At 54.2% G+C, this 141604-nt stretch overlaps 4 long non-coding RNA genes and 1 pseudogene across 6 annotated transcripts; 3 read left to right on the forward strand and 2 right to left on the reverse strand.

The window, feature by feature from the left end:
* Positions 1 to 8013: 8013 nt before the first annotated feature.
* On the forward strand, positions 8014 to 67159 carry LOC150002015 (uncharacterized). Of its 2 annotated transcripts, XR_016513089.1 has the most exons (4): positions 8014 to 8175; positions 9931 to 10045; positions 29695 to 29783; positions 66747 to 67159. It is a non-coding gene; the product is annotated as an uncharacterized LOC150002015 (long non-coding RNA). The 2 variants fall into 2 exon arrangements; XR_016513088.1 differs by lacking the exon at positions 66747 to 67159 and having other exon boundaries at positions 29695 to 30190.
* Positions 14894 to 16047, reverse strand: LOC150002016 (uncharacterized). The gene is made up of 2 exons (XR_016512958.1): positions 15974 to 16047; positions 14894 to 15646 (listed from the first exon to the last, which is right to left on the reverse strand). It is a non-coding gene; the product is annotated as an uncharacterized LOC150002016 (long non-coding RNA).
* Positions 67160 to 78577: 11418 nt separating the features above from the next.
* On the forward strand, positions 78578 to 79897 carry LOC150002017 (transmembrane protein 229A pseudogene; annotated as a pseudogene).
* A 19838-nt stretch (positions 79898 to 99735) lies between these two features.
* On the forward strand, positions 99736 to 102151 carry LOC150002018 (uncharacterized). Its single transcript, XR_016512959.1, has 3 exons — positions 99736 to 99803; positions 101041 to 101135; positions 102002 to 102151. It is a non-coding gene; the product is annotated as an uncharacterized LOC150002018 (long non-coding RNA).
* Positions 102152 to 109472: 7321 nt separating this feature from the next.
* Positions 109473 to 117570, reverse strand: LOC150002019 (uncharacterized). Of its 2 annotated transcripts, none has more exons than XR_016513105.1 (4): positions 117484 to 117570; positions 115666 to 116156; positions 111134 to 111319; positions 109473 to 110434 (listed from the first exon to the last, which is right to left on the reverse strand). It is a non-coding gene; the product is annotated as an uncharacterized LOC150002019 (long non-coding RNA). The 2 variants fall into 2 exon arrangements; XR_016513106.1 differs by having other exon boundaries at positions 115661 to 116156.
* Between the last annotated feature and the right edge of the window lie 24034 nt (positions 117571 to 141604).

Consider the following 141604-nt stretch of genomic DNA (forward strand, 5'->3'; position numbering starts at 1 on the left):
GCCCCAGGCCCAGATGCCAGGTCTGGTGGCAGCACCCCATTGTTCTGCCCAGAAGTGGACTCTCCGCAACACCCATCTTCAGCCTCGGCCCTAGGGTTCTGCTTGCCAGGAGAAGCCTTCAGCACTGGGGGTAGGAGGGCAGCACCCAGCTTGTGGCTGAACTCAGGGGTCTCAGGTGAGAACAGAGGGAAGTAGATTGGAAAGGCCAGAGGGAAGCAGGAACTAGTGAGAGAGCAGGAGAGGGATCTGATTGGGGGCTGAGGAAAGCGAGGGAGCCTTGTGTGGAGTGGCTGCTAATTACCAGGTACCCTTCCACCCCCACGCAGACCGTGGGCCTGGACCGGATGCTGGCTCCTTCTTCGTTCTAAGGGCTGCATCCTAGGGATGATTTAATGCTTGTAGCAGGCAGCTTCTTGATTGATGGGTCTGTTCTGGACGGACCTGACCCTGTGAGCACAGCCACGCACAGTTCTGCAGATGGCTGCTTGCCCACCTGCTGCCCTCGCCCACTCTCCTGGGCCCTGTGTGTGTGCGTGCGTGCATCAGAGCTGTCCACGTCCCTTCCCTGCTCAGCGGTCCCCAAGTACCCCAACTGCAGGCGTGTGCTGTTCTGGGTGTAAGCATGTGTGCGGATGAGCACGTGTGCCTGATGAACACATGTGTGTGCCTGCATACACTGGTGAGGCGAATGCATGCGTCTGTGTGAGTGTGTGTGCATGTGAGTGTCTGTGTGAGGGTGTAACAGGTACGTGCAGGCAGCCACCACCTCATCGTGTTCTCCTCAGATGGACGCCGTCCACTCACACGCCCATACACTCACACACATGGTGAGCTGTGTGGCTGGCTGAGACATCCCGGCCTGACCAGTAGTAAGCTCATCAGTAGGACTCTGCTATGGTAATTGAGTGCAGAGTTCCCTGGCCCAGGAGTCCTGCAGGGAAGTGGGATGGTGGGCTCGTCCTCAGAACATCTCTGGCCCATCCCCATAGAGGGAGGCTGGGATGGAGGGACACAGTGCCCGGCCCAGCCCAGCCCAGTGCTGTGCTCCTGAGCCATTTCTCCTCACCATGTCCACGAGCCTGCACTTAATGTACCCAGCCTTGGGGACAGCCCTGTATTATGGGGGAAGCCCCATCGAGAGTCAGACAGATTTGGGCACAAACCCAGGCTCTGTCGCCAGAGTGTGGCAGCTCCCTCTGCCTCTCCCATTTTCAGTCCTTTTCCACCTGCACAATGTTTTTAACAGTGGCCGCCTTGTGGGCTTGGTGAGCAATAAAGGAGTATATAAGCTGCTAGATAAATCAAGGCTCTTTCTCCATCAGGCCATAGTTTCCTGTCTGGAAAATGGTAACGATGATCCTCACTGGGCTCTTTTGAGGGTCAGATGAGAAAAGGGCTCTGTGAAAGCGGAAGGGAGCGGCCCACCATGCCTGTTTCAGCTCTGAGAACATGAGACAAGGGGCTCTAGGCACGTGGGAGTGGGTGGCGGGTGGGGACCCAGGTCAGAGGTTTTCACCTGAAGCCCCAGATGCCTTGGGACGTGGGTGGGTCACTTCGTCTTCCTCGGCACCTTTAGGGACTGTGGCTTCCTCATCCTTCAAGAGAGCGTACCAGTAGAATGTGCCTTGTGGTGTGGCAGAAGGGTGCATGGGACTCGTGTATTGCATTTAGCACAGCATTGGACACAAAGCAACCATTCGCGTCAGCAGTACTTGCTAGTGGTTTTGCCAGTCTTCTTGTCATGCAGGTGGACACTGTGTGCAGCACAGGTGACTGCACAGTCTACACTGTATTACCATCACATGACAATGTTACCTGTGTCTCCAGACCTCGTTTCCATCAGTCCCCTCCCAAGAAGAATCTTTGGGGCAGCTCAGAGGGGCTGTGGGGAAATTGCACTCCCACCTGCAGGATGGCACCCTGGGGAAGGAGGTGGTCAGTGCTGACCTCTGCTAGCTCCTGGGAATCAGGGTGCCAGGCCCCAGCAAAGCCACCTGGCCACCCAGTAGGAGGCCAGCCAGCAGTCACCTCTGCCCCCGCCACAACTGCATTTCAGCTGGCCTGAGGCCCAAAATGAGCCCCCGAAGGGAATGTGATGGCATCTGAGAAGGTGAGGCCTTACAGAGACCCCACTACAAGCCTAGGTGCTTCCTCCTGCTGGCTGCAGACTGAGCCCAAGAGCAGCCCCATCACTTGTGTGCTCTCTGGTCTGTGCCCTGCCTCATGCCGACTGTCAGGGTCCAGAAGACGTGCCAAGTCCCCATCCTGGCAGGGGCTTCGCTGAAGAAGTGAAGCCCTGGTGCCCAAGCCAGGGCAGGCAGACACAGTCTAGGCTGTAAGGGCTCAGAAGTGTGGGGGCCAGTGGGGGCCCAGATGGGCAGGGAAGAGAGGCAGGCTGGGCTGGAAGGACGAGGGGATTTAGCTTGCTGGAAGGGACAGCATTCCAGGACAGAAGTGTGCAGGCAAAGGTTTGGAGTCATTCCTAGGGAAAGGCATGGCCTCTCCCGTAAGACATCTGGGCTCTTCGGGCACAGACAGCCTTGCCTCTCCATGCCCAGTGGCTGTGGGGTGAAGCAGATGGCCTGCGGAGGGCGGGGCCACACTCAGCCTGAGCCAAGCGAGGCCAAGTGGCCCACACAGGCCAGAGCCTGAGACCTTGGCACTAGCCCCTCGGAGCTCTCGACTCGAGAGTTAACGGTTCATTGGTGGCCAATTTCTGCTAGCCTTTGCCTGGAAGTTCCTAAGCCTGCCCTTTCCCTCAGTTCCAGGAGCTCCAAGAGTACAGTCTCTATTTCACTTGGCTGAGAACATCTCACCCACTCTCCAAGGAATGGTTTTTAAAATTAAAGCAGGAGCAACGCAGGTTAGCCGTTAAGAGGAACTAATTCTGGGCTGCAGGCCAGGGGGCTGGGGTGGTTGGTTTGAGTGTAGTAGAGTTAGAGGCCCCTCTCTGACCCTGTGTACCAAGTGCTGAGGGAAGGAACCCTGTTCATATTTGGGATGCCTCCGCCCCCTGCCCCCATTTAGTTCAGAGCAGATGTGAACAGAGTCCAGTCTAGTATAATGTGAAAAGGGTGGCAGCAGTTACAAAGCGCGGTGGGGAATAGAGATTGACCCAGAGCGGGACTTGGCTGGTTAGAAAAAGTAGTCACACCTGCAAAGGCTCTGGGGCATGAAAGAAAGTCCAGAGGAGGTTGTTCAGGAACGTTAAGTTCGCTGTGGTGTGGCTGGAGTCTAGAGGGTGTGAGAGACTTCCAGGAGTATGGACTCAACTCACAGGTGAAGGGTTTAGAGGCCTTGGAAATTTGACAGTGGGAGGTGCTGCCAGTGGGGAGTCAGGGCTGGCACCTCAGCAGGTGTGTTTGATCTGGGTTCAGGGTCATTGTCCATTTTTGTCTTGATTCTGTGGGTCAGCTCACCTTCCTTGACAGCCTGCTCTGTGCCGGCACAGGCCCTAGCCCTGCACAGGTCCCTGTACCTGAGTGGAGGCGGACTAGAGGGAAAGGGTCCGGCAGCAATCCAGGTGAGGGTTGACAGGGACTCAGCAGAGCCCAGTGCCCTGGGGGGAGCACAGGGCTGCGCAGAGGCAGCAGGAAGGCTGACGACTTTCACACTTACCCAGGTCCAAGTCCTTGGGTGACTGGCAGGGGTGCTGAGGCAGCCTTGAGGAGCTGCATGTTCCTGGCAGACCGTGGCCACACACCCCTGTGCTGTAAGGTAAGCCTGGTCTTATCATGTGCAAGTGAGCAGACGGGCCCAGAGAGGCACAGCCCAGGGCCCCTGTCTCCCGAACCTGGCTGGTGATATACATATCCCCCCACCCCCACCCCTGAAATGTAAGAACATTTCCCCAAACCAGGCAAAATAGAGCAGCCTGATCCTCCAGGTCAAAATGTCCAGGGGCTTGGGGATAGGGCTTCTGTTATATCTTCCACTTTGCAAATTTAATTTCTTCTGATTATTTCTTGACAGTCCCAGGTGTTGTTGGTGGTAAACAACCACTCTCCCCAGAATGTTTCCCTGTGACAGCAGCTTTCTCTGCTGAGGGTGCTATCAACACTTGGCAGGGCCTCTTCCCAGCTCCCTGCTCCTGAGAAGCTAGAGCTTCTGAAAGACATTCAACAATGTGGCACTCTCCCTGTGTGCCGGGGGTGGGGTGGGGGGGGGCGGGGGCAGGCATGGACTCGGTCCGTTTGTTCCCCTCAGCAGCCAGCCCCTCAGCCTGGCCTCAACCTGGCCTCAGAGCCTCAGATGGCCCCTGGTTGTGGACAGTCCCCAAGTGGAGGGTGGGGTGGGATCGGATGTCCTCTGGCTCCCGCAGCCCTGGTTTTCGGGTCCTTGGCACAGTTCAGGGCAGGAGAGAGCCTGTCCCCCTATGGCAGCTCTGCCAGGCCTGTCTGTGGCCAGGAGACCAGCAGTGTCCCAGCCCTGCAGCCTCCATGGTCTGCGTCATGCTGGCTTAGGTGTCCTGAGTCAGAGCCAGGAAACAGATCTGCTGTGCGGGGAGTGGAGGTACGGCTGCCCTGGGCAGCTGGGGTGAACCCCAGCCTCCTGCTTGTCCACACTGGAGTGCATCCCTACCCTGGCCTGGATTTGACCAGTGCCTGGAGGAGAGGCTGAGGTGACAATCAGCTCCCTGCTGCATTTACTATACCCTGCTCCTAACCCCACACGGTCAGTGACTGACGTGGACAAGAAGGAGCGTTGGGACCCACCGCACAGCTAGGCTGCTGTGCCTTTTCTGGGGCTAAACCTGGACCACTTTGCTGGAGTGCCCTTGCAAACTTGTCCTCTGGACAAGAATTTACCCAAGAATTGCCTCTTTTGTGAAGCCTTCCTTGGAAGCCCCTCCTCCTGCCATCCCCTTTTCCTTTGAGCCAGCCTCTGTGGATTTTCATTAGGACTCCTGTTACAGTGTGTGTAATCACATTTTTCTGCAAAGGGCTCCCACATTTACCTGTGTGAGTGCTCTGTATGCCACGTGCCTGATACATAGTAGATACTCAATAAAAGCAGGCTGGATTTAATTAAGGCTGGGGTGGGTGGGTTCCCAAAGGCAGTGTTGATGTCCATTCGTTAATTATGTGGGGAAGGGGGGAGTTTGCAAACAGAGAGGCCGACCTCCCTGCACCAGAGCCCCTTCTCAGCCTTGGTGGCCTGGGTAATCGCTGGGGGCTGCGGCGGCCCCCTCCCCAGTTCATCCAGCCAGTGCCTTCCTTGCCGCTGGAGCCAGCTGCCTGGGTTGCCGTGTGATCACTCTCCAGAAAACACCCCAGTGGAAACTGCATGAATGATTGTTAAGAGCTGAGAGCTGTTTAATTTTTTTCCCCCTGTTTAATGGCTATCAATAATTTAATACGCTCTCTGTATGTTTTTAAGAAATAGCACCCATTTTGCCGTCTCCGGTTTAGCAGGCTAAATGAAATGTGCTCTGAGGATGGAAGCTGAGTAAGTCAGAGGACTCTGGAGGCTGGGGGTGGGGGCAGGCGGGTTCAGAGCCAGCCAGCAGTATGTTGGGGGGAGGGGGGAGAATGGTGGTGGTGGTGGTGTGTGTGTGAAGGGGGGAAGGAGAGGGGGCGGGTAAAAGCCAGTGCCTCTCTGCTAAGAGCAAGATAATTGCTTTTCCGGTCTCACTGAGCAGCAGCTGAACAGCTGTCAGCGCACATCCGCCCTCCCCCCAATGCTGAGCTCTTCTGGATGACTCTGGGGGGCCTAGGGTGGGGGTGGGGGGCTAGGAAGGAGCTGCTGCTGGTACCACCATGGGGAGAGAATCCTCCTCCCCCTGACGTCTTTGCCCCTTCTAAAGCTTTCAAATCGTTTTTATTTTAATGATGCAGTTAGTTTGCTGCTGGTGTCTCTTCCCAATGTGGCAGGGGTGGTGTGCAGTGGGGTCTCAGAATCCCTGATCTCGGGCCCCAAAGGGACCTGGAAGGTCATCTGCCAGTGCGTCCCCTAACTTTCCAGATGCAAAGGATCACCTGGGAGGACTTACTAAAAATTTAAATTTCTGGGCTGCATTCCAGACCCACAGACTTCCATTCTCAGGGGAGAGGCCTGGGAAGCTATGGGTTTAACAAGCAGCCCACGTGATTCTTATCATCAGAGGAGTTGGGGAAATCTAGAGGCCAGCTCCAGTTTCGATGCTTATAGCACCACATAGCCGATCCCCTTTGTTTGCATGCCTCTGGGGAAGGGGTGCTCGTAACCTGTGAGACAGCACACCCACTTGCGGAAGACTGGACCCATCCAGCTGCCCTTATGTACATGGAGTTACCTCTCCTACAGGAGAGACTGCCTCTCCTGGGGTATCTGTGCCTCTTTGTTGGGCAAGGAGCTTCCTTTCTTAGCAAAGGGCGCTGAGTAACAGAAAATGCCTGAGGGTGTGGGGAGGAACTGTCCTCTCCAGGCCTAGGTGTCCCTTCCCAGCGGCAGGCAGGTGACACGGTGCTGTGGCCTTTCCCACCCACCCCCTACCCCAGTGGACTGCAGTGGGCATATGGGCGCACTGTTTGTTATTAGGCACCGTGGCAGCACAGTGAGGACCCTGAGGGAGGCAGAAAGAGCGCTGGGCCTCGGAACTGCCTTGGCCTATGGGGCCAGTCCTCCCACAAGACAGTAAGATGTGCCTCATCAGAGACTGTTAACTAAGCCAAATCTCTCAGATGACAGTGGGGGAACTAAGGTGACAGGGGGTTCCCCCAAGGTCACCCATCCATTGAGGACAGAGCTGGCTCTACAAAGATGGGACAGGGGGCCCAGAGAAGGGTATCCAGGCCCGAGGTCCTGGTGCAGGGGGTCAGTTGAGCCCCCACCCCAGTCACATGAGAGATGCAGAAGTGGGGCAAGGGAGGGCCCCCTCCTTCTGGCTCGGCGCTGATGGAGGTTGGAGGCGCTGATGCAGGTTGGAGGGTTTCAGGCAGAGCCGATGCCCGTCTGCCAGGAATCATAGCTGTCTTTTGCTTTGCCTGGCCATTTGCTTTGCTTTGGCAGAGCTGCAGAGCTGACTGCTAGGTAGGCTTGCTGTTTTGTTTTAATAGATAATTAAGAGGAAAGGCTTGGGACACATTTTATGAGTGTCATCGTCCACTGTAAAACAGAGGACCCTGAAGTCCTTCCCCACTCTGTAGACCCTCTTTGAAACCTGAAGTTTATCCCTACCCTCGATCTATTTGGGAGAAGCCCAGATCCAGGGAAGGGCTGGCCTATGAATGAGACTTATGATGACCAGCCCCCTTCCCTTCACACCCCCAATCCTACTCTGATCATCAGTTTCAACACTTAGGGGAGAGGAGGAGGAATGCCATCTATCCCTGACAGGGCCCGTGTTTTGAGGGCTCCAAGAGCTGGGGAGACAGAAGGGAAAGACTGAACCCCATACTCAGGAAGACCCAGCCTCAGAAGGAGAGCTCTATGAATACGGACACCTGGGCAAGGCCTGAGTTGCTCGGGGAAGGCTTCCAGGAGGAGGTGCCACCTGCCCTCAGGCTTGAAGCACTATAGGAGGAAGAAGAGCACCCCAGGTGGGAAGGTGTGAAGCCGCACTATGAGTGTGCAGAGAAGAGTTAAGTGAAGCAGGAAGGCCAAGGCGGAGCTGAATCTGGTACACTAGGCAAGCAGAGCCACAGAAGATTTGTTTGTTTTTAGTTTCTATTAAAGTATTACCTCCAATCAGAAAAGTGTGCATATCTTAAGTGCAGTTTGACAAAGTGTCATGCAATGAGCACACTCACGTATCTATCACACAGATCAAGAAATAGAACATTCCAGGCCCCCTAGACCCCCTTATGTACTCCCTTCCAGTCTCTGCTACCCCCTCAAGGATAATGAGTATCCTGACTTCCGACAACCTACTATCAGTTATCCATTGCTGCCCCCAACCACCCCAAACCTTAGTGGCTTAAAACAAAGAACCAGTATATTCTATGTCTTACGATTCTGTGGTTTGCCTGGGCAGTCCTCTGGTTTCCCTTGGGCTCATGTGACCTGAAGGGCTGGCTAGACTGGAAGGTTGAAGAAGGCCTTAGTCACATCTGGCAGTTGGTGCTGGCTGTCGGCTGGGTGGCCTCAGTTCTCCTCTGCCCCTCCAGTAAGGTGGACCTGCTTCCTGCCGTGGCCAAGCAGCGTTCCAAGAGGGCCAAGGCCAGAAACAGCAGGACTTCTTGAGGCCTAGTCTCTGTAAGTCACAAAATGCCACTTTTATCAGATCCCATTGGTCAGAACAAGTCTTGAGGCCAGCCCCAATTCATGGGCGATGAATAGACTCCACTGCGTGAGTGTTTTTTGATCAACATTAGGTTTGTAAGATATATCTCTGTTGTTGGATAGAGTTGCAAATTGTTCATTCTTACTGCTGTGTGATATTCCATTGCATGCCATACATCATCAATTCATCTAATTCCATAGTTGATGGTTATTTGGAAAGGCTTCATTTTTTAGGCCCTGTGAATAGCCCCGCTGTGAACATACCGGCGCACCTGTTTGGTTGACCGCATACCCACCCATGTTTCTGTGGCGGTGGAAGTGCTGGGTCACCGAAAGACCGCAGGGTAGGAGATACTTCCAAACTTCCCCAAGGTGGTGAGTGGTGTGCACCCCACCAGCAGTGTTTGAAAGGTCCAAGAGGACTTCTTGGAGGGGAGTGAGGTTGTCAGTGGGGGTTTTAGAAAAGTCCCCAGGCTGAAGATGGGCGGAGGGATATCTCTAACCTTGGCGCCCCCTGTAATGTCCCCTCTTGGCCCTCCCTAGCCTCCTTTCTTCAGGCTGGGGGAAGTAAGGCCATCGGAGCAGATGGCCCTATTCTCAGTGTGAGCTCTCCTGTGGACTTTATCCTACCCCAGGGCCCTCCCACTGCCTTCTCTCTTTTACCCAGAAGCTGCCTTCCATGGTTGGCCTGATCTGCCAACAGGCAGGGAAGCTAGGTGCCTACAGGAGCTGACACATGAGGACACAGGAGCTGGAGGATTGCCATAGCAGCCTGTATCCATGACAGCTCTGGGCAGTGGGCAAAGCCAGGAGACTTGGGTTCTACTTCCAACCTTGCCGCTCTCTTGCTGCAGGATCATGGGAGGAAACTTTTCCCCTCTCAGGGCTTCAGTTTCCTCGTTTGTAGAATGACAGACAAGAGTATCCACTTCACCAAGTCTCCTTCCTCTCACTAACGTGACCCCGTATTTCAGAATCTAATGGGAACTGGCACCAGGAGGCCCTTGGAAAGCTCACCAGGCTTCCTGATTTCCAGGCACGTGTCAGCCAACTTGGTTCAGCTTGTTCCCTGAGTGGCTTTGCTGCACCATTTACCAGTCACTCACTCACTCATTCATTCATTCGTCCATAACATCAAGCGGTTTCTATGGCCTTGCTGGCCTCAGAAGGTAGAGAGAGAAAGTAGGCTTCATTGCTGCTGTCCAGCAGCTTGCCCAGGGAGGGAGGGCACCAGCCTCTAGAAAGCTGGAGGAGATGTGATCAGCCAGGCCCCAAGCTGCTGGGGGATGAACAGGAAAGGAGGGGCAGGTCAGAGGGGGTTCCACAGAGGTGTCTGAGCAGTCTCAAACGCAAGGGGGGCTTTGAAAGACACAAGTGTGGGGACAGGGCTCTGGGCAGAGCCCCATCCCAGGGCTGAAGGCCTATGTGACTGGGCTCACTGCAGCATTGCACTGGGTTGTGCTGGCTTGGCTGCTGCTTGGGCTACAGGGTACACTGCTGGGCTGGTTCCGGGCTTTAGCACGAAGTTCTGTAGATGGGCCTCCACTTGGGGGCTTGGGGAGCAGCATCCAGTTTCTAGGGTGACTCCACTTCTGTGAGCCAGCTCGGCCTTCCAGGAGATGGCCAGAAGGGGCCTGTATGGGTGGGACCTAGAGGTCTTTGAAGGGGGCTGCGGGCCGCCCGCAGGGTCAGACTTAGAGCTCACTGTGCCCTCTCCTGTCTCCGCAGGACTTCGCTGTGCTTGGCCAAGTTGGACTGCTGAGCCCCTCCTCCTCACCCCTGCCTCCTTTTCTTGACACTTTCAGCAGCCTCAAGTCCTGACCTTTGGCAGAGGCCTTAGCAGGTAAGCATCATGCACTGGTCCCTCACATTGTGTGTCTGCTGGTGGGGGGCCCAGCTGGGCGGCTGGTGCCATTTCGGGGCCTGGAAATGCAGGAGCTAAACTGTCATCACCGAGGAATTAGAGGAAGGGTCTTATTTCTGTTTTCACTTCTTTCTTGGCCTCCTCCTCTCAGAGGGAGCCAGACAGTGGAGGGGAGTGTGCCTGGCTCGGACCTGGACATTTTGTTAGATTCTGTTGCCAACTCCCAGTGTAGCCTCAGGTAGCCCTCTCCCTCCGCAGCTGGGAGCCTCAGTTCTCTCCTCTCATGCGTGAGTATGCTAATCGTGACGTTCTCTAACATTCTGAGCATATAACGCTATGAAAGGTCCTGTGCTAGATACCGTATAGTTATTGACTTTTCCATCTTCGAAACAATCTTGTGAATTAGGTGCCGTTATCATCCCCACTGTATAGGCAGGAAAACTGAGGCTTGTGGTGGGGAAATGACTTACCCAAGGTCACACACCTGGCTGAGCCCCCATGGGGGTCAATTCCAGGTCTGTGTGGCTCCAGTGCACCAGTCCCTAAGCCCTGGACTATTCTGTCCCTGGACTTTGCCTCTGCTGGCCTCTTCTGGGGGTAAGAATTGAGGTGATTGTGGGTGTCTTCAGAAGTTGTGGATCCTGACCCAACTCAAGGCAAAGGGAGGGCGCTTTTATGAAGTGACAGTGGCTACTGGTTGCCTGGATAAGGGTGTGGTGTGACATGAAGCAGGCCTGGCTTGGGGACCCTGAAGCGGTACCAGGGATCCTTCTAGAGAAGGGTTATGTTGGCTGGATGAGGCTCTCTCTCCCTCTGCCTCCCAAGTTCAGTTTCCCAAGCTTGCATTAAGCACTTGCTGCATGCCAGGCCTGATGTCAGGCCCTGGGGTGCAGGCCCTGGTGTCCCATTATGTGTTCTAGGAGAGAAGCAGGGAGATTACAACAGATGTGGAGGGGACAGTGTTCACAGGTCAGAGGGGGGCTCTCTGTGGGAGGTGACCCAAAAGTAAGTAGCATTGTGGAGAGACAGGACTGGGGATGGGTGGGAGAGCCTTGCAGGGTGGGGAATGAGGTTGGCCAGGTGATGGGAGGATTGTAAAGGGCCACAAGTGCCAGGCTGGGGAATTAAACCCTGGGGGCAGTGGGGAGCCGTGGAGGGTTCTAAGTTAGGTAGTGACCTACCGAAAGTGCCTGCATTGAAAAAGCCATTGGCAAGTCCCCAGCTGGAAGCAGGGAGACTAGTGGAACTGTCCCAAGTTCCCAGTGAGAGGTCAGAGGCCTCAGCTAGGGCCAGAGAAATTGTCATGGATAAGGAATGAGAATCACAAGAGACCAAGGCAGGAAAGTTGGCAGGATTTGCAATTGGCTAGTTTCGGGGCAGTGTGGGGACAGGAGGAATGGGATAAATGCTTGAGTTGTGAGTGAGTGTGAAAGCCTAAAATCCAGGAAGGCTTCTTGGAGGAGGTGGGCCAGGTTGTAGTCCAGAACATCTCTGAGAGGACTGAGATTTTCATGAGGAAGAGGATGATATGGATGGCCTAGTTATACATGGGCATGATGTTCTCATCTAGAAGTACAGACACACGTACAAGTCCCAAGGCTTCGCCAAACCCACAGTCATACCTGTGTCTGTGAATACATGTACACAGCATACTTAAGCACACAGACACATGTGTGCTTGTAAACCTGTCTGTGCATGCTAAGAGTAAACCGATGTGCATGCACACACACACACACACATGAGCGGTCATGTGTGCAAAAAGATACTCCCTCGTGTGCATATAGACACAGACATCACTCAGGCATGTTACAAACATTCACATTTGCACACAGATAGATTTGCATGCACATACAGGCTTACACACGTTCGTTAATTTATTTTTGATGCTTCCCACAGATATACAGGCACAAGTTCTCATAATACGTGGCCTGCCTACACACACAGGGACATGCTCACGTGCACACACAAGGAGTGATGTGTTCCAAGGAGAAGCAACTGTTCAGGGGTCGCTGGCTTCTCACCTGCAAAAGCTTCCAGCAGCTCTCGTGGTCTCTGGGCAGCTCTGAGCCAAGGTTGAGCCTTGCCTCTGTGTGTATGTCAGGGAGGGTGTTTGAGAGGCAGCTGTGTGACCGTGGACAAGCTCTTGCCCTTTCCAGGCCTCAGTTTCCTCATCTGAAAACAGGAACAGTCGCCACCTGCCCCCACCTCCTGGACAGGGTGGAGGTGAGGGCTAGTAACCACCAATGTGTAGTGCCAAGAAAAGTTCCTGGGCTCTTCAGGGCTTTAACAGATTGGAACCATTATTTTTACAAGAAGAACGAAAGTGGGTTATGGGTGGGGTGGGGGCAGTCTCCGTGTTGCTGGGGGAATGTCCACGGATTCTTGCTCCTCATCCCCTGGGGACTCCATCCAAGCTCCCTGGAGCCTGGGCACCCTCAGAGTCTTGAGCACGGCCAGTTGGTGGTGTCTGTGTCATACCGACGTTATCTGCACTTTCCCCGTTGGTTGCTGGCGAGTTGGGGTCTGTGGCACCAGTTTTGTTACACCAACTGCACCAGAGTCCCTGCGTGGGGACTGGCACATTACCTACATGAGCTCACTAAAGACCCCCGAGAACCCTGAGAGGGAGGCCTCCCCAGACAATTTCCAGATGAGGAAACTGAGGCACGGGGACGGTTGGTAAGGTCCTCAGGCATGTCAGCTCACTCATGTTGGAGCTGAGCTCCTGTCCAGGTCATTGGAAACCTAACTTTGTGCTCCTTTCTCCATTGGGATTCCTTCAGGGATAGGTCATTTCAGGCCCACTTTCTAGGGGAGGAAACAGAGGCTCTTAGTGGGTGGGCCTCACAGCTGGGATGGGCAGCGGCGCCCCAGATTCAAGACTTCCTCTTCCCTTCTCTCTCTCTTCCCCGTAGGGCCCCTCCATGTTGGAGGGTGTTCCCAAGAGTGCTCCTTGGCTTACCTGGGTTTTAGCCCGACCCAGAATTCACAGGCAGGAGTGTCCTTTTTTGTTTTTTCCTTCATAAAAAGGTGGGTTGTTCTCCGGGACCCACTAACTAGGCAAGATCTAGTAACTTCTTCTCTGAAACCTATTTGTTAAATGTCCTTTGTGTGGTCTTTTGGAAACATGGGCAGCAGGAATCTTTGGGGTAAGCAGTGCAAATTATGTAGCCGGTTAAGATGCTAGGAGCTTCCGATGGCCACTGTTGCGGGTAGGGGGAAGGGCCAGGGAATGAACTTTCACTTCTCTGGGATTTCACCGGAGGCAGGCCCTCCTCTTGGTCCTTCTTTTCCGTCTACGTCAACCTAGCAGATGTCTCCTCACCTTCCTGTGCCCAACTCACCTGTCACCTCCTGGACATCCTTCCCAGAGGGGCTGCACTTCCACCCTAACTGAAGCCCCAGTGACTGTGGAAGACTGGCTTTTCTCCTGGTAAAGAGCTCCAGCGACTGGCCCAGGAGAGGTCCCAGAGGTGCCTGGGGTGCAGAAGAGGGCCTGGTGGAACCAGAAGCCTGGCCGCCTGGAGTAGATAAGCCCCCAGCCCACTCCTCCCTGCAGATGACTTGGCTCGCATTCCCCAGCCAGGCGGACAGGAGTCAAACGTATGTGGTTCCAAAACTCGGGCGAATCTCACGTCAGGCAGAGGTGAGAGGGCCCCAGCAAAGCCTGGACACAGTGAAAGGGTATCTCGTTGAGGGCACTGACGTGACTCAGGGTATCGACTCTGCGCCCTGGCTTTGTGGTTTCTTCCCACCTCTGCCACTCCTTTCTTTGTGACTTCAGAATAGTGGCTTAACTTCTCTGTGCCTCATTTCCTCATCTGTAAAGTAGGGACAATAGGACCTACCTCACTAAGAGATGAGGAATTCAGCGAAGTATGCCATATAAATCCTCACACAGAGCCTGAAACATGGTTAGTGCTCCATGTGAATGGATTGATGGTGGGCCAGCAGGCAAAGGTGAGTGATAAAGCTGGCTCCAAAGGCTGTGGCCCCACAGGGGAGTGACATGGTTGGATTGCCATTTTAAAAAGGGTGTAGGGGACAGCAGGGATTGGGATTAGGCTGGATTTGGGTTTCATCTGAGGCCATCCCAAACAACTGGTGATTAGAGCTCCGTGGGCAGGACATGAGGTGAAGGCCACACTCTCTGGCCAGCCCGGCCAGCCCCTGGTTGGTGGCTTCATGCTGCCAACATGTGCCATCAGCTGTCAGTCAGCAGACTTCCAGGGATACACGGGCACAAGGTACGTTTGGGGCTGGCTACAAAGACCTTGAATGTCAAGCCCAGCTCACAGCCTGGCTCTGGCTATGCAGAGCTGGGATTCCAGGGTTCCCATGCGGCATGCCTGTCAGTCTTCAGCACCAGCTGAGAATGCACATCCCGTTCTCCCTGCCTGGAATTTGTTGCTTATAGCCCCTCCATCCCCAGGCTTTGCCGCCTGCCCTGACCTTGAAACCCCTACCCCAGCCTGGAACTGAAAATAGTCTACAGCCCACCACCGGTCATTCCTGCCCGAGGTAGAACGCTGCCTGGGTGAGCAGGATGGGGCTGCTGTCCTAGCAGGCCCTCTGAGCAGGACTTTCTTTCAAGCTGTAGTTCTGCTACAGACCTGCCTTATGACCTTGGACAAGTCACTGCCCCTCTTTGAACAGTTGTTCATTGGTCAAAGGGTTGGGACAGGTTAGGGGTCACAAACTACAATGATCTCAAGGGCCCCACCAACTCAGAAGCTTGGGAGGGCGTATCCCCACTGTGCAGATGAGGAAACTCAAAGCACAGAGAGGTTAAGAAATGTATGCAGGGTCACAGAGCTATTGGTGCAGTTGGAATTCAGCCTAATTTTATCTGACACCATTATAAATACGGGTTTTCCCCACTACATCGAAGTGTCTGTGGCAAGCACTTTAGTACCTACCAGAGTTTGCTGGGCGATCCATTCACTTCCTCAGCCAGAATTTGTTATGCTAGGCATCTGGCAGTAAATCTGCATTTGAGGGCCTGGGTGAGCAAAGCCCCAGGCTCACGCAAAGGTCACAGAGTCTCCAGTGTAGAACATGTTAGGTGGATGCCATCAGTAGGTGAAAGGGAGGAGCCGGGAGGATCAGCTCTTCCCTGATGCTGGAGGATGCAGGCAGGGGAGACTGCCTGGAGGAGGGGGCTAGATCCCCACACAGTAGAGTGGAGGTGTAGGGTCTTCTTGGGGTCTCTGTACAAGTTGGTGGGGTGGATCAAGAGTCTAGCTGGAGAGAAAGATTTGTTCAGCCACAGCTGGACGCGGGTGCTGAAGTAGCTCCCGAGGGCCTCAGAGGCTGTGCTTCAGAGTTTTACCTTGATCCTGCAGAGAGTGGAGAGCCCAAATGGGCTCTGCAGCAGCAACAGCTCCTCTGTGAAGGCTGGGAGGAGAGAGCTGGCCTCCCCTCACCTCTTCAGCACCATGGCTCTTCTGGAGTCTGTTGTGGACCAGGGGATGGAGCTCTCTATCAGAAGAAAAGCCAGCCTTCCACAATGCTGAGATGTGAAGTTACCTAGGGTGGAGTTCAGGTGCCACCTTCTGTTGCCACCGTTTGTGCCCCTGCCTGGGTTGGAAGGGAGACATGGATGAATCTGTTCAGTGATGTGATTGAGACAGAAAGGCCCAGAATCCAGCTCAGGGACACGGAGTATCATCATGGCAGGTGTAGGAGGAGAGCAGGCCAGGCAGGGGGAATCCTTCCCATGGTGGGGGGCAGGTCTGGGTCCCTCCCCTGGGTCTCCTGAGGTCCAAGGGGATCCTCGCCGATGTATGTGATCACCTGTGTAGGTGTGCAGGGCTGCATATGCACTCCAGGCTACCAAAGTGTCTTTCCCAGGACAGGCTGGGATTGGTAAACTACACCTCGAAGGGTTCTGCCAGTGTTACTCACCTCCGGGTGCTTGCTTCTCCCTCCTGCTGGTGCTTGCTCACCAGGCACTCAGTGAGCGCTGGAGTCTGAGGACAGCCACGCCCATACCCTATGTCCCTGGCTCCAAAGCCCCAGTGAAGTTGCAGGGAGGGAGCAGACACCGGGTGGAGCTACAAGGGCGGCATCTTTATTTGAATGACAGCATCCTGGCCACTTTTAGGAGGAATGGTCTTTAGAAATTATCTGGCCCAACCCCTCCTGGTAAAGATGGGGAAACTGAAGCTCAGAGATAGGAGGATACACCCCAGTGCCTCCCAGTGTGGCGCTCCAGGATTTCAGCTGAGCTCACTGCTACTGAAACTACTTTGGATGCATGACAGGTGTAGCTGCTGGCAGGGTGCAAGACTTGCAGCGGTAGTGACCTAGCCTTGGGACATGATGTTTGCGAAAAGGGAGGAATGACCCCAGAGGGGCACCCGCGACCTCAGAGAGTATGGCCAGGGAAGCTCTGGGAGTCTTTGGAGATCCGCCCAGAACCGGGACTGAGAACTGCGTAGGGCAAGGCAGGCTCAGACCTGGCTCTGTTTGTCCTGGTTTGTATTCCGCCTGCTATAATCACCACCTCCTGCTGAGCCTACTGCCATTAGGGCTTCTCTTCCCATCTGTTTACCCAGAGAGCTGAGTGAGGCCACGGCAGAGAGAATGCTCCAGAGTCAGGGCCCGCTTTGAATGCTGACAAGATGCAAGGGGACGAAGAAGGAAAGCGGACTTGGGAAACCAGGGGCGATCCACATTCATTCAACCTTTGGTACCAGGGACAAGTGTGTGGATGCTCCGAGTGACTAGAGGGCAGGGAGGGCTTCCTGGAGGAGTTGGAGCTTCAGCTGACCCTGAAGAATGAACGTGACTTTGAACTGAAACACATTCCAACAAGCAAAGGGACCTTCAGGGCCAAGGCCCAGAGGCAGGCATGCCTGGGGCAGATCAGTGGGGGCTGAGGCTGGACAGTGAAGGAATGAGGCTGGAGATGCCCCCTAGAGGCCAAATGGCAGAAGGAGGAAGTATATACTTTGCTTCTGACTTGCTGAAAGTGCCGGAGTTGATCCCTGCCCTACTTCCCTGTTTCAGTTTCCCTTGGATCTCCCTGGAGCTTCAGGCACCGGGCAGCCACAGCAGAGCAGTGCCTCAGTGGAAAGTCTGCCTTTGGGGAGAGTGTGGGGCAGCTGCCAGGATTCTAGGTTTTTCTCCTCCCCCAGGAGTCAGGCAGCTGGCTCAGGACACCACTGCTAGACCCAGGGCTTCTCTCTGGCTGGGGAGGGGTAACCGCAAACTCATTGGTGTGCCAGCAGTCTCACCAACAAGGGTGGAGGGATTTTAGGCCCCCGGGGCAGACCCACCTATGGGCTAAGGATCCAGTTTCGAGGGGACTTCAGAGCTGAGAGTTTGGGGTAGGCTTCCCCTCTCCGTCCTGCTTCTAGGGAAGGACGTGGCTGGACTCAGAGACTAATCGAGAGGAGGCGTCCCTTTGAGCCCTGTGATCTGCTGTGGGCCCTGTGGGTGCCAAGTACCCCTGGGCATGTAGCCCCCCGCTTGGCTCTGGGCTCAGCCCAGATTGTATTTGCTGAGCCTCCCTCCACTAACCCGTGGCAGCCTCTCCATCACTTGCTCCTTTCAGGAAGCCACAAGCTCTTGGATTTCCAGTATCTAGGATTGCGCAAATTCTCCCAGCAGCCAGCTCAGGCCCTGTCTGCTCCAGGCTGGCCCAGGAGACACTTGGGACGCCCAGGATCCTTTTTTGAACAACACTGCAACCTCCCCCACAGCACGAAGGGCAAGCTGCACACATGCAGAGCTTCTTTGTGACTCCAGCTCCTGTCACGACCGTCATATCAGTGGCTTAGCAGGGGCCCACTTTTCAGAGAAGGAAACTAGAGTCAGAGAAGGGAGATAGGAGACTTGGCCAGGTTCACACAGCCAAGCCAGGACTCAAGCCCAGGATTCCAAGCTGCCGGTCAAGCTCCTTTTGAAACTGAGCCAGTGTTTCTTGTCCGGGGCCCCCAGACAGGTGGGGCCAGGGTTTGGGAAGAGGAGGTGGGGGAAGAGAATGCAAGGGGTCGAGGACCTGGAGGGCAGATGGCCAAATCACTGTCTCTTCTCCTCGGCTCCAACTACCTTAATTAGCTGGGTCCGCCAGTGGCACTGACAGTTACCTGGTGTGGAGGAAGGCCTCCTCGCTCTTGAATCAAGGTGCTAAAAATAACTGGGCCCAGCTTCCTGGGGCCCCTGCCCAGCCAGCGCCAGCCCGCCTGCCTCAGCGACCTTTCTCCTGGATGCTGGAAGCTGATTACTTTGTGAATGTGCAATTCCTGTGCTGAGGACTTCCCAGAGGTTGGGACAGCTATGGCATTGCATGCTCAACTCCTGAAACTGGAGAAGGGTCCCTGCACGGCTTGCCAGCTCCCGAGGTATGGGGTAATGGGCTCCTGTCTGAACACTGGCACCCACCCACTTTTCTCCCTGGGTGCAGCACCTGCCAGGCTGGCCATCCTATCCCTGGGCACTTGGGCCCCTCCCTTGAGCTGCCGGAGTTTCTCTGGGGCTACCTGGACTCTTAAGTGGACAGGGGACTGTGCTCCTCATCCTCAGAGCTACCTAGTGCTCACCTTGAGTCCAGTACCAGGCCCAACACAGATGTAAAGCCGTGGCTCATGCCCTCACACTGCGTGTTCACCTGTCACAGCCAAGGGGAACCCAGACTTTAGAGCTGGATAGGTTGAGATCTAGCTGTGCGATCTTAGCCTCTATATTCTAATCTTTGAGATGAGCAGCACAACTGACCTTGTGGTGTTATTGCAGGAATTACATGAGGTCATGTGCAGGAAGTGCCAGGTCCTGAGAGCCGGGCCCATGGGGCAGTAGGAGGCATGAGCATCTCTGGGGGGCGCTTTCCTTTCTCTTGCTGTATAAATAGACCCTAAAAGCCTAATACATTTGGTGGGTGTATTTGGACTAGGAGGGGGAGGTCTGCCCAGAGAGGCCTGCAACCCCTGCCCCACTGTGTTTGTCCAGTTCCTGCCCTGGGCAGTGTGACCGGAATCCTGTCAACATTGGCCTACATGCCCCCGGCTGTGGGGTTATTAGCCCAGTGGAAGTGAAAGTTGTTTTCTGGACTTGCCCACTCTGAGAACCAGGGCCAGAGTCTCAGGCCTTCCACACCTCAGTTTCCCCATCTGAAAGTGAGGATAATAATGACCCCTGACCCAAAAGCATTGTGAGATTAAATTAGGTGCGTGCATGCAGTACTTAGAATGGGCCTGGCGCGGGGTGAGCGCTCGGGGTGTGTGTAGCAGTAACAGCAGCAGTTGGTGGCAGCAACAGCCACCGCCTGCCGATTGCTGAATGATTAGTATCAGATGCTGTGTCAGATGCTAAGCACTTGACATACATTGTTTAATCTTTATGGCAACCATACACAAGGTCCTCCTATAAGCTCTGTGTTCCAGATGAGGGAACTGAGGCACAGAGAAGTCACACACAGTCTGAAAGTGGTAGAACTAAAACCAGATCTCAGAGTCAGCCCTGCCAGGGTGACCAGCCATTCAGGCTTGCCTGGGACTGTCCGGTTTTAGCGGTGAAAGTTCCACATCGCAGAATCCTCTCGGTTCCAAGCCCACCAGGACAGTTGACGTGCTCCGCTCCTTAGCCCGCTGGACACCGTGACCCCTCCTTGGCTCCGGAGCTGGCTGCTGCACTCTGGACTGGGCCCCCTCCCACATCCTATGGGTTCCTCTTCCAGCCCCATCACCTTTGCTCAGCCTCTCTTCTCTTCTCCTTCCCCTCTGCCAGCTCGAGGGGCATGGGTCATGCCCGGTGGGTCCCAGGCTGCCCCTCACCAGCCCTCAGTCTCCTCATTTGCTCTGAGGGCTTTGGCACCTCTGCTCCCTGCTTTCTAGAGACACTCTGGAAAACTTCCTTAAAAGAGGGAAGGCAGAGTGAGCCCCGCCCCCAGCCCTGGCTCAGGCAGCCTGGGGAGATTGCACTGGCCCTTCCGGTGCATCCGTGCATGGATGGAAAGCAATGCTGACAAAGGGAAAAGGTCAGCAGAGGGACAGAAGGACTTAGTGGCGGCCTGCTAGCCAGCAGTGTCCTCCCCCAGGTCAGCACTTCCTAGGGGGAGGGGCCCAGTGTTCCTTGGGGCCCTGCTCAATTCATATTGACTCAGGCAACCGCTGGCTCAGTGAAGCAGCTGGGTAGGTGCCTGAGTCGAGCTTGAGGCCTCTGTCTCCCTCACCACCACATCTGGCAGTTGTTGGCTGGACGCCTTTAAGCATCTCTGGCTCTGTGTCCCGCTTAGCACCCACACCCTCTGCTGGCATTTAGGTCTTACCATCTTCTTGCCTCTCCATGACTAAGCCCTTCCCAGCCCTCCACTACCCTCCCTGGCTTCCCCACTGTCATCAGGAATAAAGTCTGAATTCTGAGGCTGGTGTTAATGCGTGCCTGAGTTCAGTGGGGCAGCCCAAAGCTGCCGGTCCTGCCCCAGAACTCGGGTCTGCTGTCCCTACCCCCACACAAGGGCTGGCTTCTCCTGGCCCTTGCTCCCTGCCTGGGCGTCTCTTCCCTCCAGGCATGCCTTTCCAGGACCTACCCCATCACTTTTCTCCACAGGCGCCCCTACCTGGGGGCAGGAGAGGTGGGGGTCGGGATGGAAGAGGTGGTGTGTGAGGTAGCCGTGTATCCTGAGTGCCCACCCAGCTCTGCCCCATGTGCCATTCTCACCTAGGCTTCAGCGCTGTGCTCACTGTGGCCAGGATGCCAGCTGGATGCACTGACCACTCTACGCCATTCCTCAGACTTGTCCTTGAACTGTCCGGTACATCTCAATACCAGCTCCTGGAGGGGAAGGCAGGAGCTGTCTGTCTCCCCAGCTTACAGGGAGGCCAAGCCCCCACGAGGGCAGGATTTTCAGTGGTTAGAGCACAAACTCTGGGATCTGACCCTAGCTTCATCACTTACTAGCTGTGTGACCTCAGACAGTCACTTAAGCCCTCTGAGCCTCAGTGGTATCATTTGCGAAGTGTGGGTAATAACAGTTCACTCTTCACAGGATGGTGAGATTCAATGAAGTGACACGTGTTTAGTGTTCCCAGGGTCCTGGAACATTTTGAGGATCGATGAAGTCAGCTCTCATCCTCACCATCATCATCAGGGAGGCTGGTACCATATCCAAAAAATGAGGACCCTCTCCTCCACATGGGCACCTTCTGGCTATTCGGACCCTCCACTTCTGCCCCTCTGTGTCCCCTCTCTGTCCCTTGTCCTTTCCCAGCACTCCTCTCCCATATTTCTGAAATCCCCAGGAAGGCCAGCCCTCCCTTGCCTCTGGTTGTCACCTACCTTATCCACCCTGTTCCCATGGAATGCCTGTGGAGCTGGGGCTGGGATTTATCGTTTCCCCCATGACCTCTCACAGGTCCCTAGAGAACAGTAGGTGCCTAATGTGTTTGTTGGGTTGAAACAATGTTCACTGAGCCAAAGTCGCTTCCAAGAACAGCACAGCAATGACTAGCCAGGCCTGTGGGCCCATCTGAAGGCTGTTGAGGGACATTTTGAAACCAGACCTGAGCCACCTTGCGCCGGGGTCACAGCACGCGCCCACCCCGGCCTCCTGGAGTAAGAGGTTTGGGGGAGGTGCATGAGGCTGGGAAGGGCAGAGGGCAGCACTGGGGTTGGGCCTCCCTGTCCTTTGAGCTGTTGCTCCCTCTTCTGTTTGACCCAGTCCTTTCCCCACCCCCACAGTTCTCTGTTAAATTGTGTTATTATATTTAAACCAATCAATCCCACTGCAGAGCTTTTCCTGTCCTAATGATGAGTTTTCAGCCCAAATGCCATTGATTTTTCACAGCCCTGAAAACCAGTTGATGAACAGCACCAGGGTTGTCTTTGGAGAGGTACTTAGAGCATTTCTGCAGGGCCCCTTTTACCAGTCACCCACTGCCCCATCACCACCCATCCCCCACCCTCACCCCACATGTCACCACCGCCTGCAGGGGGGCTGAGGCTGCCTGACAAAGGGAGACCCGCAGTGCCCGCCAGCGGTGGGGTGTCATCGCAAGAGGCCCCGCCCCTTGTGCTGGCGAAACAATCATAGTGGAGATTTTTATTGATTCTGGCCTAAGGCAGGAGCACAACTTACAGAACAGAGCAGTGGTGCTTGTCTTCCTTACAAGTTCAGAGCACATCCTGAGCGTGACAGACGCTCTCATTTCTAGACCTTGATGGGGCTGCCTGTCACACTGTTCTTTTAAAGGGGCGGTTCAGAAGGTTAGAGCCTTCCACACTGGGGAGTGGGAAAAAGTTCCCTTTGTGAAATCCTTGCAGCCTCCGGGATCAAAGGCAAGACTAGCTAAACCACTAGGCAGTGCTTTGCCTTTCAGATCACTCACTGTGAGGAGCAAGGCCTTGTTTGACCTTTCTAATGACCCCAGGGCTTGGGTGGGCAGGCGTTTTTGTTCCCACTTTAGAGATGGGCAGCCTGAGTCAAGGGCTCAGAAGAGCTGCTGGTGCTGAGACCAGACGCTCTCCAGGCCCGGGGTGCAGCCTTTGTGTTCCTGTCTGTCTGACAGGGAAGGAAGCTCCTCTTACTACCAACCAGCCTCTTTGCTCCCCTTGACCCACCCCTGAGCTTTGTCTGCTAAGCCCAGATGGTCACGTGGAAAGACCTAGGTGGTCATCACGTAGGGGTCTTGACTCACTGCCTGCAGCACACCACACAGCCTGGGAAGGAGGCTGGAGTGAGGCAGGAGGGCTGGGCAGGGGCTATGGCAAACTGCAGAGTGCCTGCCTCACCTGAACCCCTAAAAGTCACAGAGGTTGTAATAACCCATGTCCTTAAAACTATACGGGCTGGGGACAGGACTGTGGGCTGAATTTGCCCCTGCCTCTCAGGAATTCTCATTCAAGCCTTTGTTTTGGAGACAAGAATGTGTGGCCTGGAGCTGGGAGTGGCTCTTCAAGGTCACAGCACTTGGCAATGATAGAACTGGGGTTTGAGCCGGAAAGGGGGGGCAGGGAGGGGTCAACCAGGCACTGCTGCCTCCCTTGCCCCCAGGCTTGGTGAAGCTTCCCCAGCAGTCAGAGTCAGGAGCAGGGCAGGGCAGGGCAGGGGGCTCTGCTCTAGGGGAGATAGGCCCCTCACTCAAGAGACCCAAGAGTGTCCCAGTGAGCCCCCTCTTCCCTTTACCCTCGGAGCCGTTACCCTGCCTCCCTTCCCCACAGACAAACCTCCTGTCCCTCCTAATCAGGTTAGCCCCCTGCTCCACTCCTGAAGCTCTGCTGAGCTGCACCAGCTGCCTCTAACGGCCTGTCCACCAGGCCCTTTCCCTGGTTCTGGGGCCGGGGGAGGGGAAGCTAAGAAAAGAGCTGTGGGTGGGAAGGGTGCCCCATTCCCTCAGTTTAGACCTTTCCACGGCTTCTAGGATCAAGTCCAAACCCTAACCCTCGCATCCAGGACCCATTGAAATGAGACCCTGCTCATTTCTCAAGCCTCCACACCCCAGAGGCTCTCATTCCTGCAGTCTCAGGATGCTATTTGCCACCTGCCTGCCTTTGCACAGGCAGGTCCTTTTGCTGCTTCCACCTCAGAAAACTTCTACACATCCTTCAAAACCCAACTCTTGGGCCGCCTCCTCTCAGGACTCCTGCCCCTATACTTGCACTAGGGGCTCCACTGGTCTGGAACTTAACCATTAATCCCACTGTTTGGGTGCGCTCTTCCTAGACCTGGTTCCCTTTGAGTGCCCAGAGGAAAGGGAGAATATTCTAGAAGAATATGCCTCCGAGTGCAGCATAGAGAAGTGCTCAGTGAAGAAACAGGGCCAGCAGAGAAGAGAGGAATGGGGACCAGGAGAGGGAAAGAGAAAGACAGGAGTGCTTGGAACAGCGGCTCCAGCCCCTCTGCACCACTCCAGCCTACTTCCTGCCGGGGAGGCCATTCTCAGCGACACAAGCGGGGCCTGAAATAGACACGTGGGGGCCTTGGTGGTGCAGTGTCACAGCCCAGCGCTAAGCAACCCCCTGACTTATTGGCCACTGAAGATCCCTCTCTTCCCAGGGCCCTGCCCCTGCAGTCCAGACCCCGCCCCCAGCACTGCCCAGGCCTCGCCCCTCTGTTCCTGCTAACTTTGTTTTATAAATAAACTATATAAATAGGCTCCTCTGATTCCTCGGAGTACTGCAGCGTTTAAGGACTCGGGCACTGCTGCAGGCATAATTGTACTGCCGAATCCATCATCTGCCTAATTACCATTCATTTTGCGTTGATTTCTGCTAATTAAAGAGAGAGAAACTCCTAACAACTTTTGCATAAATACTATATTTGTTCTGTGTTAAGATGGGATGCTAATTTGCTGGTGATTGGCTGATTATCTAATTTTATAGCTGTCACACAGGATGGTCCTGTCTCCCCTTCTCGCCTTCAGATGCTGCTCAAGGCCCCCAATCAGGTGTCGGAGGGAAGGGTCAAGGGAGGTCCCCCTGGGTTGTTAGAGGGTCTTTCTGAGACTCAGGGGTCACCAGGAGCACTGCATGTCACCGAGGTTTGGAGGACTGCAGTCTGACTGACAGATATGGGAGGAACCTTTGGCTCATTCACTGTTTTTGTACAGATGTAGAGAAACTGAGGCTCAGAGATATCCAGCATCCCCCCACCCCACCCTCCAGTAAGACAGTGGAAGAGACAGACCCCCAACCCATGCGTCTGGGCTACTCCTCCAGTGCTGGTTCTCAATGTACGGAGCTGTGGTCAGGGGGAATGTTCGGGGTAACGGCAAGAGAAATATCTGGACCAAATCCCAGCCCAAGTGAAGGAAAGAGGTAGCCCAGTCTAAGCCCTTGGCAAAAACCAAACCCTCTTGGACCCTTCTAGGAACCGGAGTCTCCTCCCATTTTCCCATCCAGCCCAGGGCTCTGCTTCCACAGCCCCCTGACCCCATTCACCAAGCCTCGCTCCCGCAGCTTAGGCCAGCTTCCCCAGGACCAGCCTGCGCCCAGCCCCGGGCCTTGTGCACTGTGGACTGTGAGGACATGCACAAGGATGTGAACTCCAGATCTTAATAGGATGGATTTTCATCTGAATTGGAAAAAATATGTAATCAATACCTCACATCTGCAATTTTGCAGACGATATTGCTTTGGTTAAGTAAAAAGAAAGTGATTGGTTCAAAGTGATTTAAATAACAATGTGTAAATAATTTAGAGGGAACACAGGATGTGGCTTACAGTATCTAGTAACTGAAGTTGGGGACACACTTAGGGAAGGTCAGAGAACATCAGGTCAGGAGACCAGGCGTCGGCAGCAGGGACCTGAGGGCAGGATTGGCCAGTCCCTGGCCTGGCCTGTAGGTCACCACTGCACCATCCCATAGCCAGGCCAACAGTGCCCCTGGGTCATGCCCTTCTCTCCCCAGCCCTGCAATCAGTAGGAATTAGCCCACCACAAGGGAATCAATCATTTGCCTTCAGAAACCATTTCAATGGGTCTGTGTTTTAGGGAATCCAGGAGGTCAGACTGTTCCATCTCACCCCACGTGATGCGGTGCAGATGAGTGACTTCACGGCCACTCCTGGGCTGGCCCAGCTCCCCAGGCATTGGTGGTCGAGACCCTGGCTGACCCTTTTCTCTGTGTCTTCCTGAACAGTCTGAAAACAGCCAGTTCCAGATGTAGAGGGAAAATGGCTTTGACTAGGCCAGGTGTCACCTAGACAGCCAGAGAGATCAGAGGCTAGGGTTCTGGGCCTGGCTGCACTTTCTGGAACTTCAGACTCCTTCTCTGTAAATGGGAGACTGTCATGCAACCCTGGAAGGAGTCTAAGGGCCTTGTGCAAAGCGCCCCTCAGAGAAGCGCTCAATGCAGCTGGTGGTGAACTGATAACCCGCCCAGGGCCCCCCTCGGCCACCCACCCGCCGCCACCGTGTCTGTGCGAGGTGACCCCACTGCCGCCAGAGATCTCCCGCTCATTCGCCCTTTTATCGCCCTGCACACAATCGGGGGAAGCCTGGAAGGCCGCGGGGGCTGGGCAGATGGAAAACAAAGAGAGAAAACAAAGGCGCTGTTCCGAGGAGGCCAAAAGGCAGGGTGCCTCCTCCCTCCGAGGTCTGGCCAGCCTGGCCCACCAGCACCCGGCCTTGGTCACCCCCAGGCTGCTGGTGACCTGCCCCGCCCCTACAGAGGCCAGCCTCAGACCTCACATGGTGTCACCACTTGCTGGGTGACCCTTGACAAGTCACCTCTCCAAACCACCCTTTTCTTATCTGTAAAATGAGAATTGGACAGCAAGCTGCATGAGCTTCAGCAAGCCCCTCCCCCTCCCCCCACCTGGGGTCCCTTTTGGGTTGGCCCAGTTGATGCCTATTTCTGCCCGTAGAGAGCACCCCAGCATGCCCTGTGCAGAGTAAGGCAAGCAGAAGGCCGTATACTATCGGGATCTTGGTGCCAGTGTGTAAGCATTCGTGTGGAATGGAGGAATGGTTTAACCAGAACAGGGCTTACCTGCGTGTCTGCCCTTGGTGGCTGCTGCTGTTGGAGCCTCCAAGGGAGGGAAAGCTCTCCTGGGCCCTCCAGAGCAGTAGCAAGGAGCAATGGCTGAGCCCCCAACGGCACCAAGGCCAGGCTACCTGGGTTCATAGCCTAGCTGTGTGACCTTGGGCTGCTTTCTTAACCTTTCTGTGTCTGTATTTTCATCTGTTCAAATGGGTATAGTACCTACCTGATAGGTTGTGGTTAGATTAAATGAGCTGATTCACGTAAAGTGCTGCAGACGGTACCAGATAAAGATCCATTAATGTTAGGTACTATTCTTGTCATCAGTTTTAAAACTCTTATTGATTAGAGGTGGACGTATTGGGGCACCCATGGAGCTTCAGCCTCCAAGCCCCTCCCCTGCACTGTGCCAGTGAAGGTGGGAATTTCTCTGGCAGCTGTAGAGGGTTCTAGGTGGGAGGGCACCAGGTTGCTATGAGGTACATCTCTGTAAGCATTTCTGGTAACAGTTTAAAGGGGCCTGGATTGCTAAGGCTCTGGGAATTTGTTGTCATTTATTTTCTCATTCTAAATATGTGTTTGTAATTTTATGGATAGTTCTACAGAGGACCTCCAAAGTAGTGTAAGCTTCGGGCCCTGCCCACCTGGACCACCCCTTGCTTATTTTCTGTTACCATTAGTGCATTTGTAGGCTGGCTCTTTCCTGCCTGCTTTTTGCCCCAGCAGAAGGAGGGCCTGGGCCTCGGGGCTGGAGGGACCTAACTTCTCTCCCTGTAGACAGCCATGTTATGTGCAGGCCTGCCTCTGAGCACCCCCATACTGCAGTCCACACCCCACAGCGCAAGTCGAGGAACCTCGGAGGAGGGCAGGCAAGGAGAGTGGGACTCTCAGAGGAGATCTCCTGAAGGAGACCCAAGGTGTGTGGGGGGTCCCTGTCCCTGCACTGTGAGCTAGAGCTCTGTCCCCCTCCTCCTGCCCACTGCCCTAACCTGTGTGTGCCCCAGTGGGCAGGCACAGGGGGCCGTTGGGGCCGTGGGAAGCAGGCTGCTGAGTTGCAACTGTTGCCCCTGAGGCTGTCACCAGGGTGGCTGGCTGTGCGCCAAGCCCTGGGTTTGGTGCCGGGTGGAGGCCCAGGATGGCCCTTGCCCTCAGAGCTCTCGAGGTAGCTGGAAGCACAGCATTCGCACCTGGAAGGGTGAGGAGTGGGTAGGGGGTTGTGGTGTTGGCCTCTCGGCCTCAAAACTCAGAGAGAGGAGTCAAGAGAGCCCCGAGATCGTGAGGGCTGGGCACTTGGGAAGGCGGGGGGCCCTTGTCTGGGGAGGCTCCTAGAGGAGTGGGTGCCTTGGGCCCTGGCAGCAGGCCTCTTGCCCTGGGCTCTGACGGGGACATTTATAACCCACAGCTGTGCCGTCCTGGGCCCAATTGACTGTGGTAAAGGGATCTGGCTTCAGGAAGTCTGCTCCTGAGGCCACTCCCCACCCCGACCCCACACTCTCCTTCACCTCCTGATCCCCACATCCTGTTCTCAGCAGGAGGGGCAAGCAGCCCGGGTACTCAGCCAGGGGCCCAGTCGGGGTCTACAACCTGTGGGCAGAGTTGGAGAGGTCAGAGAAGCCAAGGAAGGCCCAAGACTTTCGAGGCGGGCCTCTGGGGATCACCAGGATCTACCCCCCAAGGCACACCCAGCAAGACCCAGGCACACAGAGAGCCAGAGGCCACTCGAGAGCCCTCAGGAGCTGAGGACCAAGAGCTCAGATTGTGGAGCCCCGGGATGTGTCCTATGCTTCCAAATCTAACTAGAGGGGATTATACTTCTAGCCCCTGCTGACCAACTACAGCCTGGCAAGGGGCAGAGGGGCACCGGAAGCCTCAGAGAACACTGGGGAGAGGTGCCATCTTAGACCCCAGGCCTCGGCATGGCCTGCAGCCCTGCCTGGCACACCCCATCCTGGAACCAAATTCTTCACAAGGCCGTGCCCATTTGCCCAGATCCTCGCAGCAAAGTTCATGCTGGGGAAAAGAATGGTCTTGCCCAGGGTTGGCAAGAAAGGACCGTATTAAAAACCTCCAGTACGCCATGACTCTGACCCCCTGGGCTCCCTTGGCCTTATTTGCTAACCAGTTCTTGGGTCCTGTCAACCAACTGCCCCTCCCCATGACTCTCTCTCTCCTTCTATACAAGAAAACGGTCGATAAACAATAGTGAGCTTGCCAGAGCTCTGCCTTCATAACTCTGGTAACCTGTGAAAAGATTCTAAAATTAGTACCTGAATGAACATATATTTTTGTTTCCTTAGTTAAATTTTTATTAAGGTAGATTAGAAATATATAGCCAGCATATCAAACCTATTATTTCATGGACATGACTGCTTTGGACAAGACCAGATTTCTTGGAGCTAAAAAAAAAAAAAAAAAAAAAGGTGAGTTGACATAAAGATAAATATTAAGTCATCATACAGATAGGACTCAGCTAGAACTCAGCTAGGACCAAGAGTCATGAAGAGCACAGGAGAGGCCTAAAGTCTGACGAAAACCAAATAAGTAATGACGGGCTCTTCTCTACTTTAAACTGTTTCTGGGTCTCCTCTGTCAGTTGTCAGCAAAAAGTCTATCCGTGCATGCAGGAAGAGACGAGGGGGGAATGCAAGCTGGTTTTGCCAAGGAGGTGTGCACATACATAAAATGGCTCCAAGTGTTGGTCAGAGGTCTGGTGAGCAATTCATAATGAGGAAAGAATTCAGGCAGAGGTCAAAGAGTGGCTTTGGAAGTGGCTGCCATTCGTGAGCGATAATTCCCAGGAGCCAAGCATGGCCCAGAGAGGAGAACATGGCCAGGGGCTCACAGGCCCAGCTAAAAATACCCGGACAACTTCTCCTTGTCCCCCTGCCTGGGGGCTGCACAGGAAGGCCATGGCTTTCTGCTTTTCTCACCAGGAAGAGAAAGACAACACAAAGCCCCTGAGCCCCAGAAGAAACAAAACTTAGACATATTTTTAAAAATTTTAAGAGTCCTTCTAGGAGGAGTCGGCTTGCTTGTTGAAGTACTGCAAACTGCAGTAAATCCGGCATCCCAGGGAGTGCTTAAGTGGCCCAAGAGGCCAGCAAGGTTAGCCGAGCAGTGGGGGACAGGTTTGGGAGACAGTGGACTGCTGTCTGCGTCCCGGCCGCTCACACATGTCTGTCTCTCTCCCTGTGTACCCAGGACAAGGAAGACGCCGTTGGCATCAGACTGATGCTGGGAGGGGTGTGGAAAGAGCCGTGGTCCATCTGTCGGCTGCCAGTCCTAGGAAGGTAACACCAGACCCCCGACAGCCTGATGCCCAGGCCACACTGCCTTCTTCCCCTGAGATCTGGCCAGGGACGAAGGTGTCAGTCTGTCCTCCAAACCCTTCCTGACCCAGGCTGCAGGGCTTCTCTGTAATTCCATGTGTGCGGCTAGCACGGAATGCTTCTGTGCTTCAGTTTGTCCATCTCTAAAATGGGTCCCCCCAGTTCTCAAAGATTCTGTGAATCGGTTTGGCCTAATTTTTATTTGGAGTTAAGTCTTATTAGCAGCCTGGCCCGGGTTGAACTCTGGGGGCACAGCCAGGGATCCTCACCCTTGTGAGTATAGCATGAAGGCCACCAGGTCAGCAGGACCAGTCAGGGCTTGGGAAGAGAGGACTTTCTAGAGCAGCCTTGGCTGGAGAGGTGTCTCACTGGAGATGTGGCTGAGGCAGTTTTTGAAACTCCAAAGTGATTTCCCTGGCAGCTCTGCGTAAGAATTATTATCCATATTTTTCGATCACACGACCAAGGCTCAGGGACGTTAATGGGCTCGCCAGGGGTCTACAGCAAGCTCTGGCCACATCAGAGCAGCTCGGCTGTCTCCCATCTGCCATATCAGCTCTCTATGCTTTCACTACACTACACTGGGCTGGCCCATCCTCCACCTATTGATCCCAAGCAGCCACTGGTCTTTATTTTCTGCCTGTGGTGGACCTGTCCATCCACTCATCATTTATCCACTCACCTACCCATCTAGCCATCTGTCCAACCCTCCCATTCAGTCACTCTTCCATTTACTCACTCATTCATTCATCTACTCATCTACCCATCCGCCCATTCTTCCAACCATCCATTTACTCACAGATTCACACATCAAACACTCACTGCTCTTAACACCAGGCCAGGCCTACCCTAAGGGCTGGATTTTAAAGAGGGATCAGACCCAGCTCTGCCCTGAAAAGGTGCAATCTGCGATGGAGGGGGACACAGGATTCCAGAGCCAGACCCAGTTCCATGACTTCAGTGCTCAAGGCTTGTGTAAGTGTCTGTGCCTGCACAGGGAAGGGGCCATGTGCTGGCTTTGCAGGCAGGCATTCAGGGAAGACTTCCCAGGGGAAGTGGCATTGTTCATTTATTCATGCCCCAAATGTTTACTGAGAAAGTCTCCTTGCTGGGAACTGCTGGATGTTTTGGAGACACGGCAGGAAGTGAAACTGACAAAATTCCCTTTCCTCATGGCATGGACAATAAATACCCCAAATAGGATATTTGTCAAGTGATGCTAACTTTTAAGAAGGGAAGTTAGGCAAGTAAAGTAACAAGTCTACAGTGTGGACCAAAGTGTTCTTTGACAAAGGATGGTCAAGGAAGGCCTCTGACAAGGTGGCGTTTGAACAGAGACCTGGATGCAAGAAGGGAGGGAGCTGGAGTGCACTTGGGGTGTTCAAGGATATAGCAGAGAAGTCATGTGGCTGGAGTGAAGTGAGGGGTAGGAGGAGAAGGCAGAGGGATCCTGGGGGACCCACTCATGTAGAGTGGAGCCTGGAGATGGCTTGAAAGCTATGGATCACACCCAGGGAGGGCTGGTGGTGACTAGGGGTAGTAGGGGAAGACATGGGAATCCATCAGAGTCTGAACGTATTGTAAAGGCTTTGCAGACAAGCTTGTGGGTCGATTAGAGGCAGACGATGAGAGAAGAGTGGGAGAGTCGAGGGAGGCTCTTGGATTTGAGACAGGAACCACTGGGGAGCAGAGATGGTCATTTACTCAGCCGAGGACGACAGCAGGGGAGGGCTGAAGGAAGCCGAGGAGTTGTTTTCAGACTTAAGTTTGAGGTGGCTTTGAGACTGTCAAGTGAAAAGGTTGAGTCGGCTATTGGATCGATGAGGGTGTCTGGGAGGCAGAGTGTGTCTCGACCGGAGATATATACGGGGCAGCTGTCATGTATAGATAGTGTTGCAAGCCATGAGGTCACCTCGGGAGGCAGTGGAGATGGAACAGATCACAGCCTGAGTCTGTGTCACCAACATCCAGCCCCTGGAGGGAGAGAAGATGGGGTGGGGGTAGTAAGCAGATGGAAAGGGGCAGCCAGAGAGGAAGGGAGGAGGAGAGCTGAGACAGCGGGCTCTTTGTGGATGAAGAAGATTTTGCTGGCAAAGAGGGAAGACGGCGCATCCGGCAGAGCGAACAGCATCGACGAAAGCTCAGAAGCCTCAATAAATGAGGCACGTGTGGAGAGAGGTGGTAGAGAGGGAGAAGGGGCCAGACCAGCTTCCCCCTCTGCACCTGGCCACACAGAGACCAAGGCCCATGGGTGCCTGGCTGAGCTGTGTATTTTCCCATGCCCACGCTGGTGGGCGCTCCTCGGGCTGAACTGAATGAACCTCTTGCCCCAATTGTTACAGAACCCCTGGGCCGCTCCAATTGAAACAGAACCCACGGGCTCTTTAGTTAGGGGCCCGATTGCCCGCCGCCAAAATTATAACTCTCAATACCAGAGTTTAGTGAAAAGAAAAAGAATTATTTATTTAGCAGTTATATAGATTTAGCTATTTGCGGATTTCCGTTGTTAAGTCTTATGTTCTTTAAAACACCCATAAACACATATCCTTGCCTTCCCCCTACCAAACCAAGCTAGTTTTAGAAAACTTAGAGATGCAGTTTCCCTACTTTCCAAACACAGTTCAGCTTTACCGGTAGCTGCCAATCATTCAGTCCTGACTGGGGAGGCCTCGTCTGTGTCATGGGGTCCACCGGCTTTTAATCCAGAACCTCGTGGATTCTCAGCCTCCTTGTAAACTGTATAGTTAGTGCTTTTGTAATCCACATGGAGATTCTTCTTTTTCAAAGCAGCAAGGTACGTCCCTTCCTTAACACTGCATCGTCAGTCCCAGTTAAATCCGCATAGTCAGCCCGTCCCCAGTTTAATCCGCACAGTCCGCCTCGCTGAAAATGTCTGCCACTTATTTTTAAATCCCTGACTGCGTCCTCTGATGCAGTGGGTGCGGTAACCAGTTCTGACCATTCACAGAACCTCACGCAGGCTCTGTGTGCTTCCTTCATACCGTCCCCTGGTCCAAGACCCCTCCCATCTACCTGAGGCTTTGGATGCATTAAAGCCATTTTGCATAAAAAAGACACTAGCCACCAGCCTCAGGCATGTGGAAGCTTTCTAAAAGCTGCTTCCTTCTCCCCACCCCCCAGCCGCAAACTCAGGGGTTTTTGGAACACCCCTGTTTCTGTAACACAATGTGCACATACTTTGCACTTTCTTTTGAGAAGCTTCACCTACCCCTCCTGACTTCCTTCCTCCCCTCTGGAGCTCATGGGTCCCTGAGACCTCCCCCTTGTCTGGAGTGCTTGTGAAAAACACTGGGTTCCAAAGGGTAGCTGCCTGCAGGGGAAAGGCCACCCAACACCTTCTTATTCAATCTCCAGGCACTGCCTGGATATCCTTTATCTTAAAGAAACGGGAAACTTCTGGACTATGATTGTGTGTCAGAGCTGCCTGCTAGCATTCACCATGAAGAGCAGCCAAGCTCACTGCCTTTGGTGTGTGTGTTGGGGTGGGGGGGGTGGCACCCATACTTGTGTGGCTGTGGCGTTTCCTACAGAGCACTCAGCTCTCAGTGGAGAGAGTGGCCGCGGCTCAGTCAGGGGAGGCTGCAGAGGGGAACCGCTGTCCCTGAATGAGCCTTGAGGATGGGCAGGTGCTCAACGTGGTGCTCCAGGTGGGATGGGAGGTAGAGAAGAGCATGCAGACCGCCAGGGGCTTGTAGGCACAGTCCAGCCCCAGGGCCCAAGCGGCCTGATGGGGCTGGGATGTGGCAAAGGCTTGGGGGACTTCTCCACACTGAGGACAGCGTGGAGCCCAGCAAGGGCTTTCTGACCCTCCAGTCCCCCAAGGATATGTGCCTCTGACTCTGCTTCAGGGACTGGGGAGCCATGGGAAGCCACTCTGATGAAGCATGGCTCCAGGGCAGGCTGCCATGGGTAATCTAATTAGTGTGCCAGGCAGATGAGACAAGTAATCCTGTGCCTGAGACTCCCTTTTCCTTAAGCCTGTCCTCACCCAATCTCTCTCTAAACCCTCCCACTGCCTGGGCAGGAGTGGACTTATCCCCACTGACCAGATGGGTAAATCAGGGCCAGAGAGGAAGAAGCTGGCATGATGCCACAGCTAATAAGTGGCCGGGTAGAGCTGTGAACCAGGTCGGTCCGAATCCCAAGCACTCTTACCGCTGCCCTGCACCATCTCCTGGGCTCTTCTGCAGGATCCACACTCGCAGGCACCTTCATGGAAACCACCTCTCCAGCTTCCTCATTTTGTAGATGACGAAACAGAGGGCCACAGAGGGTAGGAAACTTGGCCATGGCCACACAGCAAGTTAAGGGTGAAACCTATTCCAGAATCTGATCTGGCTTCCTGTGCCTACCCACCCCCACCTCCCATTAGCAGGCCCGGAGGTCCTGTCCTGGACCCCGCCCACTTCCTCGTGGAGTAGCCACTGCCCTCTGTTCTCCCCTGGCCTCTGGCGTTCCCTTAGGTTGAAGGCGGCAAGTTCCTCGTCAGAAGGCTCCATTGTGCCTATCGTTTAAATATAGATTACTGACGAAATGGCTTTTCATTGCCTTCCCAGTGAATAGTTTCCGTGTAAAGTTAATTTGCAGTGTTGTGTAAATCCTGTTTAACTTCAATCAAGTTTCTAATTATGTTTTTACCGCAGTAATTCCCATTTGATTTGTCATCTCTTGTTAGGTATTTAATGTTAGGTGGGCGCGTATGCCTTTCTCTCTGTCTGTCTCTGTGTCTGTCTGTCTCTGTCTGTCTGTCTGTCTCTATCTCTCTCGGTTTGCCAAGGCCCTCTCCTTCCCCCACACCCCCTGCCTGTCTGTCTTTCTCCTTTGTTCCTGCTTCCTTCATCCCCCGCCCCTTCCCTATAGATCATTTCCCTTCTCCTCTCCTCCTGTCTCCTCTCCTTCCTTCCTTCCTCCCCTTCCTTCTCTCACCCAGCTGCTCCTTCTTCCCCTTCTGTTTGCCTCTGCTCTCTGGCTTTGCTTCTTCCCTTCCTCCTGTCCCCCCTCCTTCTTTCCTTCCCTTTTTCCCAGGGTCACCTCCCATCTTTCTCTATTTCTCCTTCCCTCTTGCTCTTCTAGTTCTGTTTTTCTCCTGTCTCTCCACCCTCTCTCACCCCACCATAGCTCTCTCTCTCTCTCTCTCTCTCTCTCTCTGTTTGTACCCTATGCTCGCCCCTTTCCCACATTTTCTTCTCCCTTATTTCTCCACCTCTTCCTCTTCCACCCTAGAGCCCTTCACAGAAACCACGTGCAGGGGCTTTCCAGTGTGCGTGGGCTACATGGGACAGATGGAGGATGGGAGGTGGGGTTGCTGTGTGTGTGTCCCTGGAGAACCTGGGTCTAGCCTTTGGAAGCCTGGCCGAGAGCTCTGTAGAGGATGGGCCTGCGCAGGGGCCTGCGCACTGGGCACTGGTTACGAATGTGGATGAGGTGGACTTTGTGGGTGCAGATCCTGACCCACCCCTCACCGACCCTGTGGCCTTCAGGTTGCTGATCTCTCATCCATAAAATGGGGTGACAACATTACCTACCTCGTTGGGTTGTGGTGAGAATTTAATGAGATAACGTAAGAAGAAGGAGCTAGCAGAGGCCTGGCTGGAACTGGTTTTTATTTGAGAACTCTTGGCCATGCCCCTCATTTCTCTGAGGACTGCCCGCGGTGCCTCTGCAGTGAATCGCTGTGCTGCTAGGGTCCTAGGGATCAGGCCTGAAGCCAGGGCAGGATGGAAGCCGGTTCAGACCCCCATAGAACTGGTGGCAGTGGTCCCCTGGAACCGGGCAGGTCTCAGCCCTGCCTGTCACGATATGTGGCGTGCTTCTCCCTGAGTGGGCCAGTCTCAGTCCGGGCTGTGATGACAGGCCTGCCATTTTGTGGAGGCATCTGAGGCACAACCCTTCCCCTGCCCCCCAAAGCTAGAAGAGTCCTCAAGACCCTGGCCCACAGACCTTTCTCAGACATCAGACCAAAGGCAAACCTGTTCCTGCGAAGTTGGATGAAGCCCCCTTCCCCACCCTTTCTCATCCCCTGGACGCCCCCAGGGCCGGGCCGTGGTGTTCAGCTGTAAAACCCCCATTCCGGGTATGAGGTCTTGACAGGTCTGTCCCTGTCTCACTCAGAGACAAAGCCTCAGCTCCCCGCCTGCCCCACATCCAAGCACCAGCTCTGCGATTCTCCCTGCCGTCACAGCCGCTGGGCCTCCACAGTTTCCCAGCAGGTAACTGCCCTCTGGGTTGGGAGGGCGGGCAGAAGGAAAGCACCGGACAGAGGGCCAGGAGGTGTGTGCTTCTCCCCCACCCCCCTCGATTCCCATCCAGCATGTCCCTGGCACCTCCAGGAAGCAGAAAACAAGTGTTTGGAGAAGGCATTCTTTTGGGTGAGGAAAGGCAGGCCAGTCACCTGTCCTTCAGAGACATGAAACCTGAGCTGGCCCAGTCCCTGCCCTTCTGGGCCACATGACGACCTGACCTGCAGTGAGTGGCTGCGCATGGTGTGCGTGTGCGTGTGCGTGTGCATGTGTGCGCGCACGCGCGCGTATGTGCGTGTGTGTGCGGGCGTGTGTGTGCGCGCGCGCGTGATGTGTGTGCGCGCGCGTGTGCGTGTGCGCGTGTGCATGTGCGTGTGTGCGCGCACGAGCGCGTATTTGCGTGTGTGTGTGTGTGCGTGTGTGTATCTGTGTGTCCCTGGTCTAGGAAACCTTAGCCAGTCATGTGGCCACTTTCCCTGCTTGTTTTTAAGTAAGCAGTTCAGGTGGCTGCAGCCAGGTGGCAAAGACATGGAGCCAGGGCAAGGGGCTGCACTTGTGTGGGTGGTGGACATAAGGATCCCCGGGACAGAGGACAGCCCTGAGTCAGGTCCTGCAGTTTTTAGGCCTCTGGGTTTGGTGTGAGGAGGCCTAGCCTGGGAATGGCCCTGCTCTGATCCTCTGCCCGCCCTCAATTTCCCCCACCTCCATCTGTCAAGAAAAGGTATTAGATTTGCTGACTACAGAGAACCCTCCCAGCCCTGAAACAGAGAGGGCAGGCACTCTCTGTCCAGGAGAAGCTCGAAGAGGCAGAGCCCTGGCCAGAGAGAGGGGCACGTGTGGACATGGTCACTGTGTGTCGTGTCCCCTGGAGTGGCTGCTGAGTCCTGGCCCCTCAGCGGCAGAGCCCAAGTCAGGCCTCCCCAAGTGCATCCGGCAAGCCACTGGTTAATTCAACAGATCCAGCGCCTACCTACTGTGTGCCAGGACCTGAGGTGGGCAGGGGAGTAGTCAGAACACAGTGCTTCCAGAACTTCTGTGGAACCCCCATACCTGTGACATAATTTCCTCCTGTTGGATGGGCATGAGCATTTTTCACAGAGCAAAGACCCTAGTCATAAAGCATTTCCGGAGGGTGAAGCCTCAGAACTGGACAGGGGACAACAGGCAAGGGTGAGTCCACTGTAGACTGAGCAGCTGGGGCTAGGGTCCCCTTTCTCCAGAGAGGTGGGGGCTGCAGCCAGCCTTCCAAAGCAGATATGGGCAGAGTGCAGAGACACCTAGGGGTTAGGGGCCTTCTCGAAGCCCATCTGAGCAGCAGAACCTCAGCGGAAAAGGTAGGGCTTCCTTCCGCCTTCCTGCAGGTTTACCTGACCTGTATGAGATGGCTTAGCTATACAGGGCACAATGGCCCCTGGGGCCTGGAGGAGGAGGATGGCTGTAGCAGCCTTTGTGGGCCATGCATCTGAGAGCCCGTGTGCATCCATGTGTCTGTTTGTCCCCCTCCCTTCACGCTTCTTCCCTCTCCCCTTCTTTGACAAACACTTCTCGGCAGCCAAGTCTGAGCCAGGCCTGTGCTCAGTAAAAGACACATCCCTGGCCCTGGAGATGCTCACCGCCAAGCAGACATCAAACAGCATCTCCAGGTGGGCTGAGGGTCCAGGCTTAGGTGAGACCCAGGAGACGGGCAGCCATTGGGTGGGGATCAGGTTTCAACAAGCCCCACAGGCTGCCCTGGGTTCTTGGGAAGCTTAGGCATACTTTTCCCCAGTTGGGCTGGTGTCTGAGCACACCAGATACCCAGGGTGAGGGGTACAGAGAGCTAGCATCAGGGCCACACAGAGCATTGAAAGACCTTGTCTCTCTTGCGATAGACTTTGAGGGTGTTCAACCTGGAAGGGCCCTATGAGCTCATGAGCTCAAGGCTGTTAGAGCTGGGAAACGCCTATGCAGAAAGGGGGTGGAGATAGAGTGGCCAGTTGTTGAGCTGGGGACATAGGCCAGCCATCCTGCCACTCAAAACTAAATGTGGATTCTGGCCTGGGGTGGCTAAAAAGCTGCTAGGTGAGAGTCCCAGAATGGGGCCTAGGCTTCTGTGTCCTGGACTTGGTTTGCATGCCCCCAGGGTCAAGAGACTCAATACCGCACATGACTGTCTTAGAAACTCTTCTTGGGAACCGGTGCCCTGGCTGCGCAGCAGGGCTGAAGTCTGGCTTCTGTCTCCCACTCTGCTCACTGCAGACCCACAGACCTTAGGCATTTAGCCTTGCTGACTGCATCCCTCTCAAGCTTCGCTGCCTCCGAGCAGAGCATCAAGCTGAATCTGCAGACAGCCCCAGTAGGGCATGTTTGATTGGTGTATCATGGACAGGTATGGACAGGTGTGCCCTGTGACTGCCCAAGGACTACAGTGAGCTTGGCTGATGGCCTTCAGGGGAAGGACCTTGAGCTGCCCATGATACAGGCAGGAGACCTAGATCCCAACACTGTCCCTGTCCCTGTCCCTGGGGTGATCTCAGGCAAGGCCAGCCCATTCAGTCCCAAACCACCTCCCATCTGCACTCCTCCCCCAAACTGAGCTATAAGAGGCTTTGTCCATGGTGGACGCACTGACGGCTGAAAGGGTCCTCCTCTCCCTGGCCTATTGGCTTTCTGAGATACCTGTTTGCAGAGCAGCTTTCAGAGAGACCCGAGATGCCACAACCTCCTATAGCCTGTGCCCTAGGAAACCAGGAGGGGTGAGAGTGGGGTCTCAGGGCCTCTGTTCATACCTCTCCCCCTCACTGGGCCAGGCCACCAAACTCTCCACTCCCAGTGTATCCCCACTGATGGTCAGGTGAACCCCCAGTTCCCGAGGCACAGAGAATGAGCTGGGTTCACCCGGGGACCATGGGTGGCCCCACAGCGTGGTGGGCCGAGCTTCCACCTCACCCAGACCCCTGGCACTTTAAGGATCCAGGCACAGAAAGCTGGGGTGGGCTGAAGGGGTCTTGCTCTGAGTGCTTGATATCAGCTCGTCCCTAGAGTGGGGGTTGTGCTGCTTGGCTAGGATGCAACACCTTGCATGAGGTGCCAAGCTGCCGCTCATCTTTGATCCCTAGCGAGTTCTGCCTTGGAGGCCTGAATTTTGTTCCACGTCAGCTTCTCCCCTTGTCCTAGTCCTGTCGACATGGCTCAGAAATGATACTGCCCTTCTGACCAGAGCTGGGGAGGCGGCGATCCGACTGATCGTGGAGGGTGGAGGGCTGAGCCCTGCTCAGCCGTGGCTAGAGTTGTGAGCTCCTAGGAAAAAATGCCAGTGCTACTTCTGTCAAGGCCTCTTGTTGGAAAACAAATAGCTGGAGGTCTAGAGGTCAGAGGCCAAAGGTCACCAAGCAGGCCAGGGCAGCCTGCCCACTCCCGCTCCAGAAAACTTTGGCACTTCTGAGGCAGCCTCCACAGGGCCCTCCCTATCTGCTGGGCTGGGTGGAGCCTGTGGGACAGGAAGCCAGGGCAGGCCTGGAGGATGGGACTCAGGGTGGCCTGGGTCCGAGCCAGGGATGAGGTGAAACCCAATGCTGGCCTGGCCCCAGGGCCACAGTCACACAGGTCACTCAGCCTCAGTAAGTGGCCACCGCCCCCACAGCAGGAAACCCTGCCCAGGCACCCCTGTCCCACCCTATGTCCCCAAGGGTGGTGCTTCTACTCTTTCCCGTGGGATCTGCTGCCAGGAATCATGCCCTCTTGAGAGAGGAAGCTGGACCTCAGCTCTGGGCTGCCCTGGCTCTGACCTGTTCTGACCCCCTCCTGTAGGTGGAAGCTCTGGGCCCACGCCCATTCCTCGCCCCACACATACTGGTGACTTATCTTCTCCCAGACAGTCAGTCACCTTTAGGGGCCTGAAAAGAGAAACCTCGTAGTGGGGCTAGGCCTGGGAGCCCAGAAACCAGGGTTTTTGGTCTAGCATCCACCACAAGCTTACTGGTCCTTTGGGCAAGTGACTCATCCACTCTGGGCCTCACCTATAGAAAGAAAGGGCAGAAGAAGAAGCTCTGCCCAGCTGTGAGCATCCCCTGGGGAAAAGGGTTTAGGGGAGATGAATTTTGAATTTTGTAGCCTATCAAGACAACCAGATTTAGAATTAACTGCCCAGACTCCTGTCACATATCCCAGACATGTTTGTCTCCAGCCCGGCCAAGGGCACTTTGTCTATGATGAAACCCCAAGCAGGGAGAGAGATACATGGGTGGCTTTCCCATGGGAGACGGGATGATGCTGGCATGGCCCCTCTCTGGGTCATCCCATCTCTGACAACACAGGCACAAAGCTGGCAGGAAGGAGCCCTCCCTTCTCCTTCCTCCCTGCTCCCTCGTCCCAGGAGCTGGGAAGTAGAGCATTGTAGATCTTTCGCTCTGATCAGGTGTGTGGTCAGGTTTGCAGCCGTGTGGTCTGGACACGGAGAGGGGGCAGTGCTGAAGGGCAGGCTCTTCTGCCACCCTCAACTCCCCCTCCTCCCTCCTAGTAGGTGCTCTGAGGCCTTGCATGTTCCTTTAGTTGTGGTGTTGAGCCTAAGGTGCAGGGAGGAACAGGGTAATAATACTTAACCCAACAAATGCTTCCATTGCACCCTGTGGAAGCGCTGCTCTCGTACTTTGTCTACAAAAGTTCGTGGTCGTCATTGCAGCGACCCCAAGAGATCACTGCTCCTGTTGTCCCCATTCCAGAGGAGAAAACTGAGGTATAGAGAGGTGACTCAGCCTGCCCCAGGTGGTTACACTGGGTTTTGCACTGACCAGCTGGCCCCAGAGTCAGTGCTCTTGGCCCCCACACTGCTCTGCTTCTCTGTTTCATGAGACCTCCCCTAGCTGGGTGGCCCCCAGCGCAAACCCAGCTTAGCGTCAGCTAAGGGGCCAAAGTTCAGGGTATCAGCTGCTTACCAAAAGGGGCCCAAGGGAGAGTCTGGACACCAAGGTGAGTACACCCAAGTCGCTGTGACATTGGATGCTTAACATAGAGTCAGTGCCACCCTGAGCTCAGCTCAGGGACGTCAGCTCAGCCTCCGGGGGCCTTGCACATATCACCCATCTGAGCTTCAGCTTCTGCATCTGTCCTATGGGCCTTTCGAGCTACTGTCATAAGGATCTGTGAGGAGTCTCTGAGATCCTGAGAACAGTGCCTGAACCCCTGTGGCTGCTCAGTGGATGTTCATTTCCCTTCCAGTGTATCAGGCCACAAGGACGGAGGCGCTCCACACAGCAGGGATGCAGAGGTTGAGGCCCAGACATGGAGGGAAAGGTTATAGGTTGGAGTCAGCCTGGGTCCTTAAATGTGAGGCTGAAGAGTTAGAACTAGACCTCATAGACAGTGGGAACCATCGAAGGTTCTTGGACAGAGGAGTAATACGTCCTCAGGGAGATGAACTGGAAACAGGGAAGCCTGGCATGCTCATCCAGGTGTGGGGCCCAGATAGTGTCAGCAGGCCTCAGTTTTCCTCCTGTAGACTGGTGGTCCACAGGGTAGGTAGCTAGCACAGGCTGGGAGTGTGTAGGTACTATAGGGAGGGGCAGGGGTCAGCACTAATGTCACTTCCTCTGCGTGTCCTGGAGTTGTCCCCCTCCCCCAACCCCTGGCTCAGGGTTGTCTGGGTTTCCCACACTGCCCTGGGTGGGGCCCCACTGCTTTTTCCTCCCTCTGTGGCTTTCTGGTTCTAAATGGGAGTGACTGGTGGCTGCAGTGGGCTGTGGGGTGTGAGCCAGAGTGGAGACATTGGTGGTAGGTGGAGTCACAGGATGGGTGGCCGTGAGTCAGGAATTGCTGGGCCCGTGCGTCATCTGGCTACGTGCTGTTCTCGCTTCCCTGTGCCTGTCTGCCTCAGTCTTCCTGCCCACATCTGCGCCTGTGGGCTGCTGGGCCGGGGTGACAGTGCAGTTTCCAAGAGCTTAAAGCCCAGGACAGACAAGGCAGGGGACTGCATTTCAGGTCTCAAGCCCCACCCCCAAACATGCAGGGAGACCTTGAGCATGTGCCCTCCCACTCTGAACCACAGTTTGTTTCCTCATTGAAAGTGGAGATGGGCTGGCCAGGGGTTCTCAGCCCCTGCTGCACATGGGCGCCAGGGCAGCTTTGAAAGGGAGCCCACCCAGACCAGCTAAATCAGACCCTGGGGGCAGGGCCTGCAGCCCTGTGGGAACTGTCAGGTCTACATGGCCTCTGAGGGGCTGCTCTCCAGGGGGTCCCCCTTTGTACCAGCAAATGGGTTCTGGAGCCCAGGGCCTGCACACAATCCAGCTCTGCCACTTTCTCACACTGGTCAAGTGACTTCATGGCTCTGAGCCTCTGTTTTCTCCCCTGTGAAATGGGTAACATCGTTACTTTACAACTGCTGTGGAGACTAAATGGGTAAACTATAAAAATAGTGTTTGTCAGAGCTGGGCCTGGTACGGAGGTGGGAAGGCCTGTGCCAGTGTCAGCTGCTGTGTCCAACAATCTAAATCTGTTTCCACACCACACCTCCCATCACTGCTCATTCGTTCATCCAGCAAACATCGCGGGGGCTCGTATCTGCAAGCCCTGTGCTGGGTGCTGCGGACAACAGGCAGCTATCCATCAGGGGGCTGGCCGTGGCGGGAGAGCTGGCTTTCCTTCCAACAAGAAGAGCTCCCGTGTTCTGGCTTCTCCGGGGCACTTGCCCCAATTGGACCTTCTCCCTCCCTGTTGCACCAATGAGTAGACTGCACTGGGGGAAGCACAGGGACCTGGCTGTGGTCACGCAGTTTGCAAGCAGCAGAATCCGGATTTCATTCAGGCCTGGGTGCCATTAGTGCCGTGCTCAGACCCACCACCTCCCGCTAGCAAGAACAGTACTTTCCTTTGTCCAGCATCTGTAAATCTGGGCCTTGGCTATCACTGCAGACTGGCCTGGCCCACTGTGGCCAGAATCCCAGGGGGCTGCCTGTTTGGAGAGGGTGACCGCCAGGGGACTGGCCACTGGCCGAGGAATGGGGTCCTTGGGAACACTTGGTGCTAGGCGGTTTGCATGTGCCATGGGGAGTGCTGTGCCCTTCAGCCTCTCGACTGTCCCACCTGCCTCCTCAAGTGGAGGGAGCACAGGGCCCAGAGTCCATGCAGCCCCATGGAGCTGGCAGCCGATGGTGGTACAGCCAGCCGTGTACTAATCATTGGCGTGATGTCAGCTCAGGCAATTCTCCGGCCAGTGTAGCCCCAGATGAGGAAACAGACCCGGAGGGACAGGTGACTTGCTCCTCGACCCAACCGCCAACACCAGAGCCAACTTGGGCTCTCATCCTGGCCTTGGGCCCATCCCTGTCCTTCTCCAGACTTATGCCCCCCCCCCCCCCGACCCCCTCCGTAAGGTGGCAGAATTAGACTCAGTACCTTCAAGGACTCAGCTGAGATCCTCTGCCAGGCCCCATTAACGCTGCAGGAGACCTGGGATCGGGGCTGTTTCTCCAGGGCAGCCTTCAGATGGGCAGTGCAGGGCCAGGTGACAGGCGCCAGGGACCGCAATCAGAATGGCCAGAGGTGAGAGACAAGGCCCCTAGCATGGGACCATTGGCAGAAAATTCAGTTTCGATCATTGTCATTGGGAATGGCAAATGCCCAGGTGCGTGCTAGTGGCCTTGGTTTGGCCAACTCCAGCTATGCCCCTCTGAGCATGACACTGGCCCCAGGTAAAGGGCAGGCTGTGCCCACCCCTTGGGGCCTGATGAGAGGGTGGGTGTGGAAAGGAGCACCTAGCCCAGAGCTTGCACCTAGAGGGCACTCAGTCCCTTGGCCTTGCTGTGGGAAGGGACTGGGGGCCCCTCTTCTGGGAGTAGGTGGCCCTCCTGAAGCCCATCTCTGGAAGCAGATCCACTCAGCCTGCTTCTTAGTTGGCTCCAGAAGGGGCCTGAAGCTAGGACTCATCTTCCCAGAGTCCTAGATCTTTCTTCGTATCTGTTATAAGGGTTCCAGTGCCTCTACCCCACACAAAGCCCCAAGTTTGCAATTGGTAGCAAACCTAAGCCAGCGATAATAGTGATAGTCCTTATTTGTTGAGCAATTCCTGTGCAAGTGCAGTGTAGGGATAATACGGTTAAGTCCTTACAATTCTGGAGAGTAGGGCCTCTTGCTATATTCATTTTACAGATGAGGACGCTGAGGCCCAGAGAGACTAAGTTTATTGCCCAGCATTACATACATCAGTAAGTGACAGAGCTGAGGCCCCAGCTCTGGCATATAAGAACCTGAAGCCACACTGTGCACCATCAATCCATGTGTGCCCTCACCCTTGATTAGAGGAGAAATTGTTCATTTGATGATTTGGAGAAAGGGGAGAGCCTTTTCTCTTCCTCTCATGTGAGTGGCCCACAAGCCTGAGCCACAAAGTCTTCTGGTTAGGAGGTGTTGACCAGGGCAGTCAGGGAAGTCTTCCAGGAAGAAGTGAGCCTCCTGGTCCATCTCCCTTTCCTGTGTAGAAGGAACTATGATGCGGATTCACAGCAAAGGAGATCTAATGCCCAGCTGGGGCTGAGTTCAAATCCTGTTGCCACTACTTATTGCCCTGTGAGCTTAGGTAGGACACTTCCTCTCTCTGATCTCATTTTCCCCTTTGCACAAGCCCAATACCAAGGGGCTGAGATGGCTTGGTGGGGGCAAGGCGCACAGGTATGCACCATGAGCCCGAGCACCTGAGAGACAGGATGGGTGGGCTTGATTCCTTGGGTGGGTGATGCCCACTGAGTAAACAAGGACTTTCAGGCCTGACAGCGTCTCTGGAGCAGGTACCACTCCAACACGGCCTTGAAAATACAGCAAATCACGATTGGGCATGGGGCGAAGCCTTGGAGGGGCCCCAGGGATATGTCTGCATGTGTCCCTGCCTTGTAAATGCAGCTGTCCCCTGCTCACTAATGCCACATAGAATTCTTTTTTCAGCGCAAAGCTTTTCTCCTGCCAAGCCTTTGGACCTTTGCCCAGGAGGGTTGCCCTCCTGCATGAGAGACTCTGCCCAAGACGATGATGCCCCTGGCCCCCGTTTTGCTGCCAGGCTGAGCTGGGCACACCCTCCAGCACTCAAGCCTAGAATTTCCCACCCACACACAGGCTGGGCAAGTGTTCAGGTTGGCCTTTGGTTCCTGCCTTCATTTCCTTCACCTACCCATCCTCAATTTCTTTCTTCTCCTCCTTTCCCTCCTCTGGCAGATAGTAGGCACTGTCATTAGTTGTTGAAGAAGGGAATGGATGGAGGGAGGGAGGGAATGAACCCCCTAGAAATTAGTTTCTAGCCCCTGTTTTCAGAATGAGGAAACAAAGTCCCAGAGATGTTAGGTGGATAGAGAGGACAGTTCTGGGCGCCCCTACCCTTCCCCAACAGCTGCTCTCTGGGGACCCCCTTGTGTCTGGGTATGGCCCTGGTTTGCACTGGTTTGCTTTTTCCACCTGGAGGCATCCCTGAGGGCCCAGCAGCAGATGTGCCAGGCCCACACTTCAGCCTGGCATTCCATGTGTCCCCAACAGCTCAGCCAAACCCTGCTAGTCTGCCTTTCTGAAGAGAGAGGCAGGGGGGAAACCCAGGGGCATATAGCAGGGGGCTGGGCCCTGACGTACTGGGCTTCCCCGGGCCTGGGAGTGGGCAAGTGTTCAGACAGGATCACTGAACCAAGGGCACCTCATGATTCTCATGCAGTTCTGCCCAGGAGGGTCCTTCAACCCCAAACGACCAACTCACGGGGGATCTTTTCTTATCTGTTCCTTGAGGCCAACTGCAGCTCCTGTTTTTTGGTGGAAAGACTCGAGATTTCAGTCCTCCCCTCAGCATTCAGTGCTACCCAAGCCCCTGAGCACAATTCGACTGTGCCTGGAGTGAGTATGACGAGGGTCTCACAGCTGGAGAGATAACCAGACACTCAATTTTGATTATGCAATGAGAATGAAAGAAACACTATCAAATATTCTGTCAATTCAGAAAAGAGAAAAATCACTCGGCGTAGGGGGCTATCCAGGAAGGCAGCCTGGAGGAAGAGGTCCTTTGGGCATGGAAGGTTGGAGCTGATGAGTCCCACAGCGCTGTTGATAGTGCAGTTTGGGGTGAAGCAGTGCACATTCTACCACTTCCGGCTCTGTGATCTCTGGTCTTTGCTGGGCAGTTTCTTCATCTGTAAAGTGGACTTGACAGCTCCCTGGTGACAGGGTTGTGCTGAGTGTGGAGCAAGGCTGGGGTTGAGAAGGAAGAGCCCTGGCAAGTGGGAGAATTGCCGAGTGTGTGGCAGGCTGAGCTGGTCACTCCGTGGGCACAAGGGCTGTGTCTGTGTGTGTGACTGAGTAAGTAGCAGGTGTGAGGAGCTGCCTGAAGGAGGCCCATAGGTAGCATCGGTGTTGCCTCTTCCCCACTGCCACACCGGCTTCCACCAGGCCCAGGACACTCCTCGGTCTGGCTCTGACCCCCGTCTGGATGCCTCCCGCCACCTCCCTAGCACGGTGAGGTCAGGGAGCATGTATTCCAGGAATGCGGGAGGCAGGGCGGCCAGCGCGGTCTGGATAACCATCGGAGTAAATATTTGCCTTGCTCCTGGAGCCAGCACTGGCCGCCAAGGGAGGACAGGGCCTGCTCCAGGGTCACGTAAGGGGCGGCTTCAGGTGGGAGAGCCCATGTCACGCCAGAGAGCTTGGGAGCTGGGTCTGAGGCCACCCTTGCTGTGCGGGGCCAGCGACAGGGCTCCTGGCTGTGTGACCCTGATCAGCAGCTGCCTGGTCCATCTGTAAGATGGGGGTTAGAACAGCTGCCGCTCCAGTTCAGTGAGGAGGGTCAGAGTGGCCGGAACTGGTTCAGGTCAGCTCAGCCAGGGGAGTGGCAGGTTAGATCTGGTTTGGGTGCTCACATGACCAGGGTTCTGGCCCATAGTTGGCCACTGATGACCTTGAGCAGTTACCCCTCCCCCTAACTTTAACAGCCACCATTCCCTGACCTGTTCCTTAACCTGTGGCACCTGTATCTACACACCTGAAGTCTTGTTAAGCCCTCACAGTCACCACAGCACGAGGGGCACATCTGTACGATTTAGCAGGAGGTGACGGGAGCCCTGAACTCTGACAGATGCCATCAGTGTAGCCCCATGCCGTATGGATCACACTGGGGTAGTCTAAGCCCTGCCCCCAGTTGCCTGTGGGTAGGTCAAGGTCAGGCTCTGTGAGGCAGCCTAGAGGCTCCCCTAGTGGGTGAATAGTTGGGGGAATGACTAGTCCTTGTTTAGAGCAAAAATGGGGACTCAGAGATGCTGATGACTTGTTCAAGCTCACCCAGCAATAAAGCGCAAGTAGGGATTCCAACCCAGCTCTACCCACCCTTTCCCTCGACCTCACCACTGAAGACAGGGCCAGGGCTCCAGCCCAGAATGTGGGCTCCCGGCTCTTGGCAGCTGCAGAGCAAAACTAGTCACTTAGCTGGAGGTTAGAGTGACAGGCACAGAGCCTTCATGGTGCCCACATCCTGGGAACCCTGTGATGTAAGCACTGCTGTCCTCCAGGAATCTGGGATCAGCCCTGCCTCTCTCTGGGCAAGCCCCAGCCCTAGTCGGCTTGGCCTGGTGCCTCCACCCAAGCCCATACTCTGCTCTTCCCTAGGGATCCCTGGATCTGGAGGGGATTGGAGGGTGGGTGTGGTTGGGCGGTGCAACAGTCTCTAATCCAAGTGCCCTCTGCCATGTCCCAGACCCTGTCTTGCTCTGCAGAGTGGGTACCCATTACTGCCTTGCCCTGCCCTGGAAGTTCCAGACACTCAGTGAGAGTGAAAGCAGGTTTCAGCCTGCGGTCTGCACGCTGCTTGTCCTGCCCTCAGTCACAAGCTGCCTTGCAGTCAGGGCCTCACTCCTCCACCCACCCCCAAAGTGAGAATCCTGAGATGAGGATGCCCACAAGACCTTCTGCTTAGTGGGGCACCATCCCAAGGGGAAACTGGGTGGCCCCACCACCCCCACTGGACCCTGAGGCTCAGGCTACAGCCACTTCATGGCACCAAGTGTCTTTTAAGCAGAGAACACTTCCCTACAGTGGATCCGCATTGCTTATAGCCGTGGTCTGTCTGGTCAGGCTCGGAACAGGATACCTGGTTCATCCCACTGTCTCTTCTTGGTCTCACTGGGTGGCAAAGCCGCACGAGGTGTGGTCACTGAGGGTAGGGATGGAAGATACTGCCTCTGTGTTCACAGCTTGAACCAGGCCTGAGTCCCCCACTGCCACTCCCACCTGACTGGGCACCCAGTGTGAGGGGGTTCCCAGCATGGGGACAGGGAAGCCTGGGTCCCTAGCACTGGTTCTGAGCAGCACTGCTGAACAGCTCCAGAGTTGGGCAGGGTGTGGGCTTCCTGGCCAGTCGTCTTAGTGGGCAGAGTATGAGTAGGGCAGGCTACCTGCTTATGTCAGGGCTCTGTTCTTATTACCTTTCAGCTTGCTTAGGAAATTATGGGAGCTCTCTGGGTCTCAAACATAGTTTGGAGAATCTAGCTTAGTTTCTGCCTCATAGCATTTTACCAATGGTTAAAGAAACATCCTAGGCATAACCCACTATATAACTCAAAAAAAAAAAAAAAAAAAAGCCAGCATCCTACTCCGCTGTCTTTCCCAGGTGGGGATCCAGTGCAGGCCCATAAGAAAGGGGGTCAGTCCCCCACCAGGGCCCGAACTCATATCTTGGTGCCCTCACTATGTGACCTTGGCCAGGTCTGTCTGTCCCTTTGCACAAGCCCACACCAGAGAGCTGGGCGGCTGGGAACAGCGAGGCGCACGTGTACGCCGTGAGCTGGATCATCTCTGAGAGGCAGGATGGGCGGGCGTCATTCCTTGAGGCCTGGACAATGCTCACAGAGTGAGTGAGCACTTTGCGGCTCTGGCTTCTGTCTCAGCTGCCAAAATAATTATTTTCTCTTTGTCAACGGGTCTGCCGGCCAGCCCTTTAGGAAAGCCCTGAGCTGGGGGCAGAAGGGCAACAGGAGGCAGATTCTATCTCTGCCGCAGCCGCTGACTTGCTGTGTGACGCTGTAGTCACTGCCCCTCTCCAGGCCTCGATTTCCTCCTCTGTGAAATGGGAGACAGGAGTTGGTGAACCCAAGGGCCACTTGTGTTCCCACTGTGAGCAGAGTTTGGGGACTGCCAGGGCCAAAGGGTCAAGACACAGAGACAACTCTTCTGGGCTGAGGTGGGGATGGCAGCTTTGGGAGCTTGGGGCTCAGGGACCCAGCACGCCGTAGAGCCCAGTGCCAGCCCCGGCCAGGTAATTCATTCTTCAGCTGGCACCTCTGGAAAGCTACCTGCATGTCCTGCAGCCATATACCCAATACAGTGTATACCACTCTGAAGGAGGTCCCTTATCATCCCTACATCCCTTCCCACAAATGAGGAAACTGAGGCACAGAAAGGTTGCAGAAACTTGCCCAAAGCCACCCACTTGGTAAGAAGATGAAACCAAGACTTGAACCAGATCATTTTTATTCCTGAGCTCACATCTCCAACGCCAGGCTGTGGTACCTCTTACAGAGGGGAGCCCGCTTCTCTCCCTGGCTGGCAGCCCTGCCTGCTGCACAGTGAGGTGTGACCTGGGTCTAAGGCCTCCACCAGCACCCTGGGACATGTGGGAGCCCACGTTTAACATGGTGTACGTACTCCCTCTCCCACTATTGGCCACCGGCCTCTTTCTGAGCTGTCACGTTTCCCATTTCTAGAGGGCACGAAGGTATGAGGAACGTGGTGACTGGCTGGAGCCACCCAGCAGGGCGCCTTTGCAATTGGGACTCAAACGAGGGCTCTGTGGTTCCCGTCCCATAGCCAGGCCTTTGGGTCTGCTCCTCCTAGATTGCCAGGGGACCCCGTGGATAGTGGGGGGAGGGAGTCATAGGGGCCTATGGAGAAGACGGGCCAGCTGGACCCCATATAGCAAAGGTAACCATATCCTTACAGCCCCATTACCTCCTTGAAGCCCAAGCCATTAGGGGAAAAAGGGTGTCTGTGCTTCTTCATACCCAGTGCACCCACCACACCACCTCCTCTCAAGTAGTCCTCCGCCAGGCCACACTTTTTCCCCCAGAGTCTCCACATATACTGTTCCCTCTGCTGGAAATGCTGTTCCATGCATCTTGACCTGCCTTTCTCTGGCTGATCCTTCAACTTGACTTCCCCATAGAGGCCCCCCTGAACCTTAAGTTTATGCTGCATAGTCCCTGTACTCATTATTTCTGGCAGACACCACTCTTATTATGTATTATTTGATTCGTTACTCATTTTCAGGGAGGTACCACTACCCTGTTCACAGCTCTGGTGTTTGTTAAATGTTTCTTGAGTGAATGAATGAATGCCTAGTGCTTCTGTCACCAAGTATCCTTACATCATCCCAGAATCCCTGAGAGAGATATTGTGATCCCATTTGACAGGTGAGGAAACTGAAACCCAGAGTGGTCAGGACCATATTCACAATCACATAGCCAATAACTGCCAGATCTAGGGTGTCAAGGGCCTGTTTGCATCTGGGCACCCCATCATTATAACCCTTTTCCTCTTGGTCCTTCAGATTCCCCACCTGTGAAATGGGGATGATTCCGTTTTTCCAGCAGTGTGAACTGTCCAGCAGGTGGGTGGGTGGGTGGGCTGTGGCAGCATGCCCCATTCCAGGGCCTGAGCCAAGAGTGGACCTGCTGACCACCCATTCTCCTTGCAGCAGGCTGGAGCTGGAGTGAGACAGAGGCACCGCAAACTGCTGACCGGCACGTGGGACGCTGGTGATTCTCAGGCCACTGAGGTAGGTGTGCAGCTGAGCTGGCAGGGGAGGCTTGGCCCGATGCTTGGGGGAGGGACAGTTGTGTCCCGAGTCGGGGATACATACTGACCCTAGCACACTGCGCCTTTGACTGGGGCCTCAGCCCTCACAGGCAGAATCGGGTGCAGCCATCCCGCTAAGACCTTGTCTGCCCCTGAAAGGGCCCCTAGGGGCCTCATAGGCCTAGTCTTTCTCTAGAGAGGCTGCCAGGGCAGGCGGTGAGGGGGTACGCCCAGGGAGAGGGGCCGGTTTGGTGTTCCCAGCCTTAGCACAGCAGCCCTGTCTGTACCACCCTGAACTCCATGGCGCTTGGGCCTCATGCACTGAGCAACGTGGCAGCCACGCAGGAGGCGACCTGGGCGAGCAGAAGCCTGTTCATAGAAAGGGTGCTGTGCCTGCCCCGTGCTCTCCTCTCCCGCAAACACACTGAGGTGTGCACATGAGCACTGGCACATCTCTGGAGTACCTGCATTCAGATCCTAGCTCTGCCACTTACCCATGACCTTGTGCCATTTCTCTGTGCCTCCGTTTCCTGTCTACAAAAGAAGGATTGGGATCGCAGCACCTGCTCCCACAGGTGCACAGGCACAGCTAGCACACAGTAAATTCTCCGGATATGTCATTGTTTTCCTCAAGGATGCTGGGCCTTCCTTCTTCCCACATGTCTGTTTCCATTATCCCCTCCTTCCTGAGGACCAACAGATGCCAAGATGGACACACACTGGCCCTCTAGTCTGAGCTGGGGGCATGGGCCGCCAGGGAGCTCCTGAGGCCCTGAGGCTGAGCCTCGCAGGCAGGCCCTGGGCCTAGACACCAGTGTGTCTTATCACGAAGTGGCACTTCTGGGCTGATCACATGTGGCCTTGTGCCAGAGGGTGACTTGTGTGATCCCTCTCTGCGACTCCCAACCCAGAAATGAGAAGCCTTCACAGAGATACTCACTTGGGCCAGGGCCCTCTGTACCAAGGTTCTGGGGCCCGGCTGGGGGAGCCAGAGTCTTTGCTGGGGCACGAGGCCTTGCCTAGTATTCTCCGTGCTGCCCTTGGCTTCTCTCCTCAGCCCCAACTGCCCCCAGGTGCTGAGAGGCAGGGCCAGGCAGTCCCTGGGCATTCTCCTCACTTCACTCTGGCTCTGGAACCAGGCAACAGGACTTGGTCTTCCTTTCTGCTGTCAGCTGCGTGTCCTTGGGTTAGTCCTTTCCCTTCTAGGACAGTCAGTTATCACCTTAAAATGAGGATAATTATACCAACATAGCTGAGAGGGCTGTTGTGAGGATGCTTAGAAGCCTGGCATATTTTCAAATGTTACAGCTTAGTGAGAGTCTACTGCGTACTAGGCACTACGCATCTTAGATACACATTTCTCCCCACAGTTCCTCTGAGGAGGTGTGTTTCATGCCTCATGCTCCAGAGGCCCAAGGTGGTTAAGGAACCCATAGAGCTGTAAGTGGTGAAGTAGGGATTTGAACCGTGGTCCCTTGGAATTAAGCATCACAGGATGCCTGAGAGGCCAGGGGTGCAACCACGGGGCACATTCTCAGCAGGTGCTCAGGAAACCACCTCCATTTCTGCCTTGTAGCCTTTGCCCAGACCTTCAGGTTGGGCTGCCCTCAGAGCCAGAGGGTGGCCCCTGAAAGCTGGCAGCCTGCCCCTCCCCAGAGGGCCTGCTGGCAACTCAATAAGGCTGTGGGAACCCACTGCTAATTGTGAGGTGACCTTTGAAATTCTCCTTCATGGTGGGTTCTCTTTTTGGATGTTTTTCAAGGTAATTCGTTCCCTTTCCAGAAATTGCCAGTGGTGGAGCATTAGGCAGCTGGTAATTAATCATACGAGTGGCTTGGAGTGCATTCTTTAAAAAAAGAAAGAAAGAAAGAAACAGAAAGCCTTGGTAGAAAAAGAAAAGGAAAGGCGAGGCTGGTAATCAATACCTTGGTGTCTTAGAAACGCTGGGAACGGGACTGGCAAGTGAGTGGCCTTCTCCCTTTTTCCCTGAGGCTGGCAGATGGTCAGGGCCTGCAGCAGCAGCCTTGAGGCTCCACGCAGGACCACTGGCTCCCATGAGGCTTTGAGCAAGTCACTGCCTTTCCCTGGACTCAGCTTTGCCACTTGTTAAATGGGTGAAGGGCAGACGTCAGACTAGGACAGAATATTAAATGATTATGCTTGTTTGCTACCACATACTAGTGCCTGGCACATGGTAGGTGCCTAATTGATATTTATTAATTGAGTGAGTGAATGAAAGATTATCTTGAATCCTAGTTAGCTATCAAACGCCAAGAAGGTGGTATTTGGCTGAAGGGCATCTTTTCTCTAGTTCTGTTATAATTCGGAGTGACAATCAAGGTGATAGCTCAGCTCTGTCACTTTCCAAACTAATGATGAAAAGGCAGTCTTGCCCGGTGGACTGGCCAACAACTCAAGCCCCTCAGTGGCAACCACGCTATCTCCCCTACATCCTCAGGTTTAGCTTTCCAAGTGTCTGAGCTGTCTGGGGATTTTTTTTTTTTTTTTTTTTTAGCTGTTTTCTGGACAGGTAGTGAGTTCCTCATCACTAAAAAGTATGCAAGCCAGGGCTGGGACTGCGTAGGGCACTCAGGCAGAAGATTTGAGGGACTCAGGGTATTCCCGAGCCTGGGAGAGTGCATGAGGCTCTCTAAGATGGACCTTGAAAGACTGGCCTGGCAGAGAGGGGAACCTCTCCGCTTCAGAGCCCCTTCCCAAAGGCCCCCTCATTAGCCTAGAGGAAGCGGCTGAAATGTGAGTTTGCCCGGGTAGCAGTCAGATGCTTTGGTGCTTGTTTCCTTGGCGACAAGGAGGGTGGGCAAGGATGTGTGTGTGTTTGCTGGTATGTGCCATCAATGAATGTGAAGATGTGAGTGTAAATATATGTGAGTATGCAAGGGAAGGAGAGTGCCCACCTATATGTGAGTGCCACCCTTCCCATTCCCCATGTGCAGCTCCCATCAAGACCCTAGCACTTCAGTCTATCTCTACACAAGGCTTGGCTCAGACCTCACATTCAGGCTGGCCAGCGGGGCCCTGTCCCACTGACCATGGCAGAGTTGACTGTGGTGGGACAAGAGAAGCTCCTGAGGGACCCAGGAGGCGAAGCACGCCTCGGTCGAGAGCGCTGGCCATTTTGGCAGCTTCCCACAGTCATGGAAGGAGATAGCACTTAGAGGCCCATGCCTCCTGCCCTGGACGCCCAACCCCCGAGTGCCTGGCCTAAGTGTCTGGGTGGGCCCACTGCTCTGCCTCCTCTCAGCTCAGCCACCTCTCCCTGTCCTGTAACGCCTGAGGCTCCTCTCACACCCCTCCCTGGAATGTCTTCCTGAGTCCTGGCACCTTCTCACTTCCTCTCTCCTTTCCCTCGGACTCACTCCTTGCCAGGTGTCCAAGCAGCATATCTGCTCTGTCATCACCTCCATCGTGACCAGGACTCAGCAAACCTGAGACCTGCTAAGCGCCCAACCTGCCGCCCTTCGCTTGTTTATCCAGCTCTGGCCAACACACAGCTCCCCCCACCCAGCTTTTTGGATGTGTTCAAGGCAGCACCCCACACTTTGAGCTGCTTCGAAACTGTGTACTAGGTGTTGCCAAGTGCTGGGGATGGGCACTATCTCATCCCCAGGGACCCACCACACCGACGGCTCAGGACGGGGCCTGATCTCCTGGCTACCAGACACCTGCTGTTGTCGTTGCCCCGTGCTGTCCTGGGAATGCGGGTCGCTGGCCATGGGCTGGAGCAGGGGAGGGTGAGGGGACAGCATCCACTAACGAGGGCTTGGAAACCCGGTTTCCCTCTAGCGCTAATGAAATTCCTGCTATAATTACAAGTGAGGTGTCCAGAAGCTGGCTGCCTGACGGGAGTGGGTGCACGCTCGTGAATAAATGAATTGTCCTCGCTGGGGGAGAAGGAGACAGTGGTGGAGGTGCGGCTCCTGGAGACCAGCAGGCAGGAAGTCTCCGTGATCCGTGAGGGGGGCGGTGGGAGCTGGCAGCCAAGAACCACGCCATTCCCCTGGTTGCTGTTTTGGGAGCTCCCTGGGTCCCAGTCCCTGGCCGACCAGTCTTCCTGGAGTGCCTGCTGTGTACCCAGCCACCTCAGCCTGGCACTGCAGCTGCCACCATCTGGGCCCACCTCCTTCCACGGCCAGATCGCACACTAGCATCTGTCCGTGACCTGGGCGACAGCAGCACTCTGCCCCCACCCCTGTCTTTAGCACATATGCCCACCCGGGCACCTTTGCTCCTGCACTTCCTCCTGCGTGAAAAGCTCCCCACCCTGCTGCTGCCGCCACATGCCTTGGACCTCTGGAGCCTTCCTCAAGCCGCACCTCCTCCACAAGGTCAGCCGTGGCCTCTGTCCCCGTGGGGCCCCACAGCGCACCCGCAGCCTCCACCTCTCAGAGGCCCCGGTTGTTTCCTCCCTGAAGTCTCCTGAACCCAGCCCTTCCCTATGCCCTCATGCCCTTCAAAGTGCTCATCAGACAGCCGTATCATCTTATAGTTTGTATTATGTATTGGAATGATAACATATTGGCTACTTTACAAGCTCTTCTCCTACTGAGTCTTAGAAACCTGGTGTTAATTTGACATGGTCACCACGTGGCAGACTCTGGTGTTCGGTCATCACATGTGGCTCCTGGCTGCTGCACTGGGCAGCACAGCCTTGGAGGGCCCAGGGTTCTCCTTTGCACGTGGGGACACGGAGGCTGGGGAGGCAATCTCGCAGATGAGAGTTTGCAGAGCGGGTACGCTCTTTGTAGGCAAGGCTGCTTCTGCGCTGCACTCCAAAATAAGGAACGGAGGCATACCCCACTGGTCAGAAAGGTAAATCAAGGCAGGCAGGACTGTAGCTAGTATCAAAGCAAACAACCCTCCATTGCCCCCACCCCCCACCCCACAGTGGATTCCAGTGCTCCAGGGCTTCTCCACCCAATCCCCAAATCGCCCAGACCAACGTGGCTGTCACAGGCTGTGCCACACGGAATCATTCCTGCCCCTGCTCACTCTCAGCTTCCTAACAGCCAGCAAACCGCCTAGGATACAGAGGCTCTGAGGATGGCAGTGCCCAGCCCCTCCCATGAAGGGTGGGCCCATGGCCTCCACTCCCCTCACATCATCCAGGATGCAGTCTAGATTGTAGAGGTGGCCAAAGTGGTTTCCCCCAGGGTGGGGGCTGCCTGAAGGGGCTCCCAGAGACGAGGTGCTTCTCGGGAGTCAGGCCAGCAGTGGAACAGCCCCTCCAGAGGCATTCCCCCGCCACACCCCCCAGAGCCAGTTTTCCTCTCTGTTCTCCACAGCCCCTTCTGCCGCCCTTGCTGCCTCCCTATTGACTCATTTGCCTCTGCTCAGGCAGGACAGTGGGAAGTCACAGAAGGTGCTGGTGCTGGCCTTGTCCTCACTCCACGAATGCCCGCCGCAGGCAGGGCTAATGCCACAGCCTCAGGAGGAGCCCCCTCCAAGGGGCTGCCTCCTCCCAGTGTATGGGGGCTGCAGAGCTTGTATGCACTGAGCTAGCCCAGTGAGACCCAGCCATCCCCTCCTTCAGCCTTTCTTTGTCTCTGCTCCTCTAAGCCAGCTGCCTGCTCTCTCCTCGGATAGATTGTAAGCCTCTTGAAGGTTCCGGCAGGCTCTGAACCATGTCCTCAGCACAGTGCCTGGCATGCTGGTGCTAACGGTATGTGCCCTCAGCCTTCCGTGGGGATGGCAAGGTTTTATGTGGCATGTCAGTTCTTAATGTGCTGAGCAGACTGTTTTAAGAAGGAATCTGAGGCCATACACAGGCTCTGTGAGAAAGTGTCAAGCACTGCATGGCACAATCTGCTCTCTCAGCCCCCACTCCCTAGGCATCAGGTCCACCTGTGAGGTGTCTCAGTTCTGGGCTGTGGCCATTGCGGGCATAGGGAGGAGACAGTGACCTCAGTGTGGTCCCACAGGGGTCAGTCCATCCTGACTATTGGGTGGACTGTGCCCCCAGGGAATGCTCTAGAGCCCCCTGGGTTATGGGAACTGCACACGCACCACCACAACCACACCACACATACCTGCCCCTGCCTCCAGAGTTGGTTAATGGGAATCTGTGGAAGCCTTTCCTTCCCATCTGTCTTCCCTGTTAAGTGCTCGCCACCGTACTTCGGTTCCAATTTGGGAAGCAGCACATCTTGCCTCCCAGCTGTTGGAGACCCTCCACCGCTTCCCTGAGGCATCTTTGGGGACCTCTTTTGGAGCCTGTGGGAACAGCTCTGCCTCTTAGCCCTGTGGAATGCTCTCATGGTGCCCCTTCGTCTGGCCCATACTCCAGCGGGACAGTCTAACCTATGACAGCTCTTGCTGGGTGGCTTGGTGAGCTCGCTCAGCCCTGCCCCCACCCCACCCCCCAGGCCCTCGTAACTGTGTGTGGGGCCAGGCCCTTGAGCCCCTGCCCTCTTAGCTGAGTAGCCGAGCCATCCTCTGGCCCACAGCTCCAGGGCGGCCAAGGATTGAGCCCAGAAGACTTTGATGAACTAGAACCTGTAAATAATCTGGAACGTTTTTCTCTGTGTGCAGAAGAAACACAAAGAGCACCCTTGTATCCCTTAGCCAGCTCAGCCTGTTCTCAGTCCCAGCTCCAGGAGGGCTGATCAAGGTCACCTCATGCCCACCAGGACTCCTCTAACTGCTGCTTGCTCACCTCCCCGGCTGGAGAGCTCACCACCACAGGTCACGGGTGTAAATTTCAGTGTGGTAAAGGATACAGGGTGATATGTGGTTAAGGCGTGGGTTTAGGGATAGTCCGTTTGCGGTTCAAATGCCCACTCTGCTGTCTTATCAACAGGGCAAGTCTAGATAACTGACTTCATCTCTGAGACCCTCAGTTTCCTCATCTGTAAAGTGGGAAGAAGCCTGCCCGCCTGTAAGGGGTGCTGTGGGCATGGAATGTGGCACTAGCTGTGCCAGTCTTCTCTCTTAACAGTAGATCAGTGCCCTCAGCCCTGGGGCATCTTCTTGAAGGCGGCGTCATAAGCTCTGCTACCCAGATACTTCCCGCCGCACAGAATCTGGCCTCTTGGGTCCTCTTCACAGCTCTTATGTGGGAACTTTCTGGATGACACTTCAAGATAGAGAGAGACACAATATGCGCAGGCCACCTGGGCACTCACCTAAATGCAGGTTCCCAGGACCCTTCCCTAGAGGCTGACTCTCTGGGTCTGGAGTCAAGCCCAGGGCTCTGAATGTCTACCCATGCTCCATATGATACCTGTGCTTGGGCTAGCCTGGGACACCCTGGGGCCTGCAACAGGGAGCTGGCCTAGAGACAGGGCCATGTACTGGGTCATAACCTCTCGGGGTGAATTTGGAAAAGCCTGTCACTCTCTGTGGCTCAGTTTCCTCATCAGTAAACCGGGGGTTTAGATGATCTGTAAGGGCTCTTCTGCTCTTAAAACTCCATGATATTTGTCTTCATTCCCATGGAGTTCAGTTAATGCTCTAACAATAATGGAACATAAAAATAATAAAAATCATTTTAAAAATACCATGAATATCAGCAGGACATTCCCTGGTGTCTCCTTTGCCAGGCTCCCTGAGGCAGATCTGGAGGTTCAGCCCCCACCCTTCCGGCCACAGAGCGTTCAGGTCAGCAGCGCCTGCCAGGCAGAGAGCCCCAGGGACAGAGAAGTTGTTCCTTGTGTGTGACTCGGCATTTAGTGGTGGTTCCCCTGGGCCTTCCAGGAGGCCTGAGGTCAGCAGGATTCTTCCAGGTCCACTCGGATCTGAGGTTGCCTCTGCAAGCTGAGGTGGAGCACTCACCTGGAGCCAGCCAGGGGAGGCAGGGTGGAGTGCACTCGACTGACTCCTCTGAGGGGCCACGGAGCCTTATTAGTTAACGCACTGGCATGTCGGAAGCCTGGCATGTCGGAACTGGAGGATGGCCCTGTGGAGCCCCTTCTTTTTTATAGGTGGGGAAACCGAGGTCCAGGGTAGCACATGCCTTCCCAGGTCACTCATGGAGACAGTGGGGCACAGGCCTAGAGCCCGTGCCGCTTGGCTTACAGTCTGGCCTCTGGGCTGTGCCACTCCTCTCCTTGGACAGTCCGTCTGGGACAGGTAGTCCCCCCACCCCCACCCCCGACCTGAGCCTTAAACCAGCCTCTGCAGCCCCTGAGAAGAGACAGGGCACCCTCAGGACAGGGACCAAGGGACCACCTGCCCCTGAACTCAGGGGCCTTTTGACCCAGACTCTCAGCCAAAATCAGCAGACACCGCTAGGCTCCCGGGTCCTCCCCGAGCCAGGTCAGCCCCCATGGAAGTTTTCCAGGAATATCCACACAGAGGGCAACGTGCTCCCAAAATGAAAAGGCTCTCACTCCCTGGCTCCCTCCCATTTCCCACTCACTGGCTCTCAAGAGAGTTAATAAGCAGAGGTGAAAAAGCGGCCCTGTCCTAATATGACCTCGCTTGAGGCGGCTGGGCCCTGGCGGGTGACCGGGAAGGAACTCTTCACTGCTGGGGCCTTCAACCCTGGCCTGGGATGATTATCAGGGCCTGGGCTCTCAGCCCGGGCTGCACCCTCACTCCCACAAGGGACCAAATCTCCTCCGCCCACTGGCATCCTTCTTGCACAGCAAGCCTAAGGGTGGGCGGCTCTGTCTCTTCCCTGGGCTGGAAGCCCAGCTGAGTCTTTCATGCACCCTTAGCACCTGATACAGGGCCCAGGCCTCTGCACAAGCCAGTTCCTCCTCCCCACACTCTATCTGCCATCAGTAAGGCAGTATTTAGTAAGCACCCACTATTTGTCTGCGTCTGCGCTCAGCCCTTTGGGAAACAAGGAAGCAGAAGATTCTTTGCCAGCCCTCAGGTAGTGCACATTCTATGCCAAGACTTGCATGCAGGGAACAGGATTAGTGGTACCCAGTGCCTCTGGGGCCAGAGGAAGTGTTGAGGTTGAGGAGGAGTCCCTGGGGAGTGGGGATTATGGAAAGCTTCCTGGAGGAGGCTGATAGAAGATTGGCACACAGAGGATTTCAAGATTTGAGTGGGGCCAGGGTGAGATAGGAAAAGTCACAGCTTTAGGGCAGAGTGTGACCTAGGCCAGGACCCTTGGATGCATGCCTGTGTTAATGTACTTTATATGTATCATCTAATTTAATCTTCATAGAGCCTATTTTGCAAGTAAGTTAACCGTGGAACAGAGACGTTAAGTAGCAAGCCCACGGTCACACAGCTGCTGAGAGGTGGGGCCAAAATTTAAACCCAGATTCATCTGACTTTCAAGCTTTAGACCTCCGCCAGACCTAAGGCACCGAGCACACACTTCAGCTGTTGCAGGGAGAGAACCTCCTTACTAACCAGGGAGGTCAGAGGAGGTTTCCTGGAAGCACATTAGCTTTGTCTCCCAAAGACCTGGTCTGTACTTTTCAGGTTCTGAGCTGGGTAACACCAGGTCACCTGACTTCTCAAATGTTCTTCCCCTTTATCCTAAAATGAAGAGAATAGAGCCTCCTCTCTGGAGCCTAAGAGGATTAGGCATGTAGTAGGAGCATTCTCCAGATTCAGCTGGTGGCGTTGGAGTGACCAGCACAGCCATGGGTTAAGTCTGCCCGTATCAGGATGTGTCCCAGAGCTTTTGCCACTGTGCACAGTTCTCAAGAGCAGGTGGGCTGGGCTGCAGGGCTGCCTGGGACACAGAGCTCCCACTGAGAGGGGCAGGGAAAGGATGGGATAAAGTGGATGGAAGAGTGCGAGTGAACACAGGGCAGTCCCCAGCCACCCAGCTGTTGGCCCCAGAGAGGCGAGTAGGAGGAAGAGCGTGTGATGCAGTCCCATGGTGGATTGCACCTCTATTTGATGGGAGCCAGTGAAGATTTTGATCTATAGAAAGACGCAACCGCTTCATCTCTCACTGGGCTTTCATGGAAATCAGCATGTCAGAGGAGAGACTGAATGTGGGCAGGTAGGGACCCATCCCCTGGGTGCTGTCAGGGAAGGGGTGCTCCTCTCAGGGAGCCCCTTTGTAGCTGAGATGACTTTTTATAAATCTGGGCTTTCAAATGTAAGCACAATGGACCTGGGGTTTGGAGGAGTTCAAAGAGGTCATTCAGAATTGGGGGCAGGTGGAGAGGACACAGAGAGCACAGAGCACACCCAAGACCCTGGCTGAATGTGAAATTCTGGAGACACAGGGTGTTAGGGGTTGGGAGAGCTAAGGAACCATCACACCCCAGCTCCCCTTGAGGGAGTGAACTGAGGCCCAGAAATGGGAAGAAGGGCTCATGCAAAGAGGCCCAGGTCATTGGAGGGGTGGAGCAGCAGCTTCTGTGCACCTGACCACCTCCTGCTCTGTCTGACTCCCCTCCCCTGGCCGCTCTCCAGGCTTGAGCTGGAGGCAAGGGGAGGAGGGAAATGAGAGGGGAAGGGCTGCTGGGCTGCACCCGGGACACCTTCCTAGGGCTTGGAGGGTGAAGGGCAAGGGGGGGGGGTGCCCCGTGGGACTCGGCAGCCCATCTTTCTCAGTTCCTACATGCGGTCCTCGCAGCATCCAGACAAGGAAGGAGACCCCTGGTAGCAGGAAGTCTTCCCAGAAAAGCCCACCGGGGCCCGAGCTGCCACACCTGCAATGTGCTGTCTGCCCTGCTGCCACCTGCACTCGGTCTGCCTGTCTGCCTCTCTCTTGCTCTCTGGCTCACCTGCCTGTCCTTGTGGCCCCCCTCTCATGCTCATCCTTTCACTCTCTGGGTCTCTTTCATGGATCTCTTTGGTCTGCCCCCTTCTGCGACTCTCTTGCGTTTGTCCCACTCAGGGCAGGTGCACTGCACCACTCCAGCGGGCGCCCTTTTCACAGATGCTCTCTGTCTCTGAGCCTTCTTCTAAGTCCATCTCAGTGCTAGTTTGTCTCCTATGCTCTTTCTTTTCCCTCCCCGCCCCCCAATCCCTTATTTTCCCTCTCTAGGGTGTGTGCATATGTGTTTGCATGCCTGTATGTGAGTATGTGTGTCCCTCTTCCCATTCCCCTACATGTACACACATGCATACACAGCACCTCTGCCGTCCGTGGACTAGGCAGGGCACAGGTTCCTCCCAATTCTGAGGACATAGTGTGGCTCCCCGCAGGCCAGCCAGCAGGAGGGCAGCCTGGGGCTGGAGCCCTGGGCACCCACCTCCTTGGCAGCCCTGGTGTTGTCTTTGATGAGAGGACTCTGTGTCCATGTCTGCACTGGCCCAGCTCACAGGACTGCAGGGAGCCAGTGTGAGCCCGGCCATCCCCCACCTAGAAAGTGGCTCCCATTTGGAAACAGGAATGCCCTGGACAGAAAAAAGCAGGGAGGGGACAGTGCATGGAAAAACAAACAAACAAGCAAGGGATTTTGATCCCTGAAAACACACCCTTTGTTTAGTGCTGGACCTCAGTGAGTCCTAGAAAGGGAGAAGCGGGGCATCAGGAGAGCTCTGTGCAGATGGGGCCTGGGCTGGAAGCCATGATGGGGCCGTGGGATGGGGTCGTCTCCTCCCCTGGAAACATGGTAGTAATGTGGCTAATGGGCAGGGATTCCAGGTCTCTTCAAACCCATCGTGTGAAGACAGCACCCCTCCCCAAGCACCACCCCTTAGTCATTCGCAGATGTTTGCTTAGCACCTACTGGCTACTGGCATGTTTCCAAGTATTTGGGATACCTCAGTGAGCAGGAGACCAGGTCTGTCCTCGTGGAGCTGATGTTCTAGCAGTGGGCAAGAGAAGCACAGGTCATTAGAACTACGAGGCCTCGCCCTTTGTGCAGTGGGGAGGTGCGGCAACAGCCCGAGCTTCTCCTCAGTGCCAGAGCACAGCCTCCTGCCCATCAGCGTAGCCCAAGTCCTTCCGTGTCCGCTGGCTGAATGAACACCCTGCTGCAGGCATCACTCAGTTCACTGGGAATTTCCAGAAGCACCCAATGGTGGGAGTTGCTGGCAGAGCCTGCATGGTAGCGAGGCTTTCTGCCAGCCTGGACAAGGGCAGCTCCAAACACCAAGGAACAGAGCCAAGAGCAGCACCAGGAAGGGGGGTTGGAGAGGGGCAGCTTTGTGGTACAGTCCAGGACTCCCAGCGCCATGGTCACCAGCCGAATGACCCTAGTGAATTTCTTAAACCTCTAGGTATCACTTTCAGTCATCTGTAAGATGAAGATCAGACAGTTCCTGGGCTTGTTCTGTGGCTTCAGTGCAAGGGAGGTGCCTGGGCCGTAGGTGTGTGGTGGAGGTCAGCTGTCGTCACTACCATGGGGAAGGCAGGGGAGGCCCACTTTGCTAGGGGGCTCAGCTGGGACCCGTCAATCTGGGTTGAGATTGTTCTTTATTCACTAATAATTTGGTGGCATTGGGGGCCTCTTCTCTCTGTGGACCTCGGTTTCCCTTCTGTCCAGAAAGAGAGTAGGACTCACTGATATGGGAGCCAGGAGGCAAGGAAGTGGAGTTTGTAGAGAGGAGTCACCAGGCGCTTCAGCTGCTGCAAAACCATATAGACTGCGCCAGGCACCACTGCCCAGGGCCAAGTCTCCTCAGTATCCTACAGGGTCCCTCTGGGGTCCTGGAGCTCCACCAGGCCTGCCTCAGCTTCCCAGCTGCAGCCAGACCTGGAACTGCTCTCTCCCTGCACAGCCAGGCTGGTGGAGCTCGGGCTGCTCAATATGCCTGGCAGGGACCCGTAAATTGAAAACATGGTGTTTCCTGTCGGAGGCCAGTGCACGGCTGGACTCGCTGTGGCCTTGGAAAGCTGGCCTCACTCTCGGGAAGCCCTGCTCCCCACAGCACCGCCACAAAAACAGTGGAAAAGTGAAGCCTTTTCAAATTTGTGTTTCCACTGTAAACAGGGAATGAAAGCTGGCCCCTGGCCTCCTGGCGCTGTTTAGCCACTCCCCTGCCCTGCCTCAGCCTGCCTGGTCTTTGGAGGTACCTCAGCTGCCCCCTCTTCCCAGACAGTGTCCCTCCAGAGAAGCCCTGAACCCTAATCCATGTAGTTTCCCAAGTTTAGTTGAAACCCAGACCCGTGAGTCCTCAGCACCCATCTTGTGAGGTGAGAAGGGCAAGAGGAGAATATCAGTGCACAGAGAGGTGCAGGACTCACCTAAAGTCACACAGCAAAGTCAGGGGAGCCCTGATCCCCTCCTTCCTGCCTGGAGTGACCTCACAGGCTCTGCAGGCCACAGAGGGAGGTTCTTGTGGGTGGGCATTTGTGCCTCCGTGACGGGGCTTCATAATCCAGCCTGTTTCTTTGACTGTGTCCTGTGAGTAGAGAACCTAGCACAAGTAGCATTTGGTGAGAGTGACTTATTTCTTTTAAACTCTGATAATGTCCCTTTTTCCTTATTGTAATAGTAGCGCATGCTTGTTGTAGGAAGTCTGGAAGTCACAGGAAAGTTGAAAGAAGAAAAATAACATCTGCCCAGAATCCTCCAACCCAGAGGTCATCCTGGTCAACATTCTGATGTATTTCTTTCTGGTCACTTTATAATTTTCTTTCCTTCTCTTTTGTTCTTAGGTTATGAGCAGGTTTCAGAGTCAGTCAATGTTCCTAGAAAGCATAATTCTTATTGGCCCCTGGCCTGGGCTGGTTGTGATGTGGCACTGTTAGGGTAGAGACATGGGGGGAGAGGAGCCCAACCCTATAGTTCATGGTGAAGGTGGTCTTACCTGGACCCCTAGCTGGACAACTCAGGTGGCTCTGATTTGCCCCATGACTTTGGACCTGTCCGGCCCGTCTTCCCTTTGGGAAATGGTCAGGTAGGTGAATGGGCTCTCTCTGAGTCCTTGTGTTTAGTCAGCCTGCTCCAGAGGTTCCGCTCGCTGCCTGCAGACCCTGTGATGCAGTCCAACACCAAGTGCCTACTGTGTGCGGGTTTCAGTGTGTCACTGGGACAGGAGGCCTCTCCTGGCCCTGTTTGCCCCGTGGTTGCACCTCCCACAGTCCTGCCCCCTTTTAACCCACAAGCCCTCTAAGCCTCCCTCCTCCCCAACCCCTTACCAGGCAGAGACTGGAGCTCAGCTGGGGGGGGGCGACTGGGGTCCCAGGAGGAGCCATCTCCGGCCTCCCCCACCTGCCAACGTCCTTGGTGGCCCTAAGACAGCTTTATGGAGGACGGGTCGAGGCTGTCTCCCTCCTGGCAGGTTTATTTCTTCATTTTTCAAACCCTGCTCTGATTTTTCCATGTCGGCTTCCCTGGTCTCCCACCCCCTCTCCCCTGCATGTGTTTTTTTCCCTCCGTCTCTCATCTGTCAGCCCAGCCAGGAGAGAGGGCCACTGGCCTCCAAGGTGATTGAATTACTGGGGAGAGACAGGCCAGGGCTTTCTGCGTGAGTGCCTTTGGTGCCCTGCCCTCGGAGAAGGGTTGGGGGCAGGGGTGTGAGGGCAGCGACCGTGGGCCCTGGGTTTCCCAGACGGGCCTGCTCTTCCCTGTCTGGGCTGAAGACAAGCCCTGCCACAGATAGGCTGGCCGAAGGCCACCACTCTGTCACCCGGCCTCTGCCCAGCCCAGCCCAGCCCAGCCCTGCTTAGGCCTCAGTTTCACCGCCAGCCAAAATGAGCATGTCTCTATCCAGACACAGGGAGGAACGACAGACGTTAGGGCAGCAGCGACTGCTCACTCACGCATGAGAACTTCTGAGACATGTGCTTTCTCTGTGCTACAAGCCATACACCCAGAATGAAGAAAAGAAAGGCTAGCACTTATAAAGCACCTACTGTGTGCACCGGGCACGTTCACATGCACACTTTCATATAAACCTCCCAATAGTAATTCAAAGATCGGCAGCAACAGGTAAGAGTTACTGACCTCATTTTTTTTATAGCTGAGAAATGTACTGAGTACAGGCTCCTTCTCCTGAGAACCTGTGGGCTTCTGGAAAACAGGGGCTCTGTCTGGATCTGGTCTAGATCTCCAGAGATGGCAGAAGGCCTAACACTCAGGAGAGACCCAATAAATGCTTGGTGAACTTGGTTGTATTGATGTGAGACCAGAGAGATGGAGTCACTAACCCAACGTCACACAGTTAGAAATGGAGCCCCATTTGCCTCTCCTGGTCTTTGTGTTGTCTGTTTTAGCTGGCATTGTCTAGCCACATCGTTGCTGTGGGGGGGCAAGAGCTTGGTGGCTTTAGGTCTCACCCCTTTTCCACTAGCGTGTGTGGCTCCACTGGCTAGATCCCACACTCTCTCTCCAGCCTGCCTCTTCCTCCAGAGGCGGGGCCGAGAGGGAAGAGCCCCCTCCCCCACTCTGCTCACTCCAGCTCATGGAAATGAAAAACACATTGGCTTCATTATCCTGGACGGAATGAGCGGGGTTGCCACGGTGACAGCCATCTCTGGCCCATGAGGGGGGCAGGGAAGGGGCTGGTGAGGCCATGGCAAGTAGGGACTGGGCAGCGGGTGAGCAGGCACACTGAGCAGACAAGCCTCTGGAACAACTGCCACTCATGCCACCTGCCCTCACGCCGGGCCCCCTGGCTTCAGATCACCATCCCTGGGCAGAGAGAAGCAGGCAGGCCGCAACTTCCACTGACTGGCTCCTTGTCCACCTGTCCAATGGCGGCCCCAAGCAAACACTGCTGCCTCCGTCTGAGTGGTCCCTGTGTGTGATCCAGAGACATTGAGGCAGCAGCCAAGAGCCCCTGCTCAGTGCCCACAGGACACATTACTTCTAAACGGTGCCAGTCCGAGAAACCCAGCACTGTCCCCAACTATAATTTCAACCTTGACCCAACCCTAACTCCAGACCCAGCCTCAAGCCCACCCTCCTGGCCAGCCCAACGGGCATGGGCGCAGCTGCTTTCTCACCCTATAGCTTCTGTTGCAGCCACTCCGTCTACCCTGAATGTTCCCCCCTCGCTGTCTGCACATCACCACAATTGAGTCTCCTCTTGTTTCCTGTTTCAGATGAGGAAAGCCAGGCCAAGAGAGTGCCTGTGACTTGTCCCGAGGCCATGGAGAGTCAGGGCAGCAGGGCCTGGAGCGGGATGTCCCTTTGCCAGGAGACCATGCCTTTATTTCCCCACTGAGATGGGCCGAGGGTCCACGTGGCCCTGGATGGAGAGCCCAGGAAGTTCAGGGGTGGGTTTTAGCTCCTACTCAGCTGCCCTTGGTGGGGAGGGCCCAGGAGGAGTGCTCACAGGCTACCCCTAGCCTTGCTGACCCGGCCTTAGTAAACAGGGGCAGACCTGCAGCCCCACCCACCAATGGGCCATGTGCCTCTGAGGAGACCAACAGTGAGCAGCAGAGCTTGGCAGATGTGGTCAGAGTGTCCATGGCGCTGCCATGGCCTTGCCCTCATGCCAAATGGAGGTGGGGCTGAGGGGACAGCAGCACAGGTGGGAGAAACCCCAGCGCCTTCCTGCCATCCCCAGCAGCCACCTACCATGCCCTGGGCTCATTCTAAAGTACAGAGTCCCTGCCCTGCCCCATTCAACTCCCGGCCAGGGCTCATGCCCGGGTTGCTGGTTCGGCCTGTCATCAGGGGACGTACAAGAAGCAACCAATGGATGTTTCTCTCACATTGATGTTTCTCTCCCTTTTTCTCCCTCCCTTCCCCTCTCCCTAAAATTAAAGAACTAAACTAAACGAAACGAAACTAAAATGCAGAGGCCCAGGCCCTGCCCCAGTCTCCCTGGACTCAGTGTATTTGCAGCTTCCCAAACCGCAAACTGAGGGCAGTGCTTGTCCCACTTCCTCCAGGGGCCAGGCCAGCCTGTCTCAGGGTCTCGGGCCCTGTGCTTCTGGTTCCAGGGTCATGACCCTTGCTGACCCTCTCTGGGACTTGTCCTGCAGAGAGCCAGCCTCAGACCAGCCCTGGCCCTCATGCCCACCCCTCCCCTCTTCCCTCTCATTCATCGTCTGCCCACCCCAAAGCCCACAGTCCTCATGCTTCTGTCCCCCGCCATTGACCTCCCCTGACTCGGCAGCTCTGTGTCCCAGGCCTGACTTCCAGTCACCGCCATAGCCACCGCCCAGCTCACCGCCCATCAGCTGGGGGTGGCTGCTGGTCAAGGTGTCATTTTCCCTGCCTGTGATTATAGGTTTGGGGCTGAGGGAGTCTGAGCTGGAGGAGGGGGAAGCAGGACTCTGACCCTGATGCCAGGCCAGAGAGATACCTCGTGGGAAGTGCAGCATGGTGCCGAGTACTCTGGGGGTCTCCTGTGACCTGATGCCATCCCAGCTCTGTGTGTGCAAGTATATGTGTGTGCCTGTGTACACATGCTGTGTGTGTGTGTGTGTGTGCATGTGCACACCTCTCAGAAGGGTTGAGGGCTCTCTTGTGCTCATTTAACTCAGTCCTCTCAATAATCCTGCCGTCAAGCCCAATCTATTTTCTAGAAAGAAAAGACAACCCAGGAAGGGCAGTGGACTGGCCTGGCTCACACAGCAGGTTAGGGCAGAGCCTAGACTGTGGCCTAGTGCTGCCCTTGTCACTTCCCAGAGTGTCAGCCTCCTTCTTGCCCTGCCCTCACCCACCCTCCCATCTAAAGAAATGGGGCAGCAGGGGAATTGGCTTGGCTATCACAGACCTCCAAGAGGACCTCGGTGCTGGGTGCCGCTTTCCAGAGGGTGTGGTACAGCCACTACACCAGGTGCTGGGAAGGCCCTTCAGGGTGAGGTTTGGGGGAGAGAGCACATGTCCCTTTCCTGCTCTGTCATCACAGCACCCCCTGAGGCTGGGTTTGACAGGGATGGTGCGAACCAGCCTCAGCATGGCAGCACTGGTTCTAAGTCTTCAGAAACCAGAAACATCTCCCATGTTCACAGCTGTGGAAATTGAGATGGAGTGGCCCCAACCACACCCAAAAGGGCCTTCCCATTGTGCCTTCTCAGGGAAAGGGAGTTAGTGTGCGTGCGTGCGTGCGTGCGTGTGTGTGTGTGTGTGTGTGTGTGTGTGTGTGAGGAACGGGGCTGAAGGTCCCTCGGTGGAGTTTGAGGATTTAAGGGTAGAGTAGTCCCCAGCCCGGGCTCTATAATCATGCTGCCCGTGTTCAGATCCAGGGCCCCAGGAACATAATCTTTCTTAAGTCTTGCTTCTGAGCACTGACATGCTGATGACATGAGACAAACTAAAATATTGAGTATAGACGAGGTACACTGCACATGTGCAATAGATATTTGCTAGTGTCCTCCTGTTCAGTTCTGTAGATGGCAACGGGCCCTGTTCCCCACCAGCTGAGCAGTGAGGACCGAAATGTGGGGCTAGCAGTGTGGTGGGACCCTTGGGGAGGGATGGGTTACCTGTGTCTCATGAATTTCCCCAGGGCCCGGTCACTCAGGAGCCAGCATTTCTGATGAACAGGACCAGTACCCCCTAAGTTGGTAGCCACTTCCTGGGCTGAGCTGGCCAGGCTGCTGATCACGAGAGGACCTCAGCAGAGCCATGCGTGGCCTGGTCCCCACGGCTCAGTCCTGGAGGCGGGAGCGTGAGGGAGCCAAGGCTGAGTGGAGGCCTGCCTGCTCGTGGGAATTCACAGCATGTCTGCCTGTCAAAAGTACCTTGACAGGGAAGATTTGTGGGTGAGATTTGCAATTCTGTTTTCTCTAAGGGTTATAAATCAGCTGCACACACACTCCGGATGCAGCATAGGCCTAAGGCGTGCACACTGGCACACTCATACACACACACACCCATGGAAATGCAGTCTAGGGCCTACCTGATGTTTTCCATGGAGGGAGAGGGAGCTCCCCAGGGCTCTTCCTGAGCTCAAGGAAGGGAAAAACCCAACTGATGGGACTCCAGAGCCATCCGGAATCAAGGACTCAAGCCTGGGAGGCAGGCTGTCCTAGTAATTAAAGAAGTAGCTCATCCTACGGGTTATAAGTATGGCTCAAGTGCTTGCCTGCCTGGGCCCAAACTTGGCCCTAGAGTATACTAGCTGTGTGCCCTTGGCCATATTGCTTACAGAGCTCTGTGCCTCAGTTTCCCCTTTTGTAAAATGGAGTTAATTATAGCATTACATCATAGAATGGTTGAGAGAACAAAGTAAGTTAATATGCAAAGTGTGCTGAAAATAATACAGGCACTTAGAGCTCGGGAAGGTTTGCCTATCATCATCATTATTTAAGACTACGCAGACTTTGGCATAAGACTGAGGCCCAGCTCTGCCTCTTGCTAGTTGTGTGAACTTGGACATGCTGCTGAGCCCCCAGTTGTTCATCTGTAAAATGTATTATTACTACCTACTTTGGAGGGCTGTTCTGGGCTTTAAAGGAGATAAAGCTCATAAAGGATGCAGTATCAGACCCCCAGGGCACATCAGCCAGAGCTCTATGTGCCTCTGGTTGGGAGCCTCCAGGTAGCTCTGCTCTACAGCCTGTCTTCCTCGGGAATGTTTAGATGGGGAGCTCTGTGGAGGGGAATTTCCGGGAACCTCGGTCTCCCTTTTGCTACTAGGGAAGTAAACGACTTTCCAGTCCATTTCTCCTCTTCCTGACTCTGTCACTCCTTTTACCCCTCTCAGAACAGGGCTCTGAGACTGGCAAGTGTGGCTCACAGCTCTGCCACTCCCTTACTGGATAACCTTGGGTGGGTCACTTAACCCCTCAACTCCATCCAGCAAGGGATAATGGCCCCTGCTGCAGCTGGCAACTAGAGAGCAAGTTAAATGAGATAATGTCTGCAGAGCATGTAGCACAGTGCCCAGTGCCAGGTAAGTGCTCTGCACATGCCATCGCGGGTCTGCGCTTTATCCCCTCTGCTCTCTTTTTCCCATTTCCTCCCATACCTGATGCATAAAAGGTATCTTCCCAGACATTTAAATATTTCTCTTTGGAAAAATGGGCTCAAGCCCTGGCTAGTGTGGCTCAGTGGATCGAGTGCTGACCTGCAAACAGAAAGTTATTCGGTTTGATTCCAAGTCAGGGCACTTGCCTGGGTTATGGGCCAGATCCCCAGTTGGGGGCTCACGAGAGGCAACCGATCTAGGTGTCTCACACATCAGTTTCTCTCTCCTGTCTTTCTCCCTCACTTTCTTACCCTCTAAAAATAAATAAGATCTTTTTTTAAAAAAAATGGGCTCTAAAAAGGCACTTCTGGAGCAAGGCTGGACGGAGGAAGATGACTTCAGAAATTCAGACCTGCTCTCACCCGATAAAGTTCCCCTATGCTAGCCATACAAGGCTGAAGCATACTGGACACGAGACCGGGCCTTGCTAGTCCATCAGCTCCCTAAGCCAGAGCCTTTCCTGCTCCCTTAGGGTCCTCAGGTGCTGTCAGACACAGACTTGCTTCCAAGGTGTTGTCTGGCATTTTTACCTGCTCAACCATAAAGCCCTGCAAAATGGTGATCTGGGAATGAGTAGCTGCTTGCACAAGTGGAGCGGGGGGCAGTGAGGGGGAAGAGACAGGGACCGGTGCCCATATTTTTGCAGAGCCGACATTTTTGCACCTCTTCCCCCCAGCTCACTGCCTGTGCGAGCAGGATGGTGAAGCCTTGGCCATGGTTAATTGTTGGGAGCATCCCAGGCCAGGCCTTGGTCTTTGAGCAGAACTTTGGAGGCTGGACTTCTCTGTTGCCAGGGAAACCAAAGTGTTCCCAGGAAAGAAACCACAGTGTTTGGCTGTTAAGAAGCACCCCCTCCCCCCAAAATGAGTTCCCTCCAAAAGTGATTCCCCTGAAACTGTTGAGTCGGCAGCATCCTGCCTCCTCCCTGAGCCTGCTGAAATTATAGAAAATGAAATCTGCCCCTGACCTTGTGCTTTCCACCTCTTTTTTAAACATTCCACTGTAGCACAAGGACATGTTTTGTTTTTTTCTTATTTATCTTCCTCCCATGCCAGCTGGGGCTCTGAGTCCTTCTCTCCTCTTGTTGACTAGAGTCAGAAGGGGAAGGACTTCCACAATTTTTTTTTTCATTCAGCTGTCAGCAGAAATAAGACAAGCAGGTTTATATTTGGAAAGCAGAGGGTCTCAGCCATCATATCGTTACGTCCAGGAGTAGGTTACAGCCTTTGTATCCCCTCACACAATGAAGGCTTGAAATTGGACCCACAGATTTGCAGAGTAACAGGAGGGAGTTTGCAGCAAGCCTGTCTGGACTCACACTGACTTTTAAGTGCCATTGCAGGCTCATAGGGGATTCCTCAGTGGCTGACAACATATAGCCTGGGAAGAGATGATTCTAGGAAAGAATCCCCTGGGCACTCCAGATGTGGGCAGAGTCTGGAGTACCTGCATTTCCTTCCCATCCATCATCTGATGCTGCGCAAGGAGGGAGGGAGCTCTCACCTCAGTTCACAGACCAGGCCGCTTGGCCTCAGTGGGGCTGAGATTGTCTAAGGACTTACTGTATTTAATCTAAGGAGTTAGTTAATCTAAGGAGATTGTCCCATGGGTTATTTTGTTAGGAGACAAAACAAAACAGGAAAGAGGGGAGAGAAACATGACCAGTGTTCCCTTTCAGATCCCTGGATGCTTCGGGGGATGAAATAGAGAAGGAAAAGAATGTAAAGAGACTTTGATCTAAATCCTAGATACGCCCTTCCCCCTCCCTTGGGCCTGGGTCTCCTCATCTGAACAGCCTCAGACCTGCATCTTCTTGAGGCCCCTTCCAGGTCTGCCACTCGGTCAGTGTTCCCAGGGCCATCCATGTTAGTGATATGAGCAGTTATTTTTCACCTAGAACTGACTCTCTGTTCCGTAAGTAATTTTAAACAAATTCTGTTCCTGTCCCTGAACTTCAGTGGGGGAAAAAACAAGACCCAGCTGGGTTTTCCACTGTCCTCAGTAGACCAGGGTTTGCAGGCAGCTCGTGCTCCAGGCTGTGTGCTGTTAGAGCCCCAGGCAGCTGGGGTCCAGCACCCTGACAGCCTGAGGGGCACAAGGACCTGGCCTCAGGTCAAGCAAATGGGTTCCAAGGAAGTATCTTGATGGGGTCTCAAGTCCTTTTCAACCTCATTCTGGACTGTCAATGGAAATTTCTTGGTGATTCCTGAGACCCTCTGTCAGATCCTGTTATTAGCATGAGGCTCTCAGAGTGTAGAGTAAACTAATGAATTACAACATGATTATACAGCACATAATTAACTTTGTAATTAATATGCAACTGCCCCTTAAGCTAAAACACTGCTTATAGAGACGTAGGGCAATAGTACATCACAGGTCAGAAATAGCACTTTGGAATTTTCAAAAGAATGAGCGTAAGCAGGGAATCACTTAAGACAGCAGGGCAAGTTAATTAAAAGGCAGATGGATTGTGAACATTCTGCTTCACTTCAATACCTTCTCCTTTAAGAAAGACCCTAATGCCACCCTGCCAGGCTGATTGGCCAGGACTGGTCAGAAGCGCCCTGGGCATGTAGTTTTATTTCCAAAATAAGCCTGACATTCCCTGCCCCATCCCAGCCCATTCCCAAGTGTTGGCCCTCTGCCTAGCCACACCATCCCTGGGGCCAAACCTCCCGGTTCAGGGCCTGACTCCATCCCTCCTCCTCCAGAAAGTCTGTGGGGATGTCCTCAGCCCAGCCCCGGTCTAGCCCCGTGGTGGACACTGCCAACAGGTGCATTGGAACAGCTTGTCACCTGGATTTCAGGCTTCTGGAAGTCAGGGTTGTCATCTTACATTTTTGTTTAATCCTTTCTCCCCCAGCCTCCTGCCAGAGCATTAAAGCTAGAAAATGCCTTAGGAATCATCTGACCCAGCCTCTCATTTCACCAGGGCCAGAGAGTAGAGGGGCTGAGTGCCATGATCACTCAGTGACCTGGGTCTGGCAGGAGTCCCTCCCCTGCAGCCTCTTCTAGTCCTGCCTCAAGCTGGGTGGGCCTTTGAAGTGATTCTAACCCAGTCTGTGCCTCAAGCAGCTCATTGGACCTTCCAACTCTGGTCTTTGCCTTTTCAGCAAGTGGCCTGGGCAAGCCCTGCTTGGGGCACAAAGCTGAGGGGGCCCTCAGGCAGGTAGGCTCCTCCTGGCTGGGCAGGTATATCTAGGTGGCTTCATGAAGCTGGCCATGATATTGGATTCAGAATCCAGAGCCCCAATCCCGGTCGGAAGGGTTTTCAGATGTTCGTGAGGGTGCCCTGTGGCTTCTCTTCCTGCAGACACTTCAGTGTCTGGCCCCCCACCCTGCCTGGGAGCCCTGTCCCAGCCTGCCAGCCAGCCCAGCTTCCTCTGCGCCTCTCTCCCTGATGTCCAGCCTCTCCACCCTGTAGCTGTTCCCCTTAGGTCTGAATTTCTCCAAATGAATTTTGGGAAAACTAGTTCTATGGGATTTAAAATGTGTTCAGTGGGGGGGGGGGAAAGTGTTTTGCGATCGATTAACTTTGGAGGGAAAACTGGATTCTTTAAGGCCCTTCACAGGTGAGGGTACTTTAGTAATCTCCAGGAGAAGAGTAGAACCTGCAGCTTTCCCCCAACAGATCTGACCAGAGATGCCTTTGTTGAGGGAGGATCTAACCTCAGGCAGCCTCTTCCGGGATGTCCCGGCCATTGCCGTCCTTTTGCCCACAAGGGGCAATGGTTCCTGTCTGGTCTCCCAGCCTTCATCAGTGACACTGCCCACCTGGATAGACATCACTGGGCATCCAGGCTGCTGCACTGGAGGAGCATAGCTCAGATCACACATCCTGAAGCTCCAACCTTAGCCCTCCTTCCTTCTGGAACTTTCCACGGTAGTCCTTTGCCACCAGGACAACTCCCTCCAGCTCCTCAACCTGGCACTCTGGCTGCTGGGTACAGAACCCCTGCCTCAGCCACCCAAGGCCTCAGAGGCCTGGCATTGAGCCCAGAGGCACCTGTGTGAGGGTGAGTGCAACAGGCAGCCTCATGGCCCCTTTCATTGCTGATAAATGGAGCTTCTGCCTAAGATGTTGTTGCACTGTTTAAAAAAATAAGTTTTAGATATAGTCTTTTTTTCTTTAAAAGGTTAAAGATCTTAGTGTCTAGATGGTTGCTTTTAAGTCCCTTCCTCTCCCTTCAACAAGCACCAGCTCCTCTCTGCCCAGTTTCCTCCTGCCTGTGATGGAGATGATAAGGCCCGCCTGGGTCCTGTATAGAGCCAATGAATACCTCCCATTCACTGCCTCACTTAGTGGTTTACGTATGCGGGGCCTGAGGCATGCAGAGGGCAGCGTTTTATCCCAAGTACAGAAGCTGGCAAGTAGCAGAGTCAGAATTTGAAGCCAGGGAGCCTGGTATCCTTAACCGCTAAGCCATACTGCCTGTGTAAAATGAGGTGATAAAGGGTCAAATGAGGTTATGTGCTTTCTAAACTGTGAAATGCTTTGCACAGTTAGAGCACCAAGTCAGCATGTGGCTCTGGAGCACCTAGTGTGAACTTTTGTCTTCCTAGACATCAGGAAGTATTTTCAGGTTGCCTGTGGGGTGCCTAGCTTATCCCTGGAGGTTTTCAGGAATGAGACGTCCACTCTGAGCCTGGAATAGGGGTAACTCAGTCCCCGCGTAACCTCACATCCAGAGACTTTCCCAGTGCAGACCAGATGATAGGCAGGGTGATGAGCAACAGATCCACCTGAACACCCCCCACCCCACCCCTGCACAGAGGAGCTTCCGGAGAAAGGATGGTGAGGCTAGTGGGGTCAGTGCGCCTGCCTGAGCCCAGCTGAGATGGTGAAAATCTCCGCACACATCCACGGGGACCTCGTAAGACTTCTACAAGGGCAATGGCAGAGGTTTCCCAGCGGGAGCAGAGCCCCTACACCTATCATGCTTGGCACCCTTGCCACAGTCACCCTGTGCTACACCCTCCACCCCCACTCCGACCTCCAGGCTTCTGGGAGCTCCCCAGGGCAGGCCCGCTGCATCTTGCTGTCTGTGGCCACAGGCTAGCCTGGGCAGGCATCTGCACTGTGTGTCTAGATGCAATTAGTGGCAGAGAGAGCAGAGAAGTTCAAGGCAGCTGGAGTGTGGACCCTCACGTCCCCCCACCTCACTGCCTACCCAGCGCCTCTCCCCCCACCTCTGACCGACAATGGGGACTTCAGCACTCTGGTCTCCAGCCACCCCACCCTTGCCCTGATCCTCTGTTTCCTCGTCTGTAAACAGACCTAAGCACATCCGCAGGTCCCTTCCAGATCAAAGCCATGAAAACTGTGTATTTTCATCTTCCACTTTTAGCTTGTCTACTCTCTGATCTTTTTTGTTTCTCTAATTTTTTATTGTTTTGAGAAATGTTTTAAAGATCTGACAGTTCATAGCAATTAACTAATGGAGAAGGCAAAAACCCAGTTAGCAAAAATAAAAGCCCAGACTCAGGAGAAACGGCTGCTGCCCTGGGTTCCACATAAAGAAAGCACCACGCACTCTGAGCCCGTTTTCTCGTCTGCAAACTTGTCTGCAAGCTGCTGTCAGGCTGTGACATGACGTTGTTACGGCATGGCTGGCTCGCCTGAGTGGTCCGTATGTGGGCTCTCAACTCGAGGAGCCTGGCTCTGAGTGACATTCAGGGGAATGAGCACAAAGTCAGAAGTTGGGAAGTCTGCATGCAAATCTCTGCTTAGACCTTGACTGGCTGATGACCTGAGGCTAAGCCCTCTCCTCTCTGGGCCTCTATTTACTCCCCTTTCCAAGAAGGGCTGCCCAGAAGTTTTCTTCTCATGTGTCCATAACAGGCGATTCAGAATGGCTGCGCAGAAGTATGTGTGGAGGACGGGCAAGGCATGTCCAGACTCAGCAGGAAGTGTGGCGATTGATTAGCCACACCTGCCATGGGTGCAAGAGGTGGGGGTGGTGTCCAGCATGCCACAGTCCTGCCATCCCTGTGCCAGGTGGTCCTTAAGGGCTCATCTAGCTCTGTCTGGCTCTCTCTGGCATGCCATTGGCCCTGCACCTGTCTGCACCTCCCTGCAAATACCAGGAGGGTAGATTTGGAGCCTTGAGGAGCTGAGGTTAGGGAAGGCGCAATGGGGAACACCTCTTTCATCCTGGAGCCAGAGCTGTAAGAACATCAGCAGGACATCTACAACCTTCTTGAGGGCACCAGCTGGTGGATAGGGGGCCTGGCTCCATTGCCAGCCTCATTCTACCATGTGACCTCCAAGGGCCCTCAGGGAAGTGTTCCCACCCTCCTTCTTCCCTACTATATCGTGGCTGAGCCCTTGGGATCACAGACAAGAGCCTACAGACAAGCCAGGTCAAGGGCGTTGCATGGGCACGGCTATCCTGAAAAAGGCTGGTGGCCCAGGCCCAGCACCCAGCAGCATCAGACATGACTAGGCAGGACTCTTGTCTCCTCATCTCTGCACCATGCTCAGCACTCCATGGCATTAAAAGTCACTGGCCTGGCAGGCAGGGCATTTGGGGCCAGGGAAGAGTGTCTAGTTGAGGAAGGCCTGCCACCTTACCATAAATAGCACAACACAGGAAAAAATCCTGAACTTTGTAGTCAGACAGGAGTTCAAGTTCTGGCACTGCCGCTTCTCTGCACTGTGACCTTGAGCAAGCCATTAGACCCCCCTGAACCTCAGTTTTGTAACAGTAAGTAGAACATCAATTATAGTAGATTCTGAGGCTTCAGCTGAGATGATATGACTAACCTAGTGGCTGACACATATAGGTTCAGTAGTTTCATTTCTTTAGAAAACAAAAGGCAGGGGCATAGCACTAGAAATGACTAGGCACTCTATAGGGCTGAATTTGGTGACCTTGCCCAGGGCTGAATCTGGCCCTCCTTTACCTTGGGGAGGGGAGCTGCAAAAGGAAGCTCACTCTGAGGTCAGAGATTCAGAGTGCTGCCAGAGGAGGCAGGAGGGTTTGGCCTCACGGGCATGGCCCTCGCCTGCTCAGCCTCATGTTCCCGGAGGGATGGGGCACACCCCAAGAACACAGCCGGATTCCCAGCCCAGTGCCGGTCTGCCCAGTGCGCCGCCACCTTTGTCAGGGCAACATCAGCATGTGTGATCCTGAGTGGGTTGTCCTCCCTCGGGTTTAACTTTTGTGTCCCAGAACAGGTTGTCAGATGTGGCAGTGTGGAACTGGCCCTCAAGAAGCCCCCACTCTGAAACACCAAGGGTAGACTGTGTTACCCCATTGACCCCCACTGACAATACGTGCTCCCGTAGATGAGGGTGGGTGCTGGGAAATTGGGTCATGGAGAGAAGTGGGTCCACCCTTCCAGGAGCCCCAAGTGCCGAGCCAAAGTGTCTGAACTCTGGGCAGGAGGTGTGGAGCCTTGTCAAGTATGGCGTGGAGCACTCCTGAAGTTGAGGAGGAAGAACTGGATTTGGAAGAGCTGGTGTCCAAACCAGAATTTCTCTTTTCAGAACATTGTCCCTAAGTCATCGATTGCACTTAGCTCCTCAGTCTAGTGGGGCAGTGAGGCAAGGCACCTTCCTGTGTGACAGTCGAGGACACAGACTCAGGGAGAAAAAGCAGCTTCTCACAACCTCACACAGCCAGGAAGGATTGACTCAGGGCCCACCCCTGGCCCAGGAGCCTCAGCCTGCTCAAGGCCTCAAGCTGGCCCGAGAGCCAGCTCCAGCTGCCTGGCCAAGAGTGGGAAGCAGCTGGTCCTGGACAGCTGCCCAGAGCTGCCTCTTGCCTCCCTGTCTCCTTCTCAGCTCCTGCCTGTCTGCCCTCCCCTGACTTCCCCGGGATAGGGCACAATGTCACTCTCTTCTCCCTGTGTTTGCTTCACCACCACCCTCTTTTTCTGACTGCAGGCAGCATGCAGTGCTCTGAGGATTGGGAGTGGCAGAGTCACATACATGTGACTACAGGCGGCCCTGCACCTCTCTGAAATTCTCCTTCACCTTTAAGGTGAGGAGCACACGGGACTATGTGCACGCACCCCGGCAGCGGCTGGGAGGCGGCACGGGGCTGGACTCCTGGGCTCCTCGGCTGCGCAGCTCTGCGCTCCCGGCGGCGGAGGCGTGGCGTCGGGCGCCGCGGTGAGTGTCGGAGCCCTCGGCGGGCGGCGACGCGGACTGCGAGGGTCTTGCACACGTGAGCGGCGCGCTGCGGCGGCCGGCGGCCTCCAGCGGGCGGAAGGCGAGCCTGGGGCCCACCGCCCCCAGCCGCTGTCCATGGCTGAGGCTGCGGTGGAGGGCGCGGAGATGCCTGCCTGGGTGCGACTGTACTAATGCGGGAAGCACACAATCACCCTGGAGGCGCTCCTGTCCTCCGCGCGACTCTTCGCTGGGAGCCCCGCGCTACAAATGCTGGGCCTGTTCTCCCCCCACCGCTGCCTTCTGCACTTGCTCACCCTCCTCACTCCGGAGAGGGTGTACCTACAGCAGCGGCAGTGCCGCAGCGCCTTGGTCTTCCCTTTCCTCCTCCAACCCTCAGCGCACGTGGTTCTGCAGACCCTGGCGGGCCAAGCGCTGCTGCTCAGTCTGTGCAACGGGCTGCGGGGCCCCGTGGCGCCAGGGGTGCTGGACCTGCTGTTGCGGTCCACAGTGGCGCTCTACCATTCCCAAGTGTTCCTGAAGCGCTTTCTGCATTTGCGGTAGGGACGGCAGCTGCAGGAGCAGCGACTGGGCGCGGCCCTCGCCCGCCCCTCCTGGCACCCGAGTCCCTGGGGCAGAGCGCCGGCGGTAAAAACAAACAACAACAAGAAAAACGTTAGCGCCCCCTTCCCCCTGCAGCGAAGGAGCCCCCAGCAAGGGTCTGCCAGACCTGCTCTACTTTCTTTTTTACGGAATGCACGGCTTTATGGATGAGATTTTCTTCACCTTGTTTAACTTGCTAGGGAAGAGGGAGGGGGCAACCAGTGGCCACACATCGCTCTGGTCATTCTTTATGTATGGCGGCTGCAGCTTCGTGGCGGAAAAGCTCTATTTGCACCTTCACTACAGTGAGGCTGGAGCACCTGCAAGTGGGTGCCTATCTATGGGACCTTCACATACTGTGGGAGAGCACGTGAGGCGCTTGTCCCTGGGACTATTCTCACTACCCGCTCAATTTCATGGGCCTCATCACCCTGATGTATTTACCTGGCTGGATATTCCTTAGTGTGTACCAGGACCTACTCTCCCAACGTGTTGTTGTGGGTGAAGTACATACCAATGGACTAAAAGGAAAAAGGAAAAGAAAAAAAAGTCTCCGGATTCCCACCAACAATGCAATTTATTTTTACACATTACAAATGGAGTGGCTTATTTATCTTTTAGCATTTTAATTTTTATGTTCCACTAAACTCTTCCAACACACATATTTCATTCGATATTTTAGTTTTTCTGACTATTTGGAACCTATGCATCATATAATACTTTGAAATATACTTGAAACACAACTGAAAATCCCAAGTGGCCAGTATTTTAAAAGCCTTGCAAGCCCAAAGAGCAGCAAAACCATTCTATCTTAACATCGAAGAACCGTGGGAGTACCTCATTTGGGCATGGGGGTAATGTGACGGGGGCAGGGGGGTGATAGCTGCTATTTTATTTCACCCTGTGAGAAAATTCTTCAAATCAGAGACCTGTGACTTGTACAAGGTTTAGTGCAATTTCCTGGTTTAATAGTGTGTTTACTTGTTTTTGAATCCAATTTCACTTCAGCTCCTTGCTATATTTATCAATGCCTGCTGAGAGTCAGTGTCTTGTACCTCTGAAACTACAGTTACCAACACTTAAAGTGCCTCCCATCTAGCACACGAAGTAAAAAGAAACTGACAAATGTGAAACTATTCTGTGAATCAATTTTTAAATAAATCTTTTCGAGCAATTCTGACAGGTGACACTATGTAAAGTACTTGATCTCCATCCTGGAAATGATCGCTTTCCAAAGTGGGTTAGCCTTAAATGCCAAGTGTCCGTGTCAGTCTATGGCTCTAAATGCTTGATACTGTGTAATAATGTAAAATGTTTGCCTCACATGTCCAAGGGCCAAGCAAAATCATACCATCCTCACAAGTGTCTTAATCCTAATGGCCCTTTCTACATGGAGCTTCAAGAGTAAAAACAGTTCCTTGGAATAAAGTGAACTTGAGTGTTCATCCTATTTGTATTAGCCCGAATTATTTTCTGTGAATACAGACACGTGTTTTCCATGTCTTTTTGCCATGGCTCGCTTATAAACATTTTTCTTTTTCCTTTTGGGCTCACACGGAGTTCTTGGGCCAAGCCTGATGTGTAATTCCAATTATAAATCACTGATAGCTTTTTGATGACTCCTTATTAATTCCCGGAAGCTCCAAAATTAAATGAGACAACGTGGACCATTTTAAGAAAGTATGTCTAATCAATGCCTATGCTTCAAGGTTGTTTGCTGTTGTTATGAAATGTATAAAGACAAATAGAATTGAGTCTTGCTCAGCCAAGGATGACTAATAACTTCTCAGCTTTCACATAAAGATAATTAGGAAAACATACAGTGTGTACAAATGAATTATTAGCTTCCCTGTGCTATAAAAGGGAACTTCCTTCTTTTCTCTAAAAGATGTTTGCTATAGCAATAGCAACAGGTATGTTTTTAGTTTTCGGTCAGATATAATTGTGTGAATACTATATTATTTTAATCCACTATCTCAGGGTATGAGCTAAGTTATAATGATACATAATGCTATATAATCAACCCCACCTGATTTGTTTAGTCAGTCAAAGCTGTTAATAGTAAGCTAAAATGTTTGCAGAGAGTAAAAGTGTCACTTTGTGGTACTTGGTCATGGGTAAAAGATTCCTATAAACCGTGGGGAGACAAAAGTGTAAGTACAGACACTAACATTAGGCAGATGCTGAACAAAATATCTGTAATGCAGATGTGACACGTGGGCATGACTCTGAGTTAAGCACAGCACCGCTCCACACCACACATTTCCTGTGAGTCCTTAACCAAATCCATGACTCCTGAAATACCGGCTACCTGTGCCTGTTGGCACTCATGCTCTTCACTGGCTGCTCTCCAACCCTGCTTACCAGCATCCTCAGGGTCAGAAATCTGTAGGGAAGTGGAAAAGCCCGCTACTTTTTGCTTGTTTGTTTAACTCTTAGGGATAATCGTATTTAAAGGAAAGGTCAAGGTTTCCATTTGCTCAGTTCATTCAGGAACTGGTTACTGAGCACCTATTTGCTAGGCACTCGCCTACACTCTGCAGATATGGTAGTGACCCAAGGCAGACAAATCCTGTGTCCTTATGAAGCTCACGTTCTAGCGTTTTGATTTATAAGAGATTACGTGTATTTACAAGGCCACTGTTTTAGTAGTAGGCTGTGAGAGGCAGTTGTTATGAGGGCTTTCATCCGGCCAGTCCCTAGAATATCACTCTAAAACAAAAGCCCGTAAGTCCCTCTGCAAGTTCTACAGAGAGCTTGTATGTATATTCCAGGAGTGATGATCCTGTCTGTTAACTCAGCACCTTGCTTTAGGGCTTCTCATTTTGTGTTTACTCAACCTCTTACAAGGGAGGTTTTGTTATAACTTTGAACCTTCAAAGACAAAGCAGGAAAAGAAAGAGCCATCAGATCAATCAATTTAAGTACTCATTAGTAGTTCAGATATAGAAACAGTAAGATGCTCTAATAAAAGGTTATACACAAGTAGCACCACCTTCCAAGAACTACTCTATAATATTATAGGTAAAATATGAAGGAAATATATGTCTGTATCCATATATATCTTGAATAATCATATATCAAATATATCTTAAGTAGAGAGATAGAATCTTAAGTAAATATGTCTATACAAATCATTTTTTAAAATATTTGTATTGTTGTTCTATTACAGTTGTCCAATTCTCCCCCTATTGCTCCCCCCTACCCTGTTGTCCATGTCCATGGGTTATTTATACTAGTTCCTTGTATTCATATATATCTTAAGGTGATACATATATATTAATCCAAAGAAAAATACAACTTTCTTAGTTTTTCATGTTAACAGTGCATACAGAAGTTCCTGTTATTCAAAGGCTACGGTAAGGTTGATAACTCATTTCAACATTTCAGTGACTCAGTGTAATGAACTTTCCACATTTTATTATTGTAAGAATGATGGCACTGAGAGAACCATGAGGACGCAGCGAGCAGAAGAAAAGAAGTTTACTGAGGGAAATTAGCAAGCGAGGAGGAAGCCGTGCTGCGAATGGCCCGACTCCGGGGTCCTAGGGAAGGAGGGGGCTGTTTTATAGGGGGAAGAAAAAAGAAACTATTGAATTCAGTCGTTATCTCGCAGCTGTGAGTCTGAGGGCTGATCAAAGCCAAACAGAGCTTGGGTTGATGCACCCAAGGCAGCTGCAAGCAGGTAGGTGGAGGGGGGACGGTGTGGGAACCAAGGCTGTCATTTATAAATATCTGATATTTCATATTTCAGCTCAGCAAAACACAGCTTAGAAAAATATGTCCCGTCCTTTCTTTGGTCTTTGTTACTTAAAAAACACTAATTGGATATTTTACATCTATGTAGATATATATACCCACACACAACCCTCATTTACATAAACCTCAAACAACCTTTCTTTTCTAGATGGGGACAGTGAACCTGAAGTGCAAAGATGTTATGCAACTTCCCAAGTCATACAGTTACTGAGCATTATTTAAACTTGAATCCAAGATCCTGGCCTCCAAGGTCTATTCTTAATAGCAACACTGTGGTGCCTCTGTCTACTGTCCACAGTGATTTGGAATCTTCTCTGAGTTTCACCTTGCAATCTGCATTGCTCTTCCCTTCCCCATCACAGGTTCAAGGGTAGCTGCAAAAAGACAGATGCTGGTAGCAAAAATACTCTTTCATGTTGCCTTTTTATCCCATGGAAAATAACAAGAGAGCTAATTACCAGGGTGCCTAACTGACAATCCCCGGATGGTTGTCTACATTCCAACAGTGCTCTGAAATAGAGCTCTTCATTCGAAGTGAGAGAATCCTGACTTGAAGAGTCATACACCAAAAATGTAAGACACGTCGTATCCCAAGCTAGAAAAAAATACATATAATTATTGCCATTTCATGTAGTACTCAGAATGAGCATCACTGTAGAGATAAACATCCCAGAAACTTAAGTGAAAATCACATGAGCCAACTTCCTACTTAGAAAAAAATATTTTTAAGGAGAAGTGAGAGTTGAAAGAAACAATGAAGCCTTCCACCCAAAGGGCAGGAATTTCCTACATTTCTGAGTTTCTCAACTGGGCTTGGACTTTTCAAGACAATCCTGTGTATTTCATGCGAAGACTGAGGGGAAGACTGTCAATAACTGAGCTGATAGCCCTGGCCGGGTAGCTCAGTTGGTTGGAGCATCATGCCTACATCACAATGTTGTGAGTTCTATCCCGGGTCAGGCACATACGTAAGTTGCAGGCTCGAACACTTATCCGGGTGCCTGTATGGGAGGCAACCGATCTGTGTTTCTCTCTTCTCTGTCACATTGATGTCTCCCTCTCTCTCTCTCTCTCTCTCTCTCTCTCTCTCTCTCTCTCTCTCTCTCTCTCTGTCTCAAAAATCAACTTATCATCGGGTGAAGATCATAAAAGTAATAAAAAATATAACTGAGCTGATAAACCCCACTGTGTACCAGTGAAAGAAGAAAGCTTTTAAAACCTTTCAGGAATTAATAGAGACCATTCATCCTGCTTGTGTATGTCAACGAAACCTTTTTGAATATGTTCTTTTTCTCTTGGTAAAGTGCTTTGGCTGAGTCCTTAATTAGTAAGGAAGAGAGAAAAAGAGAAAACAAAATCACATTGTAAGGAAATCTACTTTGCAGTGTTTGAAAAAGCTGTTCTCTGTTGGCTTAACCTGTTAGTAAATACAAATCACATATTTATATTATTTTTAATCTATAATTCTAAAACACTCTGAAATTAGTGGCAGTCTGTTTCCTTGGAAAATAGTAATATTTTTATCGGAGACCCAAGGATAAAAGAAAATGTTATTTAAATTAAAAAAATAAATGTACTTTCTTAAAAAGTAAGCTTAACTTGTTGAATGTGTAATAATTCACGTGTCTCAGAAATAAGAAAGCTGAAAATGCAAGAAACAAAATAAAATAAAATAAATCAATGTTTTGTTCTTTTACCATGACACGTAAGTTCTACATATATCTTTCCAAATGAAGCTTCAGTCACTGAATCTAAGCAGCAGGGTTTTGAGAGAGCCTGGACAGTAATTCAAAAGTAAGAAAAAATGGCTGCAGGTAGAGAGGGAGAGGATTAAATAGTAGGAAGCCTGCTTGGGTCATTGGATCCTCATCCTGGCTCAATCCAGGAAAAGCCTTTGGAGGCTATTCAGGTCTACTACCAGGATATCCACTGGGGGATTTTAGTGGTCATTTGCTCTGGCACACCTGCATAAAGAAAGAAACGGACAGGCCACAGGTATCACAGAAACAGGTAGCTAGCCAGGGAGGATGAAAGATGCCAGGAATCAACCCTCCCACCCCTGAAAATTAAATTAATTTTACTTACAGCATTAAGTGGAAAGCTAGCCATACTTTTTATGGGATTCCAATGACATTTATATTACATACAAGACATTTTATTAACAAATTAATATCTATGATAAAAATAGTCTCATAAGCTCTTAAATTCAAAACTTTAAATAGTTGAAAAGTCATTGTGGGGGGGAAATAATATGGAGAGGTACATGCACAAAATTTATATCACATCATTTTGATTACCCACTTACTTTTAGGGACAAAAACCACATTAAGTATGTTCATGTGCATCTCTGAAGGAAGACTATTTTAGCCTTAAGCTTTTATTAGCAACAATGAAAGACAGGAAGTAAAGATGAATGAAAGAGTTCCTTGGAGTGCATCAGAACAAGCACTCAAATTCCAAGTGCTGAAAAGCAAGAGTTTAACAAAAGTTATCATTGTACTTACTTATAATGAAAATAGTTTTAGGAAATAAAACAAAAAAGAAACAAAAGAATAATGGAGGCAGGATGGAATGCAGTGAAAGAGATAGTATTCAACAGCCATAGAAAGCACGTGTGTTACTTTTCTGTGGTTAAAATAATTCGACTTATGAATTTTTTTTGGTGTTTCTACCATGTAATATGTGAATTACAATGAAAATTTGGTGTCTGTTAAATACTCTACCAAAGTGCATACTTTTAAAATAAATTCTGAGTTTATTTTTTATGTAACGCTGTGATTAGACATGTTTTTCAAAGTTTTAATAATTTATCATTGAAATGTCTACCCATGTGCAGGGAAACCGTCTAATACTTATCGGAATCCAATGGTATGGGACTCTTGAGCTTGAGTAAATTACCAAGTGTCATCTAATTCACCTGCCAGCCAATAGAATTATTGCTTCCAGATCATCCTTGACAGGTGTGTCTGTCGATCCTCTTCTTCATCACTTCCAATGATAGAGGTCATTGGATTTACTCCAATCACCAGGCCAACCTATTTCTTCTTTCTATAACTTTGGTTGCTCGAAAGTTCTTAACAGTAAGACCATGTCTGTAGCTTTCATTCATTCTTGCAAGTTTGTCATCTATAAACAGAGGACCAAAGGTCTGAATAAAGTTTCCAAGTGTATCTTAACTGTCTTACTTCAGCCTAAATACTCGAGATCTTTCAGTAATATCCTATAAAGTATGCAATGGTAAAACTATACCTACTTGGATCAGACACTTTGTTTCTGCAAATGGGGAACAGCATTAATCCCTGCTAGCTTCTTTAGCAGCTTGGTCCCATCATTGTTTCAACTGGATTTTCATTTACTGAAATGAACTGCCATTAAGGCCAGTGATCCTCTTTATGCCCATGGACACATCAAATACAAATACGAAGCATAAGTCTGTGCTATTTCCATCCTCCATGATGAGTCCTGAAAATGACTGAAGGGAGCAAAGAAGGCAAGTAAAGAACAGAAATATTGCCATCGAATTCATCCTTCCTTTCTTTTGTTCCTCCTCTCTTCCTACTTTCTTCTGTTGGGAGCATACATATGTCATTCCCTGTGTTTTCTCCGCATTTAGCCAAGAACCTAGCACAGAACGGGGGGTCAAAAAATTATTTGTTGATGAACTTATTTGCATTTTCATGTCAGACATAATTCAATAGAGGACATGAGAATTAGGAATGTCACCAGGTGTCTGTCGGGTCCGACGCCCCTCAATAGCAGCTAGGTGGGCTCTGGTCCGGCTGTGAATCAAACCTTCCGTGGAGGCTTTGGGAGGTTTTGTATGCTTTATTGGTGTGGCGTGGCCAAGAGTGCTGGCGGCCCACTGTCGCACCTACTCTAGAGTGCCATGAGTATCCACTTGTTACATACACAAAGGTGGCTTCTAGCCTAACATGACATCAGTCACCAGAAGTAGTTATGTCACTGGTTATACTGCTGAGTCTGTTACCAGAAGTCAGCTGCTGAATCAGCTACCCGGAAGTAGACTCAAGTCCCATTTTAAGCCTTGGCCACATATTGCCAGGAGCCTCGCCCTGACAGGGGGGTCAGTAAACAGTGAGAGACGTCTGAACAAGAAGGGGCAGGGAGGGTGCTGCCATGGGACTCTGTAGGTCAGGAGCAGACCAAGGCCAGAGAGGGCCTGTGTTTGGCAGGGAGGAGATTTTTAGGATTACCCAGATAGTGGTGGGGAGGTAGATCATGGCGTGGTAAGCTAACAAACTTTTCACGGTGTTGGTAAACTGGGCTTCTCATTTCTTTCATGTATGCGGGAGGGGGAGTAAGTGATCATTCACCAAATTGGAAAGGAAGTCGTTGACACTGGGCATATCTTACCTAAGCGCAAGCCAATTTTTAGTTGATTTGGAGCACTGGTACTTCCGAGTGTCCTGTGTCCTGGAAAGGGACCTCAGTTTGGGGACAGCCCCCGTTCTCCCAACTCTGGTGACATCTGTACCTTTATTTTCACTCTTTGCAATGAATCAGGAATGGGGTTGCTGGTGTATTGATAAATATCTATTTCATTTTTTGAGGAAGTGCCAAACTTTGTTCCAATGAGGACTTCTAGTTCTTCCATGTTTGGAACAGCCGGTGTTGGTCATCGTTTTGGTAGGAGCCATTCCAGTGCGTGTGCAGTTGTAACTATTGTGGTTTGACTTCGTGTTTACCTAATTAATGTCCAACGATCTGAACATCCTTTCCTGTGCTATTTGCCTATCCAGTTATAGTTTCTGGTGAAGTGTTTGTTCAGATTTTATCCCCATTTCAGAAATCAGGTTGTTTCTCTTTATTGTTAAATTTTGAAAGTTTCTTCTGTACTCTGCATACAAGAACACTTTGCTAATATGTTAATCCAGCCTGTGACTTATGTTTTTATGTTTTGTAATGGTGACATTCTAGAGCAAATGAGTTTAACTTTGATGAAGTACGATTGTCCATTTTTTCTTTACTAGTGTTTTTGCCTTTTTATGAGAGGAAACTGTGCTTACGTCTGTATCACAGACATTATCCTAGTCAAGAAAAAAGACAATCTTCCAGTAAGTCGGGAGAAAGGCACAAATAAATAAGTAAACAAATGACTCATTAAGGGAGGTGCAAAAGGCTGATTTGTATAATGTTTCATAGGATGGGAAGAGCTCCTAAATACACAATAATCAATACCATTGTCAAGGGTCATGTACTGAGCACTTTATATTTGTTAATTCTGCTGCTCACTAAAATTCTCCCGAAGAAATATTATTTCCATTTTTGCAGATGAGAAAATCAAGTCAGAGTCCAGAGACTCTGACTGGTCATGTCCCCAGCAAAAGGCAGAGCTGACATTCAAACACCCGTCTCTCTGGCCCCCGAGTCAGCACAATACCCATTTTCCGTATTGTTACCTACCACTCCATTTTAACAAGGAGAGTTGGCTTCTTAGTTACTACTCATCTGCTGCTAAGTGGATGCTTAGGTTCAGGTTTAGATGCCCTGTCCCCAAGCCTGCCTGCTTTCTGTCCTGGCACAGAGCTGCTGAAGTGTGATCAACAAGAACCCTGGTGAAAGTGTGCCTTTGGGAAGGTTTCACATGTGTATGTGAAAAGAATGGAAAGAACATTCCAAAAGGAGAGAACTGCATGAGCTTTGATGGGGAAAAGAAGAGTCAGGGCTTCCCTGGGAGTCAGAGAAGATGGTATAGGGGGAAGTTAGAGCCACGCTGTGGACGGCCTCAGGGACAGAGCACTTGGGGGGAGGGCTGCCTTCCTACCTTCAGAGCAACGGTGTGATCGGAGCTATAGTGCTGTGGAGAGGGGCAAAGAAAAGGAGAGACTGGGAGACCAGACAAGAGCCCGCCCCAGCCCCAGTGGTGCTGGTGGTGGGCAGGGTGGGGAACAAAGGTGTTGGGATGAGCTCTTGAACAAAGATGAAACCACAGTAGGGGAAAGCAGAGGAAGGCTGTTGCGGGAGCATTCCAAAGGCAGAATCGACAAGACTTAATTGGTTCTCTCAAGTCGAAGGGTGCATTCACGGTGACTGTGTTTTCCAACCCAAGTGATAGAGAGACAGTGCTAATGCTGACTAGAATAAAGCAGTCAGAGGTAGTCTGGTTTGGATTGAAAAACTTTTTTTTTAAATTTTGAGGCTGCTGGCTAGAGCAGTGATTTTCAACCTTTCTCATCTCATGGTATACATACTTAGGAAAATCGTGTGGCACACCAAAACCTATTTTTGCTCATCTGACAAAATGTAAGTATAATTTTGATTCATTTACACTGAATGGCTCTTGTTGTGTTGGCTCTTGTCATTTTTTTTTTTTAATTTGACTACCAAAAAGGGAAGAGGTCAGACCCCTGACTAAAGAGTCAGGTATTGCATATTTTAAAAATCCTTGTGGCACACCACTGTGCAACATGGCATACTGGTGTAAAATTGCTGTGTTAGAGCTAGCGTAAGAGTGAGTATTTAATTCAGGAATGAGAACTGTTAAAGGGTATTTCTTAGATGTCCAGCCAGTAGGGTAATCAGCTGAACTTGGGTCCTGGGAACCAGACCCCCGCGGTTGCATGCTCCGACCAAGCAGAACAAGGAACTTAGGCTAACTGTTATTCCTTTGAGCAGTGACCTATTCCTTTGAGCAATAACGTGGGGAATAGTGGAAAATTTTTGTCTATACAAGCTGTATTTCTGTCCAAGATTCTGCACCTGCAGGAACAAGAATGCACCTGAAATGCTTTGTAAGCCCCCCAATGCCTAAGGTCGGGGCTGTCCACCTAAGTCCGGCTTGTGGACGGGTGGGCAGTCACTGGCCAGCTAATAAAGGCTCTTTAAATTCTAATTTGGTTGTCTCCGACCGTTTGGTTCTCACACTTGTTCCACAACAAGAACAGATTGTGTTTGGGTCATTTACAAGGCAAGGTGGCCGAAGCAGAGAGTATGGAGATATCCCCTAAGGCAGAAATTCTCAAACTCTGATGTGCTCAAGAATCACCAGAGAACCCTTGGCACAGTTACCTGACACCTAGTGCATGTTTGATAGATCTCATTCCCTTCCTGAGCAGATGGCATTGCAAAGCATCTTAAGATGTTGATCTAAAGAAATGAGCAATATAGGTACTGTAGGAAATATGCACATATCAGTTGTTGTTTATTTATTTCACATAAAGAGCCATTTCTATCTTTCAAGTCATACCACACAGGCACTTATTTAATCTGTTAACTATAATACGGATCCTAACCCTAAGAGAAGTATGTGGACTGAGTTCTGCTGATTCTCCATTATCCAGCAGTGAGGAATGTGGCTTTTGGAGCCATGGAGCTTGGGTTTGCATTTTCTCACTTACAAAATGTGATCTTGGACAATTTACCCAAATATCACTGCCTGGCCTCCTTCTGTGTAAAACAGAGAGAAAAGAAGGATAATAAATATATGTGCCTCACAGGGGCGCTGCCATGATGTATAACACAGCAACTGACACCTAGTGCACGTTTAATAACTGTTGGTTATACGTTTTTCGTTGGCTAGCCCTGGGGGGAGGGAACTCGTACCAAGACGCTGCAGGGAGAGGGGCTGGTGCATCAGGAGTCATGAATGGTTCCCTGAATTGGGACAGGAGCAACGTGTCAGCCTGTGCCACGGCAGAAGCTTAGACTGGTACCCTGTGTGAAATCCAACCTGGCTGCCATGGGCTGAGAAGCAGAGGCCCTTCCGGAATCTTCTGACTCCTTGGTCAAATTTCCAGCTTGAGGAATTACAGTGATTTGTGCAAGAATCCTCCTTCCATCTGAGTGGGTCAGTGGACTAGGCACTGTCATCACTTTCTGTCCTTATTGGTGGCTAAGTGTGGGCTTTGTAGAGGGGTACACTGTGCTCCTCTGTGTGGGGCAGACGACCTTCCCATCAACCGTTCAGTCTGTAAAACAAGCCACCGCAGGCCGACAAGCTAAAATGTCAAAGTGCAGGCTTCTTTCTGATCTATACTCGTTCAGATAACCGCCTGAGCTGATGTGTTTCCCCTTACTCGATCAATCAGTTATTTCACTGAGATGATCAACTTTTCTTCTTAAGTCTCTGTGGGCCAGCCCATGCCTTTCATCCTGATCATCACCCACAGCATAATAAAAGCTGACATCTAGTGAGACCTTCCCGTGTGTCAACACTGTGCTCAGCTCTTTGAAACGTGACCTCCTTTAATTCTCATAGCATCACTTATGAGGTCGCTGTTATTACCACCTTCCAGTTGAGAAAACCGAGGCCGTTTTTGCCTAGTATACCGGTAGGGCAGGAGGGTTAACAGTGGGCAGAAAAGAGAATTCTGCAAGCATACTACCTGTCAGAGCTCCCAGGTGGAGACCGTGTGTCAAGCCCCCGACCCTCTCCACAGGAGCCATGAGACGGTCTCCTAAGCAGAGAAAAGTTCTTGTGTCATGCAGAGCACGTGCGGTAGCTTTAGCACTCAACTGCTAAAGAAGTTCTTCTAAGGAAAACCTTTTCTCCTTCATAGGCTCCCAGAAGCATTCACACATCCTGGCTCTTTTGAAAAGGGCTCAGAAGATGGGCCACATCCACAGAACTGGGCCAGGTGGCAACTTGGGCCTGCAGGGGAATCTGGGCACTAGGGAAAAGAGGAACAACAGGACCTGCTGCACAAGAGGCACTCAGCAATGTTTGTGGACCTATTACTGGAATCTTGCTATTCAAGTGAAGGCAGTTCAACCAGCCAGGAGAAAACGTGGCTAGGGACAAGCTGGTTCCCAGGGGCCTTTTGGTTTCCATTAAAAGGCCTCCCTGGCACCTGACTCCCCAGTCGGCACCTGGCGTTCATGTGTCCCTCACTCCCTGACCTTTGTCCTTCTGCCGTGGCACTTGTGTGGCCACAAAGAAGGCAGCCTGCAGGGCCATCAGGCTCAGGCAGCTGTGCTTGTGCCGCAGTCCCCAGGTCTGACCCAGAGGCGCCCACACCCTGGCAAGGATGTGAGTCTTGGCTTCTGGAGCACAAAGAACTGACTGGGTCAAGTGTGATGAGGAGAGTTGGGATTGACCCCTTGGCCACACTGAGCTGTTAAAGCAAGGAGGTCAGGGAGGGCCATGAGCTGACCTTTGTGTCACCGAGGGGCTGTATCATGATAAGAAGCATTCTAGGTAAAAGTGAGGACCACGTAAAATGGACCCACGGGCAGATGGTGAAGGCTGGTGTTGCCCACCAGCCCACCCTTGCACATCATCCTCGGGGTCTCCGCGGGGTCTGCTTCAGATCACCATCCCCCAACTCAGCTGCCAATGGGCGTGTCCAGAAGACTGGACATTATGAGGTACCTGGGGCTTTGTTGTTGCCGTGTCAACCAGGGAGGTTCTGAGGTCCTGGTTGCACGGATCCTCCTCAGTTTGGCCTGTGCTGAGCGAGAGTGTGTATGCTTTTTTGTTCAGTCAGGACATCTTTGATAGCTGAAAAAAGAAGAGTGTGGAGGTAGGAGCTTCACTTCTTCTCTTCTCAGCAGGGGACTAGGAGGTTTGGCGCTGGAGGTCTGGAAAGACCCAGCAGGACACGGAGCCAAATCATGATTCATATACATCAGGGTCTGTGTCTGACGACAGTTTAGTAATGTTTGCACACAGGTCATGGTGTCGTAAGGGTGCCAAGGAGTGGTGTGTGGTGTGTATGCGTGTAGTGCCTGTGCAGCTGTGTTTTGTGCATGTGTGTGACATGTGGTGTGGGGGGATGTCAGTGTGTGCTGTGCATGGGTTGTGTGTTGTGCTTGTGATGTGGGTGTGGTGTAATGTGTGTGTGTGTGTGTGTGTGTGTGTGTGTGTTCACAGCCGACGGCAGCATTAAAGCCATGTGTCAGGTGGAACAGGGGAGGAGAGCGCTTTCGCTGGCTTTCACTGCTGGCGTCTGACCAGTTTGGCTGCACGGTGGTGCTGGGAAGAGGACTCAGTGACAGGGAATGAGCCTGTTGGCATCTGCTTTCTGGCTGGGTGAGGGAACCTGGTCTGTCTCAGCCGTGGGGTCCTCAGCAGCACACCTCCCCTTAAGAAGCGTGAAGAACTGTGTGCCATTGGCAGATGGGATAGCACTATTGTTTCACTTCTCTTAAGTGTGGAGCTGCTGGGGGACAGCCGAATCTCCAATGGGAAGTGATATTTCCCAGAAGGCCTGGCCCCGAGCAGATGGTCCTCACAATGGGATGGGTGGGTGGGTGGCTGGAGGTGGATGTCTCTGTTACCCCTGGAGGGACTCCCTTTGGTTGTGGGATGGGGTGTCCCCAGACGAAGCACGTTGCCCACACAGGGAGACAGTGGGGGTGCTCACAGGTAGCCCACTTTAATTGTGCCCATTCCAACCCAGAAGGAAGCAGGAAGTGCCACATTTCTCGACAGCCAGGTATTTGGTACCGGTTGTTGTTTTGTAACCGATCTCCCCAAAGGTGAGAATTTGGACTAGGTAATGCACACGTTCCCTTTTGCACAGATGTTTAAAAACTGGGTGAGAACAGCACTTGGTCTTTACTAATGGAGATGAGTGCAGACCCTGCTGAAAGGGGAGGAGTGAGGTGAGGGTGTGCAGCACCTTCCTTAGGGCAGGGGAGGGCAATCCAGCCCCTTTATCCGAAAGAACCATTTTAGACCCCATGGTCCTCTGCAGAACCCGGGAAATCCCAGCACAGCACCTGGGAGAGCTGGAGCAGCTTGGGACGACCCGGCCCCCTGTGTGAGCACCGGATACCACCATGCAACCTGTGAGAGAACCCAGTAGTGCCTGCCAGAGCCCCAGGCAATGCAATCCGGAGCTAGAAGCAGCACCTGGGAGAGCCCCGCCCAACACCCCAGAGAGATCTGAGCAGTGCCAGGAAGAGCCCCAGACAGCACTGTGCGAAGCCATACCCAGTACCTTTCAGAGCCCCACTCCAGACTTTAAGGAGCCCGGAGGAGCGCCTGGGAGAGCCTCGCGCAAAGCCTGGGAGAGCCCCACACAACAGCTTGGGGAGCCCGGTGGAGCGCCTGAGAGAGCCCCGCGCAATGCCTGGGAGAGCCCCACACAAAATCTTGGGGAGCCCCGTGAAGCGCCTGAGAGAGCCCCGCGCATCGCCTGGGAGAGCCCCACACAACAGCTTGGGGAGCCCGGTGGAGCGCCTGAGAGAGCCCCGCGCATCGCCTGGGAGAGCCCCACACAAAACCTTGGGGAGCCGGGTGGAGCGCCTGAGAGAGCCCCGCGCATCGCCTGGGAGAGCCCCACACAAAACCTTGGGGAGCCCCGTGAAGCGCCTGAGAGAGCCCCGCGCATCGCCTGGGAGAGCCCCACACAAAACCTTGGGGAGCCCCGTGAAGCGCCTGAGAGAGCCCCGCGCATCGCCTGGGAGAGCCCCACACAAAATCTTGGGGAGCCCCGTGAAGCGCCTGAGAGAGCCCCGCGCATCGCCTGGGAGAGCCCCACACAAAATCTTGGGGAGCCCCGTGAAGCGCCTGAGAGAGCCCCGCGCATCGCCTGGGAGAGCTTTGGACTTCTGTCTGTGCTTGCAGATACGTGTCGTAAACATCCATGGGTAAGTGTATGCCTGGCCCCCGGCCTGTGTCACCTTGCTGACCAAGGTGCCTGCTGACAGTTGGCCAGACTCAGAGCTCTGTCAACAGGCATTGTTCCGACTTTTCTCAGAGATTTGATTCAGACAGACCTGTAGATTCATTTGCTCACTCCTGTGGCCAGTCTTCAGATTCGTTGGCATGAACCTTTTCTGGGCACTTTCAGCCTCATATATTTCAAGATCTTTCAGTTTGCTCTCATGCTTTAGTGATAGTTTCGCTGCTTCTACTTTAGGATCTAAAGACTCTCAGAACTTGAAGAACTACTCTGTTTTAAATTGTACAAAAACGCAGATCAGTTACAACTTATAGCTATCCATCTATTGTAAGCAATCTCATTCTTGTCCAGCTCCCGGAACACACTTTGTGTAGAAATCTTAAATCTACTTGAAGTACAGACACACTTTCTTCACGTTTTTCTTTGTTTCTTCTCTTGCATCCTGTTCATTGCCCCATTGGACCCTACAGATGAGTAAGTTCGGGACCACTGTGGCCCAATGTCCACCTGGTGTCACACCCGGAGAACCAGAGTGGGTGACCAAAGCAGTGGACAGCAGCCAGTATGAGCTGTTAGGAAATTCCTAAGGGATTTCACAACTCATAAAAAAGACTCTTAGAATTTTTTTCAGTATCAATTACATTTCCTGTGCACTTTATTCTGAATGGACTATGAAGGGCTCTGGACAACATAATGTGGCCAGGCCAAGTTTCCTAAAAGTCTACCTGTAGCAGCTCTGGATATCACTCACCCCCTCTCCCACACCCTCTAATGCTCTGCAGTTTCCTCATCAACAGGTGACCCTTGCCACCTCACTGGCCAGAAGGAGCCACTGTTTGCTCCCAGCTGCTCTCCCTGGAAGATAGCAGGGTAGCCAGAGATCACAGGCTTTGCCTGTCCCCACAGAATAATTAACACAGAACTCTCTGGAAACGTGGTCTCTGGTTCTGTTTTAACAGTTACCAACAGGGAGAATTCTCAGGGAGGATTTCATTCAAATAAGAGCATCCCCTCATCACACCTGCAGTTTGCTTTTCTTACATTATCCGTATTTTTCAAGGGTGAGGGCCCGGTGCTGACCCACCATCCCCCCCCACCCCCAGACCGATAGGTCTTCTGATGAGTCCATGTGCATTATAAGCAAGCCCCAGACATGTTTATTCAGCCCCTCCTAGCAGGCCATGCCCTGGGCCACGCTGTGGATCTAGGCTTTAGCCATCCTCGGCATCAGTGCAGGCTGCCACAGGCCATGAGGAACTGGCTCTTGCCCACACCAAGGGTTCAGGCATGTGGGTGCCCCTTCGAAGGAGGTCCACGGACTGCCATGCTCCCCCTTTTGGTCTTGCAGATGCACTCCTGTGGCAGGAGCCAGAGACCGGTCCTCCCAGAACCTGTGACCAGCAGGGCAAAGCAGACAATGCCACCTCGCTTGTCCAGAGTGAACGGCTGGTCGAAGCCCCTCAACAAATACCAGGTGTTATCTTGGGCCATGTTCCTGATCTTGGCCTTGGCGATGTATTGCATTTTTATTCCCTTGCTGCCTAGTCAGTGGAAGTACATCACCTGCGGAGTATCCTTTTACTGGGGCAGCACATGCCTGTTGTCCTGAGTGGGAAGGGGCTTCACAAGGACTCCTCCAGCAGAGGGGGCTCCAGGTATATCCTGAAGATGCTCTCCCTCTGAGCTCTGTCTTCTATGCTGAGTCAACCCCAGCGGTAGTCTCCCACTCCCAACTTCTCACCCCATTCACCGCCCATTCTCAAGATGTCCCCTTCATCAGCTACCTAACATTCACCTTCCCTTTTATTCTCTGTGAGGCTCAGTATTTCTGTGTCCTGGATAAAGTGCAAGTGCTCGTGCTCACATAGGAGTGTCAGCTCTCACCCACAGTGGGTGCAGAGAGAGCACACCTAGCTTTGCTTCACGGGGAAGCAAGGGTGCCCCTGTGAGGTGGGTAGAGAGCTTCAGACACAGGAAGGAGGCGGGAACTGACCCACCGCTGCTTTCTCGATGATCAAGGGATCAATCTGTGTTGCCCAACTAAGAAGAGTGGGTTTAATAAGAACTTAAAAAACAAAACAAAACACTGTAGCCTTTTAAGGTACAGTTCAAGTTTGCTCTCCCTAAGGCCCTGCCAGGGGCTTGCTATGGGAGCCTGTCCCCCATGACAGAGCTTCCAGGCCAGCCCTCCCCTGGCTGACGGGGGTTGCAGGTCTGAGGTCCTCCAGGAGAGGCTGTGTTATTGTGCCCAGGACACTCCTGCCTTTGTACTTCTTGTCTCAGGGCGGCCTGAGGTTTTCTTGTGTGTCTTGCGTGATGCTCTTGCAGCACCAGCTCCATCCCAGCTAGGCCTGTGGGTGCCAGCATGCCTCCCCACCCTCCCCCTTAGCAGCACAATGGACCGTGTGTGAGTTTCCCCTGGCTGCTGCTAGAACAAGTACCGCAGACTGAGCCGCTTAAACAAATAAGTGTATTCTGTCAGTTCCCCAGAAGTGGCCCCACCAGAGTCTGAAATCAAGGTGTGGGCAGGGCCACAACCCTCTGAGGCCTCCAGGGGAGGACCAGCTCCTCATTCCCAGCCCTAGTGGCCTCAGGTGTCTCTTGGCTTGAGGACGGCGTCCTTCTCTGTGTCCCCACATATTCTTTCATTCACCCCTCTGTGCTAGTCTTCTCTTCTCAAAAGGACACAATTCACTTGGATAACGACCCACGCTAAGGACCTCGCCCTAGCTTGAACTTCCACAAAGACCTGTTTCTGAATTAGATGCATCGAGGCCCAGAGGATCATGGCTGCAAGCTCTGTTGGGGACTCAGTTCAGCCCCGAACTGTGGGTTTGCCTATGTGCCAGATTAGAGGCCATTATCCTCATTCTCTTTTGACTCATACCTCAGCCCTGTTTGGGCTCCGAGTCTTTGTCCTATCTGCTTTATGGTCCAGCAAGGATTTCGGGTCACCTGCACTCCCTGCCCACACCTGCCGTGACCATCCCCCACCCCTGGGAGCTCAGGGCTCAGTCTGTGCTGCCCGTCCCCACTGGTCCTATGAGGACGATACAGGATGCGTTTCCTGGCTGTCCGGGGCCCCGGCTGCCTTTGGAACACACGTGTCGGTCCACTTTTCCACCCTGGGAACCCCACACCAGCGACACCCTGGAGGGAAGAGAGCAGGTGACTATGGGCCCTGCTCTCTGCCTCCTGCTGCTGCCACCAGGAGGAGAGGCTAACAGTGCGAGGAGGGCCTGGCCTGGCCTGGGACCCTCTGCACTGTCTGTTTGCCAACACGGATTATTGCAAGGGGACCTTCCAGCCTGTTCTCAGAACAGCTCCTGCAAACACTAAGGACTTGCCAGGCGGCTCCTGATGTGTAATCGAAGGGTGACCAGGAGCCCCCTTCCTTTTCCTGTTTATGATTGCCCCTGAAAGTAATAGCTGTGGCAGCTACGATGTAGCCTTTCCATTTCAGGGCCTCAGCCCCCCTCAGTGAAGGTCACTGAGTGAGACCAGCCAGGTCATTTTGGGGAAAACGTGACCAAATTTCTCTCAGCAGTCCTTGCTGTGGGTGACCAGCGAGTGGAGGGACTGACTTGGACGTGATCGAGTGCTGAGTACCGGCCAAGGCATTTGGTCAAACAGGCAGACATCTTCATGTCCAAGGGGGCTATGCTCAGTTTAGTCCACTTCATGTGGTTGGGACAATACCCAAAACTCCTAGAATCTTTTCCCCCTGGAAGCCTCACCTGCTGGTTCCAAAAGGACTAGTTCCAGGAGATAGCAAGTCCGTAGCCTTGCAGTTTTGGAAGGGTTTGGGAAATTGGCCACAGGTAACTCTGCAGAGCTTACCTGGCAGGCCCAGGCCAGGTGCCAATTTTAAGTTGAGGGTCTGAGTGTGTGGAACACTGTCTCCTCAGTCCCTGGTAGTGTTCTGGTTTGGGAGCTAAGTATAGACACTGGAGCAAAGGTTTGGGCCACACGGCTCAGTCCCAGCCTCACCTGCTGCCCAGGAGCAGGCCCCTTCTAGCAACCCACCTGTTCATGCACCCATAACGCACCTACACAGCCTCCAGATTGCAGCTTGGTACCCATCTGTGCACCCAGGCCTTTCCCTTCCTGAAGCGCTGGGAGCCACAGCAACAGGTACCAAACTGATGCCTCTTGGGGGACTAGGGCTCCATTGGAAAGCCCCACTAGCAGGCTCTGCCTTGTCCTTCCTGGAGGGAGAATGAGGGGCAAGAGAGGCTGTCCTCGGTACCTGCCACCGGCTGGGCCCACATCTTCAGGACTAACACCAGAGCCAGGACCACTTTTGAGGTAGTGACCAAGTCCAGGGCTGTTATTCCTTGACCCACCCGCCCGAAGGTTACTGGCACAATTTTCTTGTGCTATGTGACGACATACGTCATCTGTGTTTCCACCGATCCCGCAGAAGAGGCAGCAAGGAAAAAAAACATCTCTAAAGAATTGCTCCCCGTGTTTGATAGAAAAAAACACAGTCATGACATCGAAGGACTGTACTGCGCCATGTGTCAAGTGAAAGTGTGAGTGCTGGACGTGGGGCCTGTACCCACTGGGTGGGTTACCAAATTTAACTCTCCAGCCACTTGTGGGGGACACTGTGGTGCTGTTTCCCTAGAAGCAGGGGCTGCTTTCATGCAGCTGACTGCTGATGTGACCCTCAGGCACACAGACCCCCTCCCCCGCCCCCAGCGGATCTAGGAGCAGAAGAGCACTTGTTTTCTTGGGGTGTCTCAGAGGAGTGCCTGTCCCCACCAGATCACAGGCCTGGTGAACTACCTGGGGTGCTTAGGGGCTTTGGGGACATAGTGGGTGGCATGAGAGGGAGGCCCAGTGGCTCAGGGCGGGATCCTAGCTTAGACTCCAGGCCTCAAACCCTGGCTCAGTGTGGCAGGGGTGGCTGAGGGACGGCGCCCCCACCCCAGGGGCACTGGTTCTCTCTGGGGCTGCTGCTGCGTCTTCCTGTCACTCTAGACTGAGGGGGCTCTGAGCCCCTCCTTTATCTGCACAGGTTGCTGACAGGCTGCTTCTCCCAAATTTTTCCTTCCAGGAGCGCAAAAGCCCAACACTGCTTTGCCTGCAAGAAATGCATCGCTGGGTTTGACCATCACTGCGAGTGGATGAACACCTGCATCGGGAGCAGGAATTACTGGTGAATGGCTGGGAGGGGGTGAAAGGGTAGGCAAAGGAGGGTCCTGAAGGGCAGAGGTCTGTGGGCTGGGGGCCTGGTGGGTTAGAGTGGGCACCAAGGGCAACAGTGGGCTGTGTTTCATTGTTCAGCATGGATGCCCTCAGGGTCTCCCTGTCTCCTTGTCTTCCAAAACATGTTTTATGGTGCAGACCTTGGACATGCTGTGAATGTGTCCTCGCAAAGTATATAGCTGGCGACCCTCCTTAGGAATGTACAGGAGCGGCCTCTGTACACATAACACAGACTGGGTTGTTGAGTTTTGACCAGCTGGCCTGGGTCCCCCTGCTCTCTGCCCGCCGGGGCGACCAGGCCCCGAGCACAGAGGATGTGGGCCGGGGTGCGTGCCAGGAGCAAGCAGCCATGGGCAGGAGGGGCTTCCTCTGTGAGGTCAGAGCGCAGGGCCCTGATGCGTACATGAGCCTCCCAAGCGTGTGCCGTTGGCAGGCACAGAGCGTGCAGGTTTGCGGGCTGGCCTGCTGGGACTGAGAGCAGCTGGGGAGGCCGCGCACCGGCTGGCTGCCCTCCATGGCACTGCCCTGGCTTTCAAGTCCCTCCCGGGCCCCTGATAGGATCACTGCTGTTCTCACAGGGAATCTGTTCCACCGCAGTGGTCCCCACCTGAGTCCAGGCTGAGCCCCAAAGGCTCCTTTCGCATAATTCCAGAGCTGAAGAGGGGTGAGGTGGGGACCAAGGCTGTCCTGGCAGGAATAAGTGGGAGCAGGGAAAAGCAAACTGGCCGTGGGCAGGGGGCTGGGGACACCGTGGAATCTTGAGCCAAAGTTCTTGGTGGGCCCAGGCAGCTTGGGAGATAACACCCATCTCTGAGTCAGTTTAGCTTTGTGAGCTGGGGGTGGCCCCCTCCTTGCAGCTCCCTTGTGGGGATTCAATGGGATCCTGGTTCCATGCCGTGAGGCGATATAAGACTGCAGGTGTGGTCCTCAGTGGCCATGCACCAGTGATGTCCTCTAGAGCGCTGGGGAAAATGCTCAAAGGACAGAGAGCAGGAGAACCAAGGCCTGAGCTATGCCACGCACCCAGAGCAGCATTCAGGGTACTCAGGGTAGCCCGTGCCTTAGGGATGCTTAGGTACTTGTCCTGGGAGGCCGGGCCCCTTACTTCGTGAGGACGTACAGGCGCCGGTCACTGTGCTCTCAGGGCCACTGTCACCAGCTCTGAGCCATGTCTGCCCTTCCCACAGGTGGTTCTTCAGTCTTCTTCTCTCCACAGTAGCCTGGTTGCTGTGCATGGTGGCAATAGTCTTGGGCTCTTTTATCCACCAACTTGTGAACCCAGGTATGCTCCACACAGGCCCCCACTATGGAAGTGCGTGCCGCTGCTTTCTGGTTTGCTTCCCCTCTGGTTTCTCGTGTGTCTTAGCCTCTCCCTCCAGCCTACTTCTCCTGGAATCAGTCTTCACTACTTCACCCACATGAGCCTTCAAGATTTTTCTCACACTTAATTTTTGGAAGCAGTGTGGTCAGGAGCATCACAGAGGACCATATGATAGAAATGTTCGTGGGTGGTGATGACAGCCTTCCAGTGCTACTTGAGAGTGGCTGGGGCAGAATGGACGGGGCCTGGGTGCTGCAGGCTTGTAGGCTTGCAGGACCAGGAGGGTGTTGGGGCTCAGACAGAGGGTCAGTCTATGTGACCTAGACAGAGTCACCCTCTCCCAGCCTCACCTACTGGATCCATAGAGAGTGATCATGATAGCACTGCTGAGAGAAGGGTGTGCAAAGGCATTTAGGTGGCATGGCACACACCTGGGTGAGGAGGAAGGGCTCACCTCTTTGGAGAGATGCTCATGTAGGTAGAGAGGTGCTCACCTTCGTAAGGAGGTGGTCATGTGGGTGAGGAGAAGAAGCTTACCTGGCCAGGAAGCTTGTCACCTCAGTAAAGATGTGGTCTGGGAAAAGAGAAAGGGATCATCTGGGCAGAGAGGTGGTCACTGGAGCAGGCAGGTACTCACCTGGGCAGGGATGTGGTCACTGGGCAGGGAGGTAATCACCTGGGCAGGTAGGTACCCACCTGGGCAGGAAGGTGGTCTGTCAGGCTGGCATTCCCTTCACCCTACCAGCTCTATCCCATGGTGCTTACGTGAAGGGAGGTCCTGCCATAACAACCAGTGCAAATTCTGTATGTCTTTCTTGTCTCCACAGACGTTGGCAGTCAGAACACGTGGCTGTGGTTTCTGCTCTCTTTTCATCCAAAGGCCAAGACCATAGTGTTGGCTATAATTGGGGCGATCGTGCTAGTGTTGGACCTCATCATCCTCCTGCCAATAGGGAGGCTGTTCATTCTGCACCTTTACCTAGGTACGTGCCCCCAAGCCCCTAGTCCACGTTGCCCAGTCTTTGCCCCCTCACGTTTACATGTGTCCTGAGGCAGGCTGCCCCTCAGATGGCCAGAAATGAGCTCCATGCCCAAAGGACAAACCGACATCCTGAGTGGTGGCAGGGCAAGTTCTGTTCCCAGAACTGCAGAAAACATGACAGACATTAAACAGTAGCGGGTTAACATGTTCAGAGGGATAACAAAGACCTATGAAGCAAGATGAGAAGACCATGGAAAGAGAGCAGGGTGATTGAGAAAAGCGCTGATCAGCAATCCTAACAATGAAAACATTCCACACCATGACAAGGTACCACTAGCCAGACTCTCTTCAGGAGACCTGTTAGTTTTTTCATGTCCACACGGCAGGGGCATGTGGCAGGCTCCATCGTATCCTTGAATAGGGAAGGGCATGGCTTCCCTGACACTGTGAAGCCTTTCTTGGGAAATCGGGATGGTTATTGCCTGTAGCCTCTGAGAGAAGGAGCTCGAGTGCGGGGACAACCCCAGCTGAGACAGAGGAGTGCACAGAGACAGTGCCCGAAGCGCTGTTGGCCAAGGCTCTTCCCAACGCTGCGGAGCGCACTGGTGGGGGTGGGTAGAGCAGATGGGGGATGGGGTCAAGGACACATTTTGAAAAGAGCGCCCCTTAGCAGGGTGTGCAGTAGCCTGGAGGTACACACTGGGCAGGCAAGCTACGCCTGGCACCTGCAGCAGCCATTCAGGACACAGGTGATTAGTTTACAGGGACAAGAGAACTGAACATGTACAGGATGGCCACCTGGGGACTTCAGTTTGAGTAGCCAAGAGGGTATTGGTGCCACGCTCATTGCAAGTGGGGCACCCAGGAGAGCTGGGACATTATTTACAGTAAATCGCAGCCACCGAAAAACACACACATTATTACCTCCCAGTGCTGTGAGTCAGGAGTCCAGCAGAGCTGAGCTGGGTCCTTTGGCCATGGATGGTTGGTGAGGCTCTGTCATGGTGCTAGTGGGGCCTCTGGTCGCATCTGCCTGGGTAGGACCCACTCAGGGCTCACCATCAGGTTGCCGGCAGGGTCAGCCCTTGTGAGTTGTTGGCCAGTGGCTTCCATCCGATCCTTGTCCCGTGCCTGTCCCCACATGTCGAGAATCTGGGAACATGGCAGTGACCAAATGAGGCTGAGAGAGAGGGCAGCAGGACGGAAGAAGCCCCTCTGGCCCAATCATGGAAGGGACGGCCCATTGCCTTTTCTGAAAGTCGCTAGGACAAGCCCCACTCCGAAGGACGAGGATGGAGTACACAAGGCAAGGAAGGATGCCCGGCGGTGGGCACTCCTGGGAACACGTGGGAAGCTGTTGGCAGTTGGATGCTCATTTTGAAGTTTCTGACAGGAACATCCTGATGAACCTTCAGAACATAAGTGGGAGTGAATGAAATTGTTGGCGAGGCTGAGAACCCCTAGGGATGTGGGCGACGTGGAGAGTGCCCAGGCAGAGGTGTCAAGAAAAGCCTCGTTCATGGAAAATGGAAGAGGAAGCGTCATGGGCGATATTGAGGAAGAGCAGGATTCTATAAATTACCTCTAGCTGATGTTGGAGGAAAAAACTGGTGGGCCTCCTTTTAATGCAAGCACTTCGCACTCTGGCTTCTAAGGTCCTCACCTGTGAAGTTTCAAGTTCTGTGCTGCGCCTTCCCTACTTTATCATTATGTCAGAGTTAAATGTTTTACGTAAAACATACTCCCAATAAGTGTGAGCTCTGGGAGACACACAGGGCATGCCTACAAGCTGATTTTGATGGTAATTGGGGAAACCCATGCAAAGGGATGAATATTTCCACTGGAATATACACAAGTGCAAGCATATATCCTGCCACAGTGACTCACGTTCAGCGTCAATGCGGAAGAACGCACTGAGAGCCAATGGAGTTAACGGAGAAAGATAAATCAGGTCCAAACACAACCCAAGCCAAAGCACTTATGAAGACTGCCCAGGGAAGAGGTTGAGGTTCAGCTCCATGGAGCTCCCGGACCTGGGCGAGCATCCCTGCCGCACGGTGGTGCCAGCATCTCAGCTCAATAAATAGCATGCGGCGCACAGCACTAGTCAGAGGTCCATGTTCACTTCGTGGGCTGTGAGCTAGGCAGTGCGGCCCCTGCGGGAATGGGCGGAACAAGCCTCGGCTGTGTGTGAGCAGCTGCTGGCTGCTGCCCCAGGGCCAGGTGGGCCCTGGAGTAGCCATCCAGCAGCTCCCCAGTATTGTGGATGAGGATCCATCCTCTGACACCCTGAGGTGGAGCCTTGAGGGGCTGAGTCATGGGCACAGTGGATGGTTTGTAACTGCGCTTTGTCTTCTTTCTCCTTTTTAGTGTCAAAAGGGTTGAGCACCTATGAGTATGACACACAGGCCGTGAACAACAGAGGCCAGGTGCCTCACAGAGGAGCACTGTGAGGTCCCTTACAACAAGGAAAACCACAGGTACTGATGCCCCCGTGCTGCCTCCTTCCTGTTATTCAATCCCAAGGTCACCTTGTGGCTAGGACCACTCAGTCAGAGAATTTTGCTTCTGTGTGGGCATGGTCCTCTGTGTGTGTAAATGAACACGGTATGTGTGTGATGCCGTGCATGCCTCTGTCGGTGTGTGAGATGAGCATGCTTGTGTTGCATCATTTCTACACTCACGCTGCTTGGGGTCATGCCAGCAGGGCTGACTCCCTGAGGTCCGTTGCTTGAGCTGCTCCTCATCAACGCTACAAACACAGGCCCCGCCAAAGGTTCCCCTTAGAAAAATGAAAACAGAAGCCACAGACAGAAATAAAGTAGTTACCAATCTATACTGGTATCCAGAACACATAAAGAAGTTTCTAAACTCAATTGTGAGAAAAATGACCACGTTTTTGACATGGGCAGAAGATTTGAACAGACTGTTCACTGCTGTGGGTGGCTAATGAGCACGTGAAAGGATGACCAATGACCTTGCACGAGGGGGATGCAGATGGACAGCGGGCAGTGCCACTATAGACCAGGAGAGGCTCAAATCAAAAGGGCCAACAGTACCAAGCGTTGGCAAAGCTCTGGGAGATTGGAAGCCTCCCACGTTGCTAGTGGGAAAGTAAAATTACCCCACCTGGAAAGCCCATGAACCAGCAATCCCACTGCCAGTTGTTTGCAGAAGGGAGATGGGAAAACACAGGAGCACAGGGCACCAGAGTTGGGGGGATGCGTGCTGTCCCCACAGTGAGGTCCTTTCCCTGGGCCCAGGAGCCTCTGAGGTACTGTTCAAAATCAGCTACCAATGGACTGGAATTTCGGGTAACACAAGCTCAATGTCAACAACTTCTGTTAATCTTTTGTATTTCATTTGTCTTCACAGTAAACAGATCACAGCCCGACGTCATCTGCATGTAGGGCAATTGTAACACTACCAGAGTTCTTTTATTTGGGAATTAGCTCTATTCTCTTCCTAAACTGCCTTGCTTTAAATAGTCTTTCTTACTCTGAGATGAGAAAAATACCTCCATACTTCACATCTTCCTTTGAACAGTGTTTCTTACTCCAAGGTTATACAAATAACCTCCATAGTCCTTGCTGAGTTCAACATTCTTATTTGCTTTCTTTATATTTTTATTTCCAAGTCATCTTGAATTTATTTTCTCATTCACTGAGCTAGGAGCTAAGGTTATAGGGTCGCAACATCACTATTGGCCAGCATGTTGGCCTTCCTTGTAAAATGAAAGGCCACCCCTCCTGACACTCCCAGTTCCTGGTGACACCTGGCTCACTTCTGCCTCCAGACACAGGTGTCTGTCTCAGCTCTCCATGTCCCACAGCAGCACAGTGCTGTTTGGGTGACAGGGCTTTATTCAGCTACCTTGGATATCTGGTAGGCGAGCCCCACCTCTGAAGATTTTTTATTTTATTGTGACAGTTTCTTCACATATTGATTTTTCCTCATCAACGTTAAAATCATTACTGTGCAGTTCCAAGAACCCTGGCGTTCAAACTGAAATTAAGTGCAGACATCACCTCATCTCATTGCACTCTGCTTTATTGACCTTCACAGATACTGCATTTTTCTGTATAAAGTGAAAGAGTGTGGCAAACTTGTGTCCTGAGCAAGTCTCTCAGCACTGTTTTTCCAATAGCATTTGCTCACTTTTTGTCTCTGCATCACATATTGCTCACACACTATTTCAAATGTTTTCATAGTTACTGTATTTGTTATTGTGATCTGTAATCAGTGATCTCTGAGGTAACTACTGTAATTCTTTCAGGGCCACAAACTCTACTCATATAAAACCACACACTTACTTGATAAATGTTGTGTGTGTTCTGACTGTTTCACCGACTGTCCCATGTTTAGCCTCGTTACTTCCCAAGACACAGCAATGTTGAATTTATGCCAATAAATAACCTGACAATGACGTCTAAGTGTTCGAACGAAAGAGAGAGTGACAGGTCTCTTAGCTGAAATCAGAAGCTCGGATTAATTGACCTTAGCAAAAAAGGCATGTCAAAAGCCAAGACAGGCTAAATGCTAGGCCTCCTCCACCAAAAAATTAGCCAAGCTGTGAAGGCAAAGCAGAAGTTCTCGAGGAAAAGGAAAAGTGCTACCCCAGTGAACACACAAATGATAAGAAAGCAAAACAGCCTTATTGCTGATAAGGAGAAAGTTATGATGGCCTGAAGATCAAACTAGCCACAACATTCTCTTAAGCCAAAGCCTAACCCAGAGCAGAGCCCAAATTACCTTCAATGAAGCTTCAGAAGAAAGGCAGAAGCTAGCAGAGTTTGGCTCATCAGGTTTAAGGAAAGAAGCCGTCTCCTTAACATCAAAGTGCACATTGAAGCAGCCAGGAGCTGTAGTAGGTTATCCAGCTAAGACCACTGTTTTATTTATTTATTATTTTTAAACAATCGTCTTTTTAAATTGCTTTATATTACAGTTGTCCCACTTTTTTCCCCATTGCTTCCCCCAGGCCCGCCCCTTCTCCCACAGTCCATCACCACCTCGTTGTACATGTCCGTGGGTCATTTCTACATGTTCCTCAACTAGACCCTTCCCGTTCTTACCCTCCTTTTCTCCCTCCCCCTTCCCACCTTGTAACTGTTAGTCAGCTCCTCGTTTACTCGGCTCTGGCTCTAGTTTGCTCTCTTGTTTGTGTTGTTCATTAGTCTCCTGTATCAGGTGATATCCCTACGGTATTTGTCTTTCGTTGCCTGGCTTATTTCGCTAAGCATAATCCTCTCTAATCTCTCCCATGTTGTAGCAAATGGTGGGAGTTCTTTCTTTCTGCTGCATAGTATTCCGTTGTGTAAATGTACCACAGATTTCTGATCCATTCACCTACAGATGGGCACTTAGGTGGTTTCCAGCACTTGGCTATTGTAAATAGTGCTGCTATGACCACAGGGGTGCATAGGTTCTTTTGAATTGCTGTATGTTTTCCCATACAGTTGGTTCCCTTTTCATCTTGCTGATGTTTTCTCTTGCTGAGCAGAAACTCTTTAGTTTGATGTAATCCCATTTGTTTATTCTTTTCTTTATTTCCCTTGCCTTAGGAGATATATTGGTGAACATATTGCTATGTGGGATATCTAAATTTTTCCTGCCTATGTTTTCCTCTAGGACTTGTACGGTGTCACAGCTTGCATTTAAGTCTTTGATCCATCTTGAGTTGATTCTGGTGTATGGTGTAAGTTGGTGGTCTAGTTTCATTTTTTTGCATGTCCCCGTTCAGTTCTCCCAGCACCAGTTGTTGAAGAGGCTCTTTTCACCCCATCGTATGTTCCTTCCCCCTTTGTCAGATATTAGTTGACCATATAGACCTGGGTTTAATTCTGGGCTCTCTATTCTGATCCATTGATCTATATGTCTGTTCGTACACCAGCACCAGAACTATTCTGATTACCATGGCCTTGTAGTATAGTTTGATATCAAGTATTGTGATTCCTCCTCCTGTATTCTTCTTCCTCAAGATTGCTGTGGCTGTTTGGGGTCTTTAAGATAACCATGGAAGGGGATTATGTTAAACAATAGATTTTTGGTGGAGATCAAATAGGCTCTATATTGGGACTTTTATAGCTAGACAGGAGAAGATCAATGCCTGGCTTCAAAGCTTCCAAGTATAGGCTGAGCCTCTTATTAGGGGCTCATGTAGCCAGTGACTTTAAGTCCAAGCTTTGATCATCTACCATTTGGAAAATCCTCGGGCCCTTGAGAATATGCTAAATCTACTTCACCTGTGCTCTATAGATGACCAATAAAGCCTGAATGAGAGCACATCTTTCTCAAGCCCATGTTGAGAACTACAGCTCAGGAGAAAATATTTCTTTTATTGAAAGTGCACCTGGTCATCCAAAAGCTCTTAGGAATGTCGTCTTCATGCCTACTAACACAACACCCATTCTGTACCCATGGGTCAAGGAGCAATTTCAACTCTCAAGTCTTAGTATTTCACAAACAGATTTCGTAAGGCTTTAGCTGCCATAGGATACCTCTGACGGGTCTCGGCAAAGTCAATCGAAACCTTCTGGACAAAATTCACCATTCTAGCTGTCATTAAGAACCTTCATGGTTCAAGAAAAGAAGTCAAAATAGCAACATTAACAGGAGTTTGGGAGAACTTGATTCTAAGACTCTCGGGTGACTTTGAGGGTTCAGCACTTCAGTGGAGGACGTAACTGCAAGTGTGGTGGAAATAGCAAGAGAATTACAACCAGAAGTCAGGCCTAAAGATGTGAGTGAATTGCTACAATTTCATGATAAAACTTCAACAGACGAGGAGTTCTTTCTTATAGATTAGCAAAGAGTTTCTATTCTTGAGATGGAATCTACTAGTGAAGAGGCTGTGAAGATTGCTGAAATGAAGGCAAGGATGTTAGAATATTACACCAACTTAGCGAATAAAGCAGCAGCAGGTTTGAGAGGATTGACTCATGTTCAAAGAAGTTCTCTTGTGGGTAAAACACTGTGAAACAGAATCTTACGCTACAGGGAAACTGTTCACGAAAGGAAGAGTCAGTGGATGCAGAGAAGAACGTTATGGTTGTATCTTAAGAAACTTCTATAGCCACCGCGGCCTTCAGCAGTCACCACCTGATCAGCCAGCAGCCATCAACGTCAAAGAAAGAGCCTCCACCATCAAAAAGATTATGACTTGCTGAAGGCTCGGATGGTGGTTAGCATTTTTTGCAATAAAGCATATTTATACTAAGGCATATACATCACTCTTAGACACACTGTTATTTGACACTTAGCAAACTACAGCATATTGTAAATATAATTTTTATAAGCACCTAGAAATGAAAAAATGTAGGTCACTCACTTTATTGTGACGTTCACTGTATGTGGCTGCCACGGTACAAAACCACGATATATCTGGCATATGCTTGTATACACGTTTACATGTGAGGACCATCACGGTTTCACACCTATGCACCTCAATGACACAGACAGTCGGTCAAGGGGCCGCAGGGGTCGGTCACACCCGCCCAGAGGTGTGCCTGGAAGTTCTACTCCTACATGGAAAGCCTACAGTAGGCAGGTGCAGCGTTCTTGGGCAGAGAAAATTAGCTAGTGTCCTGGGCAGTTGGGGTGTCATATCTCCCCATGCTATAGCCCAGCTGCCAGAGACTCCATGAGTCTGAGTAGGGAAGCTTAGGAGACATGTACCATTAGTCAGTTTCTCAAAGGCTGAGAGTTACTTCAATTTCTGGTTACTTTAATAATCAGTGACCATAGTTTGCTGTGCAAAGCTCATTTCCTTTAAAATATCCCACTACTTTTTCTTCTAAATTTAATTCCTTAGAGACCTGATTGGCAATACTATTTAAAAAATCGAGGTCATTTTAAATTTTACTTTCAAGTATTAGTGCATTCCTAATGCCTATTATAGTATATTACACCAAGGAAATTCCCAACAAATTTTGAATAAGTGGTTTTCCAGGAACAAAGACTTTGACCCTTGTCATCATCATCTACTTCTCTTTGTTGTCATCCATGTCTTTGAGTCGCTTTTCTTGTTTTCCAGTCATTGTCTGGGGTCAGCTCCTCATTACTTCTACCCTGGAATTTTGTAGCAGTTTCCTCAATGGTTTCACTCTGTTTGATTTTTCCTCTGACTGCTCTCTGCTGCCTGTTATAGCCACCATTTCTCAGTGTAGTCCCGGTCATTCGCGCAGCAAGTATTTCCTGAGCACCTCCTTTGTGCTGGGGTCTGTAATAGATGCTAGCGTGAAATGATATACTGTCCTTGTCAGAAGGAGCTTCCAGTCTAGTAGGAGAAGAGACATAAACACATAAAGTTCATTCAGTGTGATGTGATGAAGGCTAATCGTGATATTTCAAAGTTTGCCTAGCTGTGTGGGGAGGAGCCGAGCTCTGCCTGGAGAGGTCAGGGATTTTAAACTTGGACTTGAGATTTTAAGGTACGTAGACTTTGATTAGTAGACAAGGGCCAGTAAGTATGTCTTACTCTGAAAAGACAGCCTGTGTGTATTCACAGAGGCATTTCTAACCTCTGCTTGCAGTACTGCTTATGAAAGTGAAGTGCAAACTGAGTACCCTGCTCCTTCGTTGGCGCTTATCTTTTCCTTCTTAGCTCCTTCCACATCCTTCCACCTTTTCCTTCAGCCATGCTTCTAGACCAACAACCTTCTGAACTTCCTTCTCTGAGATTTACTCAGATTGTTTGCTCTGTTCTTTTTACCCCATCACTGCCCGCCACTTATTGAAGTGAGCTTTCTTCCAATCTTACTCTTGCAAGGTTGTTGTTTGTTACTTCTGTTAGGATAATTTTAGAATTTATTATGATTTAGTTATTCAGGGCAATGTGTCCTTCCTTTGGTAGATTTTGAGACCCATCTTACCCATTTTGCCTTAAAGCCACCAGTAAAGAGTTCAGATGTTGACACCTGTTAAGCTTTGACTATATAGATGAGGATGTTCTACAAAGGCACAGTGTCTATATTACTTAGCTGTAGTCTGTGGTCTCCACTGTGAATCTGTTGTTGCGGATGAAGACCAGCTTTTGCTTCTGGTGAGGCCACACAGAGGGACTTTGTTTCACTCCACGTTCTGTGTAAACTGGGAATCCTATCACATTTATTTTCCTTCGCCGGGAATGATTTGTTTGTGGCCTTTGCTCCATTTCTTCTCCCTAGTTGAAGAAACACGATTATGAGGTTGTTCCTTGCTAGATAATTATGCTTTTCTGAACCTGAGGGCGTGAAGTTGTTCTCCTATATCATATTCTAAAGGCGTTTATATTTTGCCTGTATATTTTTAGGTTATCAGTTTAACAGAATGCATTATGTGTTCGGAGACATTTTTTCCATGTAGTTATTAAAGTGCTACAGAATTTGCAAGTTTTTTAAATTAAAAATGACATTAAGCAACTTTTTGGAGGTATAAATTACATACCATAAAATGAATTAAATTCACCCATTTCCAGTGCACAAGTCAATGATTCTAGTGAATTCACGGAAATGTGCAGTCATCACCATAATTAACTTTACAGCTAATCCTTCAATAGATTCTATTTAGGCTTTCGCCTTGGGATCTCTGCAGCCTCGAGTACCATTGGCACTTTCTCACCTTGAAACTTGCTATACACCTTTCTTTTTTATGTATATTATTTTATAAAATATATATGTACATATATATATATATATATTTATAGAGAGAGGGAGGAAGGGAAGGACAAAGAGAGGGAAAGAAATATTGGTGTGAGAGAGAAACATCAATAGGTTGCATCTTGTACACGCACTGGCCAGTGACTGAACCCACAACCTAGGCGTGTGTCTTGACCAGGAATGGCATTGGCAACCTTCCACTTTTCAGAACATTGCCCACCCACTGAGCCACATCGGTCAGGGCTAATATACATAATTTTATTACCATTTTTTAAACACAATGCAACATTCTAAAAAGCCCAAAACTTACCATTGATACTAATTCCTATGAATTTACTGTGCCCCTATACTCAAATCAAGAAATTAAAGAAGATGGGCATGTTCCAAAAAGCAGTCAAACATAAGTTTCGAGACAAGCACATAGCTGGAAACCTCATCCTGAAGTGCTATGGATAGCGTGAGAAGAGTCATTGTAACTGGAGCAGCTCTGTTGATGTTACAGGAAGAACAAAGATGAAATGTGGTCAAGATGGCAATGGAGAGAAACTGGTTTGCCTCCTCTCACAATCACATCCAAAGTACATCAAAATTACAACTAAACTATAGAACAACCATCATTCACAACCATCAGAAATTGAGCTGAGTGGAAGTCCTACAATTATGAAATTAAAGAAGAAATCACATCAAGACTGGTAGCAAGGGTAACAAACCAGGAACAGGCTAATTCCACATCCACATGTAGCAGATAAGAATTGGGAGGGATATCTCAGGAACAAGGGGTCCTAGCGCCAAACCAGTCCCCCTGCCCTGGCCCTGGATTCCAGTGTCAAGAAGCAAAGTCCCTGTGACTCTGGCTGTAAAAACCAGCAGGGATTGAGGTGTGGAAGAGAGAAACTTCTGGAGTCCCAGGAAGTTCCTCCTAAATGACCCATGCACAGACTTACTCGAACTTCCTCCCTCTGACCTCCAGCAGATTGAAAGGCATCAGAGGCATATGGGAAGGAATAGAATTATCCAGCGTCAGGGTGAGAGCGGGAGTCAGCTTCCTCCCACACAAAAGTACTGGCGGAGGCTGTTTTTTTCTTTTCTGAACCCTCCCCCAACAGAGTGACAGAGCTGGCAGATGGGGACCATATCTGAGACTCCACCAGCCTGGCTAACACTGTCGCCCCGCACTGGTTGTTCTGTGAGGACCTGCACCACCCAACTTTTAGGCCCACCAAGCTGTCTCCAATGGCTTGCCCTTATGAGTGGCTTATCTTGGCTCACGCTTCAGACTTTTTTATATTCTCTCAAACAAGCAGCATCTGGCCTCAGTGAGCCCCATACCTCTTGCTAAGTTGCCCCAGGCCCGGCATTAGCAACAGTCAGCCTTTGTTCACTGCTTGGCCTCCACTGGTCACCTCCAAGCCCAGCACAAGTAGCAACCATCTGCAGATCACTTTGTGGCAAGTGTTGTGTGGCCCCAGACAGAACACAGGCAGTGGCTGACGCTGGACGTGCCAACACCAATCAACGTTCAACTACAACAGTAGGGTGTACACAGCCCACACAGTGGATGTACCTTGAGTACCCAGCTTGGGTAATAGGGGAGGACGTGCCACTGGACCCAATAGGACACCTACTATATTAAGCCACTCCATCAAGCCTGGGAGACATAGTAGCTATGCCTAACACATAAAAACAAACACAGGAAAGCTGCCAAAAAGAACAGACAAAGAAACGTGCCCCAAATGAAAGAAGAGGACAAAACTCGAGGAAAAGGAAAACGAAACTAAATAGAGAAAAGCAGTCTATCAGGTGCAGAATTCAAAACGTTGGTTATAAGGAGGCTCAAGGAGCTTAGTGAAAACCTCAACAGCGTAGAAAAGATCCAGTCGGGACTGAAGGATACACTAATTGAAACAAAGAACAATTTACATTGAAGCAACAGTTGAGTGGATGAAGCTGAGAATCAAATCAATGATTTGGAATGCAAGGAAGCAAAAGCCAAACAAATAAACACACACACACACACAAACACACCATCAGAACAGCAAGAAGAAAAAAGAAACAATAACAACATATCTATCAACAATTGAACCTAAGAAACAAAGTAAGCAAACAAGCAGAACAGAAAGAGAACATAGATAGAGAGAACGTTTTGATGGTTGCCAGACGGAAGGGATGGAAAGGGGGTGGGGGCATTATGGGTGTTGGCTGGAAAAGGTGAGGGAATTATGAAGTGCAAATTGGTAGTTACAGAACAGTCATGGACATATAAAGTATAGCACAGGAAATAGAGTAACTAAAGAAGATGTATGTGGGACCAATGGACTTGGACAACAGTGTGGGGATTTTCTGAAGGAGTCTGTGTGGTGGGGTGGAGGGGACAGGTGGCAAAAATTTGGGAGAACTGTAATAGCATAAACAATAAAATATAATTTTAAAAGTAAAGAAAAAAGAAATTAGAAAAAACACTCAATAATTGGAAACACTTAAATTAACATCAGAAGCCTTAAAATCTAACTGTATTTAATAGTCCCTCAGAAAGCTATAATCTGCATTTTTGTTATTTTAAAGATTATATTGATTTGTTTATTGTAGAGAGAGGGGAAGGGAGGAAGAATGAGGGGCAGGAAAACACCAATGGGTGAGAGAAACATTGATCCTTTGCCTCTCGCACACCCCCAATGGGGGACCTGGCCCACAACCCAGGCATGTGCCTCGACTGGGAATCGAACAGGTGACCTTTCAGTTTGCAGGCCAGTGCTCAATCCACTAAGCCACACCAGACAGGGTGCAACCTGCATTTTTTTCAAATGTCTTTCCCCTACAAATAATCTTACAAGCTATACCAAAATTTATGCAGGTTTTCTACTGAAACTAATATGAAGCTGTGCTTGATTTTACATTCTCAGCAAAACAATTGCCTGAGAAAACACATAATACTCCAGGCACATCTGTACAGGACAGTCATTTATTCTTCATCTTCATCCTTTCCATCATCTTTCTCTTCTTACTTCGCTTCATCCTCTGGTTCCTTCTTCTTTAAACCTGTGGGTCTGCCAGGGCCCTTCATTCCCACTTCACTTTGGCCCTTGGCATGGTGTGCGGCAATATCCTTTTCACATTTTCTCCTGCAGCTTAGCTGCTTTGTTCTTACAGCTGCTTATCTTTGGCTGACTGCTCAGACCACATTTCAACCAATTCTTTTTCATTATTTCCATTGGATAATCCACCTTTTATCTCTAGGTGATACTCACAGAAAACTAGAAAGAAGGCAGATAGAGGCCTTGTAAGAGCACTGGGATCTTTTTTCCCCTGTATCAACTGGGGGAGGATAGAAATCTGTCCTCTCCCTGTCGCAGTGTGCTTTGTCACTCTTTGCCATATCTTCCAACTTTGACTTTTCTTTTGCACACATGGTCTTCCATGTCTCTGAACACTTCTTGGAGAATTCAGCGAAATTCCTGGAGGAGCCTGGGTGTTGTTTCTCCGTGTGCTCTTCCCAGTGAGTTTGTATAATGAAGGCATATGAGGACATCTTGTCCCTCGGCCTGTTGGGGTCTCCTTTGCCCTTGGTGACAGACGGTTTCGGGTGGTAGATTTTACGCAGTGTCCTGCCCTGCCACAGGACCCAACCCAGAAGTTTCCCTCACAGGCCTCTGGTGTGAACTGGTTCATCACTAACTCTATTCTCATGCAGTCTCTTGTTTTGCCTACACCTTACTGAATTTTTACTTTATTTCATTTTTACTTTTATTAAATTTACTGGGGTAACACTAGTAAATAGGATCATATAGGCTTCGCGTGTACATTTCAATGATACAAGACCTGTGTATTGCACTGTGTGCCCACCACCCAAAGCCAAACCCTCTTGTCACCTTACTTTCTGACACGGCTTCTTCCAGGATCCTCCATCTGCCTCTCCAGTTGTTCTCAGATGCTTCTGCAAATTTTTCCCTCTTCACTTTTCTTAAAGAGTCTTCCCTCATCTCTTCCTTCACCCAGCACTACTCCCACTTCACACGTTTTTCTGAATGCTCCCATCTGTGCGCTTGACTTTATATCACTAAGTATTCCCAGATCTCTCTCTAGGTCAGACATCTCTCTGCAGATAAAACTTCCTTTTATTTCAGCACATGGGGGAAAGTATTCCTTTCCCACAGGGTGCCTGTAAATCTCTTTCATAAACTTCTTACAGCTTTATTGAAGTATAATTGATATGCAAAACCTGCACATCTTTAATATGTATAACTTGATGAGTTTGAGCATGTGCATATACATCATGCAGTATTTGTCCTTCTGTGTCTGAGTTCACTTAGCATGTCTTCTAGGTTCATCCATGTCATTGTAAGTGCTCGATTTCCTTCCTTCTCTCTGAAAAATAAATAAGTAAAATCTTTCAGAAGAGAGAGAGAGAGAGAGAGAGAGAGAGAGAGAGAGAGAGAGAGAGAGTAAAAGCACCTATACTTGGCTGCAAAACTAGAACACTGCCAGGGACTGAGGAGATAGCATTCTACACACTTAGACACTCAACTTAAAATTGGCAATGCCAGGGCACCTGACCTGGGCCTACCTGGTAAGCTCTGCAGAGCTACCTATGGCCAATTTCCCAAGCCCTTTCAAAAGTGCAGGGCTATGGATATGCCATCTCCTGGAACTGGTTTCTCTGGAACAAGTGGGTGAGGCTTCCAGGGGAAAAGATCCTAGGATTTGGGGGTTGTGTCTCACCCACATGAAGTGGACTAAACTGTTCCATAGCTCCCTTGGACACAAACATGTCTGCTTGTTTGACCAAATGCCTCGGCCGGCTCTCAGCACTCAATCAGGTCCAAGTCAGTTGCTCCACTCACTGGTCACCCACAGCAGTGATTACTGAGAGAAATTTGGTCACGTTTTCCCCAAAATGACCTGGCTGGTCTCACTCAGTGACCTTCACTGAGGGGGGGTGGTGCTGAGTCCTTGGAATGGAAGGGCTACGTTGTAGCTGCCACAGCCTCAAGTTCCTTGCTATTACTTTCAGGGGCAATCATAAACAGGAAAAGGAAGGGTGCTCCTGGTTACCCTTTGATTACAAATCGGGAGCCACCAACTAGTCCTTAGTGTTTGCAGGAGCTGTTCTGAGAACAGGCTGGAAGGTCCCCTTGCAATAACCCATGTTGGCAAACAGACAGTGCAGAGGGCCCCAGGCCAGGCCAGGCCAGGCCCTCCTCGCACTGATAGCCTCTCCTCCTGGTGGCAGCGGCAGGAGGCAGAGAGCAGGGCCCATAGTCACCTGCTCTCTTCCCTCCAGGGTGTCGCTGGTGCGGGGTTCCTAGGGTGGAAAAGTGGACTGACAAGTGTGTTCCAAAGGCAGCCAGGGCCCTGGGGAGCCAGGGAACCCATCCCATGTCCACGTCGTATGGCCAGTGGGGACGAGCAGCACAGACTAAGCCCTGAGCTCCGAGAGGAGGGGTATGTCCACGCCAGGTGTTGCCAGGAAGTACAGGTGACCCGAAATCCTTGCTGGGCCATAAAGCAGATAGGAGTTCAGCACGACCACTGGACAAAGGCTCGGGGCCCAAACAGCGCTGAGATACGGGTCAAAAGACAATGAAGATAACGGGTTATAATCCGGCACATAGGCAAACCCGCCGTTAGGGGCTGAACGGAGTCCCCAACAGAACTTGCAGCCCTGACCCTCCCCACCTGCGATGCACCTTACTCAGAAACAGGTCTTTGTGGAAGATCGAGTTAGGATGAGGTCCTTAGGGTGGGTCCTTATCCATGTGGCCGGCATCCCTTTGAGAAGAGAAGATTAGGACAGAGGGACGAACACGTGAGGACACAGAGAAGGACGCCATCCTCAATCAAGAGACACCTGAGACCACCAGAGCTGAGACTGAGGAGCAGGTCCTTCCCTGGAGCCCTCAGAGGGTTGCGGTCCTGCCCACACCTTGATTTCAGACTTTGGCCCCAGAACTGACAGAATACACTTATTTGTTTAAGCCGTCCAGTCTGCAGTACTTGTTACAGCAGCAGCCGGAGGAAACTCACACAGTCAATTGGGCCGCTAAGGGGACGGGTGGGGAGGGATGCTGGCACCCACAGGCCTAGCCGTGATGAGCTGGTGCTGCAAGAGCATCAAGCAAGACACACAAATCCTCAGGCCACTCTGAGGCACACAACTGAGGCACAACGGCAGGTGTCTCCTGGGCACAATAGAGCACAGCCTCTCCTGGAGGAAGCAGATAGGAGTTCAGCACGACCACTGGACAAAGGCTCGGGGCCCAAACAGCGCTGAGATACGGGTCAAAAGACAATGAAGATAACGGGTTATAATCCGGCACATAGGCAAACCCGCCGTTAGGGGCTGAACGGAATCCCCAACAGAACTTGCAGCCCTGACCCTCCCCACCTGCGATGCACCTTACTCAGAAACAGGTCTTTGTGGAAGATCGAGTTAGGATGAGGTCCTTAGGGTGGGTCCTTATCCATGTGGCCGGCATCCCTTTGAGAAGAGAAGATTAGGACAGAGGGACGAACACGTGAGGACACAGAGAAGGACGCCATCCTCAATCAAGAGACACCTGAGACCACCAGAGCTGAGACTGAGGAGCAGGTCCTTCCCTGGAGCCCTCAGAGGGTTGCGGTCCTGCCCACACCTTGATTTCAGACTTTGGCCCCAGAACTGACAGAATACACTTATTTGTTTAAGCCGCCCAGTCTGCAGTACTTGTTACAGCAGCAGCCGGAGGAAACTCACACAGTCAATTGGGCCGCTAAGGGGACGGGTGGGGAGGGATGCTGGCACCCACAGGCCTAGCCGTGATGAGCTGGTGCTGCAAGAGCATCAAGCAAGACACACAAATCCTCAGGCCACTCTGAGGCACACAACTGAGGCACAACGGCAGGTGTCTCCTGGGCACAATAGAGCACAGCCTCTCCTGGAGGACCTCAGACCTGCAACCCCCGTCAGCCACGGAAGGGTTGACCTGGAAGCTCTGTCATGGGGGACAGGCTCCCATAGCAAGAACCTGGCAGGGGCTTGGGGAGAGCCAACCTGAGCTACACATTGAAAGACTATAGTGTTTTTCAGAAGTTCTTATTACACCCACTCTTCTTTGTTGGGCAACACAGATGAACCCCTTGATCAGTGGAGAACCTGTACTGGTCCAGGTCTACGTCCTCACACCCTCGGGCCTCCTGGCTACTCCATGAATTCCGGCGCACTCTGCGTCCACCACAGGTAAGGGCTGACCCTCCTGTGTAAGCTTCTGCACTTTATCCAGGACACCGAAGCAGTGAGCCTCACAGAGAACGAAAGAGGAAGTGTGCGTTGGGTGGCTGGTGGGGTGGACATCTGAAGAATGGAAGGTGAATGGGGTGAGGAGTTGGGAGCGGGAGATGATCCCTGGTGTTGACTCAGTGTAGAGGACAGAGCTCAGAGAGAGAGAGAGCATCCCCAGGGTGAGAGAGCCGCACACATTGCCTCGCAGAGCCCTGTGCATCGCCTGGGAGAGCCCCACACAACACCTAGGGGAGCCCGGTGGAGCACCTGAGAGAGCCCCGCGCATCACTTGGGAGAGCGCCACAGAACACCTAGGGGTGCCTGGTGGAGCTCCTGAGAGAGCCCCGCGTAACGCCTGGGAGACGCCAACACAACACCTATGGAAGCCGGGTGGAGGGCCTGAGAGAACCCCGCGCATAGCCATGGAGAGGCCCACACAACACGTAGGGGAGCCCGGTTGAGCGCCTGTGAGACCACCACGCATAGCCATGGAGAGGCCCACACAACACGTAGGGGAGCCCGGTCGATCGCCTGAGAGAACCCCGCGCATAGCCATGGAGAGGCCCACACAACACGTAGGGGAGCCCGGTTGAGCGCCTAAGAGACCACCACGCATAGCAATGGAGAGGCCCACACAACACGTAGGGGAGCCCGGTCAAGCGCCTGAGAGAGCCCCGCGCATCGCCTTGGAGAAGCACACACAAAACCTAGGGGAGCCCGGTCGAGAACTTGAGAGAGCCGCGCACATTGTCTCGCAGAGCCCTGTGCATCGCCTGTTAGAGCCCGACACAACACCTAGGGGAGCCCGGAAGATCTCCTGAGAGAGCCCTGCGCAACGCCTGGGAGAGACCCACACTACACCTAGGGGTGCCTGGTGGAGCTCCTGAGAGAGCCCCGCGTAACGCCTGGGAGAGGCCAACACAACACCTATGGAAGCCGGGTGGAGGGCCTGAGAGAACCCCGCGCATAGCCATGGAGAGGCCCACACAACACGTAGGGGAGCCCGGTTGAGCGCCTGTGAGACCACCACGCATCGCCTTGGAGAAGCACACAACACACCAAGGGAGGCCGGTGGAGAACCTGAGACAGCATTGCGCAACAGTTGGGAGAGCCCCACACAACACCTAGGGGAGCCCGGTGGAGCACCTGAGAGAGCCCCGCGCATCACTTGGGAGAGCACCACAGAACACCTAGGGGTGCCTGGTGGAGCTCCTGAGAGAGCCCCGCGTAACGCCTGGGAGAGGCCAACACAACACCTATGGAAGCCGGGTGGAGGGCCTGAGAGAACCCCGCGCATAGCCATGGAGAGGCCCACACAACACGTAGGGGAGCCCGGTGGAGCGCCTGGGAGAGCCCCGAGTAACGCCTGGGAGAGCCCCACACAACACCTCTGGGAGCCTGGTGGAGCGCCTGAGAGAACCCCGCGCATAGCCATGGAGAGGCCCACACAACACCTAGGGGAGTCCGGTCGAGCGCCTGAGAGAGCACCGTGCATAGCCATGGAGAGGCCCACACAAAACTTAGGAGAGCCCGGTCGAGCGCCTGAGAGAGCCTAGCGCATCGCCCTGCAGAAGCACACACAACACCGAGGGGAGCCCGGTGGAGAACCTGAGACAGCATTGCGCAACAGTTGGGAGAGCCCCACAGAACACCTAGGGGTGCCTGGTGGAGCTCCTGAGAGAGCCCCGCGTAACGCCTGGGAGAGGCCAACACAACACCTATGGAAGCCGGGTGGAGGGCCTGAGAGAACCCCGCGCATAGCCATGGAGAGGCCCACACAACACGTAGGGGAGCCCGGTTGAGCGCCTGTGAGACCACCACGCATAGCCATGGAGAGGCCCACACAACACGTAGGGGAGCCCGGTCGATTGCCTGAGAGAACCCCGCGCATAGCCATGGAGAGGCCCACACAACACCTAGGGGAGCCCGGTTGAGCGCCTGAGAGACCACCACGCATAGCCATGGAGAGGCCCACACAACACGTAGGGGAGCCCGGTCAAGCGCCTGAGAGAGCCCCGCGCATCGCCTTGGAGAAGCACACACAAAACCTAGGGGAGCCCGGTCGAGAACCTGAGAGAGCCGCGCACATTGCCTCGTAGAGCCCTGTGCATCGCCTGGGAGAGCCCGACACAACACCTAGGGAAGCCCGGAGGTTCTCCTGAGAGAGCCCTGCGCAACGCCTGGGAGAGACCTACACAACACCTAGGGTAGCCCAGTGGAGCGCCTAAGAGAGCCCTGCGCAACAGTTGGGAAAGCCCCACACACACCTAGGGGAGCCCGTTGGAGCACCTGAGAAAGCCCCGCACATCGTCCCGGAGAGCCCTGCGCATCGCTTGGGAGAGCCCTACACAACACCTAGGGGAGTCCGCTCCAGCGCCTGAGAGAGCACCGCGCATAGCCATGGAGAGGCCCACACAACACATAGGGGAGCCCCGTCGAGCGCCTGTAAGAGCCCTGCTCATTGCCTTGGAGAAGCACACACAACACCTAAGGGAGCCCGGAGGAGAACCTGAGAGAGCCGCGCACATTGCCTCGGAGAGCCTCGTGCATCGTCTGGGAGAGCCGGACACAACACCTAGGGGAGCCCGGAGGATCTCCTGAGAGAGCCCCGCGCAACGCCTGGGAGAGCCAGCACAACACCTATGGGAGCCCGGTGGAGCGCCTGAGCGAACCACGTGCATAGCCATGGAGAGTCCCACACAACACCTAGGGGAGCCCGGTCGAGTGCCTGAGAGAGCCCCGCGCAAAGCCATGGAGAGGCCCACACAACACGTAGGGGAGCCCGGTCGAGCGCCTGAGAGAGCCCCGCACATCGCCTTGGAGAAGCACACACAACACCTAGGGGAGCCTGGTGGATCGCCTGAGAGAGCCCCGTGCATAGCCATGGAGAGGCCCACACAACACTTAGGAGAGCCCGGTCGAGCGCCTGAGAGAGCATCGCGCATCGCCTTGGAGAAGCACACACAACACCGAGGGGAGCCCTGTGAAGAACCTGAGACAGCATTGCACAACAGTTGGGAGAGCCCCACACAACACCTAGGGGAGCCCGGTGGAGCACCTGAGAGAGCCCCGCGCATCACTTGGGAGAGCGCCACAGAACACCTAGGGGTGCCTCGTGGAGCTCCTGAGAGAGCCCCGCGTAACGCCTGGGAGAGGCCAACACAACACCTATGGAAGCCGGGTGCAGGGCCTGAGAGAACCCCGCGCATAGCCATGGAGAGGCCCACACAACAGCTAGGGGAGCCCGGTCGAGCGCCTGCGAGAGCACCACGCATAGCCATGGAGAGGCCCACACAACACGTAGGGGAGCCCGGTCTATCGCCTGAGAGAGCCCCGCGCATCGCCTTGGAGAAGCACACACAACACTAGGGGATCCCGGTGAAGAGCCTGAGAGAGCCCCGCACATTGCCTTGGAGAGCCGCGCGCATCGCCTGGAAGAGCGCCACAGAACACCTAGGTGAGCCTGGTGGAGCCCCTGAGAGAGCCCCGCGCAACGCCTGGGAGAGCCCAACACAACACCTATGGAAGCCGGGTGGAGGGCCTGAGAGAACCCCACGCATAGCCATGGAGAGGCCCACACAACACCTAGGGGAGCCCAGTCGAGCGCCTGAGAGAGCACCACACATAGCCATGGAGAGGCCCACACAACACGTAGGGGAGCCCGGTCGATGGCCTGAGAGAGCCCCGCGCATCGCCTTGGAGAAGCACACACAACACCCAGGGGATCCCGGTGAAGAGCCTGAGAGAGCCCCGCACATTGCCTTGGAGAGCCCCGCGCATCGCCTGGAAGAGCGCCACAGAACACCTAGGTGAGCCTGGTGGAGCCCCTGAGAGAGCCCCGCGCAACGCCTGGGAGAGCCCAACACAACACCTATGGAAGCCGGGTGGAGGGCCTGAGAGAACCCCGCGCATAGCCATGGAGAGGCCCACACAACACGTAGGGGAGCCCGGTGGAGCGCCTGGGAGAGCCCCGAGTAACGCCTGGGAGAGCCCCACACAACACCTCTGGGAGCCTGGTGGAGCGCCTGAGAGAACCCCGCGCATAGCCATGGAGAGGCCCACACAACACCTAGGGGAGTCCGGTCGAGCGCCTGAGAGAGCACCGTGCATAGCCATGGAGAGGCCCACACAAAACTTAGGAGAGCCCGGTCGAGCGCCTGAGAGAGCCTAGCGCATCGCCCTGCAGAAGCACACACAACACCGAGGGGAGCCCGGTGGAGAACCTGAGACAGCATTGCGCAACAGTTGGGAGAGCCCCACAGAACACCTAGGGGTGCCTGGTGGAGCTCCTGAGAGAGCCCCGCGTAACGCCTGGGAGAGGCCAACACAACACCTATGGAAGCCGGGTGGAGGGCCTGAGAGAACCCCGCGCATAGCCATGGAGAGGCCCACACAACACGTAGGGGAGCCCGGTTGAGCGCCTGTGAGACCACCACGCATAGCCATGGAGAGGCCCACACAACACGTAGGGGAGCCCGGTCGATTGCCTGAGAGAACCCCGCGCATAGCCATGGAGAGGCCCACACAACACCTAGGGGAGCCCGGTTGAGCGCCTGAGAGACCACCACGCATAGCCATGGAGAGGCCCACACAACACGTAGGGGAGCCCGGTCAAGCGCCTGAGAGAGCCCCGCGCATCGCCTTGGAGAAGCACACACAAAACCTAGGGGAGCCCGGTCGAGAACCTGAGAGAGCCGCGCACATTGCCTCGTAGAGCCCTGTGCATCGCCTGGGAGAGCCCGACACAACACCTAGGGAAGCCCGGAGGTTCTCCTGAGAGAGCCCTGCGCAACGCCTGGGAGAGACCTACACAACACCTAGGGTAGCCCAGTGGAGCGCCTAAGAGAGCCCTGCGCAACAGTTGGGAAAGCCCCACACACACCTAGGGGAGCCCGTTGGAGCACCTGAGAAAGCCCCGCACATCGTCCCGGAGAGCCCTGCGCATCGCTTGGGAGAGCCCTACACAACACCTAGGGGAGTCCGCTCCAGCGCCTGAGAGAGCACCGCGCATAGCCATGGAGAGGCCCACACAACACATAGGGGAGCCCCGTCGAGCGCCTGTAAGAGCCCTGCTCATTGCCTTGGAGAAGCACACACAACACCTAAGGGAGCCCGGAGGAGAACCTGAGAGAGCCGCGCACATTGCCTCGGAGAGCCTCGTGCATCGTCTGGGAGAGCCGGACACAACACCTAGGGGAGCCCGGAGGATCTCCTGAGAGAGCCCCGCGCAACGCCTGGGAGAGCCAGCACAACACCTATGGGAGCCCGGTGGAGCGCCTGAGCGAACCACGTGCATAGCCATGGAGAGTCCCACACAACACCTAGGGGAGCCCGGTCGAGTGCCTGAGAGAGCCCCGCGCAAAGCCATGGAGAGGCCCACACAACACGTAGGGGAGCCCGGTCGAGCGCCTGAGAGAGCCCCGCACATCGCCTTGGAGAAGCACACACAACACCTAGGGGAGCCTGGTGGATCGCCTGAGAGAGCCCCGTGCATAGCCATGGAGAGGCCCACACAACACTTAGGAGAGCCCGGTCGAGCGCCTGAGAGAGCATCGCGCATCGCCTTGGAGAAGCACACACAACACCGAGGGGAGCCCTGTGAAGAACCTGAGACAGCATTGCGCAACAGTTGGGAGAGCCCCACACAACACCTAGGGGAGCCCGGTGGAGCACCTGAGAGAGCCCCGCGCATCACTTGGGAGAGCGCCACAGAACACCTAGGGGTGCCTCGTGGAGCTCCTGAGAGAGCCCCGCGTAACGCCTGGGAGAGGCCAACACAACACCTATGGAAGCCGGGTGCAGGGCCTGAGAGAACCCCACGCATAGCCATGGAGAGGCCCACACAACAGCTAGGGGAGCCCGGTCGAGCGCCTGCGAGAGCACCACGCATAGCCATGGAGAGGCCCACACAACACGTAGGGGAGCCCGGTCTATCGCCTGAGAGAGCCCCGCGCATCGCCTTGGAGAAGCACACACAACACTAGGGGATCCCGGTGAAGAGCCTGAGAGAGCCCCGCACATTGCCTTGGAGAGCCGCGCGCATCGCCTGGAAGAGCGCCACAGAACACCTAGGTGAGCCTGGTGGAGCCCCTGAGAGAGCCCCGCGCAACGCCTGGGAGAGCCCAACACAACACCTATGGAAGCCGGGTGGAGGGCCTGAGAGAACCCCACGCATAGCCATGGAGAGGCCCACACAACACCTAGGGGAGCCCAGTCGAGCGCCTGAGAGAGCACCACACATAGCCATGGAGAGGCCCACACAACACGTAGGGGAGCCCGGTCGATGGCCTGAGAGAGCCCCGCGCATCGCCTTGGAGAAGCACACACAACACCCAGGGGATCCCGGTGAAGAGCCTGAGAGAGCCCCGCACATTGCCTTGGAGAGCCCCGCGCATCGCCTGGAAGAGCGCCACAGAACACCTAGGTGAGCCTGGTGGAGCCCCTGAGAGAGCCCCGCGTAACGCCTGGGAGAGCCCTACACAACACCTAGGGGAGCCTGGTGGAGCGCCCGAGAGTGCCCCGCACATCACCTTGGAGAGGCCCGCACAACACCTAGGGGAGCCTGGTGGAGCGCCTGAGCGAACCCCGCGCATAGCCATGGAGAGGCCCACACAACACCTAGGGGAGCCCGGTCGAGTGCCTGAGAGAGCCCCGCGCAAAGCCATGGAGAGGCCCACACAACACGTAGTGGAGCCCGGTCGAGCGCCTGAGAGAGCCCCACACATCGCCTTGGAGAAGCACACACAACACCTAGGGGAGCCTGGTGGATCGCCTGAGAGAGCCCCGTGCATCTCCTGGGAGAGCCCCACACAATACCTAGGGGAGCCTGGTGGATCGCCTGAGAGAGCCCCGTGCATCGCATGGGAGAGCCCCACACAGCACCTAGGGGAGCCCTGTGGAGCACCTGAGAGAGCCCCGCGCATCTCCTGGGAGAGCCCCACACAACACCTAGGGGAGCCCGGTGGAGCGCCTGAGAGAGCCCAGCGCATGGCCCGGGAGAGCGCCACACAACACCTCGGGGAGCCCGGTGGAGCGCCTGGGAGAGCCCCGAGTAACGCCTGGGAGAGCCCCACACAACACCTCTGGGAGCCTGGTGGAGCGCCTGAGAGAACCCCGCGCATAGCCATGGAGAGGCCCACACAACACCTAGGGGAGTCCGGTCGAGCGCCTGAGAGAGCACCATGCATAGCCATGGAGAGGCCCACACAACACATTGGGGAGCCCGTTCGAGCGCCTGTAAGAGCACCACGCATCGCCTTGGAGAAGCACACAACACACCAAGGGAGGCCGGTGGAGAACCTGAGACAGCATTGCGCAACAGTTGGGAGAGCCCCACACAACACCTAGGGGAGCCCGGTGGAGCACCTGAGAGAGCCCCGCGCATCACTTGGGAGAGCACCACAGAACACCTAGGGGTGCCTGGTGGAGCTCCTGAGAGAGCCCCGCGTAACGCCTGGGAGAGGCCAACACAACACCTATGGAAGCCGGGTGGAGGGCCTGAGAGAACCCCGCGCATAGCCATGGAGAGGCCCACACAACACGTAGGGGAGCCCGGTGGAGCGCCTGGGAGAGCCCCGAGTAACGCCTGGGAGAGCCCCACACAACACCTCTGGGAGCCTGGTGGAGCGCCTGAGAGAACCCCGCGCATAGCCATGGAGAGGCCCACACAACACCTAGGGGAGTCCGGTCGAGCGCCTGAGAGAGCACCGTGCATAGCCATGGAGAGGCCCACACAAAACTTAGGAGAGCCCGGTCGAGTGCCTGAGAGAGCCTAGCGCATCGCCCTGCAGAAGCACACACAACACCGAGGGGAGCCCGGTGGAGAACCTGAGACAGCATTGCGCAACAGTTGGGAGAGCCCCACAGAACACCTAGGGGTGCCTGGTGGAGCTCCTGAGAGAGCCCCGCGTAACGCCTGGGAGAGGCCAACACAACACCTATGGAAGCCGGGTGGAGGGCCTGAGAGAACCCCGCGCATAGCCATGGAGAGGCCCACACAACACGTAGGGGAGCCCGGTTGAGCGCCTGTGAGACCACCACGCATAGCCATGGAGAGGCCCACACAACACGTAGGGGAGCCCGGTCGATTGCCTGAGAGAACCCCGCGCATAGCCATGGAGAGGCCCACACAACACCTAGGGGAGCCCGGTTGAGCGCCTGAGAGACCACCACGCATAGCCATGGAGAGGCCCACACAACACGTAGGGGAGCCCGGTCAAGCGCCTGAGAGAGCCCCGCGCATCGCCTTGGAGAAGCACACACAAAACCTAGGGGAGCCCGGTCGAGAACCTGAGAGAGCCGCGCACATTGCCTCGTAGAGCCCTGTGCATCGCCTGGGAGAGCCCGACACAACACCTAGGGAAGCCCGGAGGTTCTCCTGAGAGAGCCCTGCGCAACGCCTGGGAGAGACCTACACAACACCTAGGGTAGCCCAGTGGAGCGCCTAAGAGAGCCCTGCGCAACAGTTGGGAAAGCCCCACACACACCTAGGGGAGCCCGTTGGAGCACCTGAGAAAGCCCCGCACATCGTCCCGGAGAGCCCTGCGCATCGCTTGGGAGAGCCCTACACAACACCTAGGGGAGTCCGCTCCAGCGCCTGAGAGAGCACCGCGCATAGCCATGGAGAGGCCCACACAACACATAGGGGAGCCCCGTCGAGCGCCTGTAAGAGCCCTGCTCATTGCCTTGGAGAAGCACACACAACACCTAAGGGAGCCCGGAGGAGAACCTGAGAGAGCCGCGCACATTGCCTCGGAGAGCCTCGTGCATCGTCTGGGAGAGCCGGACACAACACCTAGGGGAGCCCGGAGGATCTCCTGAGAGAGCCCCGCGCAACGCCTGGGAGAGCCAGCACAACACCTATGGGAGCCCGGTGGAGCGCCTGAGCGAACCACGTGCATAGCCATGGAGAGTCCCACACAACACCTAGGGGAGCCCGGTCGAGTGCCTGAGAGAGCCCCGCGCAAAGCCATGGAGAGGCCCACACAACACGTAGGGGAGCCCGGTCGAGCGCCTGAGAGAGCCCCGCACATCGCCTTGGAGAAGCACACACAACACCTAGGGGAGCCTGGTGGATCGCCTGAGAGAGCCCCGTGCATAGCCATGGAGAGGCCCACACAACACTTAGGAGAGCCCGGTCGAGCGCCTGAGAGAGCATCGCGCATCGCCTTGGAGAAGCACACACAACACCGAGGGGAGCCCTGTGAAGAACCTGAGACAGCATTGCACAACAGTTGGGAGAGCCCCACACAACACCTAGGGGAGCCCGGTGGAGCACCTGAGAGAGCCCCGCGCATCACTTGGGAGAGCGCCACAGAACACCTAGGGGTGCCTCGTGGAGCTCCTGAGAGAGCCCCGCGTAACGCCTGGGAGAGGCCAACACAACACCTATGGAAGCCGGGTGCAGGGCCTGAGAGAACCCCGCGCATAGCCATGGAGAGGCCCACACAACAGCTAGGGGAGCCCGGTCGAGCGCCTGCGAGAGCACCACGCATAGCCATGGAGAGGCCCACACAACACGTAGGGGAGCCCGGTCTATCGCCTGAGAGAGCCCCGCGCATCGCCTTGGAGAAGCACACACAACACTAGGGGATCCCGGTGAAGAGCCTGAGAGAGCCCCGCACATTGCCTTGGAGAGCCGCGCGCATCGCCTGGAAGAGCGCCACAGAACACCTAGGTGAGCCTGGTGGAGCCCCTGAGAGAGCCCCGCGCAACGCCTGGGAGAGCCCAACACAACACCTATGGAAGCCGGGTGGAGGGCCTGAGAGAACCCCACGCATAGCCATGGAGAGGCCCACACAACACCTAGGGGAGCCCAGTCGAGCGCCTGAGAGAGCACCACACATAGCCATGGAGAGGCCCACACAACACGTAGGGGAGCCCGGTCGATGGCCTGAGAGAGCCCCGCGCATCGCCTTGGAGAAGCACACACAACACCCAGGGGATCCCGGTGAAGAGCCTGAGAGAGCCCCGCACATTGCCTTGGAGAGCCCCGCGCATCGCCTGGAAGAGCGCCACAGAACACCTAGGTGAGCCTGGTGGAGCCCCTGAGAGAGCCCCGCGCAACGCCTGGGAGAGCCCAACACAACACCTATGGAAGCCGGGTGGAGGGCCTGAGAGAACCCCACGCATAGCCATGGAGAGGCCCACACAACACCTAGGGGAGCCCAGTCGAGCGCCTGAGAGAGCACCACACATAGACATGGAGAGGCCCACACAACACGTAGGGGAGCCCGGTCGATGGCCTGAGAGAGCCCCGCGCATCGCCTTGGAGAAGCACACACAACACCCAGGGGATCCCGGTGAAGAGCCTGAGAGAGCCCCGCACATTGCCTTGGAGATCCCCGCGCATCGCCTGGAAGAGCGCCACAGAACACCTAGGTGAGCCTGGTGGAGCCCCTGAGAGAGCCCCGCGTAACGCCTGGGAGAGCCCTACACAACACCTAGGGGAGCCCGGTGGAGCGCCCGAGAGTGCCCCGCACATCACCTTGGAGAGGCCCGCACAACACCTAGGGGAGCCTGGTGGAGCGCCTGAGCGAACCCCGCGCATAGCCATGGAGAGGCCCACACAACACCTAGGGGAGCCCGGTCGAGTGCCTGAGAGAGCCCCGCGCAAAGCCATGGAGAGGCCCACACAACACGTAGTGGAGCCCGGTCGAGCGCCTGAGAGAGCCCCGCACATCGCCTTGGAGAAGCACACACAACACCTAGGGGAGCCTGGTGGATCGCCTGAGAGAGCCCCGTGCATCTCCTGGGAGAGCCCCACACAATACCTAGGGGAGCCTGGTGGATCGCCTGAGAGAGCCCCGTGCATCGCATGGGAGAGCCCCACACAGCACCTAGGGGAGCCCTGTGGAGCACCTGAGAGAGCCCCGCGCATCTCCTGGGAGAGCCCCACACAACACCTAGGGGAGCCCGGTGGAGCGCCTGAGAGAGCCCAGCGAATGGCCCGGGAGAGCGCCACACCACATCTAGGGGAGCCCGGTGGAGCGCCTGGGAGAGCCCCGAGTAACGCCTGGGAGAGCCCCACACAACACCTCTGGGAGCCTGGTGGAGCGCCTGAGAGAACTCCGCGCATAGCCATGGAGAGGCCCACACAACACCTAGGGGAGTCCGGTCGAGCGCCTGAGAGAGCACCGTGCATAGCCATGGAGAGGCCCACACAACACATTGGGGAGCCCGTTCGAGCGCCTGTAAGAGCACCACGCATCGCCTTGGAGAAGCACACAACACACCAAGGGAGGCCGGTGGAGAACCTGAGACAGCATTGCGCAACAGTTGGGAGAGCCCCACACAACACCTAGGGGAGCCCGGTGGAGCACCTGAGAGAGCCCCGCGCATCACTTGGGAGAGCACCACAGAACACCTAGGGGTGCCTGGTGGAGCTCCTGAGAGAGCCCCGCGTAACGCCTGGGAGAGGCCAACACAACACCTATGGAAGCCGGGTGGAGGGCCTGAGAGAACCCCGCGCATAGCCATGGAGAGGCCCACACAACACGTAGGGGAGCCCGGTGAAGAGCCTGAGAGAGCCCCGCACATTGCCTTGGAGAGCCGCGCGCATCGCCTGGAAGAGCGCCACAGAACACCTAGGTGAGCCTGGTGGAGCCCCTGAGAGAGCCCCGCGCAACGCCTGGGAGAGCCCAACACAACACCTATGGAAGCCGGGTGGAGGGCCTGAGAGAACCCCACGCATAGCCATGGAGAGGCCCACACAACACCTAGGGGAGCCCAGTCGAGCGCCTGAGAGAGCACCACACATAGCCATGGAGAGGCCCACACAACACGTAGGGGAGCCCGGTCGATGGCCTGAGAGAGCCCCGCGCATCGCCTTGGAGAAGCACACACAACACCCAGGGGATCCCGGTGAAGAGCCTGAGAGAGCCCCGCACATTGCCTTGGAGAGCCCCGCGCATCGCCTGGAAGAGCGCCACAGAACACCTAGGTGAGCCTGGTGGAGCCCCTGAGAGAGCCCCGCGCAACGCCTGGGAGAGCCCAACACAACACCTATGGAAGCCGGGTGGAGGGCCTGAGAGAACCCCGCGCATAGCCATGGAGAGGCCCACACAACACGTAGGGGAGCCCGGTGGAGCGCCTGGGAGAGCCCCGAGTAACGCCTGGGAGAGCCCCACACAACACCTCTGGGAGCCTGGTGGAGCGCCTGAGAGAACCCCGCGCATAGCCATGGAGAGGCCCACACAACACCTAGGGGAGTCCGGTCGAGCGCCTGAGAGAGCACCGTGCATAGCCATGGAGAGGCCCACACAAAACTTAGGAGAGCCCGGTCGAGCGCCTGAGAGAGCCTAGCGCATCGCCCTGCAGAAGCACACACAACACCGAGGGGAGCCCGGTGGAGAACCTGAGACAGCATTGCGCAACAGTTGGGAGAGCCCCACAGAACACCTAGGGGTGCCTGGTGGAGCTCCTGAGAGAGCCCCGCGTAACGCCTGGGAGAGGCCAACACAACACCTATGGAAGCCGGGTGGAGGGCCTGAGAGAACCCCGCGCATAGCCATGGAGAGGCCCACACAACACGTAGGGGAGCCCGGTTGAGCGCCTGTGAGACCACCACGCATAGCCATGGAGAGGCCCACACAACACGTAGGGGAGCCCGGTCGATTGCCTGAGAGAACCCCGCGCATAGCCATGGAGAGGCCCACACAACACCTAGGGGAGCCCGGTTGAGCGCCTGAGAGACCACCACGCATAGCCATGGAGAGGCCCACACAACACGTAGGGGAGCCCGGTCAAGCGCCTGAGAGAGCCCCGCGCATCGCCTTGGAGAAGCACACACAAAACCTAGGGGAGCCCGGTCGAGAACCTGAGAGAGCCGCGCACATTGCCTCGTAGAGCCCTGTGCATCGCCTGGGAGAGCCCGACACAACACCTAGGGAAGCCCGGAGGTTCTCCTGAGAGAGCCCTGCGCAACGCCTGGGAGAGACCTACACAACACCTAGGGTAGCCCAGTGGAGCGCCTAAGAGAGCCCTGCGCAACAGTTGGGAAAGCCCCACACACACCTAGGGGAGCCCGTTGGAGCACCTGAGAAAGCCCCGCACATCGTCCCGGAGAGCCCTGCGCATCGCTTGGGAGAGCCCTACACAACACCTAGGGGAGTCCGCTCCAGCGCCTGAGAGAGCACCGCGCATAGCCATGGAGAGGCCCACACAACACATAGGGGAGCCCCGTCGAGCGCCTGTAAGAGCCCTGCTCATTGCCTTGGAGAAGCACACACAACACCTAAGGGAGCCCGGAGGAGAACCTGAGAGAGCCGCGCACATTGCCTCGGAGAGCCTCGTGCATCGTCTGGGAGAGCCGGACACAACACCTAGGGGAGCCCGGAGGATCTCCTGAGAGAGCCCCGCGCAACGCCTGGGAGAGCCAGCACAACACCTATGGGAGCCCGGTGGAGCGCCTGAGCGAACCACGTGCATAGCCATGGAGAGTCCCACACAACACCTAGGGGAGCCCGGTCGAGTGCCTGAGAGAGCCCCGCGCAAAGCCATGGAGAGGCCCACACAACACGTAGGGGAGCCCGGTCGAGCGCCTGAGAGAGCCCCGCACATCGCCTTGGAGAAGCACACACAACACCTAGGGGAGCCTGGTGGATCGCCTGAGAGAGCCCCGTGCATAGCCATGGAGAGGCCCACACAACACTTAGGAGAGCCCGGTCGAGCGCCTGAGAGAGCATCGCGCATCGCCTTGGAGAAGCACACACAACACCGAGGGGAGCCCTGTGAAGAACCTGAGACAGCATTGCGCAACAGTTGGGAGAGCCCCACACAACACCTAGGGGAGCCCGGTGGAGCACCTGAGAGAGCCCCGCGCATCACTTGGGAGAGCGCCACAGAACACCTAGGGGTGCCTCGTGGAGCTCCTGAGAGAGCCCCGCGTAACGCCTGGGAGAGGCCAACACAACACTTATGGAAGCCGGGTGCAGGGCCTGAGAGAACCCCACGCATAGCCATGGAGAGGCCCACACAACAGCTAGGGGAGCCCGGTCGAGCGCCTGCGAGAGCACCACGCATAGCCATGGAGAGGCCCACACAACACGTAGGGGAGCCCGGTCTATCGCCTGAGAGAGCCCCGCGCATCGCCTTGGAGAAGCACACACAACACTAGGGGATCCCGGTGAAGAGCCTGAGAGAGCCCCGCACATTGCCTTGGAGAGCCGCGCGCATCGCCTGGAAGAGCGCCACAGAACACCTAGGTGAGCCTGGTGGAGCCCCTGAGAGAGCCCCGCGCAACGCCTGGGAGAGCCCAACACAACACCTATGGAAGCCGGGTGGAGGGCCTGAGAGAACCCCACGCATAGCCATGGAGAGGCCCACACAACACCTAGGGGAGCCCAGTCGAGCGCCTGAGAGAGCACCACACATAGCCATGGAGAGGCCCACACAACACGTAGGGGAGCCCGGTCGATGGCCTGAGAGAGCCCCGCGCATCGCCTTGGAGAAGCACACACAACACCCAGGGGATCCCGGTGAAGAGCCTGAGAGAGCCCCGCACATTGCCTTGGAGAGCCCCGCGCATCGCCTGGAAGAGCGCCAAAGAACACCTAGGTGAGCCTGGTGGAGCCCCTGAGAGAGCCCCGCGTAACGCCTGGGAGAGCCCTACACAACACCTAGGGGAGCCCGGTGGAGCGCCCGAGAGTGCCCCGCACATCACCTTGGAGAGGCCCGCACAACACCTAGGGGAGCCTGGTGGAGCGCCTGAGCGAACCCCGCGCATAGCCATGGAGAGGCCCACACAACACCTAGGGGAGCCCGGTCGAGTGCCTGAGAGAGCCCCGCGCAAAGCCATGGAGAGGCCCACACAACACGTAGTGGAGCCCGGTCGAGCGCCTGAGAGAGCCCCACACATCGCCTTGGAGAAGCACACACAACACCTAGGGGAGCCTGGTGGATCGCCTGAGAGAGCCCCGTGCATCTCCTGGGAGAGCCCCACACAATACCTAGGGGAGCCTGGTGGATCGCCTGAGAGAGCCCCGTGCATCGCATGGGAGAGCCCCACACAGCACCTAGGGGAGCCCTGTGGAGCACCTGAGAGAGCCCCGCGCATCTCCTGGGAGAGCCCCACACAACACCTAGGGGAGCCCGGTGGAGCGCCTGAGAGAGCCCAGCGCATGGCCCGGGAGAGCGCCACACAACACCTCGGGGAGCCCGGTGGAGCGCCTGGGAGAGCCCCGAGTAACGCCTGGGAGAGCCCCACACAACACCTCTGGGAGCCTGGTGGAGCGCCTGAGAGAACCCCGCGCATAGCCATGGAGAGGCCCACACAACACCTAGGGGAGTCCGGTCGAGCGCCTGAGAGAGCACCGTGCATAGCCATGGAGAGGCCCACACAACACATTGGGGAGCCCGTTCGAGCGCCTGTAAGAGCACCACGCATCGCCTTGGAGAAGCACACAACACACCAAGGGAGGCCGGTGGAGAACCTGAGACAGCATTGCGCAACAGTTGGGAGAGCCCCACACAACACCTAGGGGAGCCCGGTGGAGCACCTGAGAGAGCCCCGCGCATCACTTGGGAGAGCACCACAGAACACCTAGGGGTGCCTGGTGGAGCTCCTGAGAGAGCCCCGCGTAACGCCTGGGAGAGGCCAACACAACACCTATGGAAGCCGGGTGGAGGGCCTGAGAGAACCCCGCGCATAGCCATGGAGAGGCCCACACAACACGTAGGGGAGCCCGGTGGAGCGCCTGGGAGAGCCCCGAGTAACGCCTGGGAGAGCCCCACACAACACCTCTGGGAGCCTGGTGGAGCGCCTGAGAGAACCCCGCGCATAGCCATGGAGAGGCCCACACAACACCTAGGGGAGTCCGGTCGAGCGCCTGAGAGAGCACCGTGCATAGCCATGGAGAGGCCCACACAAAACTTAGGAGAGCCCGGTCGAGCGCCTGAGAGAGCCTAGCGCATCGCCCTGCAGAAGCACACACAACACCGAGGGGAGCCCGGTGGAGAACCTGAGACAGCATTGCGCAACAGTTGGGAGAGCCCCACAGAACACCTAGGGGTGCCTGGTGGAGCTCCTGAGAGAGCCCCGCGTAACGCCTGGGAGAGGCCAACACAACACCTATGGAAGCCGGGTGGAGGGCCTGAGAGAACCCCGCGCATAGCCATGGAGAGGCCCACACAACACGTAGGGGAGCCCGGTTGAGCGCCTGTGAGACCACCACGCATAGCCATGGAGAGGCCCACACAACACCTAGGGGAGCCCGGTTGAGCGCCTGAGAGACCACCACGCATAGCCATGGAGAGGCCCACACAACACGTAGGGGAGCCCGGTCAAGCGCCTGAGAGAGCCCCGCGCATCGCCTTGGAGAAGCACACACAAAACCTAGGGGAGCCCGGTCGAGAACCTGAGAGAGCCGCGCACATTGCCTCATAGAGCCCTGTGCATCGCCTGGGAGAGCCCGACACAACACCTAGGGAAGCCCGGAGGTTCTCCTGAGAGAGCCCTGCGCAACGCCTGGGAGAGACCTACACAACACCTAGGGTAGCCCAGTGGAGCGCCTAAGAGAGCCCTGCGCAACAGTTGGGAAAGCCCCACACACACCTAGGGGAGCCCGTTGGAGCACCTGAGAAAGCCCCGCACATCGTCCCGGAGAGCCCTGCGCATCGCTTGGGAGAGCCCTACACAACACCTAGGGGAGTCCGCTCCAGCGCCTGAGAGAGCACCGCGCATAGCCATGGAGAGGCCCACACAACACATAGGGGAGCCCCGTCGAGCGCCTGTAAGAGCCCTGCTCATTGCCTTGGAGAAGCACACACAACACCTAAGGGAGCCCGGAGGAGAACCTGAGAGAGCCGCGCACATTGCCTCGGAGAGCCTCGTGCATCGTCTGGGAGAGCCGGACACAACACCTAGGGGAGCCCGGAGGATCTCCTGAGAGAGCCCCGCGCAACGCCTGGGAGAGCCAGCACAACACCTATGGGAGCCCGGTGGAGCGCCTGAGCGAACCACGTGCATAGCCATGGAGAGTCCCACACAACACCTAGGGGAGCCCGGTCGAGTGCATGAGAGAGCCCCGCGCAAAGCCATGGAGAGGCCCACACAACACGTAGGGGAGCCCGGTCGAGCGCCTGAGAGAGCCCCGCACATCGCCTTGGAGAAGCACACACAACACCTAGGGGAGCCTGGTGGATCGCCTGAGAGAGCCCCGTGCATAGCCATGGAGAGGCCCACACAACACTTAGGAGAGCCCGGTCGAGCGCCTGAGAGAGCATCGCGCATCGCCTTGGAGAAGCACACACAACACCGAGGGGAGCCCTGTGAAGAACCTGAGACAGCATTGCACAACAGTTGGGAGAGCCCCACACAACACCTAGGGGAGCCCGGTGGAGCACCTGAGAGAGCCCCGCGCATCACTTGGGAGAGCGCCACAGAACACCTAGGGGTGCCTCGTGGAGCTCCTGAGAGAGCCCCGCGTAACGCCTGGGAGAGGCCAACACAACACCTATGGAAGCCGGGTGCAGGGCCTGAGAGAACCCCGCGCATAGCCATGGAGAGGCCCACACAACAGCTAGGGGAGCCCGGTCGAGCGCCTGCGAGAGCACCACGCATAGCCATGGAGAGGCCCACACAACACGTAGGGGAGCCCGGTCTATCGCCTGAGAGAGCCCCGCGCATCGCCTTGGAGAAGCACACACAACACTAGGGGATCCCGGTGAAGAGCCTGAGAGAGCCCCGCACATTGCCTTGGAGAGCCGCGCGCATCGCCTGGAAGAGCGCCACAGAACACCTAGGTGAGCCTGGTGGAGCCCCTGAGAGAGCCCCGCGCAACGCCTGGGAGAGCCCAACACAACACCTATGGAAGCCGGGTGGAGGGCCTGAGAGAACCCCACGCATAGCCATGGAGAGGCCCACACAACACCTAGGGGAGCCCAGTCGAGCGCCTGAGAGAGCACCACACATAGCCATGGAGAGGCCCACACAACACGTAGGGGAGCCCGGTCGATGGCCTGAGAGAGCCCCGCGCATCGCCTTGGAGAAGCACACACAACACCCAGGGGATCCCGGTGAAGAGCCTGAGAGAGCCCCGCACATTGCCTTGGAGAGCCCCGCGCATCGCCTGGAAGAGCGCCACAGAACACCTAGGTGAGCCTGGTGGAGCCCCTGAGAGAGCCCCGCGTAACGCCTGGGAGAGCCCTACACAACACCTAGGGGAGCCCGGTGGAGCGCCCGAGAGTGCCCCGCACATCACCTTGGAGAGGCCCGCACAACACCTAGGGGAGCCTGGTGGAGCGCCCGAGAGTGCCCCGCACATCACCTTGGAGAGGCCCCCACAACACCTATGAGAGCCCGGTGGAGCGCCTGAGCGAACCCCGCGCATAGCCATGGAGAGGCCCACACAACACCTAGGGGAGCCCGGTCGAGTGCCTGAGAGAGCCCCGCGCAAAGCCATGGAGAGGCCCACACAACACGTAGTGGAGCCCGGTCGAGCGCCTGAGAGAGCCCCACACATCGCCTTGGAGAAGCACACACAACACCTAGGGGAGCCTGGTGGATCGCCTGAGAGAGCCCCGTGCATCTCCTGGGAGAGCCCCACACAATACCTAGGGGAGCCTGGTGGATCGCCTGAGAGAGCCCCGTGCATCGCATGGGAGAGCCCCACACAGCACCTAGGGGAGCCCTGTGGAGCACCTGAGAGAGCCCCGCGCATCTCCTGGGAGAGCCCCACACAACACCTAGGGGAGCCCGGTGGAGCGCCTGAGAGAGCCCAGCGCATGGCCTGGGAGAGCGCCACACAACACCTCGGGGAGCCCGGTGGAGCGCCTGGGAGAGCCCCGAGTAACGCCTGGGAGAGCCCCACACAACACCTCTGGGAGCCTGGTGGAGCGCCTGAGAGAACCCCGCGCATAGCCATGGAGAGGCCCACACAACACCTAGGGGAGTCCGGTCGAGCGCCTGAGAGAGCACCGTGCATAGCCATGGAGAGGCCCACACAACACATTGGGGAGCCCGTTCGAGCGCCTGTAAGAGCACCGCGCATCGCCTTGGAGAAGCACACAACACACCAAGGGAGGCCGGTGGAGAACCTGAGACAGCATTGCGCAACAGTTGGGAGAGCCCCACACAACACCTAGGGGAGCCCGGTGGAGCACCTGAGAGAGCCCCGCGCATCACTTGGGAGAGCACCACAGAACACCTAGGGGTGCCTGGTGGAGCTCCTGAGAGAGCCCCGCGTAACCCCTGGGAGAGGCCAACACAACACCTATGGAAGCCGGGTGGAGGGCCTGAGAGAACCCCGCGCATAGCCATGGAGAGGCCCACACAACACGTAGGGGAGCCCGGTGGAGCGCCTGGGAGAGCCCCGAGTAACGCCTGGGAGAGCCCCACACAACACCTCTGGGAGCCTGGTGGAGCGCCTGAGAGAACCCCGCGCATAGCCATGGAGAGGCCCACACAACACCTAGGGGAGTCCGGTCCAGCGCCTGAGAGAGCACCGTGCATAGCCATGGAGAGGCCCACACAAAACTTAGGAGAGCCCGGTCGAGCGCCTGAGAGAGCCTAGCGCATCGCCCTGCAGAAGCACACACAACACCGAGGGGAGCCCGGTGGAGAACCTGAGACAGCATTGCGCAACAGTTGGGAGAGCCCCACAGAACACCTAGGGGTGCCTGGTGGAGCTCCTGAGAGAGCCCCGCGTAACGCCTGGGAGAGGCCAACACAACACCTAGGGGAGCCCGGTTGAGCGCCTGAGAGACCACCACGCATAGCCATGGAGAGGCCCACACAACACGTAGGGGAGCCCGGGCAAGCGCCTGAGAGAGCCCCGCGCATCGCCTTGGAGAGGCCCACACAACACCTAGGGGAGTCCGGTGGAGAAATTGAGAGAGCCGTGCACATTGCCTCGGAGAGCCCCGTGCATCGCCTGGGAGAGCCCGACACAACACCTTGGGGAGCCTGGAGGATCTCCTGAGAGAGCCCTGCGCAAAGCCTGGGAGAGACCCACACAACACCTAGGGGAGCCCAGTGGAGCGCCTAAGAGAGCCCTGCGCAACAGTTGGGAAAGCCCCACACACACCTAGGGGAGCCCGTTGGAGCACCTGAGAAAGCCTTGCGCATCGCCTTGGAGAAGCACACACAACATCTAGGGGAGCCCGGTGAAGAACCTGAGAGAGCCCTGCGCAACAGTTGGGAGAGCCCAACACAACACCTATGGGAGCCCAGTGGAGCGCCTGAGAGAACCCCGCGCATAGCCATGGAGAGGCCCACACAACACGTAGGGGAGCCCGGTCGATCGCCTGAGAGAACCCCGCGCATAGCCATGGAGAGGCCCACACAACACCTAGGGGAGCCCGGTTGAGCGCCTGAGAGACCACCACGCATAGCCATGGAGAGGCCCACACAACACCTAGGGGAGTCCGGTCGAGCGCCTGAGAGAGCACCGTGCATAGCCATGGAGAGGCCCACACAACACATTGGGGAGCCCGTTCGAGCGCCTGTAAGAGCACCGCGCATCGCCTTGGAGAAGCACACAACACACCAAGGGAGGCCGGTGGAGAACCTGAGAGAGCCGCGCACATTGCCTCGGAGAGCCTCGTGCATCGTCTGAGAGAGCCGGACACAACACCTAGGGGAGCCCGGAGGATCTCCTGAGAGAGCCCCGCGTAACGCCTGGGAGAGGCCAACACAACACCTATGGAAGCCGGGTGGAGGGCCTGAGAGAACCCTACGCATAGCCATGGAGAGGCCCACACAACACGTAGGGGAGCCCGGTCGATCGCCTGAGAGAACCCCGCGCATTACCTTGGAGAAGCACATACAACATCTAGGGGATCCCGGTGGAGAGCCTGAGAGAGCCCCGCATATTGCCTTGGAGAGCCCTGCGCATCGCCTGGAGAGCGCCACAGAACACCTAGGTGAGCCTGGTGCAGCCCCTGAGAGAGCCCCGCGCATCGCCTTGGAGAAGCACACACAAAACCTAGGGGAGCCCGGTGGAGAAATTGAGAGAGCCGTGCACATTGCCTCGGAGAGCCCCGTGCATCGCCTGGGAGAGCCCGACACAACACCTAGGGGAGTCCGGAGGATCTCCTGAGAGAGCCCTGCGCAACGCCTGGGAGAGACCCACACAACACCTAAGGGAGCCCGTTGGAGCACCTGAGAAAGCCCTGCGCATCGCCTTGGAGAAGCACACACAACACCTAGGGGAGCCCAGTGGAGCGCCTAAGAGAGCCCTGCGCAACAGTTGGGAAAACCCCACACACACCTAGGGGAGCCCGTTGGAGCACCTGAGAAAGCCCTGCGCATCGCCTTGGAGAAGCACACACAACACCTAGGGGAGCCCGGTGAAGAACCTGAGAGAGCCCTGCGCAACAGTTGGGAGACCCCAACACAACACCTATGGGAGCCCGGTGGAGCGCCTGAGAGAACCCCGCGCATAGCCATGGAGAGGCCCACACAACACCTATGGGAGCCCGGTCGAGTGCCTGAGAGTGCACCGCGCATAGCCATGGAGAGGCCCACACAACACATAGGAGAGCCCCGTCGAGCGCCTGTAAGAGCCCTGCGCATTGCCTTGGAGAAGCACACACAACACCTAAGGGAGCCCGGAGGAGAACCTGAGAGAGCCACGCACATTGCCTCGGAGAAGCACACACAACACTAGGGGATCCCGGTGAAGAACCTGAGAGAGCCCCGCACATTGCCTTGGAGAGCCCCGCGTATCGCCTGGAAGAGCGCCACAGAACACATAGGTGAGCCTGGTGGAGCCCCTGAGAGAGCCCCGCGCAACGCCTGGGAGAGCCCAACACAACACCTATGGAAGCCGGGTGGAGGGCCTGAGAGAACCCCACGCATAGCCATGGAGAGGCCCACAAAACACCTAGGGGAGCCCAGTCGAGCGCCTGAGAGAGCACCACGCATAGCCATGGAGAGGCCCACACAACACGTAGGGGAGCCCGGTCGATGGCCTGAGAGAGCCCCGCGCATCGCCTTGGAGAAGCACACACAACACCCAGGGGATCCCGGTGAAGAGCCTGAGAGAGCCCCGCACATTGCCTTGGAGAGCCCCGCGCATCGCCTGGAAGAGCGCCACAGAACACCTAGGTGAGCCTGGTGGAGCCCCTGAGAGAGCCCCGCGTAACGCCTGGGAGAGCCCTACACAACACCTAGGGGAGCCCGGTGGAGCGCCCGTGAGTGCCCCGCACATCACCTTGGAGAGGCCCCCACAACACCTATGAGAGCCTGATGGAGCGCCTGAGCGAACCCCGCGCATAGCCATGGAGAGGCCCACACAACACATAGGTGAGCCTGGTGGAGCCGCTGAGAGAGCCCCGCGCAACGCCTGGGAGAGCCCCACACAACACCTCTGGGAGCCTGGTGGAGCGCCTGAGAGAACCCCGCGCATAGCCATGGAGAGGCCCACACAACACCTAGGGGAGTCCGGTCCAGCGCCTGAGAGAGCACCGTGCATAGCCATGGAGAGGCCCACACAAAACTTAGTAGAGCCCTGTCGAGCGCCTGAGAGAGCCTAGCGCATCGCCTTGCAGAAGCACACACAACACAGAGGGGAGCCCTGTGAAGAACCTGAGAGAGCCCCGCGCATAGCCATGG

The sequence above is a fragment of the Furipterus horrens genome, unplaced genomic scaffold (genome assembly GCF_987537825.1).
Source record: "Furipterus horrens unplaced genomic scaffold, mFurHor1.1.pri manual_scaffold_9, whole genome shotgun sequence".
In the NCBI taxonomy this organism is placed as follows: Eukaryota; Metazoa; Chordata; class Mammalia; order Chiroptera; family Furipteridae; genus Furipterus; species Furipterus horrens.